At 42.2% G+C, this 144,179-nt stretch overlaps 3 protein-coding genes across 5 annotated transcripts; 1 reads left to right on the forward strand and 2 right to left on the reverse strand.

The window, feature by feature from the left end:
- Positions 1 to 7,182: 7,182 nt before the first annotated feature.
- Positions 7,183 to 26,155, forward strand: grem2b (gremlin 2, DAN family BMP antagonist b). Its single transcript, XM_063003553.1, has 2 exons — positions 7,183 to 7,261; positions 25,654 to 26,155. The coding sequence occupies exon 2, from the start codon at positions 25,655 to 25,657 to the stop codon at positions 26,153 to 26,155; it is 501 nt and encodes a 166-aa protein (XP_062859623.1). The 5' UTR covers positions 7,183 to 7,261; position 25,654.
- A 2,180-nt stretch (positions 26,156 to 28,335) lies between these two features.
- On the reverse strand, positions 28,336 to 119,352 carry fmn2b (formin 2b). Of its 3 annotated transcripts, none has more exons than XR_010013794.1 (19): positions 117,279 to 119,352; positions 112,221 to 112,390; positions 108,463 to 108,613; positions 104,589 to 104,650; positions 100,105 to 101,441; positions 99,201 to 99,342; positions 87,320 to 87,407; positions 72,933 to 72,994; positions 66,777 to 66,868; positions 64,977 to 65,106; positions 64,709 to 64,855; positions 63,688 to 63,747; positions 63,230 to 63,350; positions 54,439 to 54,531; positions 49,376 to 49,427; positions 45,971 to 46,120; positions 30,338 to 30,419; positions 29,333 to 29,586; positions 28,336 to 28,472 (listed from the first exon to the last, which is right to left on the reverse strand). XR_010013794.1 is itself a non-coding variant. In XM_063002779.1 (18 exons), exons 1-18 carry the CDS (start codon positions 119,302 to 119,304, stop codon positions 29,560 to 29,562), a joined length of 4,992 nt encoding a protein of 1,663 aa, XP_062858849.1. In that variant the 5' UTR covers positions 119,305 to 119,352; the 3' UTR covers positions 28,336 to 29,559. The 3 variants fall into 3 exon arrangements, 1 of the variants encoding a protein (XP_062858849.1); XR_010013793.1 differs by having other exon boundaries at positions 28,336 to 28,491; XM_063002779.1 differs by having other exon boundaries at positions 28,336 to 29,586.
- A 13,194-nt stretch (positions 119,353 to 132,546) lies between these two features.
- Positions 132,547 to 134,398, reverse strand: chrm3b (cholinergic receptor, muscarinic 3b). Its single transcript, XM_063003554.1, has one exon. It carries the CDS (start codon positions 134,396 to 134,398, stop codon positions 132,668 to 132,670), a length of 1,731 nt encoding a protein of 576 aa, XP_062859624.1. The 3' UTR covers positions 132,547 to 132,667.
- Positions 134,399 to 144,179: the final 9,781 nt, after the last annotated feature.

Below are 144,179 nucleotides of genomic sequence, written 5' to 3' on the forward strand. Positions count from 1 at the left end.
ACTGGAGTGTTGATATTATCGATATAGATGTGCAGTATTCTAACTATACGAAATACAGCTGTGAGTTAATATCCAAGGTAAACAACACGGGAACGTGTTAGCTGCTAAGCTAATTGCAGTGATTTCTGTCTCTATAAGCACTCTGTATTTATAACTCTATTATATTAATATTGGAATACATACATGTTTGTCAAGTTTCTTGTTTCTTTCTTGTTTGCTTAACTTTCTCACAACGTTACCACCATGGCATTATTCCCCTCGGGATAAGTGAAGTAGCTATCTATCACCACCAAGCGGCTGACTCGTCGTTGTGTTTGCAGGGTGAATAAATATGTACATTTTATACATGAAGTGACCGAATACGCGTGTCCTTGTTTATTTAAAATAGCTGCTATTTTGTTTGCATTTATAAGCACGAAGTCAAAAGAAAAGAGCACTTATTCACCAAAACAAACAAACGGAATAAGAGCCTCAATGCGCATGCGCAGATCCGTTTGCGTAAGGTGCGTTCCGTATTTTACGTACGTCTAATGTACTCTATTATTCCCATGAAATGACCCTATTTCTGTATAAGGGTGATTCTTCAATTGCGGGCTCTTTTGACCATCTTAACTTTTGAAAAATAAAATTAGCGAAGTGGCATAGCAAAATGTCATTATGTGTTGGTAATGACGTGTTGCGGTAATGACAATTTTTAAAAAACTAGCAAGGCCATGGATTTGCTGAAACTAGTCAACAGCTAGTACAAGATGCACTTTAAATACATATAAATAATGTGTACATTTCTTTTTATTTTTTTTGGTAAAGTACTGCCATATTAATGTAATATTTACCAAAGTAGCAAAATATTGATGTTTAAATCATCATAAAAAATGAAAATCATAATTATTTTGGTATGTAATTTCTTTTAGTGATGCAATGAATGATCTTTTTAATACCTAAAATATTTGTTTTGTAATAAAGTATTTTTAACACGAATTTATAACTTAGGGACGTAAAAGTTCCCCCAATTGAAGAATCACCCATGTATTTCTGTAAGTATTTCTGTAAGTATTTCTGTAAGTATTTAAAAACTTACAATCTTCCAATGCCTACCAACATACTGATGTCTTAGGATTTTAATTTAAATACAAATATGAGAGCTCAAGATCAGTGGCGGTTCTAGGAGGGGGCCAGTGCCCCTGTGACAACCAGCTTGGCCCCCTCTACGGCCCCCCTAGGAATACAGTGTATGTAACTCAAATTGAATATGAAAAAGAAAAGGACTGAATAAATGACACAAGCCGAGCAAATGCATTAAATGGTGAGTCTTTGTTGATCTGTTTACATCAAACTCAAGGAAATGTAGACTGAAAACTGCATAAATAAAATGTTGAATTCTTTTGACTATCAACTGTTTCCTCTTAATGCCCACAATGCACATTTGGGCAGAAAGTGATTGGCCCCTCTAACATAGCCTCTGGCCCCCCCACCTCACATGGTCTAGAACCGCCACTGCTCAAGATCTCAGCAGCATGGCTGGATTACTGACCGGGCCAGTGGGGCCAGCGCCCGGGGGGGCCCTGGCCCAAAACATTTTGCCATGCCTATCAACATTTATGATACAATATATTTTTATTTCTGAGGGCCCTCCATTTTAAGGATCCTCTGACTATTAGGGACTTTGACCCCAGGGCCTCTTGGGGGCCCTAGCCATGCTTTTGGGCCCTAGCCAAAATACTTCTCTGTTATAGTTGACTCCACTCCAGACCTTGCTCATGTGGACCAACTTACTTTTATTTTCAGGTTTGTTAATAATGACGGACATGTAGTTGAGCGTTTTCTAGCTTTTGAGCCTATTGAAAACCATAGTGGGGACAGTTTGGCAGAGTGTGTCGTTGCTATGGTGGAGAATCTGGGCCTAGACTTATCCAACTGTAGGGGCCAGTCATATGATAATGCAAGTAACATGTCGGGAAAGTACAATGGAGTCCAAGCTCATCTTAAACAAAGAAACCCTTTGATTTGTTATGTCCCCTGTGCAGCACATTCACTGAATTTAGTTGGTGTCAATGCTGTTGACAGTAGCCCAGAAGCTGGACGTTTTTTTGACTTTGTACAGTCAATGTACACATTTTGTGCATCATCTACACACAGGTGGGGAAAGGTTTTCCGTGATACTGATATCAAACTCACACTGAAATCACTGTCAGGTACTCGATGGAGCGCAAGAGCTGAGTCAACTAAGGCTCTTTGGAAATATTATGCACAACTGAGAGAGGCATTGAATGATATGTCTAAAGATATGGAGGAGAAATGTGTAACTCGAAGTGAAGCCTCTGCACTCTGTGACAAATTGGACACGTTGGAGATGGCCTTCATGGCATACTTCTGGGACACAATACTACAGAGGTTCCAAGCCACAAGCCTGCAGCTGCAGAAGCATGATATTGACATATGTACAGCTACACAACTTCTCTTGTCTTTACGAGACTTTGTGGCAGCACAGAGAGATAACTTTGAGGTGTTTGAAGGGGCAGCTTTAAATGTCACCACTGCTGTCTCCCAAGAGTACAGGCATGACCTCCAGCGTACAAAGAAGCGCAAAATTATGTCTGATGATAGTGCAGAGCCAGGGGCCCAGACTATCCTTAATCCGTCCTTGGTGCCATACGGTGCGTCTCGTAGAGGAGAGCCCCCTGTGCGGTCCGGGCGAGCTTCTGGCCCTCTGGTCGCCCTGTAACCCTAAAAAACCACTTATGTTCTCCGGGTCACTTTGAAAATATTGACCCCTAACAGTAATCTTTTTTTTTACTTGGAGCTAGGAGGACGGGGACAGTGCCATACGGCTTCTGGCCCTCTGTTCACCCTGTAACCCTAAAAAACCACTTATGTTCTCCGGGTCACTTTGAAAATATTGACCCCTAACAGTAATCTTTTTTTTTTACTTGGAGCTAGGAGGACGGGGACAGTGCCATACAGTGCGTCTCGTAGAGGAGAGGCTCCTGTGCATTCCGGGCGAGCGTCTGGCCCTCTGTTCGCCCTGTAACCCTAAAAAACCACTTATGTTCTCCGGGTCACTTTGAAAATATTGACCCCTAACAGTATTCTTTTTTTTTTACTTGGAGCTAGGAGGACGGGGACAGTGCCATACGGTGCGTCTCGTAGAGGAGAGCCCCCTGTACGGTCCGGGCGAGCCTCTGGCCTTTTGTTCGCGCTGTAACCCTAAAAAACCACTTATGTTCTCCGGGTCACTTTGAAAATATTGACCCCTAACAGTAATCTTTTTTTTCACTTGGAGCTAGGAGGACGGGGACAGTGCCATACGGTGCGTCTCGTAGAGGAGAGCCCCCTGTGCGGTCCGGGCGAGCTTCTGGCCTTTTGTTCGCGCTGTAACCCTAAAAAACCACTTATGTTCTCCGGGTCACTTTGAAAATATTGACCCCTAACAGTAATCTTTTTTTTTACTTGGAGCTAGGAGGACGGGGACAGTGCCATACAGTGCGTCTCGTAGAGGAGAGGCTCCTGTACGGTCCGGGCGAGCCTCTGGCCTTTTGTTCGCGCTGTAACCCTAAAAAACCACTTATGTTCTCCGGGTCACTTTGAAAATATTGACCCCTAACAGTAATCTTTTTTTTTACTTGGAGCTAGGAGGACGAGGACAGTGCCATACGGTGCGTCTCGTAGAGGAGAGCCCCCTGTACGGTCCGGGCGAGCTTCTGGCCTTTTGTTCGCGCTGTAACCCTAAAAAACCACTTATGTTCTCCGGGTCACTTTGAAAATATTGACCCCTAACAGTAATCTTTTTTTTTACTTGGAGCTAGGAGGACGGGGACAGTGCCATACAGTGCGTCTCGTAGAGGAGAGGCTCCTGTACGGTCCGGGCGAGCCTCTGGCCTTTTGTTCGCGCTGTAACCCTAAAAAACCACTTATGTTCTCCGGGTCACTTTGAAAATATTGACCCCTAACAGTAATCTTTTTTTTTACTTGGAGCTAGGAGGACGGGGACAGTGCCATACAGTGCGTCTCGTAGAGGAGAGGCTCCTGTACGGTCCGGGCGAGCTTCTGGCCTTTTGTAGGAGGACGGGGACAGTGCCATACATGGCTGGATTACTGACCGATGCCTATCAACATTTATGATACAATATATTTTTATTTCCAAGGGCCCTTTATTTTAAGGATCCTCTGACTATTACGGACTTTGACCCCAGGGCCTCTTGGGGGCTCTAGCCATGCTTTTGGGGCCCTTAGCCATGCTTTTGGGCCCTAGCCAAAATACTTCTCTGTTATAGTTGACTCCACTCCAGTCTCTGGAGAATCTGGGCCTAGACTTATCCAACTGTAGGGGCCAGTCATATGATAATGCAAGTAACATGTCGGGAAAGTACAATGGAGCAACTCTTTGCCTAGGGGCCCAGACTATCCTTAATCCGTCCTTGCTCAGCAGTGGTGGGATAAACTTGTTGGGCTAAACCTTTGACTTTTACATTTTATAACAGTACAGACTAAGTAAAATTGTATTCATGCTCCTGATCTAATCTATAAAACTTTTTGAACTTCTTACCCCTAAAACTTCATCGCGATCGCTCTTTTCTGCAAACTAAAATCTTCTCCACATCCCCAGAACTGAACTAAGTACCATGGGTGACCGGGCTTTCTGTTCTGCTGCTCCTCGTCTATGGAATGCCCTTCCCGACCATCTGAGAATTTAAAAAAAGTTTACGTCTAAAAACGTTTCTTTTCACCAGAATTTATGACTCTTAAATAACCGCTGATTTTATGATGTATGTCTCATGATGCTAGAAGATTAGAAGAAGATATCCTTTTTTTTTATCATATATACATATACAGGTGTACAGTACAATGAAATTCTTTCTTCGCATATCCCAGCTTGTTTGGAAGTTGGGGTCAGAGCGCAGGGTCAGCCATCGTACGGCGCCCCTGGAGCAGACCAACTGCTCAAGGACCCAACAGTGGCTGCATAGCAGAACCTGGATTTGAACCACCAATCTTCCACAGCCCAAAGCTCTACCCACTAGGCTACCACTGTCCCTTGATGTTTATATTTGTTTTATATTTCATGATGTTTTATATTACTCTTTTTCTGTAGCACTTTAAGATTTGTTTTCATATGTCAAGTCAAGTCAAGTCAACTTTATTTATATAGCGCTTTTTACAATAGACATTGTCTCAAAGCAACTTTACAAAATCCAGGACCAACAGATACAAAAACCCCTGTTGAGCAAGCCGAGGGCGATATAAATAAAATGTATTATTATTATTATAAAAACGTATTTTAGTCAAACTTGTTTTAATTTCATATATCTGCTTTAATTTACTGCATTTGTTTCTATTTTTCTTTGCAGTTTAAAAATGTGTAAAACTCACATTCTCTCTCATCTATTATGACATTTTCACTATGAACTTTGTAATTCTGTAAATACCAACTTTATTCCAACGTGAATAAAGAGATCCGAGAGGAACAACAGTCTGTCACTACTGAATTCAACTGCAAGTCCTGAAATAACCAGCAGAGGGCAGAAAAGCTTCATTTTCCGTTCTCTTATTACAGCTCTCTTTATTACCGTGTGTGTGTGTGTGTGTGTGTGCGTGCGTGCGTGCGTGCGTGCGTGTGTGTGTGTGTGTGTGTGTGTGTAAATTAATAAATGACTGATTAAGTTAATAGATCTTGGTGTTGCTTGTTGTATCACTAATGATTAAGAACTGTATCCCTACACTGTGGCTCTACTTTATTTAACGTTGGAAAAGCCAAACAACTGACCAAAGTAGAGATTTGGACTTCTAATGGGACTGGTATTCTAAGCTGATATATAGATCTGTACAATTTATGATACCAATACTAACATAAAGAAGCAATACAATCCATGTGAATACCATTAAACATGTAAACATAAACACAAGACTTAGATCTGACATATCTGTTTACCAGTATAGATAATACATGGTTCTTATGTGTACAGAGACATACAGATGTGAATAGGCCCTAAAATACAACGATTGTGTACAATTATGTTATGCATTTAAATTCCTGTTAGCCCAGGGTTCAAATCTCAGCAGTGCTATCAACATTGGCTGTGTCTGATGAACAGCCAGAGCTATTGGAAGGCACACTTGTCAGTGCGCTCTCATTACCGATCCCAAGCCCGGATAAAAATAGGAGCTTTGCATCAAGAAGGGCATCCGGCATAAAAAAAAATAATAAAAAATGGGGCAGTTGTGAATCGGTGATCCGATGTGGTGACTCCTGAATATGGAGCAGCCCGAAAAACTACAAATAAATTGTTCTTAGTGTTAGATTATATTATACAACGATCAAGAGACATCTGATTGGCTGGCAGGTTTGTATTCTTTATAAGGAGAGAGTTCTGGGTGCTGGAGCCTATCCCAGCTTTTCAATGGGCGCAGGGCACACAGTAACAACCTGGACGGGGCACCACTCCATCGCAGGGCAGACACACATACACACACCCATTCACCTATAGGGCAATTCAGTGTTTCCAGTTAACCTGACTGCATATTTTTTGGACTGTGGGAGGAAACCGGAGCTCCCAGAGGAAAGGAGAACATGCAAACCCCGCCTGGGGATCGAACCCAGGACCTTCTTGCTGTGAGGCAACAGTGCTACCCCCTTAGCCACCGTGCCGCCCACCTTTATAACAGAGAAAAAGATTTTTTATTCACAGATTCAGATTCAAATTTGAGTGCCGCACCGGTGACGGTTCAAGTGTGTACACATGTGAGTGTGTGGGGCGGGAATGAAGGGGTATGTTCAAGCTCAGGGGTACAAATCAAGAGAATAAAAAAGTGAAGGGGTTAGAAGTGGGTGTGTCTCAAATAGAGAGAGAGAGAGATGAAGTGAGAGAGTAAAGGAAAGAAAAGAGAGAGAGAGAGGGAGAGTGTGTGTTATTCTGATGTGTTTGGTGATGGGAGCCAATAGAAATCCTGCGGTTTGATAAGATCCACATGCGGGTGACGGAGAAGAGCCAGAAACAAGAGTTCAAACACAGTATAGAGAGAGAGAGGAGAGAGAGAGGAATAGAAAAGCTCAATCCCACCAAGCAGAACAGAACTTATACAGCAGAAGATCGAACTGGTTCATGTTTAGATCAGCATCTGCTGCTTCTGAGAAATAAATCTCTTTCCATGGGCATCAGAGTGGCTTTCACTGCACGACCCGTCCTCACACCCGACCTGTCGCCCTAACCACTGCTGGAATACACTCACGCCGAGCTGAACCCAACCGGACCATTTCAGACGAGAGGTGAGTAACTTCATCTGTCCTAGAGATCCATAATGATCAACATTAAATTGTTATTATTATTTTATTATTTAGATCTTATGTGGTGCTAAATAAAATCAACACATAACAGATTGAAATACAAAGTATATAAAAATAATGAAATATATGTGTTAAATAACAGAACAGGTATGACATTTCTTGATATGGACTCAAGAAAAAAGCTGAAAAGCTGAAACATAAATGCATATAAATTATAATAATACATTTTTATTTGCCTCATACAATACAATTAGAATTACGAATTACCTACAATAAAGAAAATACTCTTATGCAGATGTTTTCAGCTGTAATTCTCAACTTTCTTTAGGACACAATGCAAATATTATTTCTTAGTCATTTTTAAGTGTGATGTTCAGGTTCCAGAATTTAAATTTACTGACACAAAAACTGACATTTATACACAATAATAAAACACAAAATTGTATATCAAAATACACTATACGGTAATAAATATTGGAATTTTTGAATTAACGTGTTTCAGGCACAGCGATTGCTAACAGGTGTAATAAATCAATTATATAAGGGAATTAAACGCTTCCAAATTTGCAGCAACAGTTTACGGAGGGCGCTTTTTGTGCCCCTGTGCACAAAGCATGTCTATAAAGGCAAGAAATAAAGCTCTGACCTCGGTCCTCAGTCCAACTGAACATCAATCGAGGCTATATTGACCAACATCAATGCCAAGCCATACAAATCCTCTTTTGACTGAATGGGCACAAAAAGGCTAATGTAAAATAATGACATAAATATAATATAAAACACTGAAATACAGTAAAACCTGCACTTTACCTTAATTCTTTTTAATTCTTTATTGTTTCCGTATGCTTCTTAATTAGTGGAGAGAACAAATAAGCTCAGTTTAAAGAAACTCCAATGTCCTGCACAAAGCCCTGACCTTAACCCCACTGAACATCAATCGAGGATATATTGACCAACATCGATGCCCAGCCATACAAATGTTCTTTTGACTAAATGGGCACAAATTCCCTCAGCCATACTTCAAAGTCTTGGGAGAAGCCTTCTCAGAAGAGAGACTATTGTTATAGCTGATCAATCTGTTGTAATACAGTTTTACCTTGAAACTCAACGTCAGTTGGTTCTGGGAGTGGCGTTGAGTTTTAAGGTATTTTTTCCCATAAGGATGTATGAGAAACCTGTTAATGCGTTCAATGGTCCTGTGGAACTGCATATATTTTAGGCTAATGTGAAATAATGGGGTTGTTTTTGACACTTATACACTGAAAATAACATATTATATAATTTAAACGCACTGAAATACAATAAAACCTGCAGTTTACCTTAATTCTTTATTGTTTCCTTATGCTTCTTAATTAGTGGAGAGAACAAATAACAGTAATAATTAAGACAGGTTTAGTGTTTCTATGTCGTTCTTTTAATACATTGTCACTTTTTTTTTTAACTCTCGGAGAAGCTGATTCTTACAATTTCTCAGAAGCTTGAGCTGTAACACAAGTTTAAAAATAAAACAGGAGAAAAATCCAGATAAACACAGATACGTAGATATGTGGAGCTTTCAGAGTGAATCTGGCAGTTATTCCACACAAATGCAGATTCGTCTCATGTTCGCATGACGTTTTACCGCACCGCTCAAGCCGAGCGCTGAGCAAAGCAGCAGTCGCACACACGTTGAGTTTAAGGGTACAAATTTCTCGACGAAGGGCGTTGAGTTTCAAAGATTTCGAGTTTGGGGGACGTCGAGTTACAAGGTACCGCTGTACTATCAGATTTTGAAATGGGACATCCAACAATATCATAGTCAGGTGTCCAAATACTTTTGGCCATAAAGTTTATTTTGAGCACTCAGCCACATATACATTCAAATTCACGGCAAAATATTTCAGCACTTTAGACTTTTCTATGCCTGAAACAGTTACAATCCTGAAATAATGCAGCCCTCCGAAACCTTGTTTGTAAGGTTCTATAACTTGCAGTAAAAAAAACTTTTACTTTGGTATAATTTTAAAAACAGAATGTACAGATTATGAAGCATTTATTAATAAAATAAAAGCGTACTCTTTTCTCTGAGTTGGCATGGTCCACTGATTAAACACCAGTAAAAAAATATGTGATTTATCATTAAGCCAAAATGTAACATAATATCCCATAAACGTCTCAGAATGTAGACGTATATAACGTCTCAGACTGTATATAACTTATCCAGGGTGCAGAGACGTCTGCGCAGTTTTATACATCCCGCTCTGGAAGTTTTCCCACTGAGAAGTTGCTCAATACCCAGTGGATGTGTAAACCATGAGGAGAAATCAAGGTCGTAATCGCAATATATACTGAGGGAAGAAGATATGCTCAAAATGCCCTCTACCTAATATACAGATGTAAAAATGATAAATATATATATTCACGTTTTCGGGATTTAGCAGACGCCTTTATCCGAAGCGACTTACATTACAGTTACAGTGTACAGTCTGAGCAACTGAGGGTTAAGGGCCTTGCTCAAGGGCCCAACAGCAGCAACCTAGCAGTGGTGGGGCTTGAACCAGCGACCTTTGGATTACTAGTCCTGTGCCATTACCACTAGGCTACAGCTTGCCCTATAGATACACATATACATATTCTTGATATGACCTGAATGTGTTAGAATTTTAAGATTAAGATTTTAAGATTTAAGACACCCCCCCCCCCCCCCCCATACTATATATATATAGTATCATTCATCACTTATTCCATTCCTTTTGATTAATGTCTACCCATATGTGATCAACACCAGGTTATCTGGGGCGTATCAGGAATCCTTCATGTCAAACAACTATCAGGAAAATAGATGGTGTTTGTGTAGAATCATAATCTCTCACTTTTCATCAGTAAATGCTACAAATACAACAGGATCTGTGGACTTCCTTTAAGGTCGTGTTTATACTTGTAGTTCTGTTTCCCTTGGTTTGCTTAGTGTTCACGCTCACAAATATACATTCATTCATTCATTCATTCGTTTTCTTAACCCGCTTATCCAGTTAGGGTCGTGGGGGGGGCGCAAGGCACACAGTAACACCCTGGACGGGGTCCATCGCAGGGCAGACACACATACACACACACCTATAGGGTATAATTCAGTGTCTCCAGTTAACCTGACTGCATGTTTTTGGACTGTGGGAGGAAAGCGGAAGTCCCGGAGGAAACCCACACAGACACGGGGAGAACATGCAAACTCCGCACAGAAAGGACCCGGACCGCCCCGCCTGGGGATCGAACCCAGGACCTTCTTGCTATGAGGTGACAGTGCTACCCACCGATCCACCGTGCCGCCCCACAAATATACAATCAAACCAACAACAACCAACAAGTGTAAAAAAAAAAAAAAAGGTGACACAGCATTTCTATTACATACATGTTAATTGCTCGTTATTGCTCCAGGTTTCGTCCACCGCTGCTTTCTGTCCTCGACGCACTCGGTTCTCTCATGGCGCAATTAGAGTCGCATCTTGTGACATCACGTCCTGTGCTTGGTTCATTTAGACGCCTTTGATTCAGATTGTGTTCATACCTGAAACGAATTACATTTAAAATACAGAATTCATTTAAAAGTGACTGAGATCACTCTCATGAGGAAGCTTTACTCACTGTAACAAACCGCCTTAACAGAGCACCAGGGTTCATTTTAAATCCAACCAAAACGGACCTGTGTAAACACACCCTAATAGAAAAACAGGTTGAGTAACCAGTGTTAACCAGTGAAAGATGTTCAGAGTTATTATTATTAGAGATGTAATAAATGATGATATAACAGGATAATCAAACCACATAAAAGCAGCTCATGAATACAGCTCGGGTCTAATTCAGCTTTTTAGTTTGTAAATCTGGGTTTTGCGAGAACTAAATTTGTCACTTTACAACAAATATGAGACACAAAAAGCAAAAGCACGCATCTACTTTTGAAGAATGCTCAATCCATGAGTATCCAAAAATACTCAACCTGATCTCAGCCGACAACCAACTTGGATTAAAAGCCTGTGCTGTTTTTAAATGTGCTTTGCTAAATAAAAGCTAATAAAACTGGCTAAGACGAATACAAGTTCTCGAGAGACGAGTTTTCAGCGTTCAGCCCATGTGCTGCAGTGGCTTGCACCGCTCTTAGCGAGGACTGAGGTCTTGAGGTCATGTCGTGGAGTCTTTATTTTCGTTCTTTATTTAATTTTGATCGCTCATCTACTGCTGCTGTTTGAGTCGGTCATCTTCTAGACCTTCATCAGTGGTCACAGGACGCTGCCCACGGGGCGCTGTTGGCTGGATATTTTGGTTGGTGGAATAATCTCAGTCCAGCAGTGACAGTGAGGTGTTTAAAACTCCAGCAGCGCTGCTGTGTCTGATCCACTCATAGCAGCACAACACACACTGACACACCACCACCATGTCAGCGTCACTGCAGTGCTGAGAATGATCCACCACCTAAATAATAGCTGCTCTGTGGTGGTCCTGTGGGGGTCCTGACCATTGAAGAACAGCATGAAAGGGGGCTAACAAAGTATGCAGAGAAACAGATGGACTACAGTCAGTAATTGTAGAACTACAAAGTGCTTCTATATAGATAGATAGATAGAGAGACAGACATACAGATAGAATAGATAGACAGACAGACAGACAGATACTTTATTTATCCCGAAGGTAATTATTGAAAAAAAAAAAAGGCTTAAGGTAACCAAGCCAGCCAGTAGTCAAACCTAGAATCTTCTGATCCGTAGTCAGACGTGTTATCCATTGCGCCACTGGCCCCTCTGTTTTGTTTAATAAATGAAAACACTAAAATTAAAAAAAGGATGCAAAACACACAAAAATGTATTAAAAACTACATTATGGATATGTTAGATACCTTATCGTAACAGGCAGAGCTAACAGACATTAGCAACTAATAGCTCCTAATAAAACAAGTTTATTCAAGAAGCAACAAAATATATTTAAAATGTAAAAATGACGCATCAAATGCAGCGGAATTAATCTCGGAATTACAGTCTTATTGTTTAAATAAAAAAATATCAAAATTACTGTCCTGTAAAAAATCCAGGTAAGCTGCATGTTGTGGTCGGCCAGTTTTATATAATTTACAGAGCCAATCAAAAATGAGCAAAGAAACAGCAAAACACTAAACAGCAAAAAGACGTTCACGTAATTGGTTCAAAGAATATAGCACAGGTTAAAGTAAAACAACATTCACTAGTTAGTTTAAACAGGGAGAAAATCTGGAGGGCATTGAATTGCCCACCCTGTCCCCCCTTAGTGCCAGATCTAAACATTTAAGAACCCCAGCTCCACAGAAAGAGCCGTCAGACCTTACTTGTACAGTTTGGGAGTCGAGACTCAGTGGGAATTGTGTGTCTATGTGTGTGTGTGTTCCAGTAGAATTATGGGAAGCGCGTTAAACAGTTAATGATCCGATTAATGATTTCTGTTTGGCCGTGTCCGTGACCGCTCCACCTTGCACTGTTGGGCAAAGAGGATTTACCCTGCACAGTAATCTGAGGTCTCGGTTTGGTTTCCATCATGTCAGAGGCAGAGGTTTCTCTCATTAAAGCTGCAGCCACCGCAGCCACACGGTCACCATGTTACAGTCTGAGACCGGTCCAATTTAATCGTCTAGCACTTTTTACAGTGAATGTCTAGGTCTAGACAGTGGAGGAAAAACACGGCAGTCTTCTAGTGGTTCGTGACTTGTTTTTCTTCAGACCACTGTACTGTACTGGCATTGACTTGCTGTCTGGGCGAAATTTCAACCCAGTCGTCTGGCCATAATGAGTCTGTTCCTATCAGAGTCGCTCAGGTCTTTACGCTTAACTACCATCTATCTATTTCCTCGGCTGCTCCCGTTAGGGGTCGCCGGCGGCTCATGATCCGCGTTATTGATTTGGCACAGTTTTTACCCCGGATGCCCTTCCTGACACGACCCTCCTTATTTATCCGGGCTTGATACCAGCACTACAACGCACTGGTTTATGTATTCTAGAGGCCAGGTACCTACAGGACAATTCAGTGTCTCCAATTAACCTGGCTGCATGTTTTTGGACTGTGGGAGGAAACCGGAGCGTCCGGAGGAAACCCACGCAGAAACAAGGAGAACATGCAAACTCCGCACGGAAAGGACCCGGATCGGCCCACCTGGGGATCGAACCCAGGACCTTCTTGCTGTGAGGCAACAGTGCTACCCACTTAGCCACCGTGCCGCCCTACAGGGAACTACCATCATTCAGACATTCACATTTTTGGGGGTGGTCCTAATGTTTTGGCTGTGGTGTATATGCATGTATTATGTAGCACACTTTAGAGAAAAATGGGTTCCATAACACTGTATGCTTCTGTAAGGCTTACTGATTGTGCCATACCACCCCCCACCACCAAAAAAAAACAAAAAAAAACAGGTGGAATATATTTGTCAAAATAGTCCTATTTATATGGGCACAGAAAAGTAATCAGCTGAATGATATATATGTATATGAATGTATAGATAGATAGATAGATAGATAGATAGATAGATAGATAGATTAGATAGATAGATTAGATAGATAGATATTATTCAACTAAATCATATATGATATATATGTATATGAATGTGTAGATAGATATAACATAACATAACAGCAACAGTGAAATGTTTTATTTGGCTAAATATGTCACCAGATTTGTTGTTTATTAAGACCTGAATATTTAAGACTGTTTAGATGTATTAATTAACAGTTTTTCTTGTTGGCAGTGAATTTCAGAATCTTATTTAGTTATTGTGATGTAATAACATCCTGTCCAGGCCTTATAACCACATAGAGCTCAGTTTCTCCAGAATAGGTTCCAGTCCCACCACATAATTAGCTACTAAAAATAAAAATAAAAAATGAATAGAACGATTGTTCATAACTGAATATTCTAAACTCTGACCCCGTGGGTGTTCTTATTCCTGTTAACATTACTCATGAACTTCCTCTTTTCTGATTGAGCGCGGGTGTGACCCAGTGAATCACTACAGAAGAGAGAAGATGATGACTTACAGTAATGCGGGTTCTATTAAATGTGTCATAGTAGGAACACACCTTTAATACATCCCATCCGATTCAATTCAATATATATATATATATTTATACAACAGGTAGTTCCGACCTTACAATCTGATTGGTTGAGAAGCGTTCTAAACGTGCTGATATTCGTGATAACAGCACGGCCTTTTCACACCGCTGGTATTACTCCGCTGACGCGTTTCCATTAACGACAAGCTTCTTGCACACAAACGCGCACGCAGGCAACACAGCCTTTTTTTCCCGGCCGCGTTTTAAATCCGTTATCTGATATACAATCTAGCGCACTGTGTAGGCAACATAACCAATTGTCTAATTCACTCTCTAGTGCACTATGTAGGGAACATATATCCATGATCTGATACACAATCTAGTGCACTATTTAGGGAACATTAATGTGTTTGTAACGCGAACAGTTAGCTTAATAGCCCTGTTAGCAGCATCTAGAAGTTCTGTTTTCACCTATATCCTTTGGTGTGTGTGCAAGAGGTTTTTTTATTTATTTTTTTTCCCTTCGGAAGTTCTTGACTTTTTCTTCTTGTTGTTCTTACCTCCCTGAAATGAGTTTTTGCAACTTGGGATGTTTGCTTTGTAGTGTTAAACTTTATATTCGTTGTGGAACTACATTTTGGCGGAAGGTATTGTCAATATTAAAGCATATTTATTATGAAATTCAGGGCTTCTTTGATTTATTTTCGTTCATTATTTTGTAAAAACTGTTGTATAAAAGCAATAGAACACTTGAGGTCGTGTGTTATCGCGAATAACATCACGGCTGTGATGATCTACGGCACTCACCTTCGGTTCGTGCCTGCGACCAAATCACAGTGATGTTATTCGCGATAACACACTCCCTCTCATGTTCTATTGCTTAAATACACACACGCACGCACGCACGCACGCACGCACGCACGCACGCACGCACGCACGCACGCACGCACGCACACACACACACACACACACACACACACACACACACACCACTCTGCCAACTTATTATTCTAGGTCAGGTAAACAAGATGCTTATTTGGTTTGGGGACAAGCTTTATATCCAGTCTACACAGACTTCCCAGCATGCTCTCTGCTTAATAACTCAACAGCTTATTGTTACTTCTATAAGGATGTCATATTTATTTATATCATTTTTATACTGATGAACTGCACTCGTCAAAGTGTAGGTGATAAGATGCATACGGCTGCTGCCCACGTGTCGGAGGGGGCGTGGGTTAGCTTCGTTCTCCTCAATCAGAGCGGGGATCGGCATTGGTGGAGAGGAAGCATGAAGCAATCGGGCAATTGGATGCGCTAAAAGGGAGAAAATGCATAAATAAAATATAAAATATAAATATATAAAAAGGGTGTTTTATTTCCGTATGGAAATCTTTTAATCTAAATGTAATTTTAAATTATAAAAATGAGACAAAAGAGAAAACCCTCATATAGAAAGAATTATCAAGAAATAAAGCCACATCTAAACCTTATAGAAATCCTGTAGGGGGAGCTAAAGAGGACCCGGGACGATCTGGAGAGATCCTGTAAAGGGAAATGGTCCTAAATTCGCCGCTCTGAATTCTTAAACCTTATAAGATCTTATAGGAGAAGACTAGGTGCTATATTATGGGAATTATGGTGCTATATAATTGAATAGAATGCCCTTATTTGTCATGTATACAAATATTCTGCATGTTTGCTCAAGGGTCCAATAGTGGCCGCTCAGCAGAGCCGGGATTCGAAACCACAACCTTTAGATTGATAGTATAAAGTATTAAGAGCCATTAATATGTAAATACATTAAATGAGTGAAGCTAAGGGAGCATAAAAACATCACCAAGGGCCACACCTGGCCCCCAGTTGGACTTCCGATCTAGATTATATAGAAAAATACTGTAGCATGACTAAGACTTGACCTTGAAACCAAATGAGAACTTGATGTGTATTTAATTTTCCATGTTGGTGGTTTACCCAGCCTGATAAACCACAGGGCACCTTCAGGAGCACACACTCTCTCTCACACACACACACACTTTTAATGGTGCCCACATGCCCCGTGTAGACTGCATTTCGCTCCAGAGCAGAGTTTGCATGTGTGTGTGTGTTCTCAAGCTTTGTAGAAACAGCATCTCAGCTGGTGGCAATTATGGAAAGTAGTGTGTGTGTGTGTGTGTGTGTGTGTTTGTGCATGTAGGGGGTTAGAGCAGTTGTTTTGAGGTGACAGGGTGTGTTGTGGTTGCATGCCAATGCTCCAACACCCCGAGGCATCCCGAACGTCGCCCCCATCCAGAGCGGAACATTAACGCACCTCACGCTTGTTTTCTTAGTAAATGGACTGGAATCCGCGCTGTTTCTTTAGCGCAGAAATGCCCGAGCTTTGATTGAGCGTTTAATAATATACTATTAATTTAAGGAATGTCTGTTGCCGGCGTATTATTCACGGAAATTACTCCAGGAGCTTGGGTTGCGTTTTTCAAAGCCAGCGAGGAAGACATATTGGCTTTTAAGAGCATGTTATTATCTTAATCGAGCGGGGGTGAATTATTTTAATCTGCCAAACAGACTCGGGTCCAGTTGGAGAACCGAGGCGCTCAGGAATTCCTCGTGAATGCCGCCGCGTTTAACTCGCATGCAAGGTCAGTGCTCGCCGGAGAACAAATACGCCGAGTTAGAGACTCGGCGATACTTTACGGACTTACCGAGACGCTCCTTATCAGGGGAGCAACAGAGATTTGAATAGCAGTAAATAAAAGGCAGGATCCTGTTAAGCGGAGATCAAACAGAGTAAAGTCTGAACCTGGATAACTGAGGCAGCCAGAACGACTCGGGTAAGCTCCATGAAAGAGGGGCTGCGGGGTCACGAACCAGCAGTGTCAGCTCTCCTAGAGAGAAAGCAAAGGCCATGACCTTTAGGAAGGGTTATAGAGAGGAACAGACGCCGACCGGCAGTACCTAGTCTATAAACATAACATTAAAACCACCTCCTTGTTTCTACACTCACTGTCCATTTTAATCAGCTTTGTAGTTCTATAATTACTGACTGTAGTCCATCTGTTTCTCTACATACTTTTTAACCTCCTTTCACCCTGTTCTTCAATGGTCAGGACCCCCACAGAGCAGGTATTACTTGGGTGGTGGATCATTCTCAGCAATGCAGTGACACTCACATGATGGTGGTGTGTTAGTGTGTGTTCTGGGCAGCGTCCTGTGACCGCTGATGAAGGTCTAGAAGATGACCGACTCAAACAGCAGCAACAGATGAAGATAAGTGATCGTCTCTGACTTTACATCTACAAGGTGGACCAACTAGGTAGGAGTGTCTAATAGAGTGGACACGGTATTTAAAAAAACTCCAGCAGCGCTGCTGTGTCTGATCCACTCATACCAGCACAACACACACTAACACACCACCACCATGTCAGTGTCACTGCATTGCTGAGAATGATCCACCACCTAAATAATACCTGCTCTGTAGTGGTCCTGTGGGGGTCCTGACCATTAACGAACAGGGTGAAAGCAGGTTAAAAAGTATGTAGAGAAACAGATGGACTACAGTCAGTAATTGTAGAACTACAAAGTGCTCCTATATGGTGAGTGGATCTGATAAAATAGACAGTGAGTGTACAAAACAAGGAGGTGGTTTTAATGTTATGACTGATCAGTGTATATATGTTTAGTCCCATGCTCCCATTACACAGTACACAGGATAGTGGTTAACACTGTTTTAAATTCGTACGTACGTTATTTTCATATCATTTCTTTCCACACTGACATTATTAATAGAAAAGCGATTTCCATTCACACATTTTAAACCCTATAAAGAAAGATTTTCGACATTGTTTACATGATTTCCACATGACGTTACTTACTCCTAACACCAGTTTCCATCCACATTTTTAGAACATTTCCAAAAATGTCTTTGTGTTTGAGATGTTTGGAAAACATCTGCGCACCACCTGAGCTGCGAGGTTAACGCCAAATCCATCAGAACCAAGCCAGAGCCTGAGACCAGTAGAATCACGTACTACCCATCCATCGTCTGCGTTTAATAGTTTCACGTACTATTACAGGACACTAGGACACTGGCGTGGGGTGCGAATACAGTTAATAATAATAAACAACAAGGTTAGGACAGAAGAGACGATCAGGAATGAATCAGCAGTTTAAAACAGATCAGCATTAGATTCACTGCTTAAATATTAGAGTCGTATTACTGAAATAGTAACACCAGGAGTTTTCTGGAAACATCTGTGTTACATATTATAATAATAAAAACTCCTCCTAATCCTCATTTTTACATATCATTACATTTATTACATTTTGACCTAATAAAATCTAAGCAGTTGATGCTTAATGGCCTTGCGATGGCAACCCGGCGATGACCAACTCAAACCAGTGACCTTTCGATTTCTGGCCAGTATCGTAACCACTGTGCAACCACATTCCAGTTATTTCTGCAGCTGTTTTTTCACTATGACTAAATGATTGGAACTTCTTTGTCCAAGTTTATTGTGGGTTAATATGTCTATACACAGTGGACCAGAGGAGGCATAGTGGATAGAGCTTTCGGCTATCTATTGGAAGGTTGAGAGTTCGAATCCCACCACTGTTGGGCCCTTGAGAAAGGCTCTTAACACTCTCAGTTCCAAGGGCGCCGTACAATGGCTGAACCTATATATACCTGATATACCTGTATGCACGCACACGCACACACAGGTATATCCTGGGTACTATGTAATTGGAGCAGGAAACTATATATATATATACCTATCTCAGCAAAGAAACCACTAAACACTTATATATATATATATATATATATACACACACACACACACACACACATTCTCTCTCTATATGTGTTCTCTCTCTCTCTCTCTATATATACAGTGTATCACAAAAGTGAGTACACCCCTCACATTTCTGCAGATATTTAAGTATATCTTTTCATGGGACAACACTGACAAAATGACACTTTGACACAATGAAAAGTAGTCTGTGTGCAGCTTATATAACAGTGTAAATTTATTCTTCCCTCAAAATAACTCAATATACAGCCATTAATGTCTAAACCACCGGCAACAAAAGTGAGTACACCCCTAAGAGACTACACCCCTAAATGTCCAAATTGAGCACTGCTTGTCATTTTCCCTCCAAAATGTCATGTGATTTGTTAGTGTTACTAGGTCTCAGGTGTGCATAGGGAGCAGGTGTGTTCAATTTAGTAGTACAGCTCTCACACTCTCTCATACTGGTCACTGAAAGTTCCAACATGGCACCTCATGGCAAAGAACTCTCTGAGGATCTTAAAAGACGAATTGTTGCGCTACATGAAGATGGCCAAGGCTACAAGAAGATTGCCAACACCCTGAAACTGAGCTGCAGCACAGTGGCCAAGATCATCCAGCGTTTTAAAAGAGCAGGGTCCACTCAGAACAGACCTCGCGTTGGTCGTCCAAAGAAGCTGAGTGCACGTGCTCAGCGTCACATCCAACTGCTGTCTTTGAAAGATAGGCGCAGGAGTGCTGTCAGCATTGCTGCAGAGATTAAAAAGGTGGGGGGTCAGCCTGTCAGTGCTCAGACCATACGCCGCACACTACATCAAATTGGTCTGCATGGCTGTCACCCCAGAAGGAAGCCTTTTCTGAAGTCTCTACACAAGAAAGCCCGCAAACAGTTTGCTGAAGACATGTCAACAAAGGACATGGATTACTGGAACCATGTCCTATGGTCTGATGAGACCAAGATTAATTTGTTTGGTTCAGATGGTCTCAAGCATGTGTGGCGGCAATCAGGTGAGGAGTACAAAGATAAGTGTGTCATGCCTACAGTCAAGCATGGTGGTGGGAATGCCATGGTCTGGGGCTGCATGAGTGCAGCAGGTGTTGGGGAGTTACATTTCATTGAGGGACACATGAACTCCAATATGTACTGTGAAATACTGAAGCAGAGCATGATCCCCTCCCTCCAGAAACTGGGTCGCAGGGCAGTGTTCCAGCATGATAATGACCCCAAACACATCTCTAAGACGACCACTGCTTTATTGAAGAGGCTGAGGGTAAAGGTGATGGACTGGCCAAGCATGTCTCCAGACCTAAACCCAATAGAACATCTTTGGGGCATCCTCAAGCGGAAGGTGGAGGAGCGCAAAGTCTCGAATATCCGCCAGCTCCGTGATGTCGTCATGGAGGAGTGGAAAAGCATTCCAGTGGCAACCTGTGAAGCTCTGGTAAACTTCATGCCCAGGAGAGTTAAGGCAGTTCTGGGAAATAATGGTGGCCACACAAAATATTGACACTTCAGGAACTTTCACTAAGGGGTGTACTCACTTTTGTTGCCGGTGGTTTAGACATTAATGGCTGTATATTGAGTTATTTTGAGGGAAGAATAAATTTACACTGTTATATAAGCTGCACACAGACTACTTTTCATTGTGTCAAAGTGTCATTTTGTCAGTGTTGTCCCATGAAAAGATATACTTAAATATCTGCAGAAATGTGAGGGGTGTACTCACTTTTGTGATACACTGTATATACAGTATATATATATATATATTCTCTCTCTATATATATATATATAACTATATATCTATATCTAATATATATATATATATGTATATATATATATATATATATATATATATATATATATATATATATATATATATATATATATATATATTAGGGCTGTCGAAGTTAACGCGGTAATATCGCATTAACGCAATCTCAATTTAACGCGATTAAAAAAAATAGTGCCGTTAATGCAGATTCTAGTTCATGTTGAGACTTGACTGGTAGAACCAACGTTTTAATGTCGGACTTGCCACCGTTGTTCATTTGCGGTTTGTTAAAATAATATAACTGAGCGTCGTAGGGATGCACTTGCATAATAAAGAAATAAATACACGCTATATTCACAAGTTGTCGGGAGCAAAACACTTTATTAACTTAATCTGTTACGGCACTGAATACCGGAGTCAAGCACGCTAGTCCATGAACTATGGAAGCCCCAAAAGGGTCAAAACACACTCACTTCGTGTAGAAACGTCCACTTTTCACATTTCACTTAAAAAACCTTGTTTTCTATAACATTTACACAGATTTTATTTAATGCGATTAATCGCGATTAACTATATGAAATTCTGAGATTAATCGCGATTAAAATTTTTAATCGTTTGACAGCCCTAATATATATATATATATATATATATGTTTAGTTCCCTGCTCCCGTTTCTTTGCTGAGAAAGGTAGAAAACCTACCTTACAAACAGTAACCTTACAAAAACAGTTGGAATTTGTAGACACTGTCTGGTACTGTCCACAGTCAAGCAAGCTTTACCTTACTGTGGGCCTAAATGTCGCCAGGCTTCCGTTCTCATGTGATCAGTACCAAACTTAGTTGAGATGCCAGTTCTGGAGCAGAGGCTCCATTATAATGCAGCAGCCTCCACACCCATTGTGATGTAAAGCTTGCTTGACTGTTAACAGTGTCCTTACCTTAATGTATATTTTGACCAGGTAGATGTTGCCATGTTAATAGAAATCCCTTAATACAGTTGCAAAGGAACTGAAATCAGAAAAAGACGTACTGGTGTATGTAAACTTCTGACTTAGTGTGATCTGAATGTGCATTAGTGCATTTGTGACATGGCATTTATGACAATAAGCAAATGTTATTAAGGATCAAGAGTCCAACAATGGCAACTTGGTGATGGTGGGGCTTCCAACCAAGACAGCAACCTTCTAATCAAGACCAAGCCACAAATGTCCTTAAATATGAACGTATTTAATGTGATTTCACATACAGTATAACCTCTCACTGACTGAATTTGGTGTGATTGAACATTACAGATCCAGGTATGTGGGTTTAAGTCAAGCCTGAATTTCCGAGGCAGAAATAAACCTTCAGTTTTTATCATTCTCAAAATATGGGCTCGGACTAACGTGGGCTCAGAAATCCCATAATCCCACTACAGCTCTGGCTTCACGTCAACTTGGGTTTACTTTAGTTAGCAGCATGAGAAACCACTCAGCGTTCATTGTTTTTCTTTCTTGCCATTGTCTATTCTTTTCTCCATAATTCATCAATTTACTCTTAATAAGTCGACACTTGTTTACCATTTTCAATACAAACCAAAAACCCCAACGTCATCCATAACCGACCGAGACGTCCATGATTAGGTCTGAGAGCAGACTGTAGCACTCGGGGATAATCAGCCAAGGAGAAGCAAACCTGAAGCCAGGCCGGGTCAGGGACTCTGGGATAAAATCTACAACCCATTTATTAAACCTGACCCGCGGTTCCTCTCGCATCGTGAAACCTGATCTGGAATCAGCTTTTCTTTGTGTGTTTGTGTGTTTAAAAGCAGGGTGAGTTATGTGTCTTCTGACCAGAGGTGGGTTTAAAAGGGTCGTAAAATTAAGTCCTGCCTTTCACGAGCCGTGTTCAGAGGACCTGATTTAGAGAACCGGACCATGCTGTGATGAGACTGGAGATTGTATTGATCCCCCTTTCGCTGCCAAAACAGCCCTGACTTGTGGAGGCATGGACTCCACAAGACCCCTGAAGGTGTGCTGTGGTATCTGGCATTGAGATGTTAGCAGCAGATCCTTTAACTTCTGTAAGTTGTGAGGTGGAACCTCCATGGATTTGACTTGTTTGTCCAGCACATCGACCAAGTCAAATGTGAGGTCATCTGTCCGTGAGCTGAGACTGTAAGAGGTGTAATTGGGCAACACTCACTCACTCACTGTCTTAACCGTTTATCCAATCAGGGTCGCAGGGTTTGGGGGATCGCGTTGCTGGAGCCTATTCCAGCTTTTCAATGGGCGCAAGGCACACAGTAACACCCTGGACTGGGCGCCAGTCCATACATACATACACACATTCACCTAAAGGGCAATTCAGTGTCTCCAATTAACCTGATTGCACACAGACAGGTGAGACGACAGTGCTACCCACTTAGCCACCGTGCCGCCGCCCACCTTAAACAGTAGGAAGGATTTAAGTGGCCGCAAACCTTCGATGAATCGAACCCAGTACAGATGTTGTGATCCTGCAGATCCTACAGATCCTGCGGACTAACAAACCGCGTCCGTATATTTCCATACATTCGTGAAACCTCCTTTCCTATCCTGTTCAGGACACAGATAAGATGTTCTTGTAATGCAGCCCTGAAGCTACAGCGAGATATACGAGGCGCTTCAGTCGAGGCGGCCGTGTCACAGCAAGACATCAGAGGCCGAGACTCGCTGACGCAACGGCTCTGGCTCTCATTCATCAATTTCTGTGCAAACAAGCTCGGCCTGCCAGACCGCAGACTCGCAACCGGCTACTTATTTTGACAACGGTTAAGAGGTCGTCTGAAGCGCCATCTGAAGAGGGCTTCCAGCCACGCGGGGTTAAGCACAGAGCAGACCCGACCAGGCAAAACACGGTCACGCTCCGGCGAGGAAGCCCGACTGCCATCGCAGCGGATATCAGAGATATCGGATGCTCGGAGATGAAAAGATGGAAGAGATGGAAGAGAAACGTTCAGAAATGTTTCTGTTCCGAGACTGAGTCACACACGGATCTGCCACATCTGCTGCAAAGATGTCCACGTGATTGACGCATAGTTTTCTCTCCGGCCTCACTTGCAATCATCTTCACCCGCCGTCCCTTTGGTCCTCCTGCCCACGGCCGAAGAGACAAATTAGGCTCAATCTGAGGCTTCCTGTGTTCAGGAAACAATACGAAGCTCTTAAATCTCTGGGGACTCTCTGGAGTCTCAGAGGAGGGTGAACGTCGCACCTCAGAACAGTGATGGTGTTTGGGACAGTGGTAGCCCAGTGGGTAGAGCTTTGGGCTATCAAACCGGAAGATTGGCGGATTAGCCACTGTTGGGTCCTTGAGCAAGGCCCTTACCCTGTCTGCTCCAGGGCCGCCGTACGATGGCTGACCCTGCGCTCTGACCCCAGCTTCCAAACAAGCTGGGATATGCAAAGAAAGAATTTCATTGTACTGTACACCTGTATATGTATATATGACAAATAAAGGACATCTATATATCTATCTAGAAAGGCAGCGAGTTCTACAGGTCCATGAATCAGCTCAGCACCAGTTCGTCTCTCTAACGTAATCCAAGCAATCCAAGTCCAGCTGCAAAGGTTTACACGTTCGTGACATTTATCACCCGCGGAGGGGCGAAGTGTTTCTCTAAAGGAGTCAGATTTGGTGAAATCGACTTCCTTCGCTCCCCCGTCTCTGATTAATACACACATTTGTTTCAGAGGAGGCTTTTTGAAGCGGCGAAGCGGCCGACCGCCGTGACGGCTCATTTAAACGAATTTTGTCCTCGTGCGACGTTCATTTCCTCTCTTCACTCGACCAAAGCGAACAGACTTTTTCTAGATGATGCTATAAGCTAAGAGCGATGTCTGTCTGGGTACGAATCGAACTCTCATTACCGTGAGTTTAACAAATTTTTGTGGAAGACGGTATAAGGGCAAAGCTTTAAATTTTGCTTTATTAAATAATGCGACATACACTGATCAGCCATAACATTAAAACCACCTCCTTTTTTCTACACTCACTGTTCATTTTATCAGCTCCACTTACCATATAGAAGCACTTTGTAGTTCTACAATTACTGACTGTAGTCCATCTGTTACTCTGCATACTTTTTACCCTGCTTTCATGTTGTTCTTCAATGGTCAAGACCCTCTACAGACAGGACCACTACAGAGCAGGTATTATTTTAGGTGGTGGATCATTCTCAGCACTGCAGTGACACTGACATGGTGGTGGAGTGTTAGTGTGTGTTGTGCTGGTATGAGTGGATCAGACACAGCAGCGCTGCTGGAGTTTTTAAATACCTTGTCCACTCACTGTCCACTCTATTAGACACTCCTACCTAGTTGGTCCACCTTGTAGATGTAAAGTCAGAGACGATCGCTCATCTATTGCTGCTGTTTGAGTCGGTAATCTTCTAGACCTTCATCAGTGGTCACAGGACGCTGCCCACGGGGCGCTGTTGGCTGGATATTTTTGGTCGGTGGACTAGTCTCAGTCCAGCAGTGAGTGAGGTGTTTAAAAACTCCAGCAGCGCTGCTGTGTCTGATCCACTCATACCAGCACAACACACACTAACACACCACCACCATGTCAGTGTCACTGCAGTGCTGAGAATGATCCACCACCTAAATAATACCTGCTCTGTAGTGGTCCTGTGGGGGTCCTGACCATTAAAGAACAGGGTGAAAGGAGGCTAAAAAGTATGCAGAGAAACAGATGATCTGATTGGTCGATTGATCGAATACACATTGCTAATACCGTTTCCCTTACCTCTTCCCACAGGATGTGTTATAAGCTGCTGTTTTGGCTCCTCCTGGCCGGTGTGCTGTGTGTCGTGTCCGAGACTCGCAAGAACCGCCCTCAGGGTTCGATCCCGTCCCCGTTCAAAGCCAGCTCCAACACGTCCGACCGCCGCGGCCGCAAGCAGGAAGTGCTGGCCTCCAGTCAGGAAGCCCTGGTGGTGACGGAGAGGAAGTACCTGAAGAGCGACTGGTGCAAGACGCAGCCCCTGCGGCAGACCGTCACCCAGGAGGGCTGCCTGAGCCGCACCGTCATCAACCGCTTCTGCTACGGCCAGTGCAACTCCTTCTACATCCCGCGGCATGTCAAGAAGGAACAGGAGTCCTTCCAGTCGTGCGCTTTCTGCCGGCCGCACCGCCTGACCACGCTCACCGTGGAGCTGGACTGTCCGGAACTGCAGCCGCCCTTCAGGCATCGGAAGATCCAGCGCGTCAAACAGTGTCGCTGCATTTCCGTCAGCGTATCCGAATCTGGGAAGCAGTGAGACTGAAAGACGATGGCGACCCACCCGGGACGATTCATTTTATATATGTATATATAAATAAAAATATATCAAACTTTGATTTGTAGAATTTGATACGTAATATAGCGAAGCTGCTATACTTGTGAGACGTCTGTTGTTGGTGTAATTATTGTCATTCGTGTGTTGTGTTGTGTTTTCTGTGCATGGAGGGTTGGCATCTTAGGACTGAGACCTTCTGCCCTCCGTCTAATAATTTATAAAAGGTTTGCTGAAGAGGGGGGCGCCACGATAACCAAAAATCCCTGGACAGGAACGACACCCGAGGGTGCAAATGCAAAAAAGGGTTTCGGCATTCCGCTCTTTGGGACTGTTGATGACGGGACGAATGCTGACAGAGACTTGAATCGGCCAATCGTGCTGCTCACAATGACTTCAGATCATTTCCCATTCAATGAATATATCATGTATTACTAGACTGAGTATAACAGAGATTCTATATATAAGACTGTGGTACAATAAAATGTATATATCTAGAGAGAGAAATGAACTCTATATTAAAATTTATTTCAAATAGAAGGACGTTATCATTATTATTTATTACTTATTTTCTAAATGTCAGCCATTTGAGTGATGCTTTAGATTAATGTACACTGATCAGCCATAACATTAAAACCACCGCCTTGTTTCTACACTTACTTTGTAGTCCTACGATTACTGACGGTAGCCAATCTGTTTCTCTACATGCTTTGTTCGCCCCCTTTCATGCTGTTCTTCAATGGTCAGGACTCTCCCAGGACCACCACAGAGCAGGTATTATCCAAAAACCAAAAACATCCAGCCAACAGCGCCCCGTGGGCAGCGTCCTGTGACCACTGATGAAGGTCTAGAAGACGTCCGACTCAAACAGCAGAAATGGATGAGCGATCGTCTCTGACTTTACATCTACAAGGTGAACCAACTAGGTAGGAGTGTCTAATAGAGTGGACAGTGAGTGGACTCCAGCAGCGGTGCTGTGTCTGATCCACTCATACCAGCACAACACCATTGACCATTGAAGAACAGGGTGAAAGCAGGTTAAAACAGTATGTAGAGAAACAGATGGACTACAGTCAGTTATTGTAGAACTACTAAGTGCTTCTATGTGGTAAGTGGAGCTGATAAAATGGACAGTGAGTGTAAAAACAAGGAGGTGGTTTTAATGTTATGGCTGATCAGTGTATACTCAACTTTTATTACTAAGCTGACGTCTCGAATCTCAGCTCTGCTTTCTTCCCGCCTCTCAAAAAATATGCCAGCAGGTGGATTAGCTGCTCTATGATGTCCCTAGGTGTGAGTGGTCCAACTTTTTCTGATTTGAGGTTGTACTTTAGAGGATCTGGTCACCTCCAAAAAGCAACGATGGAAGTAATGAGTTCCAATTGGTCAGTGGTCGTTTATTCATTAGGAGCTCATTAGGTGCTCAGGATTATTTTATGACGTGTAACCAGAAATAAAGGTCAAAGTTAATTGTTTGGATTTGTTAAGCAAAGGTTATGAAGCGTTATAGCATCGTTAGCTCAGAAATACACAGAAATTCACACACAAACAGAAACACACACACCGACACACACAGAATTATTTTGTAATGTGTAATCAGAAATAAAGGCGGCGCAGTGGTAAAAACACACGCTGGAACACCAGAGCCGGGATCTCGAATACATCGTATCGAGTCTCGGCTCTGCCTGCCGACTGGGCTGAGCGGCCACATGAACGACGATTGGCCTGTTGTTCAGACAGGGGTGGGATATTAAAAAGCCGCATAGCGTCTCTCTCATGACTGGTGAGATTACGACCTCTGCTGGCTGATTGATGGCGCCTGCACAGAAACGGGAAAAAGAGCGCCGTCAGGGTGCGTCTCTCCGTACACTACGCTGATCCGCACTGCACTCGGCAAAGTGTAGGTGACGAGATGCATACGGCTGCTGCCCACGTGTCGGAGGGGGCGTGGGTTAGCTTCGTTCTCCTCAATCAGAGCGGGGATCGGCATTGGTGGAGAGGAAGCATGACGCAATCGGGCAATTGGACGCGCCAAAGAAATAAATGTCAGAATTAAGGTCAGAAACTGCTATTCAAAGGTTATGAAGCATCGTTAGCTCTGTGTTCTTAGTGTTTAATTTGCATTGCGTAGATACAACTGGCGTTTTTTCAAAAGACAAACCAACTTCTGAATTTATTTATCTTTATTTTACATAAATTATGCTATTTTCCAAAGAAAAAAAAAATCTAACCCAACCAAAACATACAAACGATTATTGCACGTGGGAAGAACCTTTTTGCTCCAGAACCAGAGTGATTGATACTGTGAACACACACACATGCTATGAAGGAAAAGAAAAAAATATATATATTTATAGTATATATAAAAAATTCACAGGAATATCTTACAGGCTGTTAATACTACTTTACATTAGATAAAATAACGGCATTTTTTAAATACTGCTTGACCAATCCGGTAATGAACGTTACGATTAAAAGAAACGACTCGACTTGATTCGGTCCCTGGGCTGTAATCTTAATGTATGTATGCATGATCTGTAAACCCTCGTTCACTTCCGCTCGACCTGTATTCCGTCTGTAGAGGTTTTTCCTCACGTCTGCTGTGACTCTAATATTAATGAAAGCTGCATTATTTGATTATTCCTAAAAAAGCAGCCGCTGTGGGTGAATACGCCTGCTGGAAGAACGGCGGCTCGAACCGTCACACTGAGAGAAATGTGGATTCGAGAAGCCCAGACAGACAGTGGAAGCGGATGCTGTTAAACTGATACAGACGTCTGACCGACTGGCCTGAAATTAAAATGAAAATTCATCATCATCATAATTATTATTATTATTATTCATATTTTACATCCATGGCATTTAACAGACGCTTTTATTTAAAGCGACTTACAATTACGACTGAATTCGATTTGCTCAAAGGCTAAACAGTGGCAAATTGGTGGAAGTGGGGCTTGAACAGGCAGCCTTCTGATTACTAGTCCAGTACCTTAACCTCGAGTTCAGAGGGAAATTCAAACATTCACATTTAATCAGGCTGCATTACTTTTGATTTTCACTGACAGAACATAATCTTCATATTTATTTATTCATTAATTATTTATTTTCTAACCCGGTCTGATCGGCTATAAAGCACACGTACACCACGACGTCCAGACGTACCTGCTCAGGTGTCTCAGGTCACGTACTGTTAGCTGTAAAGTCGACCTCATTTCCTGTGACTTCCTGTGTGCCTTCGTTTGTTACATACAGATGCATTAACACTTAAAAAAAACCCAAAAACATAAAAAGTCCAAAAGCCCCGCCCGTGTGCAGTCCGCAGTTCCGACCTGCTCTGAACGCCTTCCAGTTTCTAATGATGCAGCACAGAGGGATGAAAATAAACCTCATCAGATTTTCATGCCCAGCTTCGCTTTCTGTGGAAAAAGAAAGATTTTAATTAATCATTTAAAATCAATATTATTTAATTTCTAAGTATTTATTTATTTATTAGGATTTTAATGTCATGTTTTACACACTTTACTCGTTACACAAGATTCATCAGTTCAAGTTTAATATCAAACACGGTCATGGACGATGTTGTGTCTCCGGGAAGAAACCGGAGCTCCCGGGGGAAACCCACACAGAGGAGAACATGCAAACTCCACACAGAAAGGACCCAGACCGCCCCACCTGGGGATCAAACCCAGGACCTTCAGCCCCATTGTGCGACACTATTTATTTTATCTCATTTTTATTGGTCAGGGTTCACATTTTACATTTACCGCATTCAGCAGATGCTTTTATCCAAAGTCTTACAGTAGACTTACAGTACTGTCACAGTATATTCTCTAAGCAATTGAGGGTTAAGAGCCTTGCTCAAGGGCCCAACAGTGGCAACCTGGCAGTGGTGGGTCTTGAATCGGCGACCTTTCGATTACTAGGCTACAACTGCCGGTTGCGGAAGGGTCTGGCTCTACCAAAAAACACTGGGTTCAGGGCAGGAATACCCTGGACAGGATGCCACCCCCTCCTGAACTACAAGCCGAACTGTTACCCAATAGGCATTGGATAACATGCACATTTTTGAGGGGGGCGCTCCTAATGTTTTGTCTCACGAGTGTGTAGTGTAAGCATGTAGTGAGCAACGTGTTATTAGTGATGAAGGGCTGTAACTCATGCACTTACGATTCCTGAAGCGTGCTTGGGTTTGACACTGTAGGTGGCTTTTTCCTTCACCTGTCTGAAACACTCCTCCGCTGCTTTCAACCTGAGAACACACGAACACACACACACACACACACACACACACACAGAGAGAAAACACGTCAGCAGTTATTTACTTTTTGTCCAACTTTTCTCAACTTGGTCATTTCCAATTCCCTTTTCAATTCCTCTGCCCCTCGCAATACCGACCTCAACCTGGCCGAGGAGTTGCAGACTAGCAGCCGCCTCCTCTGATGTGAAGTTAGTGCTACATCACATACAGAGACACACAGAGAAAAACACACACACACAGAAATACACACACACACAGAAATACACACACAGACACACTCAGAAATACAGAGGACACACACAGAATCACACAAACAAAATGACTTACACACACACACACACACACACACACACACCCACAAGAGAGAGAGAGACACACACAGACCGAGAGTGGCGCCAGTGAGATCTGGAAAAGGCTGATGGCTTCACGGGGCACAGAACAAATCCCTGCTACCAGAGGAGGGGACGTCGCCATACGTATCCACTAATACACAACTAATCCCCCATTAGAGCTAGAACACAGTGCCCACGGGTCAGGTTCTTTACACACACACATAATACACACACATACACATTATTTATTTATATCATACAATACACACATACACAAATGCATAATACACACAAAGTGCACACATAATACACACATACACACACATTACACACATACATACACAAATACATAATAAACACAAAGTGCACACAAAATACACATGTACACATACATACACACAGATGCATACACACAGATGCATACACACACACACACACAACACACACATTACACACACATTACACACATACATACACAAATACATAATAAACACAAAGTGCACACAAAATACACATGTACACATACATACACACAGATGCATACACACATACATAACACACACATACACACAGATGCATACACACACACACACACAACACACACATTACACACACATTACACACATACATACACAAATACATAATAAACACAAAGTGCACACAAAATACACATGTACACATACATACACACAGATGCATACACACATACATAACACACACATACACACAGATGCATACACACACACACACACACACACACACACACAACACACACATTACACACATACATACACAAATACATAATAAACACAGTGCACACAAAATACACATGTACACATACATACACACAGATGCATACACACATACATAACACACATGCATACACACAGATGCATACACACATACATAACACACATACATACACACAGATGCATACACACATACATAATACACATGAAACACACACACACACACATACACAATATACACATGTAAACATATATATACATATACACACAGATACATACACACAGACTGTACATAATACACACATATAATACACACACACATTTATTTATATCATACAATACACACACATACATAATAAACATGAAATACACACACACATACACTACACACATGTAACACACATACAGTGTATCACAAAAGTGAGTACACCCCTCACATTTCTGCAAATATTTCATTATATCTTTTCATGGGACAACACTATAGACATGAAACTTGGATATAACTTAGAGTAGTCAGTGTACAGCTTGTATAGCAGTGTAGATTTACTGTCTTCTAAAAATAACTCAACACACAGCCATTAATGTCTAAATAGCTGGCAACATAAGTGAGTACACCCCACAGTGAACATGTCCAAATTGTGCCCAAATGTGTCGTTGTCCCTCCCTGGTGTCATGTGTCAAGGTCCCAGGTGTGAATGGGGAGCAGGGCTGTTAAATTTGGTGTTTTGGGTACAATTCTCTCATACTGGCCACTGGATATTCAACATGGCACCTCATGGCAAAGAACCCTCTGAGGATGTGAGAAATAGAATTGTTGCTCTCCACAAAGATGGCCTGGGCTATAAGAAGATTGCTAACACCCTGAAACTGAGCTACAGCATGGTGGCCAAGGTCATACAGCGGTTTTTCAGGACAGGTTCCACTCGGAACAGGCTTCGCCAGGGTCGACCAAAGAAGTTGAGTCCACGTGTTCGGCGTCATATCCAGAGGTTGGCTTTAAAAAATAGACACGAGTGCTGCCAGCATTGCTGCAGAGGTTGAAGACGTGGGAGGTCAGCCTGTCAGTGCTCAGACCATACGCCGCACACTGCATCAACTCGGTCTGCATGGTCGTCATCCCAGAAGGAAGCTGACGCACAAGAAAGCCAGCAAACAGTTTGCTGAAGACAAGCAGTCCAAGAACATGGATTACTGGACTGCCCTGTGGTCTGACGAGACCAAGATAAACTTGTTTGGCTCAGATGGTGTCCAGCATGTGTGGCGGCGCCCTGGTGAGAAGTACCAAGACAACTGTATCTTGCCTACAGTCAAGCATGGTGGTGGTAGCATCATGGTCTTGGGCTGCATGAGTGTTGCTGGCACTGGGGAGCTGCAGTTCATTGAGGGAAACATGAATTCCAACATGTACTGTGACATTCTGAAACAGAGCATGATCCCCTCCCTTCGAAAACTGGGCCTCATGGCAGTTTTCCAACAGGATAACGACCCCAAACACAACCTCCAAGATGACAACTGCCTTGCTGAGGAAGCTGAAGGTAAAGGTGATGGACTAAACCCAATTGAGCACCTGTGGCGCATCCTCAAGTGGAAGGTGGAGGAGTTCAAGGTGTCTAACATCCACCAGCTCCGTGATGTCATCATGGAGGAGTGGAAGAGGATTCCAGTAGCAACCTGTGCAGCTCTGGTGAATTCCATGCCCAGGAGGGTTAAGGCAGTGATAATAATGGTGGTCACACAAAATATTGACACTTTAGGCTCAATTTGGACATGTTCACTGTGGGGTGTACTCACTTATGTTGCCAGCTATTTAGACATTAATGGCTGTGTGTTGAGTTATTTTCAGAAGACAGTAAATCTACACTGCTATACAAGCTGTACACTGACTACTCTAAGTTATATCCAAGTTTCATATCTATAGTGTTGTCCCATGAAAAGATATAATGAAATATTTGCAGAAATGTGAGGGGTGTACTCACTTTTGTGATACACTGTACACACACAATACACACACATAATACACACATACATTTATTTATATCATACAATACACACACACACACATACATAATACACATGAAATACACACACACATACACTACACACATGTAACACACACACACAATACACACACATAATACACACATACATTTATTTATATCATACAATACACACACACATACATAATACACATGAAACACACACACATACACAATACACACATGTAATACACATACACACACAATACACACATACATTTATTTATATCATACAATACACACACACATACATAATACACATGAAACACACACACATACACAATACACACATGTAATACACATACACACACAATACACACATACATTTATTTATATCATACAATACACACATACATACACACATGAAACACACACACATACACAATACACACATGTAATACACATACACACACAATACACACACATTTATTTATATCATACAATACACACATACATAACACATGTACACACACATACATACACACAGATGCATACACACATACATAACACACACACACACAAAACACACATACATAATACACATGTAACACACACATACACAATACACACATGTAATACACATACACACACAATACACACACATTTATTTATATCATACAATACACACATACATAACACACGTACACACACATACATACACACAGATGCATACACACATACATAACACACACACACACACACAAAACACACATACATAATACACATGTAACACACACACACGTAATACACATACACACATACATAACACACATACATAATACACACAAACATAACACACACAGATACACACATACATATTACACACCTAATACACACATACAGTATATATACACATATACACACATACATAATACACACGTAATACAAACATAATACACACAAACACACACACAGATACACACATAAATAATAAACACATAATACACACATAACACACATGTAATACACACACACATATATATACACATATATATACACAAACATACATACACACATACACACATAATACGCATACACACATACAAACACACACACACACAAACATACATACATACATACATACACACATAATACGCATACACACGCGCATACACACACACACACACAGTGCAGGTCACAAGCAGGTCCAGTTCTGATGCGGCCTGTATACTAACGGGTCAAGAATTTTATCATCATTCACAGTTTATCAAAACTCACTGAACCCGAGAACTGAAACGGCTCATTTACCTGAACATTACTGTGATTCTTTAGCTTAGCACTGAGGCTACAAAGCTAATTTAGCTAAAAAACACTAAATCTTCTCTATAAATGCATGCCCACATGTACACACCTCCAAACTAATGCCACACAGACAGTAGGAGCAGCACAGAAGGTTCAAGTTGTAGCTTCTCTTTCTTCCCTAATTTTCGTCCCAATTTAGTCGTATCCAATTACCCGATCGCATCTGGCTGACATTCACTACTGACCGAGGAGAACCTTGACTATCACACGTCCTTTCCAACACGTGTGCAGTAACTGATTGCTTCTGTTGACCTGTGCGAGGCAGGTTCATGTGGAGATCCGTATCGCGCACGGAGAGTCACGCACGGATCTCCATTATCCCCCGTCTCTGTGCAGAGGTCACTGAGGAATTGCAGCAGTCATGAGGAACCACCCTCGTGCATTTTATCACCTTTTCTCTCGATTTAGCATAGCCAATTAGTCTTCCGCTGCTGGGGATCCCGAATGCATTAGACGAGGGAATATTCGCCTGCCCCACGGCCCTTCCGACACATGCACTTTCCCTCGACCCCTTCTTTTTCTTCTGTACAGGCACCTCGGTCTGCTAACCAGGGTCCTTGCACAGTTTTTGAAGACCCGAAACTCTGTCTTTTAGTTCGGCCTTTTTCCCACCCAGCAGACACGGCGGCCAATTCGATCTGCTGCAGGCACTGGCAATTGTGCCCGCTAGATGGCGCCCGGCCGACCGGGGTGTTCAGAATGTCAGTGCCGGTGTGTTAACGTTATATCCCGCTGCGCCACGTGGGCTCCCTACGTGTGACTAACCGTTTTCGGTACACGGATGGAGACGTTAGCTGGCACGCTAGCGGGTTTGAATGGCCCGAGGCTAACTGTGTTAGCTTAATAAGTGAAACTGCGGTGACGTTATCGCTGTCTACATAACCTGCCTTATAAGTTTGATGTTATATTAGGATCAGTAGGCAGCAAGGCAGCTCACTAGGTTTTCAGACAGACCCCAGGTGTCCACATACTTTTGGTGAACTGTTGCTTTAAAAGTAAGAAGTTTACTGAGTGTTAATGAGGTGAAACAGGTACACGGTGTATCTTCCTGGCTTCCCGGGGCCTCGGCCAAACGTATCTGCTCCGTGGCGTTCGTGAGTATGGCAGGGCACAGTTCCGCACGGGGCATCGACATTAATTGGAGCTGGCAGTTCCAATCTGTGTGGTCTGCGGTTATTAAATCAGACACGCTCGTTTCCCTTGGCACTTCCGCTGGAAAATGTTCCACGGCTCCGCGCTCTCATGAAGTGACTGAGCGGATTTAAACGGAGCCAGGCCGGCCCGGGCCGGGGCGGGTTTATTTACCGACGCCGTTTTCCTCCCGACACCCTCGGTGTGTCTTTCTAACCGGGCTGCACGAGGGAGGGGAGGGCGGGGGGTGTTTTGGAGAGTAAGGAGGCATTTCAACTCTCATTTCCTTGACCTCGAAACCTTCAAAAGAGCCAAAGGAGCCTGAACAGCACCATAATTGGAGATGTGTTGGGTGACCGCAGCAGTAATGGGAGCGAGTAACTAACACGTTTGGCTGTTTTATAGAACGCAGGCTTTGATGCCAAAAGAAGAAGAAAAAAAAGCCCATCTGTGTACGTGTATAATATCCTGATAAGGGGAGTGTGTAAGGTACACGGTGAGGCGGTTTGGGGAAGGGGGTATGGCGTGCATGGTGTGTGTCTGTTCCTGCAAATGTGTTTCCAAGTCAGTCATAAAACGAGCTCTGGGTTTGATGTGAATTAGTGTCATGTGGGAAACCCGAACCTCATCAAGGAGCCGAACTGTGGAGATTAGAAATGACACAGACTACAAAATCCCCGGCCAGGTCCTTTACAGTCAAAGCCATTAAAATCATTAATGTTTGGCACCGGTTCACTTTCCATTAACAGCTTCGAACTCGCAGCTGGCAGTCGTTACAGGATCTATTAGTGCTGGCCCGGTGGCAAAAATACAACACTTCTCAAAGTAAAAAGTTACTGAAACAACGTACAGGAGTACAAAACTGTCGCTCTTTGGCTGCTCTGTATTTAGGTGTCACCAAAATGGATAATCTGGTCCCCATACCTGGATTGTACGCAGGCTTCCATTCTACACACCAATGCACATAACAATGGAAAGGCTGGTCGGCCACCCGCACCACCACTTTTTGGTAGAGAGCAAAATCCATAAGTCATTTAAGTTGAGTCAACGAGTCAATTAAGTCCTGACCTTGATTCCTTTACCATCACCATGTTAGATTGTTTAGTGAGGTAGCTTTACCTCAGATATAACACACCATGCGCCTTTTCTCAAAGATGTCCAATTGAAAGTAAATTTGAGTAATTTACTGACTTTACCAATGTTGATTAATCCATTAACTAATCACTGACTAATACCCAGTTCAATTCATGCTGTCAGTTAAAATGTCAGTTGAATGCATTTTAACACGAAAAATCTAATCGAGTCTCAGCTGTGCTACCAGCAGGCTGGGCGCCAACACAAACGATGATCGGCTCGTTCGTAGGGCGGGTGCAGGAGGGGATTCCTCCGGAGAAAATTGAAAAAAATAAAATAAAATAAATAAATTAAAATGTATTTTGATCACTGACTACCTGTTAATTATTATATATTTTTTTAAACATAATAAATAATAATAACTTAAAAACTTAGTTTTAAAAAACAATATATTAAATGTATTTTTATGAATTTATTTTTATTTTATTTAAAAATTTTTTATTTAAAATTTATTTAAAACTTTTCTTAAAATGTAAAATAATTTATCTTTTGACTGTTATATATTTATTATATATTATTATTACAGATTTTTTTAAACATAGTAAATTCCAATAACATAAAAACTTAAAATAACATAATTTATAAATGTATTTTTTAATTATTTTAAATTTGTACATTTACTTTTAAATTATTTTAAATTTTATTTTTAAATTAAAATTTTATTAAAATAATTTACCTGATGATTATTATATATTTATTACATATTATGTTATTATTTTTTTAAACATAATAAATTCCAATAAGATAAAAACTTAAAATAACAATTTAAAAAAATGTAACATTTATTTTTATTTGTACATTTATTGTTAAATTTCAAATTTTATTTAAAATTCTAATTTTATTTAAAATTCAAATTGTATTTAAAATTTTTCTTCAAAAATTTAAAATAATTTACCTGTTGATATTATATATTTTATTATTATTATAGATATATTATTATCATTATATTTTTTAAACATAATAAAATCCAATAACATAAAAACTTAAATATAATGCATAATGTACCTTTTTTTATTTTGCTATCTATCTATGTAAGTGCATATTTACATCACTAATCCGCTAATTTGTCTAACACGCAAGCCAAGCACTGGTAAGAGTTAGAGCTCTTGCGTTTGAATCTCACCCGGTTAAGCGCCTGAGTTTTTACCTCACTTATGATTTACTCAGTACAATGTACTGGCCAACACTCGATTGTCAGTAGTTATTGTACTGTTTTTAATCTACACTGTGTATATTGTATATAGCTGAAATAACAATAAAGCCTGTCTTTAACTCGTACACCATCATGACTGGCTGTGTCCGAGGGTGGACGGACTGGAGTGATTCTTTATTGCTGCTGCGACAGCGCCTCCTCTGGCTGGTTGAAGGCGCCTGCACAGGGACGAGGAATAACGGATATCATTGCGTGACTCTGTGCAGGTAAAAAGAAGCGGTTGGCTACTGCACACGTCTGTGGGGAGTTTGTCAGGTATGGACCTCCTCCGTCAGGATCAGGGTCTGAATCAGTCGCTGGAAACGACTAGACCAGGAAAAAAAACGGCAAAATACAACAAACAAAAAGTAGCAAGTAAAGGAAAAATGCAGGGAATGTACAAATACTCTCTTACTTCACACCTCAGGTAGCAGGAGGACAGAAGGGAGGGAAAGAAAAAATATGTTGCAACACAAGGTTGTGGAGTTGATTCTCGTAAAAGAAGATTCTGTGGAATGAGACGGAACCGTAACCCAGACGTAGATCTCTCTGTGCGTAAGGTTTCAGGAAGGCAAACATGGTTTTGCGTGAGATAGATTTGGCGGCGCAGAGGGCCGTCTGCTGCGTGCAGGCCGTGATAGCGCACTGAAGTGTTTACGCCTCGGAGAATTATGGGAGGCCTGTGAAAGGCAGCCAGGGGCTCACAACAGCGGTAGCTAGCTACTTTAAAAACGGCACTTTCAAACACCCACACGAGCTTTTCTCCCCGGTGTAACCCAGCGAGCGCCGAGCTGCACGGGAGCCGGAGACCCGAGCAGGAGCCCGAGACAGCTCCAAATATGGTGTTGCTCCTTTACGGGGTCGCCATCCATTCCAGAACTTTTCTCAGTGATGATTAAGGAAGCGGCTAATGCTGACACTTAGCGGGATTGGGATGGGGGTGAGCGAGCGGGTGCGGGGAAGCGAGGAAGTGAGGAGCCGGAATCACTCGGGTGGAATCAGAGAGCGAAACAGAGCAAAATAAGGAATGAAAAGAAATAAAGAGGACAGAGGACAGACACTTGGGGTATTCGCACACTTATTCGGACCTGGACTACGAGGGGTCTGTCCGAAAACCTAGTGATCTCTGTACATAGATGCATTTTACATTATCCTACACTCTCGAGAAGAAGGCACGTCTAAATTCTTAGATGCCTTAAAATGCTGCCTAGTGAGGTGCCTTCATTCCAAGCGATAATCTGACTGAATGATGATGCTCCGTCATCAGTGAAGGCAATCCCAGCATTCAGTGCGGCACAACTTTTCTCATCAAAAATTACAAATATGGCGGACGGATGCGGACCTTCGGAGTGAGTTCCTTCGTGTTCAAATGTAAATAAATTCTTATTGGTTTTCACAGTGGGAGACGTTAGCTGGCATGCTAGCGGGTTGTGCTGCCTCAGCCCATTGGTTTGAATGGCCTGAGGCTAACTGTGTTAGCATAGTAAGTAAACCTGTGGTGACGTAATGACCGTAATCGCTGTTTAAGTAGCGCGTCTAAACGATCTGCCTTATTAGAATCCTCTCTACTCAGGCAGCTGCCCAAATAGGCAGTAGGCAGCAAGGCAGCTCACTAGGTTTGCAGACAGACCCAACGTTCAGTGAGTTTGGTGAAATAATAATGGTGGTCTAGGTTTACCTGACTGTTTTATGCCAGTATGGTGGTCTGGTGCTGGGCGTAAATCAGAAACAGCTGGAACCCACAACCTTCTGATTGATGGCTCAAAGTATGGCTCGACCCACTAGGCCAGAATTCGACTATACTAGTCTTCTAGCAGTACAGGTAGACTAACCTAAGCCCAGCCTAAACTCTCAGAATACAACCGTAATTGGTACAACCAGCACATCCTCAAAGCTCCACAACCAGGATGGTTTGGTTCCAACCCACGTTGCTCCTGTGGAGCCCCACAGCCTAGTTCTGCTTTCATCACCTCACAGAGTCTCTTGTCGACTTTTAAAAAATAAACCTTTCAACATGACGATGAAGTGGAGACCACGTTAACGCTAACGTACATCAAGCATCAGTCGACCCTCAAAAAACCGAACCCAGCCCTCTTCACACTTCATCTTTCCACTCCATTAGTTCGGGCGTGTTCGGTGCCAGAGTGACGCTCCTGTGAGGGACGACGCCGGGACGTAACGTGATGGTGAAACGTGAGTCTTTAACGACCTGGCCGAGTGACGTCCACTTTGGGTGAGTGCTGTTCTGAAGAGAAAGTCGAGCATCTCTCTGCTCGAGGCGGTTCCACTTAAGCTTGTGTTTAGCTTTAGTCGAGCCTTTAAGCGCAGGGAGCGTTTGAGACACAAACAAACAGATGATATATTTAATATTTAATCATTATAATATTTTTTAAATTACGTAACAAATGTATCATTATAATTAAATTTTTTATTTTATCACTATATATTTTTAAAGAACATATTTCTATCTTTATTTTATTACACTATAAATTTACTTAATCATTGAAGTACTTATTTTATTACATAGATATATTATTATTATATTATTTATTCTATTTTATCATTATATTTTTTATTTTTAATATTGTAAATTTTTATCTTTATTTTATTACATTATAAATTTACTTAATGATTATAGTATTTATTTTATTACATTACAAATGTATTATTATAATTAAATTATTTATTTAATTTTAATTAATCATTATAATATTTAATTACATTACAAATTTAACATAATTATATTTTATTTTCATAATATTCATATTATAATAATAATAATTTTATTATTCATTTTTTTAATCTTTCACATTATACATTTTCATCTTTATTTTATTACATATTTATTTCAAATTTATTTCATTTATCATTATAGTTATTATTTTCGTTACATTACAAATGTATTATAATGCATTATAATTTTTTCTTTATTGTATTATATTCTAAATTAATTTTATCATTATAATTATATTATTTATTTTATTTATTTATTATTACATTACACAGTATATTTATTTCATCATTAGATTATTTTATTTCCTAATACATTTATACATAAATGTATAAATAAATGTATTTATTTTCAGTTTCCTTATGAAATTATTATATATTTTATCAGATTAATTATATTATATATATTGTTTTTTACATTATAAGTGGTTTAGTTTTGTTAACTTTTATTAACAGATTATTTTGGGGCAAATGCTTTATTTTGTATTTAAATTTGCTAGATTAATGTATCATAGGTAATAACATATCTTCAGTAGTTTTATTTTGTTAATGATAAAATCCGGACATATAAAGAAACAGAAGGTTTAATGACAGGAATGTAGAAAGCGAGAGCTTCTCCAGCTCTATCTGTTAGGTGTGTAGGCTAGACGCCTGTGTGCACCCCCCCCTACACCCCTTCCCCCCTCCTATTCAGGCACACAAACGACAACGCTTCGTGACAAATTGGGGCTGAGCGACACCGAGTGGGAAAATTCTTCAGGGCTTTAGGTGCCATTGGAGAAGGAAGACAAACACTTTAGAGAAAGATCTCCTGATTAGAAGGGGCAGCGAATGTCAGGAGTAAGGCAACACGGCTGCGTCCGCCGGTGGGAACTCATCTATCCGATGTCTCAGCACCCTGGGGGGGACTACTGTGAGGGGCGCACTTAAGAGAGTCAAAAGCTGTCACCGTGCCCTGTCAGATAAAGAGGTGCTCTGTTCGGCAGAGTGGCGCTCCGTCGCGGCGGAGTGGTGCGCGGGACAGGGGCGAGAACAGACGCTCTGAAAGAGGACGGGATCTCTTTTCATCTCCTGAGATCTCTCGTAAATCATTCAGAAACGCGTCGGGCTTTCTGCTTCGCTGAGAACGGCCACTCAGGATGAAGTGTCGGCTACAATAGCAGCGCCTGAAGGACCCGGTCTGTCCTGCCGAGGTAACGAGGGTTCATCTGAGCTCGGGTTTGATCCGGTATCGGTGGAGATTCACTCTACCCTGGACAGAGCTTTGGTAATCCCCAACCAAAAACCAACAGCGACGAGAGAAATCGGCTGATTCAGGGCCAACAATGCCAAAGTGGGCGGAGTCAGTGATGAAACGAAGTTGAGCCTAGTTTAACTTTATGCATATTAGAGCAGGTATTATTTAGGTGGTGGATCATTCTCAGCACTGCAGTGACACTGACATGGTGGTGGTGTGTTAGTGTGTGTTGTGCTGGTATAAGTGGATCAGACACAGCAGCGCTGCTGGAGCTTTTAAACACTGTGTCCACTCACTGTCCACTCTATTAGACACTCCTACCTAGTTGGTCCACCTTGTAGATGTAAAGTCAGAGATGATCGCTCATCTATTGCTGCTGGTTGAGTCGGTCATCTTCCAGACCTTCATCAGTGGTCACAGGACGCTGCCCACGGGGCACTGCTGGCTGGATATTTTTGGTTGGTGGACTATTGTCAGTCCAGCAGGAGCAGTGAGGTGTTTAAAAACTCCAGCAGCGCTGCTGTGTCTGATCCACTCATACCAGCACAACACACACTAACACACCACCACCATGTCAGTGTCACTGCAGTGCTGAGAATGATCCACCACCTAAATAATACCTGCTCTGTGGTGGTCCTGTGGGGGTCCTGACCATAAAAAAGCATGCAGAGAAACAGATGGACTACAGTCAGTAATTGTAGAACTACAAAGTGCTTCTAGATGGTAAGTGGAGCTGATAAAATGGACAGTGAGTGTAGAAACAAGGAGGTGCTTTTAATGTTATGGCTGATCGGTGTATATACATACACAGGTGTACAGTACAGTGTTTGGTAGCTGGGATCAGAGCGCAGGGTCAGATATTGTACGGTGCCCCTGAAGCAGACAGGGTTAAAAGCCTTGCTCAAGGGCCCAACTATATTCTGCCTTAAAAAAGCCAGATAAGTTAAATAGAAGGAAAAGCATCGTGAACCTGGTATTATTTTTTCCTAAGAAGCCATTTCCGTAGAGCTCGTCAGAGCCGCAGATCTACAATCTGGTACCGTATGTGTACGTGGAGAACACACAGGAGGCTTCTGAGGGGGTACGAGGTTAAGGAAACCTGATCCGGACTGTACATTTCGGGACAGATGGACCAGATACGGGCGCTCGTTCGTGGCAGGTACCTATGAATAATGTAGGAGCCTCGGCGCTCGTCTGGGCGTTTAGCGGGCCGGCCTAATTTGTACCTGTTGACTGCGCGCGTTATCGCGGGACCCGATCGGAACCACTTGAAGCGATCTGTACCGATCTTTTGGTGGAGTATTCTTTTCATTATGGGGGTTAGAAAAATAGTCTGGGTTCATTTCATGAGCTCTCCGCTTCTTCGACAAATTCGAAAAGACGGGAGATATCGTTTAATATTGAACATATGGCCCGGGTTGTGGGAACGGCATGGGGTAGAGCGGAGACGGATGGAGGCGGCGGGTCAGCGGCGTGTAGAGGAGTGGATCCTTCGAACTGATGACAGTAAAACAGCACAGACGTTACAGAGGAAATAAGAGAGGATGTCGGGTGGTACATGGGGAGCATTTCTACATTGTAGCCTAGTGCTGGGCGGTATGGCGGTTCATTCTGTATACCGTCTTTTTCACATACGGCCCATTCCACAGCACAGGTAAAACAACAGCTGTAGGCTTCAATAGGCAGCAAATTATATAACATCGTTCACCGCTAAACGCACTACGGAGCGCTGTGCAGATTAGGTACAGATCACTAGTTAGCCAGATAGTGTTAGCATAACAGTGTTAGCAGATGAGAGAGGCTTTATCAATATTGCAGGAAAAAAAAAACAGATGGAGGATAAAGAGAGGGAGACCAAAGATGAACCTGTCAAAGAAATGTGCTGTGTCGGCGGTTTAGAAGTTTTTTTGGTTTCCGACACAGACTAAAGTCGAGTAAGAAGGTTTCAGATCAACGATTAAAACACTGGATTTGAGGTACATCTTACCAGGGTGAAAATACTTCAATTTAATTGCTATACCAACGTTATACCAGCACCTAAGCAAGCTGGAAGCGTAGAAACATAAAGCCGTCCACTTTTTTTACGACAACAGACCCGTGATCAAGTCGTACATTGGAGTAAGACCTTAGTATAACGATATGACTGTGCATTTCCATCAGTGGTGACTGGGAGATTGCGGAGATCATTTCAATTGTTAAAGGGAGAGCTAGGGGTAATTCTAGAATACGATTGGTAGTGTCCGAATACTTTTGGTCATGTAGTTGGTGGTGTCCCATAGGGCTGCACGATATATCGTTTCAGCATCGTCATCGCGATGTGTGCATGCGCAATAGTCACATCGCAGGACGTGTGGTCACTTAAAGCAAATTAAATCAAATACGTCATGCTACAACTTTTTTGCTGCTTGACACAAAACGCAAATTCGCACCGTTCTCATTTTCCATGACGCATCTACCAGTGTGTTCGAAAACCTAGTGAGCCGCCTCGCTGTCTTACTGCCTACACATGCAGCTGCCTCAGTAGAGAGGATTCTAATAAGTCATTGACTTTTATAAGGCAGGTTATTCGAACGCGCTACTTAGCGATTCCATCGGGTTTTGTGTTCAGCATTTAGCATCTTGCCATTAAAACCAATGGAATGAGGTGGGACAGCGCTAACATGTCAATATAACATCTCGATTCGTGTACAGAAAACTGTTACATTTGCTGACAAGCCCGAAACTTGCTAATAAAAACACTCGTTAAAAATCGATAATTATTTATTTACGTTTGAAAATAACTTTGTCCGCACCGTCAGCCATGTTTATTTTTTTCTGTGAGAGAAGAGATGCCGCAATGAATTCTGGGATTGCCTTCATCACTAAGGACGCTTCCGATTCTCGCTCGTTCTTGAGTCAAAATAACGTTGAAATATTAAGATGCCTCAGTAGTGAGCTTAGTAAGGCATCTCGGATTTGGAACAGGTGTATAGCTGCTCTTTTGTTTGTATAGTTTTTTTTTTAATAATGTTTAGTACTTGAAGAGGTTTTGATTGTGAAATAAAATATTAAATGACCCATTTTGTCAATCCTGTTAATTCCCTCAAGTGATATTGAAGCTTTCTTAGTTTAGTCATAATCTTTTGTATCCCTTGTAGGCACCACCCTTTTTCACAGATGAGCCCCTTATTTAGAGTAAGATACATGCATTATTAATATTATTACTATTCATTTTTTTAATATCGCAATATATATCGCAGGAAAAAAAAAATCGCAATGTCAGTTTTTTTCCAATATCGTGCAGCCCTAGTGTCCCAGTACTTTTGGTCATGTAGTTGGTGGTGTCCGAATGATACCCTCACCTCCAACACAGCCTGGCGAGCACTGAGGAACGTTATAAAGTACCGGCACACTAAATCCAATCTGGCGCCCCTGTGCACCTCTATACCCGACTTCACCCGGCCCCCCGGTGCTGCCTGCTACTTTTCACTCTTAACTAAAGTGAAAATGTTTACACACCATTAAAACGAGCTACGGCGTGAGGAGGGCTGCTAAATAAATCAGTTCCTTCATGCGTATCCTTCAGTAAGGCATTTTTAAGGTAAGAAAATGACGCGACCCTTCGGTCCAGTCCGGCGTTTAGTTCTAAAATTTCGGACAGGTCGGAGAACTCGACAGGTTTAACTTCCTAGACTAAACACGACATGGTCCGTCACTCACCGTTCCTGCAGGATCAGCTTGTTCTCCTTCTTCCACTGATCTTTAAAGTCGGTGGAGAACTCGTGCCACACCGAGAAGAATGTGTTGGGTGAAACTTCCTTCTCACCGCACTTAGGCTTTACGAAGAAGAAAACCGTCAGCTCCAGGAACCTGCAGGAACATCGATTTATTTATGTTTTAGGTCATGTTTGACACACTGTGCTACATTCACGACAGGACAGGTAGTCACAGGTGGTGAACAGTCATGTCATGGACAATTGATCTCACTTGCACGTCTTTGGACTGTCGGAGGAAACCCACACAGACACGGGGAGGACATGCAAACTCCACACAGCAAGGACCTGGACTGGTCCATCTGGGGATCGAACCCAGGACCTTCTTGCTGTGATGCAACAGTAGCTTAACAGCGTAGAGCTTTGGGGTGGAAGGTGGAAGACTGTCGATTTAAATCCAGACTCTGCTATGCAGTCACTGTTGGGCCCTTGAGCAAGGCCCTTAACCCTGCCCGCTCCAGGGGCGCCGAACAATGGCTGGGATATGTATATATGACGAATGAAGGCTTTCATTCATTCAAAAGTTTCTCAGCACTCTCCTGTTCTTTTTTTTTTTGGTCATATCCAATCCTCAATCTGACCATGGAGAGTCGGATCAGCACACGCCCCCTCTGACCAATCTGTGCCTGCTTCTCGTCACCTGCCAGTGTTGGGCTCACACACAGACCTTGCGGTAGCAAGACCCCGTCTGACCTTCCCTCCCTCAGACACGGCCAACTGTGTTGGTGTGGACGCCCGGCCAGGTTGGTAGCTCCGGTTGGCTTCCAATGTGCAAATTTCGAAGGAGGGTAATTTCTGACCATGTAACTCAACAAACATTTATCAGTTTCTTACTGACTGTTGCCAAATTATCACCCCTTTCCTTGCGGTTCCAGCCAACATAGCGGCTCCTAGCGCTATTCTAGCCACGCTATAAATAAATCTAATAATCAGACATTTACGAGGCTTTTCTTTTAGCAGTCACCGCCACCCAAAAATACTCCCGGCTCCTTACTTGTACTGTTAACAGTGCAAACCGCCGAGTATCATATTCGAAATCTGAACCAGGCTTTGGTGCAACGGGCGTCTTTTTTTTTTTTTTTTACTTGGTAACTCAATTACTGCGACTCTAATGTTTTGACAGCATGTCAGATTTCATCGAGTGTGTGTTGCCCTGGGCATTACGGCACAACTTTGTACTTGTTCTTCACCACATCAAGCACTTGTTATGTCTCCATGGGTCTTACATGTAAAGCCTGTTAATGTAGGACACGATGGAAGTATTAATGAGCAAAGATCGACCAATCAGGATAAACACACCGATGGTTGATGACATGACCTAATGTTGGTCACCATGCCGGACCCACCTGACGTTTTACTGAGTTTATTCTAGTGAGCCATAAACTATATGTGCAGCCGTACGTTGACTCTGTGTTTCTTCTGCTTTGACTCTGTCTGTAGACATGTTTATACGGTCTCACTGTTCCGACCTCGGCTCCGCACCACAGAGCCAAATTTACAACCCAAACAACCGCATTGCGTGGTCGGCTTTTTCTTTAAATATAGCAGTTTAAGAACTATTAATGTGCCTTGCATTTTAACGACAGTGAGGTCATTCGGTTTGCTGGAATTTAGATCGTCAGAGGACGTCGTCATCACTGAACCCATGTGTGCTTTAAATAAACAGCTACAACTATTTAACTCTGACTGTACAGAAATAGTAATGGTTGTTGGATGGATAGTAGTAATGAATAGGATATCGGTAATTGGTTGGATGAATGGTGATGGTGGTAATGGGTGGGTTATCAGCAATTGGTTAAATGTATGATAATAGTAGTAATGTGTGAGTAATCAGTAACGGGTTGAATGGATAGTAATGGTAGTAATGGGTGGGTTATTGGTAAAGGGTTGGATGGATGGTAGTAATGGGTGGGTTATCAGTAAAAGGTTGGATGGATGGTGATGGTAGTAATGAATAGAATTTCTGTAATGGGTAAATAAATTGTGATAATAGTATTGAGTGAGATATTCGCAACGGGTTGGATGTTTGGTGATGGTAGTACTGGGCGGGTTATCAGTAATTGGTTAAATGGATGGTGATAGTAGTAATAAGTGGGTTATCAGTAATGGGTTGGATGGATGGTGATGGTAGTACTGGGTGGGTTATCAGTAACAGGTTGGATGGATGGTGATGGTAGTACTGGGTGGGTTATCAGTAACAGGTTGGATGGATGGTGATGGTAGTACTGGGTGGGTTATCAGTAACAGGTTGGATGGATGGTGATGGTAGTAATGGGTGGGTTATCAGTAAATGGTTAAATGAATGATGATAGTAGTAATAGGTGAGATATGAGTAATGGGTTGGATGGATGGTGATGGTAGTAATGGGTGGGTTATCAGTAAAAGGTTGGATGGATGGTGATGGTAGTAATGAATAGAATTTCTGTAATGGGTAAATAAATTGTGATAATAGTATTGAGTGAGATATTCGCAACGGGTTGGATGTTTGGTGATGGTAGTACTGGGCGGGTTATCAGTAATTGGTTAAATGGATGGTGATAGTAGTAATAAGTGGGTTATCAGTAACAGGTTGGATGGATGGATGGTAGTAATGGGTGGGTTATAAGTAATGCGTTGATAAATGGTGATTTATACTAATAAGTTATCAGTAATGGGTTGGATGGATGGTGATGGTAGTAAGGGGTAGGATATTAGTTATGGGTTAGATGGATAGTGATGGTAGTAATGGGTGGGTTATCAGTAAATGGTTAAATGAATGATGATAGTAGTAATAGGTGAGATATGAGTAATGGGTTGGATGGATGGTGATGGTAGTACTGGGTGGGTTATCAGTAACAGGTTGGATGGATGGTGATGGTAGTACTGGGTGGGTTATCAGTAACAGGTTGGATGGATGGTGATGGTAGTAATGGGTGGGTTATCAGTAACAGGTTGGATGGATGGTGATGGTAGTAATGGGTGGGTTATCAGTAACAGGTTGGATGGATGGTGATGGTAGTAATGGGTGGGTTATCAGTAACAGGTTGGATGGATGGTGATGGTAGTAATGGGTGGGTTATCAGTAACAGGTTGGATGGATGGTGATGGTAGTAATGGGTGGGTTATCAGTAACAGGTTGGATGGATGGTGATGGTAGTAATGGGTGGGTTATCAGTAACAGGTTGGATGGATGGTGATGGTAGTAATGGGTGGGTTATCAGTAACAGGTTGGATGGATGGTGATGGTAGTACTGGGTGGGTTATCAGTAACAGGTTGGATGGATGGTGATGGTAGTACTGGGTGGGTTATCAGTAACAGGTTGGATGGATGGTGATGGTAGTAATGGGTGGGTTATCAGTAAAGACTCCTTACGTTTTGTGTGTTTGCTTTAGCTGGGTTTCCTGAGCCTCCAGTTCATCTTTTGCTGCAAAACAGAAAGATAAAAAAGATTATCTGTTATTTAAAAGCAGTAGAACAATCTAGGTCGGGTTTTATCATAAATATATTACATATATTCAGAAAAACACCCCCAACTCTTGATTTTGCTTTAGACTTCAGTGTGTGCAGAAGATTTTTTTCTTGCCAAACCATTAACACCTCTGAGAGACACTTAAATCATTCAGAAAAGGGGAGGGGATCCTCTCTACTGAGGCAGCTGCCCAGGTAGGCAGTACGCAGCAAGGCAGCTCAGACCCAAAGTGTATAAATGAAGGCAAATCGGGCTGGTCCATTTCTGTGAGTTAATATCATGCAGAGGGCAGATTGCTTGAACCACACCCTAAAATAAAATATACTCATTCGCAGTGGAGTATAATGACTAATAATAACTCTGGATTTGAACTACTGGAAGGATCCCGTATGAAAACCAGACCTCGTTTCTGCACACACGGACACGAAAAGCTTTTTTGATTTTGGAAATCCCTTCGCACACATAAGAACGCATGAAAAACTGGAAATAATAAAAAAAAAAAAGTCAGAAATACAAGGCGAGCGCAGACAAAACAGAGACCCTGGTCTGCGTCTGCTTTCACTTCTCCGCCGTGACCCGTCTAGCGCTCGGGTAATAACGATCGGCGACAGGGCGAGTCCCGGGCCTGTCTGAGGTTTTTTTAAGCCTGTCGCACAAAACGTCCCTCAAGAAACTTGAGCAACAGACACACATGAAAGATCTGACGTGCCGTCTGATTATTAAAATAGCAAGAGTGCATTTCTGCAGAGCGTCACTCTCACTTCTGATCTCCTTCTTTCCCTCGGCACGGACGTCTTCCATCCGTCAAGGCAGAAGAAAAAAAACACACAAATACGGATTAAAAAACAAAAAGCGGAGTAAGCGGGCCAAGATGTTTGGATGCGTATGAGAGGTTTCACGTCGCCCCGCACCAAAAAAGTCTGGAGCTATGGAGAGGGGGTGAAGATCGCCCAATACGGAGTGAAAATCCAGCGCTGGCTCTTTGAAGTGCTCAAAAAAGACAAGGAAGGAAAACAGAACAACAAAAGGGTGAATTGTTTTGTCGCCAGTGTGTTGAGGCAGGGGAGGACCATGCAAATCAGGATGATGGAGCTTCTCCGATACATAATGTGTGTGTGTGTGTGTGTGTGTGTGTGTGTGAAACAGTTCCTCAGAAGTGTAGGGGCCAAAGAGGGTCACCGACCTATGTGCTCTTTGACAAATTGAGGCCGGTAGTGGTTATGAGTTCAGAGCGCGAACTCTGAACCCCCAGCCACTCTAACACTGTGTGTGTGTGTGTGTGTGTGTGTGTGTGATGACTAAAGGTGTCTGTAAGACAGGCAGGACAGACCGGCGGATATTTCCGTGATTTGTTAGGAGTTTCGGCTTTAGGGGTCACATGACTCAGAGGTCTTCATCGTGATAAATGCAATCCAACCTCCATGTGATTAATCTGACGTGTCTAGTGGACCTTTTTAATGTTAACTTTACAGAAGTTCAGATGGCTGTACAGTTCACACTACACATTTTGATCTCTTGTAATCGGGAGTCTTTTAAGTCGTTGGGTTTTTCACACTACACGATTGATCAGCGATAGGGGGTCACGCACTACACCATCTATCACTGCGAGGAATCTCAGACGAGTCTGTCTGGTCTCCTTAACTACGTTCCGAGAAGTGACGAGGGGTTTAGTGATACCACGCCCCCAAAATGCACGTCAGCAAGAATCGAGCGATCAAAGTTGTTTGAGCGCTGATGTGCTGCATAAAAGCAAAGAAAGAAATCTGGGTGAAGGAGGGGATTTGACTACGACACCAGCGGGGATCGTCTGTTCTGTTCTGCAGTGAGAGTTGGACGTAAATGCATATTTTTTGCAATGTAACGTTGGCATTTTGGTTTGGCGAGGACGATAAGGTCACAAATACTGTAAAGCTTGTGTGTGTGCTGGTGTACTCTGATAGAATCTATATGATGCCCCGGTCACACACATTTACACTCCATCTCCAAGATTCCCATCACTCTGTATCTTGTGTTCTCATTGGCTGGAGCTCGACGCCACACTCGCTGCCAGTCACAACCTGATCGCAACACTTCACACTACAGGATTTTAAGTCGCTGACAGGTCCAGATATTTAGAGTGCTAGATATTTTTCCTGAGTCAGTGAGCATGGAGTCATTGAGCAAAAACCCAATGACTTAATGAGCTTAATGGTGTAAATAAACAAACGTGAGGCGGTGCCATTCACCGAAACAATGAGCTCCGTTATTCATCCATTCACCAAAAGAATGTATGATACCGGGGTAAAAAATAACTAAACAAAGCAGCTTAAACCCCATCCTGCACGTGAGTTTAATTTGAATTAAAAATAATAATAATTAAACATTAAAACCACCTCCTTGTTTCTACACTCACTGTCCATTTTATCAGCTCCACTTACCATATAGAAGCACTTTGTAGTTCTACAATGACTGACTGTAGTCCATCTGTTTCTCTGCATGCTTTGTTCGCCCCCTTTTATGCTGCTTTTCAATGGTCAGGACCCCCACAGGACCACCACAGAGCAGGTATTATTTGGGTGGTGGATCATTCTCAGCACTGCACTGACATGGTGGTGGTGTGTTAGTGTGTGTTGTGCTGGTATGAGTGGATCAGACACAGCAGCTCTGCTGGAGTTTTTAAACACCTCACTGTCACTGCTGGACTGAGAATAGTCCACCAACCAAAAATATCCAGCCAACAGCGCCCTGTGACCACTGATGAAGGTCTAGAAGATGACCAACTGAAGATGACACCCCCCCCCAGGATTTTAAATCGTGGACAGGTCCAGATATTTAGAGTGCTAGATATTTTTCCTGAGTCATTGAGCAAAAACCCAACCACAGGAGTCCCAAATGAACGCTGATTTGCTGCCGAGCTGGCACATCTGGCTGCGACCAGTCGGCGAGCGGCAATCAGGGCAAAAATCATGTAGTGAGAACTAGACATTAGTGGCATTTTCTCTTTCTCCACCACTGAAGACAGCGCTGTGCTTAAATGTCCCCCTAAATAACCATTAAATGTCCCCTATCACAGTGTGCACTCACCAGCTGCTTTTTTTTTTTTAAACCTGCCTGAGTTTGTACGCAAAGACAGGAGAACAGGCAAACTCCACAACAGAAAGGACCTGACAAGCTCCACCTGGGGATCAAACCCAGGACCTTCCAGCTGTGAGGCGACAGTGCTACCCAATGGATAATCGCATTTTGTGGACCAGTGCTCCCCTCTTTTAGTCGCTTAAATCGAGGTTCCTCTGTATTTTATTTAAGGAGCTTTTAGTTTCCCTTGCATAGAGAAAATGTAACATTCTGTAGCAACAATGTGAGGAGAAATGATCAATAAAATCAATCGACCAATCAAATCTCTGCTAAAATCAACAAGCTATATGTGTAAATCCTTTTTTTAATACGTTTGGCGTCTCCAGTATTGAATCTACTTCTGCTCATGATGAGACGCAGGTCGGCAGATCCATCACCTCATCCGTCCCACAGCGTGCGAGTTGGGGTGTGTGTGTGTGTGTGTGTGTGTGTGTGTGTGTATCGAGGCGAGGTCGGCTGACCCTCAGCGTGGCTCTCGGAGGCCGTTTTCGTGTGTGTGTGAGGGTCACGCGGGAACGAATTAATCTGACGTGAGGTTAGCAAAATCTCATGCTCGCTGGAGGTTTGGGGTCGTGACACGTTGGCGCACTGCGGCTAAGTGGAACACCATCCGCCGGCGGCTAATCACAGCCAGACCACCCGATTTCACCCGGCACGACGGAGCAGGATGCCTCCTTCACTTTGATTTATACGCCGATAATGCTCACTCGCTGGGAATGCCTTAAACGGCTTCTAGAGGAGAGAAGCAGAGAAGGAGAGGGAGAGAGCGACGGGCCGGGTCGATCCCTCCCGACCAACGAGATTAGGAATTTGAGGAATGTCAATTGGAAGTCAATTCCTGGGAACACGCTCTGTGACGGGGCTTTATTATGAGACCCCGGGCTGAGGAAACACTATTCTTCTTCTCTTGGTGCTGAATTCAAAAGCTTAATGGTGTAAATAAACAAACGTGAGGCGGTGCCATTCACAGAAACAATGAGCTCTGTTATTCATCCATTCACCAAAAGAATGTATGATACCGGGGTAAAAAATAACTAACAAAGCAGCTCAGATCACAAACCTGCACGTGAGTTTAATTTGAATTAAAAAATAATAATAATTAAATGTTAAAACAACCTCCTTGTTTCTACACTCACTGTCCATTTTATCAGCTCCACTTACCATATAGAAGCACTTTGTAGTTCTACAATGACTGACTGTAGTCCATCTGTTTCTCTGCATGCTTTGTTAGCCCCCTTTCATCCTGTTCTTCAATGGTCAGGACCCCCACAGGACCACCACAGAGCAGGTATTATTTAGGTGGTGGATCATTCTCAGCACTGCGCTGACACTGACATGGTGGTGGTGTGTTAGAGTGTGTTCTGCTGGTATGATGGAGTTTTTAAACACCTCACTGTCACTGCTGGACTGAGAATAGTCCACCAACCAAAAATATCCAGCCAACAGCGCCCCGTGGGCAGCGTCCTGTGACCACTGATGAAGGTCTAGAAGGTGATCGACTCAAACAGCAGCAATAGATGAGCGATCGTCTCTGACTTTACATCTACAAGGTGGACCGACTAGGTAGGAGTGTCTAATAGAGTGGACAGAGAGTGGACGCGGTGTTTAAAAACTCCAGCAGCGCTGCTGTGTCTGATCCACTCATAGCAGCACAACACACACTAACACACCAGCACCATGTCAGTGTCACTGCAGTGCTGAGAATGATCCACCACCTAAATAATACCTGCTCTGTAGTGGTCCTGACCATTAAAGAACAGAGTGAAAGCAGGCTAAAAGAGTATGTAGAGAAACAGATGGACTACAGTGAACAATCTGGGTGTTGCTCTTTAGATAAGCGTGATTGACTCACCTTGACCTACAAATTCTTCCATTTTATCCTTGAAGGGCTGCAGGTGCTCCTCGGAAGAGACTTGACACACCTTTTCCATCTCAGCAGTGCATGCTGGGTAAATGAAAATACAAATAAAAGAAAGAGAGAGAGAAGAACAGAGAGGTCAGATCATACAAGGAACATAAAAGCTTTGATCATAAAACATGGAACAGTTGTCTCTATGGCAAGGTCATGATAAATATCTTAGGAAGTTCTTTGCTTATATCAACAGCTGTCAAAGAGACAACAAGAGTATATCCTTGAAGGGCTGCTGGTATATATTTATACACACACACACACACACACATATATATATATATATATATATATATATAGCATTCAAGGTGGGTACATTGCTGCTCCAACCGGCGTGCAGTCCTAGCGGACCCCTTCTTTTCGCCCATGCACTCTGCACAGACTCCTCTATCTGCTAATCAGGAACCTTGCACAGCTTGAAGACCCCACCCGCATAGTCCGGTCATCCCGCTCTAGCAGACACAGTGGGCAATTAGTGTCTGCTGCAGGGACTGCCAATTATGGCCGCTAGATGGCGCCCAGCCGAGAAGTTCGGAATCTCGGCGCCTCTGTATGTATATCTTTAACCCACTACTGTCCCCGTTGGGCGTCTACACAAACGTGATTGGCCCATGCCCGGATGAAATAAGACGGGGTGGTGTCAGAAAGAGCAGCCGGAATAAAAACTGTGCCAGATCAGGTATGCCGACCAATATAATCTGCTGTAGTGACCCCATGAATATGGAAGCTTCTGGGGGGGGAAAAAAGGGGGGGGGGGGGGTAACCAGTGCATGTTATTAAAATAAAGTATTAATAACAATTATTTAGTTAAAGAAAGGTGGTTCAGAGGTATAAATCATTTAAATCTCCAAACAAGGGTATGCACTGTTCATTTATATATGCATGCGCTCCAGTAGAAAAATAAATGATATATTTGATGTGATTATATAAGCATGTTAATCCTAATGAAGATCTGTCTGATTTCTAATTTAATAATTGTACATGTATTCGGATGGTCAGTCAAACAGCACGTTGTAGGAATCACACACAATTAGCTGACAAATCCTTTCCGGGAGCTCGGGGATGAAAAGATGGCAGAGGTGAAAGAAAATCGGGACCTTGGCTTTTCCTGCAGGACCGTCTTTGATCAGCAAGCAAAACATGGCACAATTACACCAATTATGATCAGAGGAGCGAGAGTGAACCTCGCTGGATTCCTTCGGCCATAACCACTTCCTGCCGAACCTCCCATCGCGTTCAGAGCAGGATCATTCATCACGACGTCTAACATGCATGAGGACACCTGAGCACTCTTCCTGGGTGGTTATTTGTGAGGTTAGACACTTGCAATCGACGTTCCGGTTTATTTTCACGTGTCAACTGTTATATACCGTACCAAACCTATAAAACTACGTCTTTATGGACCTTGCTTCATAGTCATATCATGCTGGAAGAGAAAAAGACCTTGGCCGCAAAGTTGGATGGACACTATTTATTTATTTCTATTTATTTATGCATTTGCTGTGGATCCCTGATTGCCTTCGAGGAGGGTATATTGCCCTCCGACACGTGCACAGTCCTAGCGGGCCCCTTCTTCACGTGCTAACCCCACCCATTTAGTCCACGGTGGCCAATTTGTGTCTGCTGCAGGCACTGCCAATTGTGCCGCTAGATGGCGCCCAGCCGACCGGTAGCCGAGATTCGAACCGGGGAGTTATCATTCATTTAAAATGTGGCCACATACTTTTGATCATACAGGGTCTGTCTGAGAACCTAGTGATCTCTCTGCATGGATGCATTTAACATCATCCTGAGACACACGCTCCTAAGAAAGGGGCGTGTCTAAATTCTTAGATTCCTTAAAATGCTGCTTACTGAGGCGCCTTAATTCTAAACTATAATCTGACTGAATGATGACGGAGCCTACAATGCTTCCCTAGCAGTGAAGGTAATCCCAGCATTCGGTGCGGCACATTTATCTGGTGCAGCCCCTTGACATAGCCAATTGTGTGTATCCAGCTGCCCGACCGGCTGATAGCACTGCATCGGATTTGAACCCCGGATGGCAGTGGTAGTTGGCTAGCATCAGTAGGGACAGTGGTAGCCTATTGGTTAGGGCTTTAGGCTAACAACTGAAAGGTTGAGAGTTTGATTCCCAGCTCTGCCATGCAGCCACTGTTGGGCCCTTGAGCAAGGCCCTTAACCATCTGTGCTTTATATATTCTTTACACCTTTAATCAAAGACATCTGTACAGAAACGGTCGCCCGGCGTGATTTTTAATGCGTACGCCCCCCTCGGACACATACGTGAGCAGAATAATCGACACGACGGGGGCACCCGGTCGCCCGTAGCCACAACGAGGGCCACATCAGATCAGATCTGGTCTATAAAATAAAAGCGAGCGGTAGCGAATTTAAAAGCGCTGTGTAAAGATCGAACCTTCGCGTGTTCATTGATGTCGGTCCAGCTCATCTGGATGGTTCTTGTTAAAGCGCTGCACTAGACGAGTCACATGTTCAGACTCTTCAGATCCAGAGTCGAAATCAGGACCAGATTAAGTGCCATAAATGAAAAAAAAACATTTTTTTGTGTGTGGTGCTTTAAATGAACATGATTCAAGCCGGTAAAGGTGCTCCGATGCTTCAGCCGCCGCTGGGTATTTGTTTAACTCTTTCCTGCCCCTTCGGTGGCGTAAATGATCGTCCGACCCGCGAGTGGAACCCAAATTTGCACCTCCAATTACTTGAGTGTCTCCCGAAATAACCCGGCCTCTGATTGGCCGTGACCGGGAGCCGTTTGACCGGCGAGACCTCTGCATTGTGGCCTGTCTGAGGCTGACCTGACTGATTGATAGAGGGGGCAATGAGAAGAGAGGAGGAATTTAAGAGGAGGGGGTAAAATGGCAAAGGGAGAAGAGGAAGAGGAGAGAGGCTGTTAACCATTTCCAATGTGTTAACAACTTCCAGCCCCATAAACGGCTGACCTTGGGAAATAACCTCATGCTTCAACCCCATGTTCAAAGACCCACCCACCCACGGACATGGAGGTATGTTTACGTATGGAAATTTGGATAGCAGTCCGAGGTGTGTGTGTGTGTGTGTGTATGTGTGTTTGTGTGTGTATACACATCTATGTATCTATCTAGCTATATATCTCTATATACGTACACAGAGAAATGAATATAAGAATATTAATATATACTTACTGTATATATATACTTTATATACTGTATATATATATATATATATATATATATATATATATATATACAGTATATATATATATATATATATATATATATATATATATTGTTCTATGTATTATTTAAAGATATATATTATTATTTACAATATCGACACTGTGACTAAACCTAGTCTCTAATGCCATACTGTAACAAGCCTCCTGACGTTGGGTTTATGAGGGGCAGCCGTATCCCATAGATTTGGTCTTTCTCTACTGGATCACGTTTGACTACATAACACCTTGACTACAATCATGAATGAAATTTTTAACCTGCACTACAGAGAGCAGAAGAACATGGAGAGCTTTATACTCAGGAGGATCTGTTGGACCTGCACTACAGAGAGCAGAAGAACATGGAGAGCTTTATACTCAGGAGGATCTGTTGGACCTGCGCTGGAGAGAGCAGAAGAACATGGAGAGCTTTATACTCAGGAGGATCTGTTGGACCTGTACTACAGAGAGAGCAGAAGAACATGGAGAGCTTTATACTCAGGAGGATCTGCTGGACCTGCACTAGAGAGAGCAGAAGAACATGGAGAGCTTTATACTCAGGAGGATCTGTTGGACCTGCACTAGAGAGAGCAGAAGAACATGGAGAGCTTTATACTCAGGAGGATCTGTTGGACCTGCACTAGAGAGAGCAGAAGAACATGGAGAGCTTTATACTCAGGAGGATCTGTTGGACCTGCACTAGAGAGAGCAGAAGAACATGGAGAGCTTTATACTCAGGAGGATCTGTTGGACCTGCACTAGAGAGAGCAGAAGAACATGGAGAGCTTTATACTCAGGAGGATCTGTTGGACCTGCACTAGAGAGAGCAGAAGAACATGGAGAGCTTTATACTCAGGAGGATCTGCTGGACCTGCACTAGAGAGAGCAGAAGAACATGGAAAGCTTTATACTCAGGAGGATCTGCTGGACCTGCTCTAGAGAGAGCAGAAGAACATGGAGAGCTTTATACTCAGGAGGATCTGCTGGACCTGCGCTGGAGAGAGCAGAAGAACATGGAAAGCTTTATACTCAGGAGGATCTGCTGGACCTGCACTAGAGAGAGCAGAAGAACATGGAGAGCTTTATACTCAGGAGGATCTGTTGGACCTGCACTAGAGAGAGCAGAAGAACATGGAGAGCTTTATACTCAGGAGGATCTGTTGGACCTGCACTAGAGAGAGCAGAAGAACATGGAGAGCTTTATACTCAGGAGGATCTGTTGGACCTGCACTAGAGAGAGCAGAAGAACATGGAGAGCTTTATACTCAGGAGGATCTGTTGGACCTGCACTAGAGAGAGCAGAAGAACATGGAGAGCTTTATACTCAGGAGGATCTGTTGGACCTGCACTAGAGAGAGCAGAAGAACATGGAGAGCTTTATACTCAGGAGGATCTGTTGGACCTGCACTAGAGAGAGCAGAAGAACATGGAGAGCTTTATACTCAGGAGGATCTGCTGGACCTGCACTAGAGAGAGCAGAAGAACATGGAGAGCTTTATACTCAGGAGGATCTGCTGGACCTGCGCTGGAGAGAGCAGAAGAACATGGAAAGCTTTATACTCAGGAGGATCTGCTGGACCTGCACTAGAGAGAGCAGAAGAACATGGAGAGCTTTATACTCAGGAGGATCTGCTGGACCTGCGCTGGAGAGAGCAGAAGAACATGGAAAGCTTTATACTCAGGAGGATCTGCTGGACCTGCACTAGAGAGAGCAGAAGAACATGGAGAGCTTTATACTCAGGAGGATCTGCTGGACCTGCACTAGAGAGAGCAGAAGAACATGGAGAGCTTTATACTCAGGAGGATCTGCTGGACCTGCGCTGGAGAGAGCAGAAGAACATGGAAAGCTTTATACTCAGGAGGATCTGCTGGACCTGCACTAGAGAGAGCAGAAGAACATGGAGAGCTTTATACTCAGGAGGATCTGCTGGACCTGCACTAGAGAGAGCAGAAGAACATGGAGAGCTTTATACTCAGGAGACTGTAACCAGAGATTAGGCTGTAATTTGTAAGTCCCGTTACAGAAAGCCGGGATGGAGACAGGCCAAACTGATTTCCATTTTCAGCCTCTGGGTTTGTATTCGCTCTGAATCATTCCTACAGTCTCTTCTTCATAATGTACCACTTAGTATTCTCCCCTGCTCTCTCTTCCCTGCTCTCTCTCAGTCTCTGTAGGTCAGTCATAACAGAGGTATGGGGAGCGCTGGCAGGTCTGATTGGTGCCACGAGAGATCAAACGGCTGACCGGACCCACGCTGTGCTTCCCCACCAAGAGCTGACAAACTCCACAGCTATCAGGGAAGGACCACAGTCGACAAGTGCAGTGAGTGTGTGTTTCACTGAGAGAGTGAAGACGTGATTATAGATGTGTGTGTGACACTGGAGGAAAAAAACCCAAAACAACCAAAAAAAGCCTGACGAGAGTAAAGTGATTCACTTTAGTACAGAGAGACGTGAGAGTGAGGAACATGATTCTTTTAGATCGAGATTTTACATCTGATAAGTTTTGTTCTAATGCATGTGGCGATGGCTGGTGGGATGGATTGTGGGGTGGATGGAGGAGTCTATCATGGGATGGATTGTGGGGTGGATGGAGGAGTCTATGGTGGGATGGATTGTGGGGTGGATGGAGGAGTCTATGGTGGGATGGATTGTGGGGTGGATGGAGGAGTCTATGGTGGGATGGATTGTGGGGTGGATGGAGGAGTCTATGGTGGGATGGATTGTGGGGTGGATGGAGGAGTCTATAGTGGGATGGATTGTGGGGTGGATGGAGGAGTCTATGGTGGGATGGATGTATAATTGGACAAATTAAAAAAAGAATAGAAATGTAGAAATGAAAGCCTGTCATAAAAAATGAAGAAATAAAGAAACTGACAGGGAGGAACTGGAAATGAAAGCAAGAAAAATAAAATAAAAAAAAACAAAAGAAAGAAAAAAAAGAAAGAAAAATGAAAAAGGATGATGAACAGATACAAAACAAGAAGAAAGAAAACAATAAGAACAAAAAAGAAAAAACATCCGGTACAAAAAAAAAACAGAAAAAAAAAGAAAAATAAAAAAATAAAAGAGAAGAAAATGAAAGAAAAAGGAAAATTAAAAAGAACGTGGAAAAAAAGAAAGAATAAAGACAGAACAGAGAAAGAAAAGAAAAAATAAGAACTGATGGATGGATGGTTGAACGGATGGACAGTGGGATGGATGGACAGTGGGATGGATGAACAGTGGGGTGGATGGACAGTGGGATGGTGGACATTGGGATGGATGAACAGTGGGGTGGATGGACAGTGGGATGGTGGACAGTGGGATGGATGAACAGTGGGATGGATGGATGGGTAAATAGGGTAATAATAAGGGAATAATAAAACAAGTCTTTGGAAGTACCCGTTCACCTTTTTAGGGATCTGCGAGCTTTATTTATGAGGTTACTATAAAGAACATGTGGCCGGTCCTTGTTTACTGTGTTTACTTTAAATAAACAGGGAATAAAATACATCTGTTAACGTATGATCAGGTCCTGCTCGCTTATCCTCCCTCCTGCAGCTCGAGCGCACTCAGTCCTGATTCTCTCTGACTGTAATGATGCTTCTTACCCAGAGGAAGTGATTCAGAGAGGAAAAGTGTGCAGTCTGAGCGCTCACAAGCTCCCGGAGACTAAAGCCTCGGGCACAGATGGTTTACATCAGACTCCACAAGGAGACTAAATGCAACCAGCAGAGACTCCGGCAGCGCTGGCAGCAACTAAGAGCCGTTACGATGAGAGGGGACACGGCTTTAGATTTGTCTCAGCCATCAATCCCAGACTGATGGGAGCACTGACAGGGGTGGAGGCGTCACACAGAACCCCTGTGGAGGGTTGGAGCGATGTGCTTTCTCTTCATTACTACTGTTTGTGTGCTACGTTTTGCACTAAATGCTGCTTTATCTGAGATTATTAGCTTTGTAGAGCAGATATTTAGTGACTAAGAATGTAGCAGTAGCACTAAATGCTTATTGCTAGCAGCTGTACGCTGACAGACGGGAAGAGCTGGAGATATGGACAGTAGCAAACAGCAAAAATAAAGTGAGGAGGAGGCAGAAAGAAAAATGAGTAAGATAAAAGAGGAGGGAGGCGGATTAGGAAAACAGACATAAAGATAAAAGCACTGATAGACAGATATTAAGATGAGAGAAAATACATAGAGACAGAAATTAACTGACAGAGGGGCAGAAGAAGGTGGGAGGACAGAGGAGGGTGACTACAAGAGAAACATGAAATAAAGATAAGACTGCAAAGAGAACAAAACAAAGAAAAAAGAAAAAAAAAGTGAATGTAGAAATAAAAGCCTGTCATAAAAAAGTGAGGGCAGAAAGAAACTGACAGGGAGGAACTGGACATGAAATGAAAGTGAGTGAGCGAGAAAGAGAGAGCAAGAAAGATAAATTAAGAATAATAAAAGAAAAAGGAAAGAAAAAGAAAAGAATAAAAAATGAAAAAAGATATAATAATATAAAGATAACGAACATATGCAAGACAAAAACAGAACAAAACATTTGGTACAAAAAAGTATAAGGGAAAATAAAAGGAAGAAACAAATTTTAAAAAGAAAAAGGGAAAAAATGCGGAAAAAATAAAAATAAAGAACCAAAGGAAGGAAAAACATGAAAATAAAAAAAGTAAAAAAGAAAATTAAAAAAATGTAAAAAAGGAAGACAAAGAAAAAACAAAACAAAAATGGAGGAAAACATCGGCTACAAAAAATAAAAAAGGGAACTAGAAGGAAGGACATGGAAATAAAAAAGGAAAAAAAGAATAAAAAAGTACCAAAAAAAAAAGATGAATGAATGCAAAACAAGAAAAACAAACAAACAACAAAAACAAAAACAAAAAAGGGAAAGAAAAAAGAAACTATCGGATACAAAAATAAAAAATGGAAATGGAAGAATAAAAAATAAAAGAGAAGAAAATAAAAGACTAATGAAAATAAAAAAGAATAGGGAAGAAAGAAGAAATAAAGAATGGAAAAAGAAAAGAGTAAAAAAACTGAATGAAGGAAAAACAAAAAGAAAAAGTAGAAGAAAAAAGAAAAGTAAAAAAGAAAGAATGAGAGAAAGAAAAAATAAAAGAACAGGGAAAAGTTAAAGAGACGAATATATGGATACAAATATCAGCGCTAAACACTTTATTGTAATTACACATGAAGAACAAAGTGGAGCAGCATTATCAGGAAATATAAGAAAGTAAACTGATACTCGCTGGTCGTTTAACTGCTGTGACGACGCACTACAAATGATGTGTTGGTTTTGCCTACTCATAGCTAAAGCTCTACAAAATTCACAGGAAGGGCCTTAATTATAGCCCACCTTCAGGATCAGAGGACTAGATTATAAGCTCAACTTGTGTTCGGTCGGTGTGTTATTATTATTTTTTTTAATGTAGTAGTAGCCCAGTTTCCAAAGATCAGGATTATGTCAGAGTAAAGGTCAGTGGTTGGTCAGTGTACTGGTGAGCAGTAGGAGAGTGGAGACGGAGCGCATTACCTCTCAGATCCTTCCGCAGCTTCAGCAGATCTTTAGTGAAGTCCTCGAACTTCATCTGAGACGCCTGGAACAGGTCATGTGGCTCGGGTAGAGGATACACACACGTCTCTCGGCCTGCGTCCTGACACACACACACACACACACACACAACGAGAGAAAAATGTGTGTAACTACTGACATAAACCCATAAACCCAACGTTAGCATGGGTACTTCAGTATATGAACCCAATACATCTGCTCCTGTGAGGAGGCCTGAAACAAGTAGTTTATACTATCAGTGTTGTTGACTAGTGAACTGGATTTACATTTATTCCACTTTTCTTTGTCTAATACGTTTGGTTTCATAATTTGAAATAATTCACTGCCAAAAACAATAACAAAAAAATAAATAAGGGGGCATTTACTTCTTCACACCGCTTTATAAGGCATTCTAAAAATTCAGAAAGCATTATCTTTACCTCGTCGAAGTGTCGTAGGTAGTAAGCGACGATGTACGAAAGGAGACTTCTGGAATTGTCCTGCAACAAAAAAGAAGGGGGGTAGGGGTCACTCTGGCTTTATGGGGTATAGAAAATTAAAGATTTAGAGTGGTGTGCAAAAGCCTTAGACAACATGAGAAAATGTGTAAGTTACTTCAATTTAATACAAAGTTTTGATGATTTTTCACAGATCATCTAATCAGAAAAAAATGTTGCTATGTCTCAGCCCATGCCAAGTGTTTAGGTTCCTGTAAGTGATAAAGACTAGAGCTACTCATCCTTTGACACCACTACTATGTAGCCTTTGTTTAAGCACATTCAGCACATTATTTATTTATGCAAGAGTTGATGTTCGGTCTCTCAGGGAACAAAGCTCTGTATTGGTCTTCCAATACTGGGTCAATTTTGGTCTGCAATACTACCTAGTATGAAATGTTCTTTATAATATAATAACATATTTTATAATGGGGAAAACAATGCCTGCAAATGTATTAGCTTGAACAAGCTTCTGATGAGTAGATCAAATCCATCTGACCTGTCTGATAACCTGCTTCAATTGACAGGAAAATCTTAAAGGAAATCTAAGCTTCTGTACAAAGGAGCTGACGCTGAACTTGATTTCAGTAGTGACAAACTAAAAAGTTCTAAAAATGTATTTAAAGCTTTTAAATATTCCAACATTTCACTTAAATTGTTCTGTTGATTATTAAATATTATAAAAAAACAATAAATTAGAATGCCTTTATTTGTCATATATAGATATACAGGTATACAGTACAACAAAATTCGCCATTGTATGGCGCCCCTGAAGCTGAGGGTTAAGGGCCTTGCTCAAGGGCCCAACAGTGACTGCTTGGCAGAGCAAAGATTCAAACCCTCACCCTTTCGAATGATAGCCCAAAGCTCTACTCAAAATAAATGCATTTACACAAGTGATCTTAGACTTTTGAGCTCCCACTCTGTTTATAAAGAGCTACCGGTGAGCATGTGTGAAACTTACACTGCTTTTGACGTCCTTGAGCTTGGGCAGGATGTCCAGTGCAAAGCCATCCGCCTGTCCTCTGGTCCGGTTTCCTCCGTTCATGAAGTTTCCGAATGCCAGTACCAGACCCAGGACCCGCGACACTCCAGAACCGCTCTGCAGAGTCTGCGCACAGCAGAAGAGATGATGCCGTTCTTTTATTTAGATGGATAATGCATGATTTTGGGAGGTGGAATGGATGAAAGCTATGGATTGATCATGGATTGGGCGTGGCCAGGGCGCTCACCTTACACACTCTCTGTAAGATCTCCAGCTTGCGCAGGATGGAGGAGATGCATTCAGAGAAGGTGGACTGAAACAGGATACAAAACACTCGTCCTGAGAACTCTGGGATTTGGGAGAGCTGGAAGAGGAACCTGCACACGAAAACAAAGAGGAAGATCCTGTAGATAAATCTTATATGAGCAGTGGACTGACACCCCTACAAAATAATAATAAAGTTCAGGTGTTACTATCACACCAATAGTAACATGTATAGAAAAACAAGTTATAATAAATTTACATTATATTTTTATTGTTTAATTTACATTTAAAAATACCACAATTCCCCGCTCAGGTGGCGCAGCGGTAAAAAGAAATGCGCTGCAACCAGGGCTGGATTCTGAGAAGCGTGGTATCGAATCCAGCCTTGCTTTACCGGTTCGAAGCTGAGTGGCTATATGAGCAACGATTGGCCGGTTGCTCATGTGGGGGGTGGGACAAAGAACCGGATGTGGGTCTCTCTCTGTCAGAATGCGATTGCGTTCTCTGCCGGCTGATTGGAGGCGCTTACACAGAGATGGGAGAGGGTGCCCTTAGGGTGTGTCTCTCCGCATGCAACGCTAGGTGGCGCCAAACTCGTCAATGTGTGGGTGGCAAAGATGCATCTGGCTGCTGCTCGTGTTTCGGAGGGGATACGGGTTAGCTTCAATCACCTCCGTCAGGGCAGGGTTCGGCATAGACAGAGAGGAAGCACGATGCTAATTGAACAATTGGATGCGCTAAAAGGGGAGAAAAAGGGGTAAAAAAAAATATATATAAATAAAAAATAAAATAAAATACCACAATTCCAAAAATATGGAAGAGTAGAAACATGTAAATAAAAACAGACAACAGTGACCTCTCAATCATTTGGACCTGTGTCCATTCTACATTTAATAACTGTAATAAATAAATTTAATAAAGTTCCAAAACTGTTTGAACAGGGGCATGTTTATTCCTGTGTTATTTTATTTTTTTTAACAATAATGTCCTCATGCCCAAATGATTACAGTCTTATTGTAGTGTTGAAAGTGGATTTTTCCCTATTCTTGCTCTATAAACACGTCAGCTGCTCAACAGTCCAGGGTCTCCACTGACGTATACTGGGCTACATATTACACTCCACATGTTTTTATAGGAGATGGGTCTGGACTGCAGGCAGGCCAGTCTAGCACCTGCACTCTCTTACTACGAGGCCTCATTCGAACATCCTGTCTTCTGTTGAAGTCTTCAGGCTGGTTCGTTGTTCCTTTAATTGTACCCATTCATCTTGTTGCTGGCCGTCCTCTTTCTTATTTACCTACAACATAACTGTCTTTTCAAATGAATGGGTTGTACTCAGGGTTGTACCGAATTTTAAGTGAGAGGTTAGGTTTGATTTGGTCAAGGATCTGTTTGTCTTTTCTTGCCATCGAAGGAACCCCCAAAAGCCTTCGCCAAGACCAAAGTCCAAAGATACGGACCTAGTATTATAAAGGTCACTGGTGTAAGATCCACATCCGCCACTGTTGGTCTTCCGAGCAAGGTCCTTACATGAAAATATGCTTGCACTGTATTTGGTCATAATTGTAAGTCATTTTGAATAGAATTGTCCACTTAATGTAAATGCACATCCTTGCTGCCTGTTTCACTCATACCTTCTACTGTCCCAACTGTTTTGGAATTGGAATTGAGGATTACATGCCAGAATTAATGATCATGTCACATGGCTTAAAACTTCAAACCCCAAAAAGCAAAACACAAAGTGAGAAAGAAAATCAGTCAGATTTTGGGAGGTGGATCTTACTGTTCAGGTTTATCCAGAGGTTTGGCTCCCTCCTTCTCCTTGGAGGATTTAACGTGCTTGTCGATCTTCTCCACCTCGTCCGCCTGCGCTCTCTAAAACAGAAACATCAAATAACGGTTGCCAGAAAAGGTGGTTATCCGCGCGAACAATTTCTTTCCTGTTCCACCACAAAAAAATACAACCCCAAATCAGAAAGAGTTGGGACGGCATAGGAAACTTTGACTTGTATTTGATTGCAGACAGGATGAACCTGAGATTGTTCATGTTTTATCTGCTCAACTTCATTTCATTTATTAATAAACCTCCATTCCTGAGTTTTAGGCCTGCAACACATTTCAAAAAAAGTTGGGACAGTAAAGCATTTAGCCCTGAGAAGTCGACGAGACATCTGGACATGGTTAACATAAGGCTTCTTTTTTTTTTTTTTTGCAAAGTAAAGTTTTAAGTATCATTTGTGCATGTAACTCTGTATTGTAGTGCTGGACAAAGGTTTGCCAAACTAATCCCTCACCCATGTGGTTATATCAGCTATTGTTGAGTGGTGGTTCTTGATGCGGTGCTGTCTGAGGGATTAAGCGTGCACCCTTGGCCTTTACGCACTGAAATGTAATGATATCATGCACTGTAGAGGGAGAAATATGCAAATCCCTTCCAATCTTTCTTTGAGGTTCATTTTTTTAAAACATTTTAATCATTTTCTCACACATTTGTGGACAAACTGGAGATGCTCTGATCATCTTTGCTCATCAAAGACTCGGCCTTTCCTGGGTGCTGCTTTTGCACCAAACCATGATTACCTTACATAATCACCTGTCATCACCACATCACAAAAAACCTAAATTGCTCTGTCCCAACTTTTTTTGGAATGTGTTGCAGGCCTGAAATGCAGGAATGGATTGTTTATTAATAAATGAAATGAAGTTGAGCAGATAAAACATGAAATATCTCAGGTTCAAACTGTCTGCAATAAAAGTCGAAGTAAATGTAAGGAGCACTGCATTTTTATTTTATTTGCATTTTCCATACTGTCCCAACTTTTTCTGATTTGCCGTTGTACAATAGATAAACGATTCCACGAAACGGAGCTGCCTCGTCGTCTCCCCAGTTTGTTTTCGAAGACTCGTCTTTGTTTTAGCGCCGACCACAGTAACGTCTCCACACCCGCCCCGTACTCCTCTCATCTCAGACGGCTGGAGATATCTGACATGGCTTCATAACCCCACATTTTCCATAATCTTACGGCGCAACCACAACCTCTAACATGTGAACAGAAGGAAATGTTTGAGACCGTGCGGCTTTCCTCAGGGTTTATTGGGTTTAGGGGGGGGTGTTCCCGCAGGCTCCGACGATGGCTTGTTTTCTCTTTAGGCTCCTAAAGTCAACAAAATGCAGAACGTCTGCTGCAGAGTGATGATTTCAGGAAAGACAGAACAATAGCGGTCGACGTGGTCGGACATGATGGACGCCAGTTTGTTATTAGTGTTTGAGGTTGTTCATTGCTGGATATCATGATGTAGACACCTGGTGTGTAATTAGCTGAGGAGAGAGTTTTCTGAACCTGAACTTCTGAGTTTTTTATTTATTTATTATTTTTTTTCTTTTGCCATTCCCCCCCAATTTTCCTCCCCGATTGCATTGGCTAATGCATACATGTCGGAGGGGGCGTGTGTTAGGCATGTGCAAATGTTTGAACGCCCTTCATGTGCATCGGCGGACCAGTAAAGGTCACGTTTGCCCCAGCAATGAGAAACCCTATTAAACCCCCTCTGCCAGGCACAGCCAACTGTGTCTGATGGACGTCCAGCCAGGTCGAAAAATCAAATACAAAATAAGTCTAACTGGTCCTCGATAGCCTTTATATACATTCAAATAAGGATCTCCATTAGCCAGAAGCTCTAGGTCTAGGAGTCCCAGGATCCTTTAAACAGCCCAATCAACATGATACCCCTAACTTGTCTGTCTGTCTGTCTGTCTGTCTGTCTATCTGTCTGTCTGTCTATCTATCTATCTATCTATCTATCTATCTATCTATCTATCTGCCTGCCTGCCTGCCTGCCTACCTACCTACCTACCTACCTACCAGTCTATCTTCCTACCTACCAGTCTATCTTCCTACCTACCTGTCTATATATCTATCTACCTACCTACCGACCTGTCTATCTATCTATCTATCTGTCTATCTGCCTGCCTACCTAGCTAGCTACCTGTCTACATGTCTATCTATCTTCCTACCTACCTCTCTATATATCTATCTACCTACCTATCGACCTGTCTGTCTATCTACCTACCTGTCTGTCTGTCTACCTACCTAGCTACCTGTCTGTCTATCTATCTATCTATCTATCTATCTATCTATCTATCTATCTATCTATCTATCTATCTATCTATCTATCTACCTACCTGTCTGTCTGTCTGTCTATCTATCTATAATCTATCTACCTACCTACCAACCTGTCTATATATCTACCTACCTACCTACCTACCAACCTGTCTATATATCTATCTATCTACCTACCTACCTACCCGTCTGTCTGTCTGTCTGTCTACCTGCTCGATCCGGAAGAGCTTCTCCAGACTCCCTGAGAGAAAGTAAACACGGTGGTAAACAACCCACTTCAACATCAAACGCTGGCCCGGCAGCACCAGACACCGACTGGAGCCTCGGCACGGCGGCTTTGTCTTCGAAAAATTTGCGATACAAATGCTTCGGTTTATAAACCGGGGTCACGTTTCCGATGGCAGATTTTGGACATGCTGGCGATGCCCCTGTTTGTGTGTGTGTGTGTGTGAGAGGGAGGAAGACGTGTGAATGTAAACTCTGGAAAAACACTCGGCGGCATTAAGCTCTATCGCGGCATCAATCAAAGCCGGGGCGCATACTTCCACGGCACTTCAAACGGCCGCATCAAACACGCTGATTAGCATTCAGCTCACTCCGCCATCTGTCCGTGAAGGCACGTTCTGCTCTCCCCGCCGACCATTCCTCAAACTGCTGCTAATGGGAAGCAGCCTCGCTCGCACTGGCGCTTTTAATGCCTGCTGCCTTTAAAATCTAACGTCCGCCACTGATATCAGACCCTGGTGTTGGGATCAGACTGCGTGTGTCTGTTATAAATGTAGATGGGTTTTTATTTTCTATTTAGGAAGAGTGAGAGAGAGAGAGAGAGAGAGAGAGAGTGAGAGAGAGGACACTCAGAACAGCAGCGTATAGAATAATAGATAGTTTTTAATGGTACAGGCTGGGTGCCTATACAGACATGACTGGCTGTGTCTGAGGGTGAGCGGGTTAAAGGGATCTATTTTACTGTTTGTATGTCTGTCTATCTGTATGTTTATTATCTGTCTGTCTTTGTATCTATCTGCCTGTCCGTCCGTCCATCTATCTGTCTATCTAACTTTCTGTTTGTCTATCTATTTATGTCTGTGTATCTATGTATCTCTGTCTATCTACCTACCTGTCTGTCTGACTATCTATCTGTCTGTGTATCTATGTATCTATCTATTTATCTGCCTGCCCGTCTATCTATACATCAGTCTGTCTATCTATCCATTCATCTATCTGTGTCTGTCCGTCCGTCCGTCCGTCCGTCCATCCATCCATCCATCTATCTATCTATCTGTCTGTCTGTCTGTGGGTCTGTCTATCTGTGTATCTATGTATCTGTCTGTCTGTCTATCTATGTATCTGTCTATCTATGTATCTGTCTATCTATGTATCTGTCTATGGGTCTGTCTATATATCCGTCCGTCCGTCCATCCATCCATGTATCTATCTGTGGGTCTGTCTATCTATCTGTGTATCTATCTGTGTATCTATCTATCTATCTGTCTGTCTGTCTGTCTGTCTGTCTGTCTATCTATCTATCTATCTATCTATCTATCTGTGGGTCTGTCTATCTATCTGTGTATCTGTCTGTCTGTCTGTGGGTCTGTCTATATATCCGTCCGTCCGTCCATCCATCCATGTATCTATCTGTGGGTCTGTCTATCTATCTGTGTATCTATGTATCTGTCTATCTATCTGTCTATCTATCTATCTATCTATCTATCTATCTATCTATCTATCTATCTATCTATCTATCTATCTATCTATCTATCTATCTATCTGTGGGTCTGTCTATCTATCTGTGTATCTATGTATCTGTCTATCTGTCTATTTATCTGTCTGTGTATCTATGTATCTATCTGTCTGTGTATCTATGTATCTGCCTGTCTGTATATCTATCTACCTGTCTGTCTGACTATCTATCTACTTGTCTGTCTAATTATCTGTCTGTCTAAATGAAATGAATAACAACGTGAACACACATGTTCTCCTCATGCTGTGCACCAGTGTGTATTTGTGCAGTCAGACAGCCAAGTCCATGTGTCTGACTTCCAGTAGGTGAATTGGCTGCTTGATGGCGACGGTACATAAGTGTGAATGAGCATGAGCATGAGTGTGTGTGGTGCCCCGTGCAGAACGTATTCCTGGCTAGGGTCCACATTTTTCCCCCTGAATGGGCTGTGGGGCAGCTGTGAGCGCAGATTTCTCATACTAGAGATGAAAAATCGAAGAAGGAAATAATAATAATAATAATAAAATGATCATTATGAACATTAAAGCTAATCTGGTTTGTCTTTTTGCTCTTGATGTTTTTCTTTGTTCCTGCTCTGACCGAACAGGCCTGGTTTATATAATTACAGATCGAACCGACCCGGCCAGACACAAACATCCGAACAATTCGGCTTCGGGTCTCGAAAAATTCTTAATGAATCCACAAAAATAACGGGGTCAGAAAGTAAACGCACCCAGATGGAGAGATTTTCTGGCTGATGTGAGAGAATGATTGTGGTTTTTGTGCAGCCGAGGGCACGAGGGCATCTTTTACAGCAGATCAGACACTCCGAGGGCGGCGGCTATGACCCGAGGCCCCCCGGACACACGGAGCCGCAATGTGTAGCAGTCGAAAAGATAACGTGTGGAACGGGATGAGTTCGCGACCTTTACGCTTCTGTACGCGACGTAGCGCAGAGAGCGCTCGGACTTTTACACCGACGGCGGGCGCATTCCTGCACTGCTGCGGCTTTCGCGGGTTTTGATATTAATGCGTTTCTCGTTTGAAGTTTCGCAGGCTTTTCCTCTGGGTCTCAAACCTCCAGAAGCATGCTCCAAACATCCTGAATATTCGCCCCCTCCTCCTCCTCGGTAATGAGGCCCTTTTTTTAAAAGCAAGCAACCGAGCCTGAAGGTCTTGGCATCGTCTCTGAGCGCTGCAATTATCCAAGAAATAAAAACTCAAATAAATGAAATCAAAGGAATGTTCGGAATATAAACACGTCAGACAACACACAGCACACATCTCAGTGTGTGTTGTCTGATGTGTTGGTTTGAAATAAAATGTAAAAGACGACCTGCAACAGAGATCCTTTATCCATTAGTCAGAAATGCACATGGCACATGGAGCAGCAAGTAGTATGAGTGCCACATAGCACAAGGGTCCTAGAAGACCTGGGTTCTAGGCTTACATCCACTCACAAGTTTTGGTACAAGGTGAATAGCACCTCACCAGTAAACCCAAGACTTGGAAATGAACCCAATATGAAGGATGCTTAACCAAGGCAGAACAACACTGTGGCTAAAAAGCAACACCAAAGCCGCTCAGGTTGTGCAGCGGTAACACACGCTAGAGTCGAGGGTGTGGCTCTTCGTGCACAAAGCTGATCCGCATATGAACTCGCCACGTGCAGGTGAAAAGATGCGGTCGGGTACTGCACACGTGTCGGAGGGGGCGTGTGTCAGTCTCGCTCTCCTCAATCGGGGCGTGGGTCAGCACCGGTGGAGAGGAAGCGTAATGCAATTAATTGGGTAAGGAAAAAAGGTGGGCAAAATAACCCATGGATGGAACCCAGGACCTTCTTGCTGTACTGGAGTGGCAGTGGTTAAGGTGCTGAACTTCTAATCATAAGGTCACCGGTTCAAGTTCACTGCCAGGTTACCACTGTTGGGCCCCTGAGCAAGGCCCTTCACCCTCAATTGCTTGAATTGTATTCAGTGATAATTGTAAGTCACTTTGGATAAAAGCTTCTGCTAAATCGCCAGCATATTAGGAGGGTGGTTCTAATATTTTGGCTCATTTGTGTTTACGTAGAATTAACTGTAAATGAGAAACTTACGTTCTCGTAGAGCGCTTGTAACGTCTCCAGATCGACCACTGTGTTGTCCAGGTTTAGAATGGCTAGAGGGGACAGAAAAGACAGAGACAGATGAACAGATGTAAAAAAAAAAAAAAAACAGCACTGAAAGAAACGTAATAAGAGGAACCTCGATTTAACGGACCCCCATTTACCGGACAGCATTTAGAAAACCGAATGTCCGGGGCGATTGTTTAAAATTCCAGCGAGAGGCGTACCAGAACCAGCAGTTCAGATAATGTCCGCTAGCCGGCGCACGTCTCTCCGTTTACATGAGTGATAGGCTGTATTTTGCCAGGAGGCTCGCTTTGTTCTCGCCTTTTTATCTGTGCTTAGTTTTATGCTTCATTTTTGCAAGTTCTAGTGCTTAGTTATGCACCAGCACTGATCCAGTAGCCACCAGCAGTGCTTCAGACTTATAATAGATACTCTGCGTCCCAAGTATACAATCACGGCTTTAAAAGAACCTCTTCCAACTCACAAGGTAAAGGAATTAATTTTTATATTTACTTACAGGTTTGACACTACATATTTACATTAGACATTTTACTGTTTGTCATGTGTGTGTATGTTTAGCACTTATGTGGACCTTAGTGCTGCTCTGGAATAGACAATCACATTTTACGGACAAGTGCTCCCTTCTATTAGTCCATTACTTCGAGGTTCCTCTGTATATAGATGATGGAAGATTTACAGATGGACTTTTATTTGATATTTGCCAGGTTTAATCAATCAGCATCAAAACACTACTGCATCATCACAGTAAAATATGCACCTCACGTTTTCATTTATCATTTATTTATTTATTTATTAGAATTTTAATGTCACTTTGGTTCCATTCATGACAGGACAGGTAGTTACTGGTTACACAAGCTTCATCAGGTCAAGTTTAAATGTCCGATTTAGTATCTTTGGACTGTGGGAGGAAACCCTCACAGACACGGGCAGAATGTGCCTGTCCACACAGAAAGGACTCGGACCGCTCCATTTGGGAATCAAACCCAGGATCTTCTTGCTGTGAGGCGACAGTGCTACCCATGAGCCACGGGGCCGCCCCCGCTCATGTTTTAAGTTTAGGTTTAAGGTTTGTGTCTAGACTCCTAGATTCTTCTTGCACAGTCCCATGTACAGTTCCTGTATTTCTTCCAGACAGAGATCGTTAGTGATTAATTTTAGTGCTCTGATACTGTGTGACCCACACCTTGCTGATCAATCACGCTGATCAATTGGCTAACTTTATTGGCCAATTTTGTCTGCTGCAGGCATTGACAATTATGCCCATATGGGGGCGCCCAGCCGACCGGTTGCAGTGCTCAGGGAGTTCAGAATCCTAGCGCTGGTGTTCGAGCGGATTAGATCTTCGTCATAGTCTTTGGTATTGCTAAAGATTGTCCTTCTTGTGAGTATTTAGTACATTCAGTCAGTATGTTTAATAGAAACATATATTTGCATCGCTGATCAATGACAATGAGAAGCTTAATCGTTGATAACTGAGTCGATTCGTTTGAACGATTCATTGAATATAAACTCCAAAAAGCCGGCTGTGGACTTGAGGCATTAAGCACAAATTTCAAATCTTACTCCAGATACCAGACGCACCAAAGATGGTCCATCATGCACACACGTCCCATGGTCTGTGATTTGGGGTCAGACCTGTGAGAACTCAAAGTGGTGCTTAGGGGCAGATTCAGGAAAAAAAAAAAAAAACCTCTTTCCTATTCCCTCGAGCTTGAGTGCCACCCAATGAAACCGGGGGCGCGTCACCCCTCACCTCGGCGCTGCACTCTGCTAAGCAGCTTAATAAGCCGCTGATGAGTCTGGGGGGTCATTAAGGAAATTTGGCTGCCAGATCGGCCCCCGTCGTCTGGGGTGTCGGGAGCGCCTACTTATCGCGCCGTTGGATTTAACTTAAGCGTCTTAAGTCTAAGCCCTTTTAAATATGCGTGTGGGTTTGAGGACTGGAGACCCTCCAGACGGTGCGGTTCACCGCGACGCATTTACGACCCATCAGCGTCTTAAATCGGCGCGGAAACGTAAGCGAAAGAAAATAAAGTCTGCTAGAGAGCAGGCGTGGGGATAATTACATCTACGTATGATTGTCATATCGGATTTTACCGATATTAATTTTCTCTAAACAAGAGGAAATGGGAGAAATGAGAGCGAGGAAGTGTGTGTGTGTGTACGTCAGATTACACAGAGCGGGTGCTGAAGTGCCGCCTTTGTGTCTCTGCGTTCAGGATCTGGCGCCCAAAACTGTAATCCTTTAAAAGTAAATGTTTGAACACAAACAGGGTCGGAGCTGTGGATTGTTTAATGTGAGATATAGTGTTACATTCAAGCTCACACACACACACACACACACACACACACACACACACACACACACACACACACACACACAACACTATTTAATTGCTAAGCGTGTGAGATGATTGCAACCGGTGTCTACAGAAAACAAAGTAAAGCCATTCTGCTGAGGACATTATACACAGATCAGCCATAACATTAAAACCACCTCCTTGTTTCTACACTCACTGTCCATTTGATCAGCTCCACTTTGTAGTACTACAATTACTGACTGTAGTCTCGGTTTCTCTACATGCTTCGTTAGCCCGCTTTCAAGCTGTTCTTTAATGGTCAGGACCCCCACAGAGCAGGTACACACATTATTTAGATGTTGGATCATTCTCAGCACTCAGTGACCTCAGTGTCACTGCTGGACTGAGAATACTCCACCAACCAAAAACATCCAGCCAACAGCGCCCCGTGTGCAGCATCCTGTGACCACTGATGAAGGTCTAGAAGATGACCGACTCAAACAGCAGCAATAGATGAGCGATCGTCTCATCTATGAGTGTCTAATAGATGAGTGTCGATGTCGATGAGTGTCTAATAGAGTGGACAGTGAGTGGACACGGTGTTTAAAAACTCCAGCAGCGCTGCTGTGTCTGATCCACTCATACCAACACAACACACACTAACACACCACCACCGTGTCAGTGTCACTGCAGTGCTGAGAATGATCCACCACCTAAATAATACCTACTCTGTGGGGGTCCTGACCATTGAAGAACAGGATGAAAGGAGGTTAAAAAGCATGCAGAAAAACAGATGGACTACAGTCAGTAATTGTAGAACTACAAAGTGCTTCTATATGGTAAGTGGAGCTGATAAAATAGACAGTGAGTGTAGAAACAAGGAGGTGGTTTTAATGTTATGGCTGATCAGTGTATGTATAAATGTCCTTAAAATTAACCTTTAAATGCATTTTTTAATTGAGCAGAGTGTCCTGCACATTATTCTAATTGCACATGTAGCATATATAATTAAAAACGTTCATATAAACCCCCATAACACTGAAAAAATACTATGGAATGACTTAGTAAGTACATGGAAGACTAACGTGCATCTCCAACAGACAGAGCCTGAAATGTAAAAAAAAAACCTCATGGATGGAGGGGCTCTGAAGATAAAGAAAAAAATGCAACTTCTAGCACTCAGCACGTGTTTATTTTCGCTTCCCGTGATAAAAGCTGAGCCGGCGACAAAAAATCAGTTCTGTGAATCAGTTTGTGAGGTTAATGGTCGAAAATCTGACACGCACACAAAACCCGGCGAAAAACGGCATCCTTCTCCTGTCAGGCTAAATGTAAACAGGGGGGGAGGGGGGGGGGGGGTTCAATTAGGATGGAGCTTTCATGTAAGACCCCGGACTGTAGCTGCAGGGGGGAGACGGACGCTCTCCAAATAAATCAGACCGAAATTACAACGGCTGGAACCTGTAGGACATTTATAATCGCACATCACACTCATACACACCTGTCAGGTTATTTTAGAAGATATACTGTACAATTACTGACTGGAGCCCATCTGTAGCACTCTGTCACACCCCTGTTCACCGTTTATCAATCCGTCAGGGCCCTTGACTGACCACACGATGTGTTGGTGGTGGATCATTCTCAGCACTGCAATGGCACTGACGTGGTAATGACATCGTATTGTGTGTCATTCTGGTGCAAGTATAGCAGGTGCAGCAGTGTTGTTGGTTTTTTTTAAACACCTCAGTGTCGATGCTGGGAGGAGTATAGCGCTCCAACCAAACAATAAAGCCGATATAAAGTTCCAACCAAAAAAAAAAATATAGGGTTGGAAAGAAAAAGGGCAAAATGCAAAAATAAATAAATTAATGAATTAATTAAAGATAAATAAAGACAAAACTACAATAAAACAATTTAAATAAAATATTACATTATTATTAATATAAAATAATAATATAATAATAAATGTTGTTTCAGAGCATAATAATAATAAAATAGTTTATGAATCAATCAACCAATGAATCAATCAATAAATGAATCAAACAATGAATGAATTAATCAATCAACCAACCAATGAATTAATTAATAAATGATTTAACCAAGCAATGAATCAAACAATGAATGAATGAATCAACCAACCAACCAATCAATCAATGAATCAAAGAATCAATAAATTAATCAACCAATCAACCAAACAATCAAAGAATCAATAAATAAATGAACCAATTAACCTAAATGAATGAATTAATCAAACAATGAATGAATTAATCAACCAATCAATCAATGAATCAAAGAATCAATAAATAAATCAACCACCCAACCAAACAAACAATGAATGAATTAATCAACCAATCAATGAATCAAAGAATCAATAAATAAATCAACCAAACAATGAATGAATGAATCAACCAATCAATCAATAAATCAAAGAATCAATAAATAAATCAACCAATTAACCAAAAACAATGAATGAATTAATCAAACAATGAATGAATGAATTAATCAACCAATCAATGAATCAAAGAATCAATAAATAAATCAACCAATCAACCAATCAATCAAAGAATCAATAAATGAATCAACCAATCAATTAATCAATCAAAAAACGATGAATGAATCAATCAACCAACCAATCAATTAACCAATCAAATAATCAATAAAACAATGAATAAATGAATCAACCAACCAAACAACCAACCAACCAACCAACCAATCAATCAATCAATCAATGAATCGATCGTCAATGAATCAATCAATCAAACAATGAATTGTCCAATCAATCCATCAAACAAACATTTGATAGATACTGACCACTGCAGACCGGGAACACCCCACAAGAGCTGCAGTTCTGGAGATGCTCAGACCCAGACGCTCAGTGCTTAAGGTGCCGGACTAGAGATCAGAAGGTTGCTGGTTCAAGACTCAAGCCACTGGGCTCCCGAGCAAGGCCCTCAACCCTGGATTGATTGTACAGTGTCATAATTCTAAGTCGCTTTGAATACGAGTGTCTGCTAGGTGCCATAAACATAAATACAGACAGACATCGCATAGGCCCAACAACAATTGCGTCATGACAAACGCTTTAATACCGCCGCACCGAACAATCCCCCGGCGAGCTGCTCGTGTTTCCGAGGACCTACATCTTCGGCTTCGCTTGGGTGACTCGGTGATGTCATACTTCATTACCGTTCGAGTACATTTCCGACGCCGATCCGACCAAACGGCGTCTACAGAGAAGCTTACCTCACGCACACGGAGGTTTGGGAGGAGGGTCAGCTCCCGAAGAATCTGAGAAGCGCAATAATGGGAGTGAGAGAAGCTGGAAATTCTTCTGAAATGTCAGACTGGATGTCTAACAAAGGGATCATATGATTACGCCGGGCTGAGGCCCGTATGAAACAACCCAGAGCATGTGGATGAGTAAAGCCACGTGTAAACATGTTGATTGGATGAAAATTAAGTACGAATTCCTCCAGGGTAAGATATACAAGGTTTCTCGCTTCCCTGTGTGTTGGAGAGAGGGAGAGAGAGAGAGAGAGAGAGAGAGAGAGAGAGAGAGAGAGAGAGAGAGAGGACGGGTGTTTGGTGGTTCAACTGCTCCAGAATTTTTAAACCTTTAAACCTCTTGGATGACGGATTTGTTTTGGTTTGGGGTTTGTGAGTGTAACATGTCCAAAAGTCAGAAACGTCTGAGTATTATGCCTAGTTCACGCTACACTACACGATTGCTGCCCTGATTTTCGCTTGTAGACAGGTTGCCACTAGTTGTGGCAGCTCGGAGGCAAACTGGCTTGTTGCTGATCCACACGGTGTCCATTTTTTCCAAAAAAGACCTGGAATGCTGATTCATCTGACCACGATACACGTTTCCACTGTGTGACGGTCCATCCTAGATGCCTCCGAGCCCAGAGAAGTCGACGCCGCTTCTGGACATGGCTACCATGAGGCTACTTTGTGGCATTTGTGCATGTAACTCTGTATTGTAGTGCTTGACAAAGGTTTGCCAGAGTAATCCCTCACCCATGTGGTTATATCAGCTATTGTTGAGTGGCGGTTCTTGATGCGGTGCCGTCTGAGGGATTAAGTGTGCACCCTCGGCCTTTACGCACTGAAATTCCTCCTGATTCCTTGAATCGTTTAATAATATTATGCACTGTAGAGGGAGAAATATGCAAATCCCTTCCGATCTTTCTTTAAGGTTTATCGTTTTTAAACATTTCAATCATTTTCTCACACATTTGTGGACAAACTGGAGATGCTCTGATCATCTTTGCTCATCAAAGACTCGGTGCTGCTTTTGTACCAAACCTTGATTACAATCACCAGTTAAAATCACATAATTATTTCGTGTTTTCACCTCATTACTAGCCCTAAACTGTCCCCGTCCCAACTTTTTTGGATGTGTTGCAGGCCTGAAATGCAGGAATGGATGCTTATTAACAAATGAAATGAAGTCGAGCAGATAAAACATGAAATATCTCAGGTTCAAACTGTCTGAAATCTAATAAAAGTCAAAGTAAATGTATTTTTTTAATTATTATTTGCTTTTTCCATGCCATCCCAACCTTTTCTGATTTGTGGTTGAGGTTTCCACTACAGTTCATACTGAAGTGCTAGTAATGACTATTAAATGTATTTTAATGTGAAGTTTAAATATGCTTTGTTGCGCAATAGAGCCGCTCTGCCACTGATTGGTCGCGTCTCATGCTGTGAAACGCTACACACCCGAAACAGATGAAGCGCTAACAAGTGTGACACACTTACAGAAATGATCAACAGTTTAACTCAACCAGACTATAAATTACTCCAGAGGAAAAACCCTCACTCGGTCGAGAGGCTTGATGAGACGACGTAAATGATGTAAACAGCTCAGACGCTGGCGCGCTTCGTTACTAACGAGCGCCGGGTCGCTTAGCCTGCCAGAAAAACAACACGGGCGGGAGGACAAACTCTCCGCGTATCAGACGGCGGGTGAATTTACGACTTCATTTGTTCTCTGTCCAAACTAATTATGGAGTTTTAATCAGGCAGTTATTGAGCTGACGGGTCTGGCCAGAGTTTAATCAGGAGTACAGATCAGTCAACAGCGAAAAGTATGTGAATACCCCTTCACAAATGATATAAGGTAAATGATACGCTTTTAACATTGTGGCAATAAAGACACGCTGCAACCAGAGCTGGATTCTGAGTACATCGTATCGAATCCAGCTCTGCCTCACCGGTTCGAGGCTGAGTGGCTGGATGAGCAACGATTGGCCGGTTGCTCAGTTGGGGGGCGGGACAAAGAACCGGATGTGGGTCTCTCTCTGTCAGAATGCGATTACGACCTCTGCCGGCTGATTAAAGGCGCCTGCACAAGAGATGAGGAAGAGTGCCCTTAGGGCGTCTCTCTCCCCGCATGCGACGCTAGGTGGCACAGCACTCATCAATGTGTGGGTGGCAAAAATTATTTGGGGAATTTCCCTTTCTCTTTTTGCTGCCTTTCCTTGAGCGTTGAGCTCACCTGATTTTTTCAAAGTGCCTCCAATGAGACGAACTGTTTGATATGATGCAGTAAAAGCGACACTTGTTTGTTTATTAAGATTTTAACGTCATGTTTTACACTTTGGTTACATTCATGACAGGAGCGGTAGTTACTGGTTACATCAGTTCACAAGGTTATATCAAACACAGTCATGGGCAATTCAGTGCCTCCAGTACACCTCACTTGCACGTCTTTGGACTGGGAGGAAACCAGGGATGTAACGATGCACCACAAGACAGTTAAAAATCGATTCACACGTGTAACGATTCAGATCGGTTTACATGTATTATGAATCGATATACACTTTAAAGAGGAGAAGGCACTGGCGCAATTCACCTCACCTGGTTGACGTCACTACAGGGTTGCCAGGTTCAGAATTTTCCAGCCAAATTTATTTATGTGAGGATAATTTCTTTATTTGTATTATTCATTTATTTTACACAAAAAGGGAAATGTGCAGCATTGTTTTGCATAGTTTGTACCTACCTCAGAAATAGAAGGACGTTCATTATTAAGATCAATAAAAGATAAGCACAAATACAGTATTTTATTTTTAAAGAGAAATAATGAAAGGAAACTTTGTCATAATTTGTCTTATTTCATTTTGTTTAAAAAAAAAAAATAGAGAAAAATCGTATCATGAACCCAGTACCGTAAATCGCATCACATCGTGGGTAGAGCGTATTGTTACATCCCTAGAGGAAACCGGAAGGACCCGGACCGCCCCACCTGGGGACCGAACCCGGGACCTTCTTGCTGTGAGGCGACAATGCTACCCACTTAGCCACCGTACCGCCCAATGAAGGAGTATTGAGCTGACGGATCTGGGGTCTCCAAAAGTATGTGGATACCCCTCCTAATCATACAAATTATATAAGGTGAATGATTTGCTTTTAACACTGTAGCAACATAGTCGCTTACAGTTCACCTGATTGACCCAGTTTGCCACTGATCTTTCAAAGCGCCTCCAATAAGATGAACTGTTTGATATAATGCTGACCGTATGAACAACGCTCAACGTGACTTGTATTAAAACAACAACCAAGGAATTTCATGCAGTAATAATTAAGACAGGTTTAATCTTCCTGTGTCGTTCTTTTAGTACTTTAAACCAAATTAAGCTTTTTTTAAACGATAAGTGTTTTAGACTCTCGGAAAAGCTGATTCTCACAATTTGTCAGCACCCCGAGCTATAACACGAGTTTAAAAGTGAAACAGGAGAAAAATCCAGATAGACAGGGATACATGTAAAGCTTTCAGAGTGGATTTGATGGTTATTCCACACAAATGCAGATTCGTCCCATATTCGCACTTTGATGACGTTTTACCGCACCGCTCAAGCCGAGAGCTGAGCAAAGCGGCATGTTTTTGGGATGCTCTTAAAATTGTGGCTTATCAGTGTATATTGGTGCATTTGCCAAACCATGTGTTAACTGTAAATATTAGTGCGGTAGATGGCAACAGGTTTCAAAGTGTTCTGTGAACAAATTGAAGGCTAAGCATCGGGCGTGGATTGTGACCTGGACCCAAGGAGGATGGGGGTCCCTGCTGAGTCTGATTCCTCTCGAGGTTTCTTCCTGTCATTTTAAGAGAGTTTTTCATGCCACTGTTGCCCTCGGCTTGCTCAACAGGGGTTTTTGATCTGTCAGTCCCGGATTCTGTAAAGATGCTTGGAGACGACGTCTATTGTAAAAAGCATATATATAAAAAAAATGGACTTGACTTGAGTATTTTTGGTTCCAAGCTGAACAACGCAGCAGTAAGTGGGGCAAAACAACCGTTTAACAGATTAGTCAGTGGTTCGACTGTATTTAGAAATGAGCTTTCTGGGTAAACTGTGTATTTCCAAATACGTTTTCCTTCATTTCCTCCAGCTTTGAAGTCCAAACGTCTTTATTTTCTTTAAAGTGTTTATATACAAAAAAATGATCCCATAATCTAAATCTTTAATCCTCTTAGCTGCCCGGTCCATCAAAATAGTTTGGACTGGTGTTTGGTTTATGTTTTTTTGAAGAATTTGGGAAACCCGACTTCAAACGAGTGAGTTCGTGCCTCATTCGTGTCTCACAACTGTCAGACGTAGCGGTAAAGCCGCTTACTCATGATCAGTCATAATAAGTCATGCGTAGTTGTTGGTTTACACATACATACCGAATGCGAGAGTGTATGCGTGTGTGTCAGGTCGGCTGGATATTTGTGGTTGGTGGTGTGGTGTTTTGGGGGATCCTGAGAGTTAATAGCCGGCTTTAACACATCAATCGACGGCGCTGATATTAAAAAAGGAAGAAAAAAAACTCTGAACAGAACACTAACCAGAGAAACCTCGACCCTTGAGCTCAAGCACGGCGACACGTTTTACCGACGCGGCTCCAAACATTTTGAAACGGCGGCGTTCGGAGGCGGCGTTCTGCTTTCAGAGCCGTAGAGGCAAAAAAGATCTGAAAACAATACGCTCCCCTGCCTGGCTTAAATATTTGGAGCAGTTCAAGGTTTGCCAAATAAACAGTGATGAAAAACCCAAATCGGGTTGGGGGGGCGCGATCACATCTGCTGCCATGGCGACATTCGGCAGCCTCTCCCTGCAGCTTCTTCTGCTCAGTAACACGTTCACATCATAATGTGTGTAAAATGAGAATTTTTCATACACTATACACAAAAGTATTGGGACACCTGACCGCCAGCTTGTTGGACATCTTATTCCATTCTTCTGGGAAGCCTTTCTACAAGACTTCTACAAGAGTGTGCCTGTGGGAATTTGTGCCCATCAAACTTCACGTGTATCTGTGTTTATCTGGATTTTCCTCACTGTTTCACTTTAAAACTTGTGTTGTAGCTCGGGGTTTAGAGAAATTGTGAGAATCGGCTTATTATTATTTAATGACTATTATTTAATTATTATTACTATTAATTATTATTATCATCATTAACATATTATTAATTATTATTATTGTAGTCACTTAATCATTATTATTATTTAATTATTATTATTATTTATTATTATTATTAGTATTAATTAATTAATTAATTAATATTACTATTTAACTATTATTGTTTTTGATTATTATTATTTAATGACTTATTTAGTTATTATTACTATTAATTATTATCATCATCATTATTAATTATCTACATATTATGAATAATTATTATTGTAATTAATAACTTAATCATTATTACTCAATTATTATTATTATTTAATTATTATTGTTATTGATTATCTACATATTATGAATAATTATTATTGTAATTAATAACTTAATCATTATTACTAAATTATTATTATTATTTAATTATTATTGTTATTGATTATTAGTATTTAATTATTATTATTTATCATCATCATCATTACTAATTATTAACATATTATTTATTATTATTGTAGTCACTTAATCATTATTATTTAATTATCATTAATTATTATTATTAGTAGTATTTAAGTAATATTATTATTTATTATTATTAGTATAATTTAATTAAAATTATTTAATTATTATTGTTATTGATTATTATTATTTAATGACTTATTTAATTATTATTACTATTAATTATTTTTTACATCATTATTATTAATAATTATTAACATATTATTAATTATTTTTATTGTAATTAATCACTTAATCATTATAATTTAATTATTATTATTTATTATTATTAGTATTTAATTATGTTTATTATTTAATTATTATTGATTATTATTATTTAATTATTATTATTAATTATTGTTATTTCTCTGCGACCCATTTTTTGGCTAATTAAACAAACATAATGTAAGAGACACAAAAAGAAATGAACTTGTACACGGACGCCCGCTGTGAAAAACTCTAATGCTTCTAAAAACTCGATGCAGCATTTCTGAGCACAACACAGCAGAAAAGATCTTCTCAAACCAGATCAGAGCCTTAACACAAGCCCTCTGTGTTAAAGCTCCCATCAGAAATATGGATCTTATAATCCTGTTTACTGCCAGAGTGCCCGGAGTCTGCCCACCGTCCCGCAGCCATCAGCTCATCAGCAGATAAGGTGGAGGAAACTCGCTCGGCACTCGCCGCCACCCAGGATGGACCTTACACGGACGAGGCTTCAGGCACGTTACCGCCCTGGTACCGAACACGGTTATAAACAAGCCAGGAACTCGACAAAGAGGAATAAACACAAGCTTCTATGCTGGATTATCAAAGCGCAAACAAATGGACAGCTTCAATTCTCCAGTCACCTTCATTAATTATTTCCTTTTATCATGTATTAAGTGATAATTGCAAAATGCTGAGATTCATGGCGCTCATTTGGCTCTTGTTTACGGCATCAAAGTCGCACATTCTTGCCTATAAACAAGGAAACAAGTGCTCTAAGCATTCGCAGATTTCCCGTGTGAAAAATCGGACCAATGGTGGCTGTTTCTAATGAGCGTCTCACAGGCACGAATCAACCAATTACACGTTTTAGAGTTTGTAGCGATGCCGCGCCGACGCTAGCTTTAACAGTTATAACTCGGTCGTTTTACTGCTTCCTCTGTGTTGTGGCGTTCACGTCTACATTTCTTGGCGGCTGTTTTGGAGTTCAAGTTTACGCTAAACTGTGGGGCTTATTGTGTTCATGCTGGTCAACAAAAACGATCACACGCTGTGCCAAAGCTGTAATTGTACGAAGGTTCTTCAAAAAGTTTCCGCACTTTTAAAACTCGATTTATTAAGAATTTTGAAACAAATCACATCACTTTTCTACAGTCGCCTTCAAATGCTTTTTTTTCCCCAGAGTCGTACCAACTTTTCAATACCATTAGCAAAACATGTTTTAGGTTGAGCGTGTAGCAACTGATGCGCCGCTTTCACATCATCATCACATGAAATTATTATCATTTAATTATTATTAGTATTAATCATTTTTATTTAAATATTATCATTTAATTAGTGTTATTATTATTATTATTGTTATTATTACTTAATTATTATTATCAATTATTATCATTTAGTTATTATTATTATTAATTATTTAAATATGATCACTTAATTATTGTTACTATTATTGTTATGATTATCACATGAAATTATTATCATTTAATTATTATTATTATTATTATTATTAATAACTATTATTTAAATATTATCATTTAATTATTATTATTAATTATTATTTAAATATTATCATTTAATTATTATTATTAATTATTTAAATATGATCATTTAATTATTGTTATTGTTATTATTTAATTATCATTAATTATTTTTTTATTATTATTGTTAATATTTAATTATTATCATTAATTATTTGTATTATTATTATTGATTATCATTATTATCATTTAATTATTATTATTTTTATTAATTATTATTTAAATATGATCATTTAATTATTTTTATTATTATTATTATTATTATTATTATTATTATTATTATTGTTATTTTGTTTTTTTTCCTGCAACCCATTTTTTGGCCAAAGTCGCTTTCCAGAGTTGTACCAACTTTTTAATGCCATCAGCAAAAAATGTTTGTGGTCGAGTGTGCTTTCACGTCAGCTGCACATGAAAATCTTCTTCCCCTTAAAGCTTCATAAAGGCGTAAATCAGATGGCGCTAAATTTGGACTATAAGCGTCTCTCAGTCACGACCGATTACTCCTCCTCCCACCCTCACCGCTTCCAACCACAATATAACAGTGCGGAGACTTTTTGAAGATTCCTCGTAGATGTCGTAATGCTAACTGGTGCAGCCACAGGTGTTGCACTACTTTCAGATAGGCTTTCAACTGGTGGTTCAATCTAGCTGATGAGGTGGATGTGTCCCGACAGCTTATCGTACCCCTCTGGTTGAGAGGCTGCATAGTTACAGGCAGTCACAGGGTCTGTCCGAAAACCTAGTGATCTCTCTACATAGATGCATTTTACATCATCCTACACTCCCGACAAGAAGGCGTGTCTAAATTCTTAGATACATTAAAATGCTGCCTACTGAGGTGCCTTGTTTCGAAGCGGTAATCTGACACAACTTGTCTCGAATATGGAGCAATCAAGCAAGTTCTTGTCAAATGTAAAAAAATTCTCATTGCTGTTTAATTTGTATAAAGGTGTAATTACACAAGTGTCATTTATTAGCAAATCCAGGCTTGTAACTGACTTTTTCGGTACACAGAGGGAGACGTTAGCTGGGATGCTAGCGGGTTGTGCCGCCTCAGTCCATTGGTTTGAATGGCCTGAGGCTAACTGTGTTAACTTAGTAAGCAAAAACTGCGGTGCCGTAATCGCTGTCTAAATAATCGGCCTTCTAAGTTTGATGTCTGATTAGAATCTTCTCTAATTAGGCAGCTGCCCAGGAACGCAGTAGGCAGCTCACTAGGTTTTCAGACAGACCCACAGCGTCCACCGTTTAATGCACTTAAACTGAAGTTCATCATTAGGAAGAGAACCAGACATTGGTGACCACAGACTGCTGAGCAGCTGAAGTCACGTTTCATGCAAGAATGAACCAGCAAAAGTGTCCTCAGTTCCCAAAGCATTAAAGGTTTGTGTGGTTACAGTGTAAACAGAGTACTCACCATGCTGGATGTCCTTCATGTCGAGGTGGAGGCTGGACATGAGAATCCCGACGGCCTGAGAACGTTTGTTGTTTAGCAGCTTCACCACCTGCAACACACACACAAGCAAAAATATATATATTAGTGCCCAGGTTTACCAAAACAATTGTAGTTTTACAACTACTGACTGTAGTCCGTCTGTTTCTATGCATACTGTTTTTTAACCTGCTTTCATGCTGTTCTTCAATGGTCAGGACCCCCACAGATCAGGTATTATTTAGGTGGTGGATCATTCTCAGCACTGCACTGATACTGACATGGTGGTGGTGTGTCAGTGTGTGTTGTGCTGGTATGAGTGGATCAGACACAGCAGCGCTGCTGGAGTTTTTAAATACCGTGTCCACTCACTGTCCACTCTATTAGACACTCCTACCTAGTTGGTCCACCTTGTAGATGTAAAGTCAGAGACGATCGCGCATCTATCGCTGCTGTTTGAGTCGGTCATCTTCTAGATCTTCATCAGTGGTCACAGGACGCTGCCCACGGGGCGCTGTTGGCTGGGTGTTTTTGGTTGGTGGACTATTCTCAGTCCAGCAGTGACAGTGAGGTGTTTAAAAACTCCAGCAGCGCTGCTGTGTCTGATCCACTCATAGCCAATGATCCACTACCTGCATAATACCTCTGTAGTGGTCCTGTGGGGGTCCTGACCATTGAAGAACAGGGTGAAAGCAGGTAAAAACAGTATGTAGAGAAACAGATGGACTACAGTCAGTAATTGTAGAACTACAAAGTGCTTCTGTATGGTAAGTGGAGCTGACAAAATGGACAGTGAGTGTAGAAACAAGGAGGTGCATTAGGACCCCCCCCCCCCCCCCAATAAAATGTGCATGACAATATCTATTTTTACTCTCTCTCTCTCTCTCTCTCTCTCTCTCTCTCTCTCTCTCTCTCTCTCTCTCTCTCTCTCTCTCTCTCTCCATTCTAATTCGCCCACTCGCTTCCCTCAGACTGAAAACCCTCCACTGCAATTATTTAATCAAGGAAACTTAGCCTGGGGCCGATTCTAAATGGACGCCATTAATTTCTAATCTTTCACGGAGATTTTCCCCATCTGTCTCTGCGTCACTCATCATTTTCCCTGTTCCTCTAATTGGCCCGGAATTGGTTTCCGTGGGAGCGGGAGAGGTCAGACAGGAGCGGACGAGAATCGGACGTGGTTCGTTGGTTCACTGCGATGGACGGACGGCGCCGTACTTTGGCGTATTGGATCGCGTTCGCAGAAATGCGATCCGCTTCTGCGTGTTCTGTGGATGCCGGATTCCCTCGGGCGCGTAAACAAGCCCTGAACGTTGCATGCGAAGCGGCACGGTCACCGAGTCGTTCAGTAAAAGCCGCGCTAAAGGAACGGGACTGGTACCGGGGGTTGGGGGGGGGGGCGGCGGTTACCCACATATCCATTAAGCTCGTTACCGCTGGTTTTAGTAAAACTATGTGTGGTCATGCTTCCTCACCAGGCACGTCGTAACGCTCGTCAGGCTATTCCACAGTCGCATTAGTTCAGTGGTATGTGTGCTGTGGGTCGGGCCCCTCTCAGAGAGTAAAGGATGTATAAATATACAGTACACGGATACACCGAGAAAACAGCTCCAATTCACTGAGACCTGGACTCCACAAGACATCTAAAGAAGCCGTGTTTACGTTACATGCCAGCTCTTGAGGAGGGAACGATACACACATGCCCGGTGTCCACACGATCATGGAGAAACATAACGTGGATCCACTGAATGTATTATATGACTTGAACCAAATGATCATGTTTTATTTATTTGTGGTCTGTATCCCCCCCCCCCATCTGTCCATCTGTCTATCTGTCTATCTATCTATCTATCTATCTATCTATCTATCTATCTATCTATCTATCTATCTATCTATCTGTCCGTCCGTCCGTCCGTCTGTGTCTGTCTCTCTCTCTCTATCAGTCTGTCTATCTACCTATCTAGTGATCAATCTATCTATCTCTGTCTATCTATCTATCTATCTATCTATCTATCTATCTATCTATCTATCTATCTATCTATCTATCTATCTATCTATCTATCTATCTATCTATCTATCTATCTATCTATCTATCTATCTATCTATCTGCCTGTCTGTCTGTCTGTCTGTCTGTGTCTATCTACCTGTTTGTCTCTCTGTCTGTCTGTATATATATATATATATATATATATATTTGTGTGTGTCTTTCTGTTTATCTATCTGTCTGTCTGTCTATCTATCTATCAGTCTATCTGTCTGCCTGCCTGTCTGTCTGCCTGCCTGTCAGTCCGTCTATCGGTCTGCCTGTCTATCTATCTATCTATCTGTCTGTCTGTCTGTCTGTCTGTCTGTCTGTCTGTCTGTAGGGTTAAGGGACTTTCTCAAGGGCCCAGAATCAGCAACCTGGCAGTGGTGGGGCTTAAACCAGAGACCTTCTGATTACTAGTCCAGTACCTTAACCACTAGGCTACAGCTGCCTATGTCTGTCTGTCTGTCTGTCTGTCTGTCTGTCTGTCTGTCCCCGTCTGTCTTTTCAGCTGCCAGTGTTGGGTTCACAGAGCCGTATCACGTACAAAGAACCATGCTAACCTCCATGTGGACCACATACACACCTGGACATTACATATCGCAGACCCCGCCCAAACTTCCCTCTTTCAAACATGACCAATTGAGTTTGTGTGGACGCCACACTAGGTCAGAGCAGGTCAGTCTGAATCTCAACGTACATTCGTGTAACCTACATACCAAAACACATTCTGAGTAGTTAAGTGTGTGTTACTAGATTCAGTGTGGAACACAGATTAAAAATGAGACCAGATTCTGAAGTTCCTCTACGTTTCAAGTTTTAACCTTTGTGTAACTTTAATTGAGTTTAATTTGTATTAATAAGAATGAGGACGAGTGACGGTATCCAACACCAACAGGACTTCTTTACTGGCTGCTTGTCTAGCAGAATTAAGATATCAGATACATTAGGAAAGACGACACCCGACTACAATGTAACGTCTCTATTAACCCAGGCTGGCATTATCCGATGTATAATGACATTCTTGAGAAATAAAGAGAAAAAGAACACCCTGTCAAAGGACGTGGAGCGACCAAACCTCACACACCCTCTGGGAAAACGCTGCTCTAAGTGACCCTGTTTGAATGTAAAGAATGTCCCGAACTGATCTGAACGCAACAATGAGGAGAAATGCTGAGCGTCAGGATTCCAAAAGAACTGAATAAATAATAATACACAGAGCCGTATTCTCAAAGCAGCTGCGACTAAACGAGACGCTCGTACGTAGTAGTTAAAAATTATTAGCGTGGAAAATGCTGGCGTCTCGATGGCAAATAAACGCACTCGAGCGATTCATAATGTTTTTTTTTTTTTTACGTTCTTGCTTTCTCTAGAGCTCATTACGGGTGTCTGCTGTTTCGTGTTCTCTGCTGCCAAGACGTGACCGCAAACATTAAACAAGCAGAGAGAGAAACAGAATCGCCGAGTCCTCTCAAGGCCTTTCATTCCATTCGAGCAATCTGCTGAAGACGAAAAAAAAAGAACAGAAACGTAAAAGCCAGCGTTTTAATTCGTGTGTGTGAGGAAGGAAAAGCATCTCTGCTACATCGCTGCTGTCGGCCTACAGATGCGGCCGTGCCCCCCACAATCACACAAAAGAAAACATTAAGAAAAGAAACCTTTCAGATGCCAATTATTTTAATCAGTATAACATTTGAGATCATTCCTTAAGGACGGGACTCGAATGCCATTCCTCACCGAACTGTCAATCTTTCTTGCAAAGTGGGGTAGAATTTCTAAATACAATTATTCAGACTGTAATAAAGCCAAAGCCGTCTGAGCACTCGCTTCCAGGGGTGTGGAAGGGAGACCCTCTCAGAAAGAACACAATGTGCATATCAGTATGTGATTGTCAATACTGTAGAATGAATCAAACCGCAGTCAGTCAATCAAACCTTTCAATGCAAAATGGCTCAATTCACACAGCAATATTTCAGTCCTCAATTCCAATTTAAGGTCATTTATGTTACTATTTTAACAGGCTCTGTGTCTCAGGAAGTCTCCGGCCCATGGCAGGCACCACACGTTTATTACTACATTATATAAAGACAGCTCCACTTACCATATAGAAGCACTTTGTAGTTCTACAATTACTGACTGTAGTCCATCTGTTTCTCCACATGCTTTTTTGACCTGCTTTCACCCTGTTCTTCAATGGTCAGGACCCCCACAGAGCAGGTATTATTTGGGTGGTGGATCATTCTCAGCACTGCAGTGACACTGACATGGTGCTGGTGTGTTCGTGTGTGTTGTGCTGGTATGAGTGGATCAGACACAGCAGAACCTCACTGTGACTGCTGGACTGAGAGTAGTCCACCAACCAAAAATATTCAGTCAACAGCTCCCCGTGGGCAGCGTCCTGTGACCACTGATGAGGGTCAAGATGACCGACTCAAACAGCAGCGATAGATGAGCGATCGTCTCTGACTTTACATCTACAAGGCGGACCAACCAGGTAGGAATGTCTAACAGAGTGGACAGTGAGTGGACACAGTGTTTAAAAACTCCAGCAGCGCTGCTGTGTCTGATCCACTCGTACCAGCACAACACACACTAACACACCACCACCATGTCAGTGTCACTGCAGTGCTGAGAATGATCCACCACCTAAATAATACCTGCTCTGTGGGGGTCCTGACCATTGAAGAACAGCATGAAAGGGGGTAACAAAGCATGCAGAGAAACAGATGGACTACAGTCAGTAATTGTAGAACTACAAAGTGCTTCTTTTTGGTACATATATACATAAAGGTTTGCTACTCCCAGGTCATTACGTCCTTTACGACACTTCATATTCATAAAGCTTTTGAATCACGTGTTAGGCACAGCAATATGTCAGAGTTATAGTAGTAACCAAACCTCATTAATGAAGCATGGTGACACTCTCACCATGCACAGTTCACAAAGCAACACTAACAAGTGTGACCGGGGCTCAAAACCAGGTTTTAAGAATTACTATTTGTGCAAGAAGATTAAACCAAATATAGAAAAAAAGCATAAAAAATAAACTCCTTCCAAAATCTTCCAAAACAATTTGTGCTCACATGTTTGATTCCTCCAGCCTCGCCCTCAACCCACTACATGTGCACGTCCCACCGAACTTTGATTAGGAACGACTAGGGACGTATAAATCCCTGTTTTTCCCACTCTGAGATCAGGAACAGATTCTCCATTACACTACAGAGACGAGAACCTTCCCCAACAAAGCGGCCACAGACGCCAAAACCATACCGAGTCGTGGTCCGGAGACGCTGCACTGCTCGTAACCCAGAGCTGGAGGAACACCCTCCTTTCCCTCAGTGAACCGCAGACTCGCCGCTACCACATCTGTGCAGAGTTTGACATTCGGAAGCTCTCGGACTGAAAACGAGAATCTGCGAAACATTCGGATCAATCGAAGCTCGGTGAAATTCTAGATCAGGGTCCTAAATGCGTGAAGGTCTAATGTATATGAGCAGAGACTTGAAAGACAATTCTCTCATGAATTTGATGTACATTCATGTTTTTACTCGACCTCTGTGCTAGCAACGGGGTTCGACTAAAAACAAGGCAACGTGTGTAGCAAAGCTTCAGACAAGGTTACACACAGGGTACTAATGTTTACACAGTGCAGATTCAATGCAATTACTGGGTGTGTGGGTGGGTGTGTATATAAATAAGTATGTGTAAATATATTTTATATATATACAATAGAACCAGTAAAATATGTGTGTAAATATGCACACATTCTATATATATGTAATATAGACATACATATATATTATACACACACGTTCATACCTAAATATATACATTTATTTGCATATTGAATAGTGTGTGTATAATACAAATATATATATATATATTTATTTACACAAATGTTCACTCATACCTAAATATATACATTTATTTGCATATTGTAGTGTATTATATATATATATATATATATATACAGTGTATCACAAAAGTAAGTACACCCCTCACATTTCTGCAAATATTTCATTATATCTTTTCATGGGACAACACTATAGACATGAAACTTGGATATAACTTAGAGTAGTCAGTGTACAACTTGTATAGCAGTGTAGATTTACTGTCTTCTGAAAATAACTCAACACACAGCCATTAATGTCTAAATGGCTGGCAACATAAGTGAGTACACCCCACAGTGAACATGTCCAAATTGTGCCCAAAGTGTCAATATTTTGTGTGACCACCATTATTATCCAGCACTGCCTTAACCTTCCTGGGCATGGAATTCACCAGAGCTGCACAGGTTGCTACTGGAATCCTCTTCCACTCCTTCATGATGACATCACGGAGCTGGTGGATGTTAGACACCTTGAACTCCTCCACCTTCCACTTGAGGATGCGCCACAGGTGCTCAATTGGGTTTAGTCCATCACCTTTACCTTCAGCTTCCTCAGCAAGGCAGTTGTCATCTTGGAGGTTGTGTTTGGGGTCGTTATCCTGTTGGAAAACTGCCATGAGGCCCAGTTTTCGAAGGGAGGGGATCATGCTCTGTTTCAGAATGTCACAGTACATGTTGAAATTCATGTTTCCCTCAATGAACTGCAGCTCCCCAGTGCCAGCAACACTCATGCAGCCCAAGACCATGATGCTACCACCACCATGCTCGACTGTAGGCAAGATACAGTTGTCTTGGTACTTCTCACCAGGGCTCCGTCACACATGCTGGACACCATCTGAGCCAAACAAGTTTATCTTGGTCTCGTCAGACCACAGGGCATTCCAGTAATCCATGTTCTTGGACTGCTTGTCTTCAGCAAACTGTTTGCTGGCTTTCTTGTGCGTCAGCTTCCTTCTGGGATGACGACCATGCAGACCGAGTTGATGCAGTGTGCGGCGTATGGTCTGAGCACTGACAGGCTGACCTCCCACGTCTTCAACCTCTGCAGCAATGCTGGCAGCACTCATGTGTCTATTTTTTAAAGCCAACCTCTGGATATGACGCCGATCACGTGGACTCAACTTCTTTGGTCGACCCTGGCGAAGCCTGTTCCGAGTGGAACCTGTCCTGGAAAACCGCTGTATGACCTTGGCCACCATGCTGTAGCTCAGTTTCAGGGTGTTAGCAATCTTCTTATAGCCCAGGCCATCTTTGTGGAGAGCAACAATTCTATTTCTCACATCCTCAGAGAGTTCTTTGCCATGAGGTGCCATGTTGAATATCCAGTGGCCAGTATGAGAGAATTGTACCCAAAACACCAAATTTAACAGCCCTGCTCCCCATTTACACCTGGGACCTTGACACATGACACCAGGGAGGGACAACGACACATTTGGGCACAATTTGGACATGTTCACTGTGGGGTGTACTCACTTATGTTGCCAGCTATTTAGACATTAATGGCTGTGTGTTGAGTTATTTTCAGAAGACAGTAAATCTACACTGCTATACAAGCTGTACACTGACTACTCTAAGTTATATCCAAGTTTCATGTCTATAGTGTTGTCCCATGAAAAGATATAATGAAATATTTGCAGAAATGTGAGGGGTGTACTCACTTTTGTGATACACTGTATATATATATCATATATACACACACACACACGTTTATTCATACCTAAATATATACATTTATTTGCATATTGTAGTGTATTACATATATATATATACTGTATATATATATATATATATATATATATATATATATATATATATATATATATATATATATATATATATATATATATATATATATATATACACACATTCATTTATACCTAAAACTATACATTTATTTGCATACTGCATATAGTGTGTGTATATATAATATACACATATATTACTTATTTTCTTCTTTTTTTATCTATCTATATATCTATCTATATCTCTATATGTCTAAGTATATATAGGCTACAATCTACATTACTGCTTCTCATATTCATTTATGCCTATATCTAAGATAAATTACATATATATATATATATATATATATATATATATTGTATATACATACATACATACATATATATATATATATATATATATATATATATATATATATATATATACACACATACATACACATTACATATACACATTTCATATACACACATACACATATACACTTATACATGACCATAGATTATTAAATTATATATGGATAATACATATATTTCTGCATATTATTCATAAGAATACATATACTAGTGCTGCTATTATTATTTTTGTTGTATTCCATATTGCATATTGTATATACGCTTATTGTACATATATATATTAGTTCCTTTTTTTTCCTTCAGCTACTGGAGGCCAATAATTTCCTTTAAGATAAAAAATCTATACGGGGGCAGAAATTAAATTATTTGGATGAATTTCACAATAGACCTGATTTTACTGTGATGTCTGATATTAATTTACAATCTTAAAAGTAAAAGTTTGCACACAGATTAAATTTCATGTATTGCTGATTTTATGAATGAAAATAACTCGGTATCTACAGGGAACAAACAAAGGCTTTTCTGCCAAAAATACGAGCACATAATATGGGGTCACTTGATCTATATCGGTTCTGTAAGTGACGATCATCGATATCCAGAATGGCTCGATTCTCCGAGAGACGCAATTCATTATTGGCTGCACATCAGAGAGTCAACAATGGGTCAGAGCGAACCTGGCTCGGGAGTCCAGTTCGGCCACGCTCTTTCTCCTGCCATCTAGATAAAACCAGGGTGCATCAGTATGTGCCGTTTCAGCGCACATACAGCGCACTCATCCACAGTGACCTTCCCGCTAGCCATGGAAGCGTATTTATTAGCATAAGGAGAGTCTCAAGTCCCAACACTTCAATTCCCCCTCAGCCAGAAAAGGGCTATAACCAGGGTGTGGTGAGTTCTGGGAACGCAACTCTGGGTCAGTGTGCCCACTAACGGGTGAATGAAGCTGTCCAGACACCATCTGGGAACGGACCTGATCAGAGCGACTATACATATTCATGGTGGCTCACGGCAAAAGGACATGGAGGAATGCACTGTACAGTTAGCGCTCATGCGTACCAACAGCGCCTACGAGCAGAAGCCTGAGTAATATGAAAGCTTTTATCGGTGCAAACGGACTTGAACTGGACTGGTTCGGTTGGTGGACAGGATTGTACGCGAGGATACGGCCAACAAACAGATGCTTTATCACACACTGATGTCTGTTCGTGCTTTTTTAAAATTACAGTAGAGTACAAGAGAGTGGATTATCTTCAGACGGATGGACTGAAAGATGTGGATACTGTGTTTATCAGTGTGTTTCATTTGTTTGCTTCTTGGAGAGTCTGTTGAAATAACCGCTCGGCCTTAAGATTTAATAAATGGACCAAATGGAATTGATGAAATTAAATTTCATTTATGACTCTAGTAACACACACAATTACTCAGAATGTGATTCTGTCAATCTCAGACACCTTTGTGTCATTTTTACAAGGTTTCTAAGTGAAAGATGGTTGTATATGAGTAACAGGACTAAGGGTAACATGACTTTAAACATAGAATTAGTAAATAGAGGAAATAAAGCAGCATGGAGTCTGGTGATTTAACTCCAAAGTCTTTGGACTGTGGGGGGGAACCCGAGCTCTGCCTGCCGGCTGGGCTGAGCAGCCACGTGATCAACGATTGGCCTGTTGTTCATTTAGGGGTGGGGTATTGAGCCGGATAGGGTCTCCTCGTAACTGATGCAATTACGACCCCTGGTGGCTGATCGATGGCGCCTGCACAGAGACGGGGAGAGAGTGCGGATCAGGGTGTGTCTCTCTGTACACAGTGCTGATCCGCACTGCACTCGTCAAAGTGTGGGTGACAAGATGCGTACGGGTGCCGCCCACGTGTCGGATCGGGGCGTGGGTTAGCTTCGTTCTCCTCAATCAGAGCGGGGATCGACAGTGGTGGAGAGGAAGCGTGACGCAATCGGGCAATTGGACGCGCTAAAAGTCGGGAGTAAAAGGGGAGAAAATGTATAAACAAAATACAAAAAAAAAAACATACAGTGCAACAGATCATGTACATTTCTGTTTAAAATGTGACTTTATACTTGGAATATTTACACATTTTTCAGAAGGATGAATGTGTTAGGGTAACAGAACTGATTGAAAACCTGGTGACGTGACTAAAACATGGATTTTAACCACATTATTATACATTTCTTATGGAAAATACATATTAAAATATAGATGGGATTTGGAGTCACCAAACAATGCAAGGACAAAAGGATTTCTGAAAGATTTGACACTGATATTTCATTGTAAAGTATCGTGTTACAGACATCCCAAGTTGCAAAAACTCATTTCAGGGAGGTACCCAGACCTCGACCTCGACCCCCCAAGCCCAAAAAACCACAAAAAAAGCTAAAACAACCTCTCGCACACACCACAGGATAGGGCTGATAACAGAACTTTTAGGAGCTGCTAACTGAGCTACTAAGCTAACTGTTCGAGTCACAAACACATTAATGTGTACTACATAGTGCACTAGATAGTGTGAAAGATAATAGATTTATGTTCCCTACATAGTGCATTAGATTGTATATTAGAAAAGAATTTATGTTCCTTACTTAGTGCACTAGATAGTGTACTAGATAATAGACTTATGTTTCTTACATAATGCTTTAGGTAGCGTATTAGTTAACGGATTTGTGTTCCTTACATAGTGCACTACATTGTATGTCAGATCACGGATTTACGTTCCCTACATAGTGCACTAGATAGTGAATTAGATAACACATTCATGTTCACTACATAGTGCACTAGATAGTATAACTAGATGATGATTTGTGTTCCTTACATAGTGCACTAGATAGTGTATCACATAATTAATTATGTTCCCTACATAGTGCACTAGATTGTATATCAGATAACGGATTTATGTTCCCTACATAGTGCACTCGATTGTATATTAGAAAATAATTTATGTTCCTTACTTAGTGCACTAGATAGTGTACTAGATAATAGACTTATGTTTCTTACATGATGCTTTAGGTAGCGTATTAGTTAACGGATTTAGGTTCCCTACATAGTGCACTAAATTGTATATCAGATAACGGATTTATGTTCCCTACATAGTGCACTAGATAGTGAATTAGACAACTGATTTGTGTTCCTTACACAGTGCACTAGATTGTATATCAGATAACGGATTTATGTTCACTACATAGTGCACTAGAAAGTATAACTAGATGATGATTTGTGTTCCTTACAAGGTGCACTAGATAGTGTATCACATAATTAATTATGTTCCCTACATAGTGCACTAGATTGTATATCAGATAACGGATTTATGTTCACTACATAGTGCACAAGATAGTGAATTAGATAACACATTCATGTTCACTACATAGTGCACTAGAAAGTATAACTAGATGATGATTTGTGTTCCTTACATAGTGCACTAGATAGTGTATTACATAATTAATTATGTTCCCTACACAGTGCACTAGATTGTATATCAGATAACGGATTTATGTTCACTACATAGTGCACTAGATAGTGAATTAGATAACACATTCATGTTCACTACATAGTGCACTAGAAAGTATAACTAGATGATGATTTGTGTTCCTTACATAGTGCACTAGATAGTGTATCACATAATTAATTATGTTCCCTACATAGTGCACTAACTTGTATATCAGATAACGGATTTAATACGCGTGTGGGGGGGGGGGTTTGTACATATAACGTTCTAGGGACGGAAATGGCACCGATTCGGCTGAACGGCTCTGGGATTGTATTAGCGGAGGATGTGTTTATTATGGCCGATGCAACAGTGCAATCAGATCATTCGGTTTACAGCCGAGTGGCTTGATGCTCGACTCACCTGCTTGGTCTTGGATCTGGTGATGGTGTCCGACAGGGGCTTCTTCTTTTCTTTCACTGCGGTTTTGGAGAAAAGCTCCACGAACTCGTCGAAATCCACCGTCGGCTCGTCGATCTTCTCCCAGATCAGGGGGTTTGTGTCTCTGAGGATGGACAATAAATATTGACTATCACTTCCTTAACAAAACTCATGTGAAGCATTACATAAATGGCATTTACTAAATACTATTAACATAACTGGGAATGAAGCAGGTGTGTGTTGCAGATACAGATGTTAGATATAAAGATTGGCTGATACTCAACACTGATCTAGAGCTCGCTCGCTCACTCACTTTCTTAACCGCTTATCCAATCAGGGTCGCGGGGGAGCTGGAGCCTATCCCAGCTTTTCAATGGGTGCAAGGCACACAGTAACACCCTGGTCGAGGCGCCAGTCCATCGCAGGGCAGACACACATACACACATTCACCTATAGGGCAATTCAGTGTCTTCAATTAACCTGACTGCATGTTTTTGGACTGTGGGAGGAAACCCACGCAGACACGGGGAGAACATGCAAACTCCGCACAGAAAGGACCCGGACCGCCCTGCCTGGGGATCGAACCCAGGACCTCCTTGCCGTGAGGCGACGGTGCTACCCACCGAGCCACTGTGCAGCCCCTGATCTAGGACGGTCATCCTTATAGAAACTGGGTCTGTTCGAAAACCTAGTGAGCTGCCTTGCTGCCTACTTGTGCAGCTGCCAAAGTAGAGAGGAGCCGTTGCGTCTGTTCTCTCCAGGCAACTCCATATAAATGCCCATGGTCACTAGGTACTGCTTTTGGTTACGACGGAATGTAAGCATGCCAAACACAACTAGAATACAAACTAGTGAGACAAAATAGATGTTGGTAAGTAAGGTTTACTTTCTGGCATGGAGCTGAATCCGGGTCCAGTAGAGGGGCTTCATCGGGCGTGGCGGCTCGACTGGACCTTTCCGAGGAGCTTTCTCCTGAGCCGCCGCCAGAGCGTACAGTCCGAAAGGAAGGGGAGGAGGGCCGCATGCACCTGGGAAGACAGGAGCTGGGGGGACAGAAAGTCCTGGTGGAGGAGGTGGAGGAGGAGGAGGTGGCGGTGCCCCTGTGCCGGGTAAGGGTGGCGGCGGTGGGGGTGGAGCGCCCGTTCCAGGTAAGGGTGGAGGTGGTGGAAGTACGGGTACTAAAGCTTGGCCTGGTAGAGGTGGAGGAGGTGGGGGTACAGGTAATGCAACCTGGCCAGGTAAAGGTGGAGGAGGTGGAGGTACAGGTAATGCAACCTGGCCAGGTAAAGGTGGAGGAGGTGGAGGTACAGGTAATGCAGCTTGGCCTGGTAAAGGTGGAGGAGGTGGGGGTACAGGTAATGCAACCTGGCCAGGTAAAGGTGGAGGAGGTGGGGGTACAGGTAATGCAACCTGGCCAGGTAAAGGTGGAGGAGGTGGGGGTACAGGTAATGCAACCTGGCCAGGTAAAGGTGGAGGAGGTGGAGGTACAGGTAATGCAGCTTGGCCAGGTAAGGGTGGAGGAGGTGGAGGGACAGGTAATGCAGCTTGGCCAGGTAAGGGTGGAGGAGGTGGAGGTACAGGTAATGCAGCTTGGCCAGGTAAGGGTGGAGGAGGTGGAGGGACAGGTAATGCAGCTTGGCCAGGTAAGGGTGGAGGAGGTGGAGGGACAGGTAATGCAGCTTGGCCAGGATGAGGTGCTGGTGGTAAAGTAGTCCCAGGTAATAGTGGAGGAGGTGATGGAGGGGGCAAAGCTCCTCCAGGCAAGGCTGGGGCCGGTGGTAAACCAGGTAATGAGGGTGGAGGGGGAGGTGCAGGCCATTGTTGCTGGCAGACACACTTAAACTGTCCCGCTTTAGGAGAACCAGTCCCTGTGGCCTGAGAGTCCTCCGTCGTATCCAGCGAAGGCTCGGCCGAGCGTCCCCGCTCCGATGAAGGCACTTTAAACGTAAAGCTCTCGTCTATGGGCGACGTCTGAACCGATCTGGCCTCTGACGCCAGCAGGGCGCTGGTCTCGGTCTGCAGGTCCACGTGGCACACGTCCGGTAAGACGCCGTCGTCCCCGCCGCACTCCTGCTCCTGCGCGAGGACGTCTCGGTCCGGCAGCGGGTGCTGCTTCTCCAGCTCGGCGATTTTGCTGCGTAGGTCCTCGATGGTCTGCTCCAGCTGTTGGATCACGGTCACGTGTTCCTGCTTCAGACGCACTGTGCTCAACACCGAGCCTTCCTGCGAGACGGGAAATAGACATTAGAGACGCGATTTAAAAGTGTTTCAGCCAACAGGTGTAATATATTAATTATATAAAGGAAATGATTTGCTTCCAACTGTACAGCAACAGGGTTTTAACGTCATGTTTCACACACTTGGGTTACATTCATGACAGGACAGGTAGTTACTAGTTACACCAGTTACTGGTTACCATGGTTGGACTCTGGGAGGAAACCGGAGCTCCCGGTAGAACATGGACACACCACTCAGACCGCTCTACGAGGGAATCGAACCCAGGACCTTCTCGCTGAGCCGGCAGTGCTACCCACCGAGCCACCGTGCCGCCCTACCCCATGCACAAAGCAAGCTCTATAAAGACATGAAGAAACACCCTGACCTCAGCCGCCCTGAACAGAACTGAAACATCACTTGAGGCTTTCTGGACTAACGCTCGTTTGACTGAATGGACACAAATTCCCACAGACACACACACTGATCAGCCGTGACATTAAAACCACCTCCTTGTTTCGACACTCACTGTCCATTTTATCAGCTCCACTTACCATATAGGAGCACTTTGTAGTCCTACAATTACTGACTGTACTCCATCTGTTTCTCTGCATGCTTTGTTAGCCCCCTTTCATGCCGTTCTTCAATGGTCAGGACCCCCACAGGACCCCCACAGAGCAGGTATTATTTAGGTGGTGGATCATTCTCAGCACTGCAGTGACACTGACATGGTGGTGGTGTGTTAGTGTGTGTTGTGCTGGTATGAGTGGATCAGACACAGCAGCGCTGCTGGAGGTTTTAAATACCGTGTCCACTCACTGTCCACTCTATTAGACACTCCTACCTAGTTGGTCCACCTTGTAGATGCAAAGTCAGAGACGATAGCTCATCTATTGCTGCTGTTTGAGTCGGTCATCTTCTGGACCTACGTCAGTGCTCACGGGGCGCAGTTGGCTGGATGTTTTTGGTTGGTGGACTACTATAGTTGGATGGACATCAGACCACTTTTAAATGATTTCCAAAGCGCTAACGGATATTTTTACAACTGTAGATACACTGTGAATTGTGAATACAGAGCAAACCTGCTGACTTACATTTACATTTTCAGCATTTAGCAGATGCTTTTATCCAAAGCGACTTACAGTACAGTTACAGTATACAGTCTGAGCAATTAAGGGTTTAGGGCCTTGCTCAAGGACCCAACAGTGGCAACCTGGCTGTGGTGGGGCTTGAACCGGGAACCTTCTGATTACTGGACCAGTACCTTAACAACTAGGCTACAAGAGAGGTACGTAAGAAGAAATAGACGCTTATAATAAACAGTACGGAATGTTTTAGACATTTAAAATGATGTTTAAGAGCATTTTCTGGCTCAAACCGTATCTGAGCAGTCAGCAGCAGGATGTGATAAAACTCCCGTCTATCAGAAATTCCACTCACTGGTTATTTCCACTATAGAGCATTACTGGATCGTCTGGAATTTAAGCGTGTGTGTGTGTGTGTGTGTGTGTGTGTGGAAATAACAGCATTAAACCTGACTGATTATTTGATGGAGCAGCAAATTGAAACAGATGTAGCCAGCAAAGAAAGTCAATCTGATTTCATGCCTTGAACTGGACCTAAACAGTCAATACACGTTGCGCTGGCAGGCGAGTGCTGGGGGGCAAAAACTGCACTGATGGCGCCCTCTACTGGCTCATTCCAGTATAGGTATTCCACATATACAGGCAGTACATACAAACAAAACAATGTTTTCTTTTCAATGTATGGGAATAAACGTGCACACATGAAGTTTATGCAACATCATTCGTTATAAATACCTGATAATTCATTCTAGTGTTGCTTAGTAATGCAACAATATAGTATCACATCAATAAATACTGCACAACAAACATAAATACAGTCGTAATGAAATGGACACCCAGGCCACCCCTGATTATGAACAAACGGTGTCCTGATTTACTGTACTGTCTTGAACAGGAACTAATAGAACCCATAGGGTGTCTAAAAAGTTCCTTTGTGTGTGTGCATGCACACTTTTAAGCATCAGTCTCATTAAAGACACTTCAGCCAATCATCAGTCAGAAATTTGGCCAGCGTGTCCATTCACAGCTAATTTAGTCATCACATCAATACTCACAAACGCAAGAAATCACTGTCAAGCTCCTTAGGAGACTAATTGTAAGCCAGGAGATTTTTACTCCCAGCCATGAAAACCATATATTTATTATTATTATTATTATTTTATGCATTTTCTCCCCTTTTCTCCCCACTTTAGCGCGTCCAATTGCCCAATTTGCATCACGCATCCTCTCTGCCGATCCCTGCCCTGCCCGAGGAGATCGAAGCTAACCCACGCCCCCTCCGACACATGAGCAGCAAGCCGTACGCATCTCATCACCCACACATCGACTAGTGTGGCACCACCTAACCTTGCGTGTGGAGAGACACACCCTAAGAGCACTCCTTTCTCATCTCCGTGTAGGCGCCTCTAATCAGCCAACGGGGGTCGTAACTGCACCATACTGACAGACCCACTTCCGACCTTAGTCCCGCCCATCTGAACAACAGGCCAATCGTCGTTCATATAGCCGCCCAGCCTCGGTCGGTGAGGCAGAGCTGGATTCGATACGGCGTACTCGAGATCCGGCTCCGGTTGCAGCGTGCGTTTTTACCGGATAGAAACATGCCGTGCATTGGGCACTCGGGTGGCACGGCGGTATAACGCGCGAACACATAACTGCTAAGATCTCGAAGTTCTCGAGTTTGCATCTCAGCTCTGCTGTCAGCCGGCCGGGCGCCTACACAGACATGAGGGAGGGCTGGCCAAAGGCATTTCTCACTGTTGCTGCAATTGCGGCCTCTGCTGGCTGGTCGATGGCGCCGCACAGAGATGAACAGTGAATAATGGGGGATCAGTGCACGATTCTCCATGTGTAAACCCGCCGGTTCAAGTGAAAACAAGCGGTTGACTATTACATGTGGAGGGGCCATGCGTTAGGTATGGGGTTAGGGGTCTGCAACAGTAGAAGAGATACAACTGGGTACAACATGGTTTTTCATGTTGAACCTTAAATAAAATAACATAAAAAAAAAATAATAATAAATAAATAAAAAGAACCTTAGAGAACCAGCTTATAAAGGAGTCAGTTTTACCTGAAGGTGCTGGATTTCCACCTGCTGTTGCTTCTTCAGTCCTAATATAGCAGCCTGATGCTCTGCAACGCAAACACACACACACACATTATAAGTTATATAAGTTATGTGCGCTACCTTTTCTCAACACAGAACACTACAACACAACATCTACACACATTCAGGATCCTCAGTGTGTCGAACAAGGGCTGGACAATACGATTCATCCTGTAATCAGATCACGGTAAGAATTTTGGTCTGAACCAAATGTGCAGCGTGTTTGATGAAGGAGAAGTAAAAACATGCAATTGGCTCAAAATGTAGTGGTTATGATCACATGACCAGCCCAGTGAGACACAGAGGACGCAAAATTCTTCACGAATGGAGATGAAGTGTTTGGTGAGGAACACTAGATGGACTCGAAGTACTAGGGCACATCTATAAATCATTGAATTCAGGTGTTTCATTCAGTCCTATTGCCACAGGTGAATAAAACCAAGCACTGAGCCATGCAGTCTGCCTTTATAAGCCTTACTAGTAATCCAAAGGTTGCTGGTTCAAGCCCCACTACTGACAGGTTGCCACTTTTCGGCCCTTGTGCAGGGCCCTTAACCCTCAATTGCTTAGACAATATATGGCCACAGTACTAGTGTGGATTCAATTGTAACTGTATGTAGGCTGACTGACCCCAATCTGATTATGGAAGACCGGATCACCACACTGCCCCTCCGACAGGGGTCCGGTCTGCAGCCACTTCTCATCACCTACCAGCGTTGACTTCTCGCATACAGCCGTATTCCCTCCAGTCCCAGAAATCACATATTGCAGCAGAAAAAAAACACTGTCCGACCGTCCCTCCCTCAAACTCCCTCCCTCTACAGAAAGAATACAATCATAAATACTTATTTTCTATGGCGGTGGTGAGAGGGATGTACAAGCACACAGTATATTAGCTGGCCTATATAAATATCCGCACAGCCTTAGTTGTAGCATAATATTTGGTTAGAAAATCTAAAGACATTTAAAGTCTTTATTTATTGGACATCAGTCAACTGTTCAATCACTTAACAAACTGTTTTGAAGCATTCAAACAACACCCTGATATTTATGTACTGTGAAGGCCAAGAGCAACAGTCCAGAAATATAAAACAAAAGGGCAGTGTCAAGATATTTTCTGGCCCAATCCCTGTCACTAGGCAATGCCTGAATTATACAACAACCACTGACAAAACTGAAACAATAAGTTCACAAATAAAAAAACAACAACTACGATTTGAGAACAATATGAACATGACTGACATATGAAAGGAACATGAAGGATTGTTGACTTACCTTTCCCATCCTCTTTTGGTTTAATTGCAAAATAAGGGAGAAATATTTCATTTAGACTTGAGATTTACCTATAACCTTCACCCCTCCTTCATTCTCACACCTCTTCAACCACTTACAGTGCTCTAGCAGCTTTAAGCAGAAGTGTTAGTTTGCATGTTTTAACAAGGCTGCTTTTATTCTCACTACCCTTCTTGTCTCTCACTCTTTTATTGTGATTTCAATATGAAGCAAAAGAGAGTGTGAGAAAGAAGGATAGAGAGAAATTATTGAGATATTTATGGATTTTAATGCCATGTTTAACACGTGTGTATCATTTTATAGCAAGATATATATTATGTTTCTGTCTGCTTATTTTAGCTTGTCTTTATATTTTGGGACCATTTTATATAGAGACAAAAACACACAAACTGTGTGTGTGCCTTGTCTGTCAGTATGTGTGTGTCAGTGCGTCTGCATCTGAAATTGTGGATCTAACGGTGTGTGTGTGTCAGTGTGTCTGTGAGTGGTAGTGTGTGCCTGTCTGTTAGTATGTGTGTGTCAGTGTGTGTGTGTCAGTGTGTCTGTGAGTGGTAGTGTATGCCTGTCTGTTAGTATGTGTGTGTTAGTGTGTCTGTGAGTGTTAGTGTGTGCCTGTCTGTTAGTATGTGTGTGTCAGTGTGTGTGTGTCAGTGTGTCTGTGAGTGGTAGTGTGTGCCTGTCTGTTAGTATGTGTGTGTCAGTGTGTGTGTGTTAGTGTGTCTGTGAGTGTTAGTGTGTGCCTGTCTGTTAGTATGTGTGTGTCAGTGTGTGTGTGTGTGTTAGTGTGTCTGTCTGTTAGTATGTGTGTGTCAGTGTGTCTGTGAGTGGTAGTGTGTGCCTGTCTGTTAGTGTGTGTGTGTCAGTGTTTCTGCATCTTAGCCTGTGGATCCAACAATGTGTGTGTGTGTGTGTGTGTTAGTGTGTCTGTTAGTGTTAGGGTGTGCCTTGTCTGTCAGTATGTGTGTGTCAGTGTGTGTCTGCATCTGAGCTTGTGGATCTAACGGTGTGTGTGTTAGTGTGTCTGTTAGTGTGTGCCTGTATGTCAGTATGTGTGTGTCAGTATCTGAGCTTGTGGATCCAACAATGTGTGTGTGTGTGTCAGTGTGTCTGTTAGTGTTAGGGTGTGCCTTGTCTTTCAGTATGTGTGTCAGTGTGTGTCAGTATCTGAGCTTGTGGATCTAACAGTGTGTGTGTGTGTGTGTGGGTGTCAGTGTGTCTGTTAGTGTTAGTGTGTGCCTGTCTGTCAGTATGTGTGTGTCAGTGTGTGTCAGTATCTGAGCTTGTGGATCTAACAGTGTGTGTGTGTGTGTGTGGGTGTCAGTGTGTCTGTTAGTGTTAGTGTGTGCCTGTCTGTCAGTATGTGTGTGTCAGTGTGTGTGTGTCAGTGTGTGTCTGCATCTGAGCTTGTGGATCTAACGGTGTGTGTGTTAGTGTGTCTGTTAGTGTGTGCCTGTATGTCAGTATGTGTGTGTCAGTATCTGAGCTTGTGGATCCAACAATGTGTGTGTGGGTGTCAGTGTGTCTGTTAGTGTTAGTGTGTGCCTGTCTGTCAGTATGTGTGTGTCAGTGTGTGTCAGTATCTGAGCTTGTGGATCTAACAGTGTGTGTGTGTGTGTGTGTGTGTCAGTGTGTCTGTTAGTGTTAGTGTGTGCCTGTCTGTCAGTATGTGTGTGTCAGTGTGTGTGTGTCAGTGTGTGTCTGCATCTGAGCTTGTGGATCTAACGGTGTGTGTTAGTGTGTCTGTTAGTGTGTGCCTGTATGTCAGTATGTGTGTGTCAGTGTGTGTCAGTATCTGAGCTTGTGGATCTAACAGTGTGTGTGTGTGTGTGTGGGTGTCAGTGTGTCTGTTAGTGTTAGTGTGTGCCTGTCTGTCAGTATGTGTGTGTCAGTGTGTGTGTGTCAGTGTGTGTCTGCATCTGAGCTTGTGGATCTAACGGTGTGTGTGTTAGTGTGTCTGTTAGTGTGTGCCTGTATGTCAGTATGTGTGTGTCAGTATCTGAGCTTGTGGATCTAACAGTGTGTGTCAGTGTCTGTAAGTGTTAGTGTGTGCCTGTCTGTCAGTATGTGTGTCTGCATCTGAGCTTGTGGATCTAACAGTGTGTGTGTGTCAGTGTGTCTGTGTTAGTGTGTGCCTGTCTGTCAGTATTTGTGTGTCTGTTAGTGTCAGTGTGTGTGCTTATGTCCGAGCCTGTGTTTTTAATGGTGTGTCCCTGCCTCTCAGTGTGTGTCAGTGTGTGTTCCTGCATCTCAGCCCCTGTCTGACAGTGTGTGTCTGTGTCGGTATGCGTTAGTTTGATTCAGTGTGTGTGTAAGAGCTGGGGTTTTGCGCCCATGTCTGTGGTGCATAGACTGACGTGTGTTTTTAAAGCCCGTTTTCCATATGGTGCCCTCAGCATGGACACTCAGGTACAGTTCATGTCACTTTGAAATCGAAAACAAGCACTAAATGTGGTACCATGGATTTAAAAACGTACCGTACCATGAGGTACAGTGCAGTGGAAAACGGGGCATCAGTGTGTCAATGCCCATGTGTGTGTGTGGGTACCTGCTTCAGTGTACTTGAGTCCAGGTTTCTCCTCGGCTTCAGGTCTGGGTGGAGGCCACAGGGACTTGATGTGACCTGGTAAATTGCCCTCAAAATTGTCCAATGACAGAGGGGGCTGACTCACCGGAGCCCAGGTATACAACTGATCATGCTAGAAAGAGACAGACGGGGAGAGACGTAAATAGACAGGAGTGAGCGAGTGGAAACATTAGAGATCGGACCGGACATTTTTCCCCCCAAATTTTCCTCCCAGTCTGGTCGTATTCAATGACCTGATTGCATTACGCTTCAACTCTACTGATGTTGACCTCTACTCTGACTGAGGAGAGCCGTGACCAACACACGTGTGCAGTACCCGACTGCATCTTCTCACCTGCACGAGGCGAGTTCATATGTGGATCAGCTTCGTGTACGGAGAGCCACACCCTGATCTCATCATCCCTCGTCTCTATGCGGGCGCCATCCGTCAGCCAGCAGAGGTCGTAACTGCATCAGTTATAAGAAATCCCCTTCGACACCCTCACTTCAAACAACGAGCCGATCATCGTTCGTGTAGGCGCTCAGCCTGCCGGTAGGAGTAGCAGAGCTGAGATTCGAACCGACGAGTTTGAGATAACAGATCTGGTGTGCTAGCGTGTTTTCATTCATTCATCCTTTTTTCAGCAGTGAATTGTTACCATAGCAATGATGGAGGTGGTCAGTATTACAGTCACATTAAAGAACAATGACAATAACACGATTTATTAATATAATAGTATGTTTGTAATAATAACATGTACCAGCATGTTCAACACTAATGTGCCCCGAACTGCCGACCTGCGAATGCTGGAACACGCTGCACCTTCCGCAGACGCTGTGTTTGAGTTTGAGCCAGGCCTGATCGAGACACAGCCCCATCTCCTCGCCACACACGGACGTGGCGGCAGCCAGCACCTCCCGTACGAAATCCAGCACCTCAAACAGTGTGTTGTGAATGAAGTCCATAATGGAGAGTACCGGAATTCCGGCCATGCTCTGAGCAACTCCAGTGCTGCTACAGCTCCAGCCGTGTAAGGAGCAGCAATGCAGTAGGTGTGTTCACACGCAGTTGCATCTTGTTCTCACTAGATGGCAGGAAAATGGCAGTGTGTGGGCAGGCTGAGCCAAGATAGCTCTGGACATGTATTCATCCGACGATCCAGCACTGGTCCAACAACTGCTGTCGTGTGTTTGCTTATTCATTCATTTTTAGACTAAATGGAGCAGAAATAGAGGGGATGTAAAGATCCAGGAGCACAGTGCAGCAGCTTCTGCCCAAACACGCCTGCATATAACCTTACACAAAGCTTATGACCATAGGTGAGGATAAGAACATAAGACACATGACACTCTTGATCAAGAAACATGACAGAAAGGGTCATTACTGGTTCCATCAGTTCACAAGTTCACCTCCAATTCACCTCCTTGCTTTGGACTGTGGGAGGAAATCGGAGCTCCTGGAGGAAACCCAAACACGAGGAGATCATGCAAATTCCACACAGAAAGGACCCGGACCGCCCCACCTAGGGATCGAACCCAGGACCTTCCTGCTGTGAGGTGACAGTGCTACCCACTTAGCCAGCGTGCCGCCTTTTTAGTCTAAATAGAGCAGAAATAGAGGAGATGTGAAGATCCAGGATCGCAGTGTAGCAGCTTCTGACCAAACACACCTGCGTATAACCTGGAACCTTACTATCAAGGTCATTATTCAAGGCTTATGACCATAGGTGAGGATAGAAATTAAGACACAACACAACACATGACACTCTTGATCAAGAAACATGACAGAAACGGTCATTACTGGTTACACAAGATCCATCAGTTCACAAGTTTAATATCAAACACAGTCATGGACAATTCTGGATCTCCAATTCACCTCACTTGCTCGTCTTTGGACTGTGGGAGGAAATCGGAGCTCCTGGAGGAAACCCACACGGACACAAGATGATCATGCAAATTCCACACAGAAAGGACCCGGGCCGCCCCACCTAGGGATCGAACCCAGGACCTTCTGACCGAGAAGCACAGAGAGCGTAGAGTGGAATACGTTTAAGGGAATAACCTAGTGATCTCTCGACATAGACACATTCATGTCATCCAACGTGCTCCTGAGAAGAGGGCGTGTCTAAATTCATAGACCTTAAAATGCTGCCTACTGAAGTGCCTTATTTCTAAGCGATAATCTGACTGAATGACACGGGAGCGTCCGATGCTTCCTTAGCTGTGAAGGCAATCCCAGAATTCAGTGCGGCACAACTTTTCACACAAAAAATGACAAACGTTGCGGATGAATGTAATTTTTAATTTGTATAAAGGTGTAAAAGTGTCATTTCTGTGCAAATTCGGGCTCGTTTGTGACAGTTTAACTGTTTTCGGTACACGGAGGGAGGCGTTAGCTGGCATGGTAGCGGGTTGTGCGGCCTCAGCCCGTTGGTTCGAATGGCCTGAGGCTAACTGTGTTAGCTTAGTAAGCGAAAACTGCGGTGGTGCAATTATATTAGGATCCTGCCTTATTAGGATCCTCTCTACATAGTCAGCTGCCCAGGTAGGCAGTAGGCAACAAGGCAGCTCACTAGGTGTTCAGACAGACCCTGTATGTATGAGCAGTTTGCCTGGCAGAGTCGAGGCGTATGACCAGAAGAATACTACCCCCAAAACACTATGACTCCGGGTATGAAAGCCCTTATGTCCAAGCTGAACTGTACATCAACAGTTCTAAACCAAACATCTCCATCTTGGTTCTAAGTGGCACTCCGGTAGCTGGGTTCCATAAGAAGATAATAAGTACATTCCTGAGGGATGTCAGAGCAGTCCTTGGAGCCAGAGGAGTGAGAGAGATGCCCGCAGTGGATCAGGTTACTGGGGGACATGACGAGAGAACAATGCATCCCAAGTCCCAATGCATACCCAGTCCGACGGCCGGTTCTTTTCCCTCGTTTGTCTGCAGTGTGGAATAAAGCGGAGCTACACCCCCTCCTGAGTATGTCCTTCGTGCTAAATAGTGATATCTGTATACACAACACAACAGGCACACTGGTGATCCAAAACATTAGGGCCACCTGCTTAATATGCTGTCAAAACAGCTCTGCGCCACTGTGACATCTGAAGGTGTCCTGTGGTATCTGGTAACAAAACCAGCGCCATGGCCTCCATGTCCTTTGGCATCATTGAGTCCTGGCCGCCCAACAACCTGTCCTTGGTTAGTGGCTCGTCCCTTCTCAGACCACTGTGGTCTCATATCACGGCCGTTTAGGAGATACGTCAATCCAGTCATCTGGCCATAATGATTTGGTCCGTACCAAAGTCACTAAAAACATGGACGAGTATTTTCGTATTCGAGACAGAACCTCACACCGTCGCTGAATGTTCTAGTGCTGTGTATTGTAGCTTCCATTTATTCTATCGTTCGATTAACAAGTGTAATTTAACGACAACCGCCAAGGCACAGGCACTGCTCATCTGGTTATTACCATATTAACTGTGAAACATGGTGGTGGCGGCATCATACATGCAACCAAATACAAAAACATCCATGAAGAAAACCACCTCCGGAGCACACACAAACTCACACTGGGGTGACTCTTTCATACCTTTCAATACAACAACGACCCAAAGCATACACTCAAAACAACCCTGAATTAGCTTCAGTGCAAGTCATGGGGTCTGACTACTTTCTGTATCCGGTGCATCTTACAGATAAGTGCTTACAAACACAAGCTGTAAAAGAATTAGAGACTCACACTGAACTGAGGTGTAACGTGGGTAGTGCTGCCTCCATAGTGCTCTCCGAAACAGTCACCGAAGGGCAGGAGGAGCCCCATGGCCAGAATGCGTGAGCAGAGCTTCTCCGCCTCTTCTTCCGCCTCTGATCTCTCCTGCTGCTGGAAAAACTTCTCCAACAGGGTTCGGCCTGGGGAAAGGAAACATAAAAAATAATGTATAAAATGTATAAATAGTAAACACACACACAGATCAGGCATAATTTTATGACCACCTTCCTAATATTGTGGCCCTCCTTTTGCTGCCCCGTACGCAACAACCTGTGATGCACTGTGTATCCCGACACCTTTCTATCAGAACCAGCATTAACTTCTTCAGCAATATGAGCTACAGTAGCTCGTCTGTTGCCTTCGCTCCCGCCCATGACTCCGTCGCCGGTTTACCACTGTTTTGATAGATGCTGACCACTGCAGACCGGGAACACCCCACAATAGCTGCAGTTTTGGAGATGCTCTGACCCAGTCGTCCAGCCATCACAACTTGGCCCTCGTCAAACTCGCTCGAATTCTCACGCTCGTCCATTTTTCCTGCTTCTAACATCAACTTTGAGGATAAAATGTCACTTGCTGCCTAATATATCCCCCCCGCTAACAGGTGCAGTGATGAAGAGATAATCAGTGTTATACACTTCACCTGTCAGTGCTCATAATGTTATGCCTGGTCGTTGTATATATAAATAAATAAGTTTAAATATAGTAAAATAAGATCAGATCTCGGCTCTGCCTTGCCGGCTGAGGCCGAGTGGCTACATGAACAACGATTGGCCTGTTGTTCAGATAAGGGGCGGGACTAAAGCCGGATGGGGACTCTCTCTCAGCCTAGTGTGATTATGACCTCTGCTGGCTGGTTGGTGGCGCCTGGGGAAGGAGTGTGGTAGGGGGTGTGGCCCTCCGTGCACAGCGCTGTACCGCACTGCGCTCATCAAGTGTAGGTGATAAGACTCAGTACTCAAATCAAGTCTTTTGTATTTCTAAAATAAAATTACCTGCATATAAAAACACTGGATTATATATTATAAACATTTCTAATTCCCATATATCCCATATATGGGCATTGGTAGCTTAGTGGTTAAAGTTCTGGACTAGTTAGAAGGTTGCTCACAACAAGCAAGTTGTCACTGTTGTGTCCCTGATCAAGGCCTTGCACCAGTCACAACTAAGTGGATAAAGGTGTCTGCTTAATGTTCTAAACGTAAATATTAAAATCAAGCATCTCAACTCGCAGCTTTAATCAAACAATGACTTGTCTCAAGTTTCAGCTCAGCACTGACATCCGTATTTACAACCATGAAACACTTACTCTAGTGTAAATAGGATTATAAACATCCAACAGAACAGCTGAAAGGAAGGAAATCTGAAAGTCTGTGCCTTCTCAAAAAATGGGAACTGCGAACGCACCAAACCTGCTATATGTGAGGAGTGAATCTGAATGAGTCACACTGCTGAAGTAAGCTGTTCCGTCTCATCCACATACGTATCCACTAAACAAATCTCCCCAGGGTTCTCAATGTACCCCCGTATGAGTCTATTTACATCCCCTGCTCCTTTACACAAACCACTGAGAGAGAGAGAGAGAGAGAGAGCGAGAGAGAACATGATGCTGCCCTAAAATAACTGGCCCTTCTACCCTGCAATTCCCATTTCTCTAAAATATACTTCTTATACTTTTATATCTTATACCAGGCCTGGCTGAAGCACTGTTCTACACAGCAATCATCGAGTCATTATGTGGTGGATCATTCTCAGCACTGCAATGACACTGACATGGTGGTGGTGTGTTAGTGTGTGTGTGCAGCGTCCGTGGCCACTGATGAAGGTCTAGAAGATGACCGACTCAAACAGCAGCAATAGATGAGCGATCGTCTCTGACTTTACATCTACAGGGTGGACCAAGTAGGTAGGAGTGTCTAATAGAGTGGACACCTGAGTGGACACTGCTGTGTCTGATCCACTCATACCAGCACAACACACACTAACACACCACCACCATGTCATTGCAGTGCTGAGAATCATCCACTACCTAAATAATACCTGCTCTGTAGTGGTCCTGTGGGGGTCCTGACCATTGAAGAACAGCATGAAAGGGGGCTAAAAAAGCATGCAGAGAAACAGATGGACTACAGTCAGTAATTGTAGAACTATTATAGTGCTTCTATATGGTAAGTGGAGCTGATAAAATAGACAGTGAGTGTAGAAACAAGGAGGTGGTTTTAATGTTATGCGACATGGGACACTGTATGCAAGCAGCAAATCAGCGCCTTCATGTCCACCACAGAACAGATCTGTAAAAAATGGTTAACGGCCTTTTGTACCCTGACAATTGCTGAAATAATAGTAATAATTATAATAATCCCAGACCCCCCCTATGATATCACCCCTGACTATACAGCTGAACACAAATCAGAAGCTGTATTGCTCTGACCGAGCTAGTGCACTTAAACACATTCATTATGCATAAAGCACTGACCGCACATCAGCAGTAGTGTTATTGATTGTGCCATGAACGGCTGTGCGAGTCTGAATGACTCAATGCCTTGTGGGTGCTGATGAAAATAAACACCCGGCCCCTCCCCCAGCCCCCGCTTCGCACGAGGACGCAGATGTGTGAGGAGACGTGAAAAGGAACGGAGCATGATGGGAGAACGAGGCAGAATGTGAGAAACGGAGGTGCTAATAATAATAAGGTCTACTGTGTCTATTTTTTGCTGGCGGATGAACTAGAGTTCGGTCGTTTCTCCAGAGCAAAAATGATAAAAACAAATACAAGAAGAAGTGATTTTGTTTGTGAAATTTATAATAATTTATCTTGCCTGCTAGTGGGGTGGTAAAAATAGCATGCTTGACTATACACTGATCAGCCATAACATTAAAACCACCTCCTTGTTTCTACACTCACTGTCCATTTTATCAGCTCCACTTACCATATAGAAGCATTTTGTAGTTCTACAATTACTGACAGTAGTCCATCAATTTCACTACATACCTTTTTAACCTGCTTTCACCCTGTTTCTCAATGGTCAGGACCCCCACAGAGCAGGTATTATTTAGGTGGTGGATCATTCTCAGCACTGCATTGACTTATGAGTGGATCAGACACAGCAGCGCTGCTGGAGTTTTTAAATACCGTGTCCACTCACTGTCCACTCTATTGGACACTCCTACCTAGTTGGTCCACCTTGTAGATGTAAAGTCAGAGACGATCGCTCATCTATTGCTGCTGTTTGAGTCGGTCATCTTCTAGACCTTCATCGGTGGTCACAGGACGCTGCCCACGGGGCGCTGTTGGCTGGATATTTTTGGTTGGTGGACTATTCTCAGTCCAGCAGTGACAGTGAGGTGTGTCTGATCCACTCATACCAGCACAACACACACTAACACACCACCACCATGTCAGTGTCACTGCAGTGCTGAGAATCATCCACCACCTAAATAATACCTGCTCTGTGGTGGTCCTGTGGGGGTCCTGACCATTGAAGAACAGGGTGAAAGGAGGTTAAAAAGCATGCAGAGAAACAGATGGACTACAGTCAGTAATTGTGGAACTACAAAGTGCTTCTATATGGTAAGTGGAGCTGATAAAATGGACAGTGAGTGTAGAAACAAGGAGGTGGTTTTAATGTTATGCCTGATCTATCATAATACATCGATTTACAAAAAGGAGTGTCAGGTAAAACATATTTTGAATATTGCCTCATAAAACCCTTCACCTGCTCACCAGACTGCAGTGTTTGTTATTGTGTATTGAATGTTTTCAATATGATACAAGTCTGAAGTGCAGGCAGGCCAGTTTAACAACTACACACTCATACTACATACTACAAATAAGGCTTGCCATTTTATTTTGGCAATCTGGCTTAAATGGCAGCACATGTTTCTTCAAAATGCATTTGTTCCACTCAGCATACACCGACCAGGTATAACATTATGACCACTGACAGGTGAAGTGAATAACACTGATTATCTCTTCATCACGGCACCTGTTAGTAGGTGGGATATACTGTATTAGGCAGCAAGTGAACATTTTATCCTCAAATTCCATGTTAGGAGCAGGAAAAATGGGCGAGCGTGAGGATTTGAGTGAGTTTGACAAGGGTCGAATTGTGATGGCTAGACGACTGGGTCAGAGCATCTCCAAAACTGCAGCTCTTGTGGGCTGTTCCCGGTCTGCAGTGGTCAGTATCTATCAAAAGTGGTCTAAGGAAGGAACAGTGGTAAACCGGCGACAGGGTCATGGGCGGCCAAGGCTCGTTGGTGCACGTGGGGAGCGAACTGTACAGACGAGCTACTGTAGCTCAAACTGCTGAAGAAGTTCATGCTGTTTTCAGACAGAAAGGTGTCCAACACAATATTAGGAAGGTGGTCATAATGTTATGCCTCATCGGTGTAATTTGTGCCTTCACAGATGTCATCATCCAGCACTAACACACACCTACATTCCATGACCAAAGCTATTTTTTGCACTATGCACTGAAAACAACAAACAGGATGGTCATTTTCCTTCTATGGCCCACAAGATAACATCCCTTACTTCTAAAAATCATTCATTTCTTCCAATTAAGCTTCAGGTCTAAGAAATTTGTGGCATTCCTAGATGTTGTGCGAGTTTAACTTGTATTGAATCCATCAGACTGGCCATAATAAACTTGGGAAATTGAAGATCTGCCGAAAAAAGGTCCAAATCTAATCCCTGTAGACGTGCAGAAAGCAGCTTTGTGACAAAGTACTAATGTTATTAATCTGTAGTGAGTTTATTTATTTAATTTATTAGGATTTTAACGTCATGTTTTACACTTCTACACTATCTTGTATCTTGTATCGCAATTTTGTATCTTCAATTCGCCTTACTGCTTGTCTTTGGACTGTGGGAGGAAACCGGAGCTCCTGAAGGAAACCCACGCAAACACGAGGAGAACATGCGAACTCCGCACAGAAAGGACCCGGGACCTTCTTGCTGTGATGCGACAGCGCTAAGAACAGCGTATCATGGGGCTAATAAATTCCCGTGGTCATGTATCTCACCTGTGAACACATCGTGAAAGCTGCAGGTGGAAACCTGCCCGGTCGAAGCCCTGCGATTGGCCGTCCGCGTCGCCTCTCCTCCCGTCCCGAGTGTCCCTTCTGACCCGCCGTACTCCAGAAAGTCCTCAGCACCTGTTTTTGATGGCAGCGTGCGCAGTTCTTCGGTCCAGTCGGCGGAGCGGCTGATGGGTCCGGCGACGCTGTGTGATCGCTGGCGCTTCCAGTGCCGCTTCCGCCCGGCGTGAGCTGCGGCCAGGGTGGCGCCGGCGATGGCCGGGGCGCCGTGGGTACGGCGTGGGCAGAGCGGGCTGTGGTTGGGCGAGGGGGCGGGGGAAAGGGCGGGTGAGCTGAGCTGTCGCGTGGTGGTCTTGATGTACGAAGGGTGGATGGGCGGGTAGGGTTTGACCGCCGGACTGCCGGTGGTGTTGACTGCAGGCTTCGTGTGCCGTGTGGCTACAGGACTCTCCTGTTGGAGCCACTGTGGAAGTGATATGCTGCTCCTTCTCCTGGGCACTTCTGGTTTGACGTCCTTCTCCTCAGCTTCCTCAGCTTCCGGTGGTTCAGCTGGTGAAATATCAGCACCGGCGCATTCTGGATCCAAAGACAGTGAAGAAGCGCCGGTTTCTGGGCGTTTCGTGTCTGAACTCGAGTCCTCTTCAACCTCATCCTGAACTTCCTCGGTGGCCTCTACGGCGCTCTCGAACGACGAAGTAAAGTCCGGAAAGCTCGCCACGCTGGTTGTCTTGGTGGCAGAAGGGGTTATATCACACGCGGGCTCTGGCTCTTTTGTACCGGTTGCTACGGCGACAGCAGCACAAAGGCCCTGGTCCCAAATATCTAGCTTGCCGTTAACACTCACTTTCTCCCAGTCCTCCTTGGTTCTCTCGTTTTCCTCCTCCTTTGTGTCTCCACTGCTTCTTCCTATATCGTCCTTTCCTTCTGCATCAACCTCAGCTTTGAGGCGTTTGTCCTGGCCGTTCTCCAGGCGGTGTGGCACATCCAGCATGGTGAACGGCTCCTCTTTGTTAGCATGCTGTTGTTTTTGTTTATATTCGGCATCGAGACCGTTCGGCTGCCACTGATGCTGGAGTCTGATGGCATGCTGGATGTCGGCCAGCAGATCCTCGTGCTCGGCCGCCGAGTGGAAGCTGTAGATGTCCGTATCCGACCCGGAGCTGGCCTTTTTCTCCGGAGCTTCTGGCATCCTGCTGCTGCTGCTGCTGCCCGAAAGAACGGCTCTGTGGTCCTCGGCGTCGGACTGGCCGAGCTCGTCCGCGGACAGCTCGGGTGTTTTGGTGTCCAGCTCATCCGGCTGCGAGTCCAGCGCATCCTCTCGCGATCCGCTCAGCAGGCCCTTCACCTTGGCTAGATTCTTGCGTTTTCGGATGTTGGAGAAGACCGACTTGGTTTCCGACTTGGCTTTCTTCTTCCCTCCCCCATCGCCGTGCTTGCCGTGCTTGCCGTTGCATTTCTTGGCGTGGAATCCTTTCTTTGTGGCGTCGGCGTGGCTGCAGTCGTCCGCCGCGCTCTCCGCCTCTCCCGTCGGGGCCGAGCGCTTCGGCTTCGCGTCCTGGTTGCCCATGGCGAGCCAGCTCAGGCCATTCCTGCTGCAGAGCGTGCGTGTGCGCTTTCGTCTGCACGGGCGGCTCGGACCGATCCGCGAACCGCGCTCGCTGTCTGATGACGATGAGGAGGAGGAGGAGGACAGCAGCGGGCAGGAGGAGGATGAGGCGAAAGAGAAGAACAGCAGGTCGCTATTGCTCTCGCTCCCTCCCCCCTCCGTCTGTTCATCCCTCGCTCTGCACAGAGAGCCGGGGAGGGAGGGGGAGCGCACTCTAGGGAGGTGCTGGATGTTGCCCATGCGCCTCTCGTCCTTCTCCCCGTTTCCATGGTGCTGGAAAGGCTGCTGGGAAATGTAGTAGTTGCGGTGTCTGCCCAGACACAAGGCTTCCAGGAGTCTCTCTCGGAGAGGAAGGCTGGGAAGGTCGGCCTCCATCGAGGAATCCACCAGCAACAGAGGCTGCATCACCAGCACAACCACAGAGCTCAAAGACACACCAGCTACAATACATAAAGGGCAAGTGGAAATCAATAATAATTAATATTTGCTTAGGCATTCCGAGTATAAAGGAATATTTCAGCATTTTCAACCGCATTTACATTAGCAAGAATCTGTACAATATTATACAAATCAATACAAATTTAAAAAAAGTTGAACATTATATTTGGGTTTGCCAGCAGGGTTGAACATTAGAGTAATCAAGAACTGGGCAAAGTAAAGCCAAGTACACACACGTTTTATGGTTTCTCACAAGACTTTGAAGTATGTCTTTGGGAAAATTTGCCCATACAGTCAGAGTATTTAGATGGCTGGGCATTAATGTTGGTCAGGAAAGCCTCGAGTAATGTTTCACTTTATTCCAAAGCAGTTTGGTGGGGATGAGTTCAGGTCTCTTAAACTTTTTATCATGCTTTTTATCATGTCTTTACATTCACATTTTCAGCATTTAGCAGACGCTTTTTATCCAAAGCGACTTACAATATACAGTCCAAGCAATTGAGGGTTAAGGACCCAACAGTGGCAACCTGGCAATGGTGGGGTTTGAACCAGTACCTTAACCACTAGGCTACAACTGCCCTCTTTATAGACGTTGCTTTGTGCACAGTCGTGACAGAACTAGAAAGGACCATTGCAAAGACAATATATTTATATATCTTTTTAAAACACATGAATAACATAAAGAATGTCCCAATCCTTTTGTCTATATAACGCATGTGTATAGTGGACACAGCTGTTGAAATTCAGGTTTGAAAATTTAATTAGATAAGTGAGCACACCAAAAAACGTTTGCACATTTAATAAACAATTAAGTGCTGAATTTAAGACAATATAAAATGTAACACATCAAATGTCTTATTTTTATTATTAATAAGGTGAGAAAATAATCGTGGACTACAACCTGCTGATGTTATATTTATCAATAATATCACATTATTGTTGTTTTGTTGTTATTGTCATCAGTAATCATCATCAACATCATAATAATTATTATTATTATTCATTGTAAATAGTATTACTATATTACTGTTACTGTCTGCTGATGTGATTAAAATTTAAAATATTGTATTTTATTTTAAATAATGTCAGAAACTGTGGACTACAACCTGCTGATAACTGTTATATTTATCAATTATTGTTGTTTTGTTGTTATTGTCATCAGTAATAATAATAATAATTATTATTATTATTATTAATTGTAAATAGTATTACTGTATTACTGGTGTGATTAACATGTTAAACCAGGGTAGCTGTAGCCTAGTGGTTAAGATACTGGTTCAGTAATCATAAGGTTGCCATTGCTGGACCCTTGAGCAAGACCCCTAACCCTCAATTGCTTAGATTGTATACTGTCAAAACTGTAAGTCGCTTTGAATAAAAGCGTCTGCTAAATGCCAAAAATGTAAATGTAATGTAAACATTGTATAAAAATAAAAAAAAGAATAATATTTTTGATCCAATGTCATATTTAATTGTAATTTAACTGTTATATTTATCAATAACATCATATTATTGTTGTGTTGTTATTGTCATCAGTTATAATAATAATAATGATTCATTCATTTATTTTCTTAACCGCTTATCCAATTAGGGTCGGGGGGGCACCAGTCCATCACAGGACAGACAGACAGACAGACAGACAGACAGACACACACACACACCCCCACACCCACCCACTGTGGGAGGAAACCGGAGCTCCCGGAGGAAACCCACGCAGACACGGGGAGAACATGCAAACTCTGCACAGAAAGGACCCGGACCGCCCGCCTGGGGATCGAACCCAGGACCTTCTTGCTGTGAGGCGACGGTGCTACCCACTTAGCCACCCTAATAATAATAATAATAATTATTATTATTATTATTAATTATATAAATAGTATTATTATATTACTGTTTGCTGATGTGATTAAAATGTGAAATTGTATTTAAAAAAAGAAATAATATGTTTGATCCAGTGTGGTATTTTATTATGAATAAGGTCAGAAAATACACAGAAATTGTGAACAACCACCTGCTGATTTGTCCTTACTTACAAATTAAACACATTTTAATGAGAACTGTTACATAAACACACCAACATTGTTTAAATGATGATTAAATAAATCTTACCTGAGAGGATGGAACAGTTGTCACTTTGTATCTTCTATGTTCCCACTAGTCCATCATTCAGGTGCTTTATTATCATTATTATTATTATTATTATTAATGTTAGTATTATTATTATTATTATTATTATTATTACTATTATTATTATTATTGTTAGTATTATTATTATTATTAATGTAAGTATTATTATTATAATTATTATCATTAGTGTTATTATTTGTATTATTATTATTATTATTATTATTATTATAATTACTATTATTATTATTATTATTATCATATCATAATTATTATTATTATTATCATAAACACATTTTAATGAGAACTTTTACATAAACACACCAACACTGTTTAAATGATGATTAAATGAATCTTACCTGAGAGGATGGAACAGTTGTCACTTTGTATCTTCTGTTCTCACTACTCCATCATTCAGGTGCTTTATTATTATTATTGTTAGTATTATTATTATTATTAATGTTAGTATTATTATTATTTGAATTATTACTATTCTTAGTATAATTATTATTACTATTATTATTATTATAATTACTATTATCATATCATTATTATTACTATTATTATTAGTATTATTATCATCATAAACACATTTTAATGAGAACTGTTAGATAAACACACCAACATTGTTTAAATGATGATTAAATGAATCTTACCTGAGAGGATGGAACAGTTGTCACTTTGTATCTTCTGTTCTCACTACTCCATCATTCAGGTGTTCACTCATACACAACCACTAAATTACACTTTTACATATCCATGAATACTTATTACATCACATTTCACTATAAATTAATGCTTTTTACACAACATTTAGTTATAAACGTTAAGCTAATTAGCTATTTAAAGAGCTGAACTCTAATGAAATGTCTGACAGGGTTAATGAGGACAGGAGCTGAACGCCATCAATACAGGTAAAATTAAACCGTTAAAATACCGTTTAAAACACAAACCCGACCTTTATATACCTGACTAACTTACAAAACTCGAATTTATAAATCCCACTCAGGTTTAGGAGGAGGAGAAAATAAACAAAACATTTATAAAGTAAATATTTAATATTCAATCACTCTCTAACGTCAAACACTCAACTCTCTCAGCCCTGTCACACCTCTGCTCTGATTGGCTTACATTTCCCGCTCAGAGTGGCGTGTGACGTCATCACGCAACGCGAAGTGACAGACCCACCTGATCAGTAAAGGTTTATTATTATTATTATTATTTTGTTATTATTGTTATTATTGTTGTTGTTTTGTTGTTGTTGTTATTATTAATTTAATGTATACAGTATTATTATTATTTTTATTCATTTAATGTTTACAGTATTATTATTATTATTATTCATTTAATGTTTACAGTATTATTATTATTATTCGTTTAATGTTTACATTATTATTATTATTATTATTCATTTAATGTTTACAGTATTATTATTATTATTATTATTAATTTGATGTTTACAGTATTCTTCTTATTATTATTATTATTTATTATCATCATCATTATTATTATTATTATTATTATCATTATTATTATTAGTTTAATGTTTACATTATTATTATTATTATCATCATCATTATTGTTATTATTATTATTATTATTGGTTATTATCATTATTATTAATTTAATGTTTACAGTATTATTATTATTATCATTCGTTTAATGTTTACATTATTATTATTATCATTATTATTATCATTATCATTATCGTTGTTATTATTATTATCATTATTATTATTATTATTATTATTATTATTCGTTTAATGTTTACATTATTATTATTATTATTAATTTGATGTTTACAGTATTCTTCTTATTATTATTATTATTTATTATCATCATCATTATTATTATTATTATTATTATTAGTTTAATGTTTACATTATTATTATTATTATCATCATCATTATTGTTATTATTATTATTATTATTGGTTATTATCATTATTATTCATTTAATGTTTACAGTATTATTATTATTATTCATTTAATGTTTACAGTATTATTATTATTATTCATGTAATGTTTACAGTATTATTATTATTATCATTCGTTTAATGTTTACATTATTATTATTATCATTATTATTATTATTATCATTATCGTTGTTATTATTATTATTATCATTATTATTATTATTATTATTATTATTATTATTATTCACTTAATGTTTACATTATTATTGTTACCATTATTATGGTCATTATAATAATTATTATTATTTGTTTAAAGCTTACATTATTATTATTATTATTCGTTTAATGTTTATATCACATTATTGTTGTTATTGTTATCAGTAATAATAATATCACATTGTTGTTTTGTTGCTATTGTTAACAGTAATAATAATAATTATTATTCATTGTAAATAGTTTTACTATATTACTGTTACTGTTTGCTGCTGTGATTAAAATTAAAAATTATATTAATTTATTGTATTAATTTATGAATATCCTTTGTTATATATTTGTTTTTAATTATATGCTCAAAGTTAGAAGCATAAAATTTCATTTGAAATAATTATAGAATTCATTTTACACTCCTGTTAGCAACGTGTGTGGCTGAAACACCTGAGGTCAATAATTAGGAGGGGTGCCTACATACATTGGCCACATACTACAGCCTGTGGGGTTATGGGCATGCAAGGGTAACGTTTTGAGCAACACTGCCACCTTGTGAAGAAACAGTGTGTCTGTGTTTGGAAGATTGAATTTTTCCTTTATTTGTAATCTTAGGTAGCAGCTTCATCGGAGGAACTACAAAATCAGACCCACCGCGACTGTGACCAGGATCAAGTGATAGGGGAATGACGAATAAATAAAGTTTTATTATTAGTGTTTCTTTCTTTCATTCGCTTAAGGTCCAGGCGGGTCTGGAGACACTAGGCCTACACATAATACACCCTACCTATTACATAGACTACCTAGAGGTGCACTTGGTTGATAAACTGAGTTCAGGTCAGAGGTGCTACCGACCTGACCGGGTGCTCCGCAGACCAACTGTTCAGTATATGGATGGATCAATGGTGGTACAGCCATATTTTAAAACAAATTAGAATTGTTTAAATGAACCCGGTCAGGTGCACATCAGACACAATGGGTCATGTCTGAGGGAGGGAAGGCTGACTGGATATCATCTTCTTGCACCTGCTGACTGGTCGAGGTCACCCAGGTCTTCCATCAGCTCAAAATTTAAGAGTACAGCACTGACACCTAGTGCACATTCAAGCATCCAGGAGTAAACTCAGGTAGAACTCAGAGAATTCAGGCACTCTTGTTTTCTCAATATATTTTTAATGAGAAAATGAACCACAACACAATAAGAAACAGTCAGTTTTACAAAACAACTGCTATGTGTGTCCAGCTCTCTGTAGATAAGCACGAAGGCTACGGTACAACATGAAGCACTTCACAGTTTGAGATCACGTCGTCTCTTTGTACGTACAGAATGTAAAAGGTGCTTACAAATAACCACTCTTGAGTAGAAAATACAAAAACAGCCAGAAGGAAATTTGAAATTTGTGATCTTACCAAAGCCATCGTGCAGGAATGAAGATAAAAAGAGCAAATGACATGAAAACGATTTTATAAACCCACATTTTTAATAAATTAAACAGAGAACATGATCCATTATTTGCTTGGAATTAATTCAACATTGTTATCATTCACCAAATGTATCCAGGACAGGTCTGGTATCTAAAGGTTGCAAGATAAAAGGTGCTAACAAGTTTATCATGGCCTTATCCTGGTCAGGGTTGCGACACACACCCCGGACAGGAGGCCAGTCCGTCACGGCGCCTCAGCCACAGATGGACCGGCTTCCTACGAGACTTGTGAGAAGTATGTCTGTGTTATAGATCTGTGGGAATTTGTGTTATTACAGACACAACTGGTTATGTCTGAAGGATGGAATGTAGAACGGGGTTTCTCCTTAATGCTGCTAGGTTGTCAACATCCTAAAGGTGTTCAGTGAGAATAAGGTCAGGTCTGTTCAGGCCGCTGGAGTTGGTCCACACCAAACTTGTCGAACCATGTCTTTGGGCACAGCGGGCACTTGTTTCCAATGGGTGTGACTAAAACCTTTAAACTTGATCATTTAACAAGGTGCCACAAGTGTATGTAAACTTCTGACTTCAACTGTACAGTTAGACGTGTTCACTCATTTAAATCAGCTTAGAAGTCACAGCACAGATCTGATCAGTGAAAGGTCGTGGGTCCAACAGCGGCTCCCTGTCAGTTATAGCAGCGGTCCCCAACCTTTTTTTCACCACCGACCGGTTTCATATAAGATATAATTTTACAGACCGGCGGGGGAGGGAGGATTCAAAATAGAATTACTATAGAATGGAAAATCAGTGTGAATCCTAAACAACGAGACGCTGCTCCCACCTAGTGGTGATAGGAGGCAGTAACACCCATATAGTATTGGAAATTGAATTGCTCTTGTAGCGATCTCTAATTATTTATTCTTTCTGTGCGGCCTGGCAATAAATGACCCACGGATCGTCACCGCTCCGCGGCCCGGTGGTTGGGGACCACTGAGTTATAGGATATCAACTTAAAACCTTTTAATTGTCAGAACAGAACCTAAACATTGAGCTTCCACTTCCAGCTAATGAATCTAAACAAGCCACAGAATTTCAACAGATATTACAATCGTAAACTTGACATGAAATTAAGAAATCTCAAATATTATGGATTTAAAAATACTAATGTGTGAATATGGACATTTGTATGAAACAGTATGAAAAATACAGTATAATGGATTTCCCCCACGTTTTCAATCTAAATATTACAAATAAATATAAAAAAACAGATACAACCAGAAATTATATTATATTATTATATTATTAACACTGATCAGCCATAACATTAAAACCACCTCCTTGTTTTTACACTCACTGTCCATTTTATCAGCTCCACTTGCCATATAGAAGCACTTTGTAGTTCTACAATTACTGACTGTAGTCCATCTGTTTCTCTGCATGCTTTGTTAGCCCCCTTTCATGCTGTTCTTCAATGGTCAGGACCCCCCCCCCCCCCCCCCCCCCCCCCCGGTATTATTTAGGGGGTGGATCATTCTCAGCACTGCAGTGACACTGACATGGTGGTGGTGTGTTAGTGTGTGTTGGGCTGGTATGAGTGGATCAGACACAGCAGCGCTGCTGAAGTTTTTAAATACCGTGTCCACTCACTGTCCACTCTATTAGACACTCCTACCTAGTTGGTCCACCTTGTAGTAAAGTAAAGTCAGAGACGATCGCTCATCTATTGCTGCTGTTTGAGTCGGTCATCTTCTAGACCTTCATCAGTGGTCACAGGACGCTGCCCACGGGGCGCTGTTGGCTGGATATTTTTGGTTGGTGGACTATTCTTAGTCCAGCAGTAACAGTGAGGTGTTTAAAAACTCCAGCAGCACTGCTGTGTCTGATACACTCATACCAGCACAACACACACTAACACACCACCACCATGTCAGTGTCACTGCAGTGCTGAGAATGACCCACCACCCAAATAATACCTGCTCTGTGGTGGTCCTGTGGGCGTCCTGACCATTAAAGAACAGCATAAAAGGGATGCAGAGAAGCAGATGGACTACAGTCAGTAATTGTAGAACTACAAAGTGTTTCTATATGGTAAGTGGATTAAATGGAGTGTAGAAACAAGGAGGTGGTTTTAATGTTATGGCTGATCAGTGTAATTAGAAATGTAATAATAGGTAAATCACAATATAAAAACATAGAACAGAATTAATGGCAGGAAAAGGTACATTCAGCAAAAGGAAAAAATAAGTTTGTGTCCATTGATTTATTTCATAAAAATAAAAATAATTAAATGGCTAGTTCAGTTAGCAACTATTGTAAACAAACCAATGATTTTTGTGGATTCTTAACACAAAAATGTACTTTTAGATACAGAACAAAATGACTGTGTTTTTAGATATAAGCTTTAGAAAACACTTATCAAAACACCAGTATAAAAACTGAGAAAAAAGATAAAACTTAATAATCATTATGAACTAGTGTTTTAATCTACCACTAGAGGGCAGCATGGATCTTTATACAGTTCTGGTCAGCATCACCGGCTTTTTATTTTTATCATTTTTATTATTATTATTACTATTGAAATGAACTTTTTCACTTGAATATATTAATAATATGTATTATTTAACAAACAAACAACACAAAGATGCTTTTTACACTTGCAAGAATTCATTTTTAAAGGAGAAACACATAAATAAACGATATCAATCCCCAACCAAAGCTAATCATGCTAAGCCAGATCTCAACAGTGTTGAGCTAGCATGATAAAACCACTTTATTTATTTCATCCTTGCCTAATAATTTGTTGCACACCCAACAATACACCCATCTGACTGTACTTTTCCTCACTTGTCCAGTGTAAAATGCAAAGTATATTTTCTCTATGGCAGATTTCAGCCTTCCTAAAGGTGTTCAGTAGGGTTGAGATCACAACTCATCACTGGCTAGTTTCAACCAGCCAGTTTCTTCCATTGTGCTTTTTGATGTCAAGTCAATTTTATTTCCATCGTGCTTTTAAAACTGAACGCTCTTTTAAAGCAACTTTACAGATTGCAGGTCTGAAAACCCATTAACACAGCGGTCCCCAACCTTTTTTGCATAACGGACCGGTTTCATATAAGATATAATTGCACGGACCGGCGAGGGCGGGGGGTGTGTGGGTGATTTGAAAAAAAATAACTGTACTACTCACAAATGAGCTTTTTTTCACTGCAGAGATGCTGCTTCCACCTAGGGGCGATATGAGACGATAAACACCCGTGTGTTGGAAATGGAAACAGCGTTTTCATTGCTGATGTAGCAATCTCTAATTATTTATTCTTTCTGTGCGGCCTGGTAATAAATGACCCACGGACTGGTACTGGTCCACCGCCCAATGGTTGGGGACCACTGCATTAACAGTGGCAAGAACAACTGACATACACCCCCTCAGTACAGACTGCATTTTTCACCTGCACGTGTCGAGTTCATACACTGACAGGCACCACACCCCCATCAGCATTATTCCTCAGCCCTGTGCAGTCAGCCAGCAGGGGCTGCAGTTGCACCAGTTATGAGGACCTATGATCTGACTTTTTTACCCCTATGAACAACAGCCAATTCTATACTTCATGTAGAAACTAAATAGGCAGATAAATAATAATAAAAAATAAAAAGCATAACAAACGTTAATCCATCAGATGTGTGCTTTGGGTGCTTTCCTACACTAGGTAGCACATTTTGCTCCAAAATGACTTTGGGTTTCCTTTTCTCTTCACTGTGTTTACGGCTTCTAGTTCCTGAGGCAGCAAAGCAGCCCCACAACATTATAGATCCACCAGCATGTTTAACTGTAGGTAGGGTGTTCTTTTGCTTACACTGGATTTCACTGGATTACATTTCCAAATAGCTCAGATTTAATTTTGTCTGCACACAAAGCATATGTTCCAAGGAGTTGTTTTTCTGAGATGTTTTGTTAAAGATCAGTGGTGCGTACTCATGTCTGTTTCAGCAATGGGGTTGTCCTTGGCCGCCACTCATTAAGCCTTTCTTGGTTAAGTGTACAGCGTAGAGAATGGGTTGAAATCTTCACTCCAGACTCTACTTAGTGGTGTTCCTCTTTGACCCATGACCTGGTAGGTTCTTGACGATTCCACAAGTAGTAGTTCACAATTTCTCATTAACACTGCACACGGTGGAAACAGGGATATCAAAGACGTTGGAGATGGAAGCATTAAAACCTTAATTCATTAGTTATTCAAGTCACGTGAGCCATAATTTCTAATTCCTTACAGGTTAGTCTAATTTAGTCTAATCTGCTATATATCTTCCATAACACACTTGTTTGTTTACTACTGTACACGATGCCAATTTAGGATGCCAATAATGGTGGCCAAAACTGTATAATCATTTTCACAAATGACAAAAAATGTCACATTTTCTATCTTTATTGCAAAATAAGTTCCCCTTAAATCCCTTATGATAGACGTACCTTCTTATAAAGCTTCTTATTTAAACATACCGTACCTTTAAAGTAGAAAATAAACTGAACAGAATAAACAGAAGCACATACTTACACATACATACTTACAAACTATAAACCCAGATAAATACTGTATCAGATCACATATCAGCAGTTTTGTTAAAGACCTGTGTAGAAAACACTACATCTCAAATAAACACAACAGAGACCACTAACAGACTCTGGTACCTACGTAAGTATCGCTCATCACCAAAAACAATAGTCATAAATATTAAAAACAGTACACCAGCATAAAATGGATCACTTTCATTAAATGACAACGACATTTAAACATTTTACTTTATTACAGACTGTAACAGGACTGTCACGGTAGCTGATCTTTATTTCATAATGCTTTCAAATCCATCAGTTCAGATTTTGTTATAGTTGTAGGATGTGGTTGAATTTGTAAGTTCTGTATATTGGTAAAGAATAACAGCACAGAATTACAGTAGACCCTTGAGTTACGAACGGTTTACCATACGAACATTTTGGGTTACGAACGATCTTTTTCAACTTAACGTACGAACAAATTTTAGATTACGAACCAAAATTCACGCAACACGTGACGTCTCGAACAAGTTGACTCCGAGCGTCTCTCTCTATATATATATACAGTGAGCGAACATTTGGACAGAGGACGGTGTTTTTCCGGTGTTTTCTTTATATTTTGTAAAATTCAATATTAAAATGTCCCCAAAGAAGTTGCAGAGGGAGCGCAGTGGTGAGAAAATAAACAAATCTATTACATTTGTTGTTGTTGTATTAATACCCCTGCCAGTAGCTGTCACTGTGTATCAGACAGTGAGTGAGAGAGAAGAAGGAAATCGCTGAGTAAAGTATTCCTTTTTTCGTGCAATTACACCTACAAAATACAACACTATTGAAATAAAGAAGGAAATAATAGAGAAATATGAGAGTTGTTGTTTCTGGTAGATACATAAAAAGAAGGAAATGTATTATGGTGTTTGGTGCAGCACATGTACTGTACTGAAATGTGATTTTTTTTATGTACAGTACTACTGTGTATTGTTTATTATTGTTTATTACAGTAATGTCTATTCTATAATTTAAGATTTAATGGAAAATATACTTGTATTTATAACAAAAAGACATTAGAAAGGTTAGGTAAGGGGGGGGAGGTCTGGTACGGATGAATTCTATTTACATTATTTCTTAAGGAAAAAATAGGTTTAACTAACGAACATTTTGACTTAAGACTAGCCCTTCGGAACCAATTAGATTCGTAAGTCAAGGGTCTACTGTACACAGCAAAGTGATTCTTGTGCTTATTGTGATCAAAACTTATTAAACCATGACAGTCCTACAATAAATACACCCAAAGCCCATTAAAACAAATCTCCCAAACTCCCACCAAAACCATTCTTGGTTTTTATACCAACCAGTAAGATCAGCTTTGATCTGCATCTGCATTCTTAAGGACATTTTGAACATCCAGAAAAGTCCGAGTGATTTGTATGGCACCTTTTACAATAAACATCGTCTTTAAATCCAGAAATCCAGACCAAAATCCCCATATGAGCAGCCCAGGAAAGCAGAAACAAGAAACAAAACGTCCTAAATATTATAGAAAAGAAACCTCAAAATAAAATTAAACAATTAAATAAAACCTTTTTAATGTACTGGAATATATACATATATAGTTATGTATTTGTATGCATACCCCATCCCATTTTCTCCCATTTTAGTCTTGTTTTATATCCACTTCCCAAAATCTTGCACTCCTTGCAGTGTGCTAGTGTACTTTGTCTAATTATTTTGGTACAGTACGTTTGAGCCCATACTGTACCCAAGTACCTGTGCTAAATTTGGTTACTCCTCTTAGCCTGGTCAACGGTCGAATGTAGTCGACAAGGAATCGCCACTGGAGTGAGCAAACGCAAGCTCCGTGTTTAAATCCCAAATGTACCGAACTAGATTTTATTCATTTGACCTGTGCATGTTACTTTATACTCTGAAAACCAGAAAAATTGAAACGTTTAGAACTGTGATTGGTCATCTGTGGTGCGACAAGCAAGAGGAAGTGCGACTATAGCAAATTTGCTCTCGGCTCCTAGTCACAGTTTCATCTTCGGCGAACTACTCCCACATTCATGGGCACCCTTGTGCATTTGCAGTTGGAGATAGACAATAGCAGTGTTATTCACAGTGAGCAGAAGGTGGCTGGTAAAAGCTCCACCAACTCCAAGTAATTGCTGCAGAATTCTTGAGCAAGACTTGCTTGGATTGCATACAATCACAATTGTAAGTAACTTTGCATAAAGGCATCTGCAGTGTGCCATGAATACAAAAGCAAATTGACACAATAGCTTGGATTTGAATACTATGGTTCATCATTTTTCCAGCGTGAGCTAATTTAGCTATACCAAAGATGCCAATCATTGAATCCAGTTGGGTTTTGAGTGAATATTTTTCTCTATATTTAAAATAACACTCACAGAGATGAAGGTACTATTGTGGGGTACCATCAAGAGTGCACCACTTATCCATTTAGTTGCTTTTTTAAACATAATTTGACCTTAAGGATCTAAGCAGCTTACATTCTTATGTTCTAGCCCATTAAGATAGCTCTAGCTATTCAGGTTGAAGCATTGTAGCAGTGCTATGGACCTGATCAGGTGTCTAACAAGTATCATAGCCTGTTCCTGAAGGAGGAAGTGTGTGTGTATGAAGTGTACGAACATCAAAGGGGCCACGAGATCGAGACCGTGACTGTGGTTAAAGCAGCAAAGGAGTAACAATCTGAGACCTGGGTATGACTAGATTGGGAGAAAAGGGTAACAAAGAAAAGAAAAGCCACAATAAACTCAAAAAAGAATCAAATTTTGAACAAAGAAGTATGCAGTCATTGAAATCTCGAGGCTGTCATGACTTTGACGTCTTTTATAGGTGTATGCAAGCTCACAAGAGCTTAAATGGAGTTAAAATAGTGGAACCAAACGTCAACGTACTTGTGCAACCACAAACCAGACAGCCCTGTAGACAAACAATTAGACAAACAATTGTACATCTCACCCAAGATAATAATTCTTTATAATAAACAATTTGTGGTCCCCAGTATGGCACGTTTATACACTGGCACCTGTAAAAAGGTCCGGAGTCTGTAACAGTCTACACTCGTAAATCTAACATCCAGTGTCGTGTCTACAGGAGATCCTTCTTCCTATAAGCCACTACTGGGTGCCTCTGCTGGACCGGTGGCTTGTTTTGTTTTTGTTTGTCCCACTGACAAAGCAGGATCATTTTGAAGGTGGTGCGGAAGTTTTGGTTGCACAGTGCGTAGCACATGGGGTTCACCGTGCTGTTGACGTAGCAGAGCCAATACCCCAAGGCCCAAAGAGTCTCGGGAATGCAGTCATCGCAAAAAGTATTAACCAGGACCATGATGTTATAAGGAGTCCAGGTGATGATGAAGGCCAGAAGGATGGCGCTCAACGTCTGTGCTGCTTTCTTCTCTTTAACCAGCGATACCTTCTTGCCCTTGTTGGTCAGATTCTTGGCCTTTGAGACAGACTGCTTCTTCGTGTTGTCATTCTGTCCTGATTGAGATTTCGAGCCAGAAGAGCTTCCAGAAGGTTTGGAGTTTACCATACTGGGCAGGGATTGAGTTGGGATTTTGGAAAAGCATTTCTGAGAAAGTCCTCCTGCAGAAGTGTTTTCTGGCTTCAGATGTTCTTGGTTAGATGTCTCAGAGTTGCCATCTGCATTCGGTGTAGGAAGGTCCATCCCAATCGAGTAGACGGCTTTGTTTTCTGCACCCTCTTCTTCCTCTTCATCAGACTGGTCGATTGAAACCCCTCCATCGTTGTTGTTCCAGCTATCACTACTGCTGTGTTCTAGGTCAGTGCTGGTACCACCCTTCTGATTGCGACGACCCAGTGGCCAAAACTGAAAGAGCCTCGCTCCCTTTCGCAACCTTGATTCTTTCTTGTTCGGCTGGTTCATGGAGGCGCTGGTGCAGCTGTGAGAACTTTCCGTGGATGGCATCATGGCAGCAGATTCCTCCTCACTGCCTGGCTTGACTTGGTTTCCAGATCCCTTCAATCCTGCCAGGTCTTTAGACCGGTTCTCTGTCTCTTTGTAGATACGCCAATAAAGCACGGTCATGATGGTGACGGGAAGGTAAAACGCGGCAATCGCAGTGCAGAATGTGATGATAGGCTCCGACAAGAACTGGATGTAGCACTCTCCAGGAGGGACTGTCCGCTGCCCGACAAAGTACTGCCAGAATAGAATGGCGGGTGCCCAGAGAACAAAGGAAATGGACCATGCCAGGCCAATCATGGTCAGTGCTCTCTTGGTGGTCCGCTTGGCTCTGTATGTAAGCGGCCTCGTGACTGAAAAGTATCTATCAAAGCTAATCACCAGCAGGTTCATGACGGAGGCGTTGCTTGCTACGTAGTCGATTGCCAGCCACAGGTCACAAGCCCAGTTTCCAAGAGCCCACTGTCCCATGATGAGATACGTGGTGTAGAGATTCATGGACAGGACGCCAATGGTGAGGTCGGCGAAAGCGAGACTGAGCAGATAATAGTTGTTCACCGTCTTTAGCTGCTTGTTAACCTTAAACGAAACAAGAACCAAAATATTTCCAATAATGGTGACCACGGATAAAGTCCCCGTCAGCAGCACAATAATGACGACCTGCCAGACGGAATGTCCTCCAAGCGGGTCGTACCCGATAGTAGGCGTAAGAGAGGCATTCGGGTTGCTGCTGAAGTTGGTGCCCCGTGTGAGGAGGGAGCTGTTATCTTGGTCTTTGTCAGTCTCCGGCCAAAAGTCTTGCGGAATAAAGGCAGTCTTGGGGTAACCTATCATGCCGGGAGAGCTGTTGGCAAGGAATGATCCAGGCTTGGAGCTCAGTGTCAAGTTCATGGTGGTGTCTGGGCATATTCTGAGGGCAAAGCTGACAGAGAGAATCGATAAGTACTTAAGCATTTAGAAAGATGATCAATAAACAGTTAATTAAGGAAAATAGCAGTGCAAATTCACTAACAGCTATAAAGGTGAAATAATTATATTGTTTTAAACCATTTTATCTAAATACACCAATCAGCCATAACATTAAAACCACCTCCTTGTTTCTACACTCACTGTCCATTTTATCAGCTCCACTTACCATATAGAGGCACTTTGTAGTTCTAAAATTACTGACTGTAGTCCATCTGTTTCTCTGCATGCTTTGTTAGCCCCCTTCATTCTTCAATAGTCAGGACCCCCACAGGACCACCACAGAACAGATATTATTTGGGTGGTGGATCATTCTCAGCACTGCACTGATACTGACATGGTGGTGGTGTGTTAAGTGTGTGTTGTGCTGGTATGAGTGGATCAGACACAGCAGCGCTGCTGGAATTTTTAAACCCCTCACTGTCACTGCTGGACTGAGAATAGTCCACCAACCAAAAGCATCCAGCCAACAGCGCCACGTGGGCAGCATCCTTTGACCACTGATGAAGGTCTCAAAGATGACCAACTAAAACAGCCGCAATAGATGAGCGATCGTCTCTGACTTTATATCTACAAGGTGGACCAACTAGGTAGGAGTGTCTAATAGAGAGGACAGTGAGTGGACACTCATACCAGCACAACACACACTAACACACCACCACCATGTCAGTGTCACTGCAGTGCTGAGAATGATCCACCATCCAAATAATACCTGCTCTGTGGTGGTCCTGTGGGGGTCCTGGTCATTGAAGAACAGGGTGAAAGCAGGCTAAAAAAGGATGTAGAGAAACAGATGGGACTACAGTCAGTAATTGTAGAACTACAAAGTGCTTCTCTATGGTAAGTTGAGCTGATAAAATGGACAGTGAAGTTGTATTAAAATGTTTATCCTTACACGTGCACAAAAATGATATATTTCTAAGTAAGAATATAATCTGCATTATAAATATATAGTCTGAAACAGTTTATTCTGGGTCCACAGAGACATTCTCGAAGCTTCCAGAGCTACCACGTCCCCGAGCTTTCGCTGGCCTCGACGCAGACCGGAAATGTGCTCGCTTATGAGATCTGGCATGTATAACTAACCATCTGCAGGGAGAAAGAAAGGTTAAGTAGAGACGCCGGAAATGAGGGAACAGAGAGATCCATGTAAGGTGAGGGGGGTGGAGTGGTGGCTTACAGCGGTAAGAAAGCCAAGAGAGAAAAGAGAGAGAGAAAAGTGAGGAGAGAAAAAATGGGGAAATTAAATGAAAACAAAAAGACAAGACTAAAGAAATAATGAAAAAAAAAGAACAGGAGAAAGTTGGTAAGTTTATAATAATAATAAATTCAGATTCAATTATTAAATTATTCTTGTTTATGTCTCATCCTAACTGGATTTGTATCACCACTGGTAATAAATTGAGTTCTTTGATTAATTAAGGATTAAATCAGGTATTAAATTATTCATACTTATTTATACTTTTCTTTATTCTGTTTGTCTTAATTAAATTATTATTAATTATTAAAATATAGGGATTAAATAATCCATAATTGTTTTCATTCTGTTTGTCTTAATTAAGACTTTAATGGACTAAATCAGATTAAATCAGGGATTTAATTATTCATACTTTTCTTTGTTGTGTTTGTATTAATTATGATTATTTTTATGAATTAAATCAGATTAAATCAGGGATTAAATTATTATACTTTTCTTTATTCTGTTTGTATTAATTAAGATTATTTTTATGGATTAAATTGGATTAAATCAGGGATTAAATAATTTATACTTTACTGTATTCTGTTTGTATTCATTAAGATTATTTTTATGGATTATATCAGATTAAATCAGGATTAAATTATTCATACTTTTCTTTATTATGTTTGTATTAATTAAGATTTTTAACATATTAAATCAGATTAAATCAGGGATTAATTTACATGTAATTGTAAATGTCAAGAGAGCAAATTTAAATAGTGCAGATGGTTTATGATCAGGCGTCTACATACTTTTGGTCATGCTGTGTATAAAAGAATAAATATGAAAGTAAATATTCCAGGCTAAATGCCGAGTGTCCTTCGTGTTCTGTATGTTAGGATTAATCTGGTGCATCATAATATATGACAGGCTTCATACTGCATTTACAACTGGCACACAGTCAAGTACTCGCCCTGATTAAACCATGAAAAATAATAGTACCACCACGATGCAGAGATGGAGGTCGAAGGACCCTCGTTTTTCTATTATACCGCATGTGCTGTGATTTAATTCAGGCTTTCTTGAATAGCGCAGGGAGTGGAGTGAACAATAAGACGCGGAACATCAATCACAATCACTGCACGGCTGTCGTTTCAGGGCTTGACAGAGCATTTTTAACTTGCATCTCAGTCTAAATATAGACCTGTGCTTGTAAAAAAAATGAAACACTCTTATGGGGGCATTTGTATTCGTCGAGAACAAAACCAATATACACTGGGGACCTAAAGACTAGAACTATAAGTCAAAATGCCTCTATTTTGCTTTAAAAAAAATCTTTATATAAAGAAGCACTTTGTAGTTCTACAATTACTGACTGAAGTCCATCTGTTCCTCTGCATGCTTTGTTAGCCCCCTTTCACCCTGTTCTTCAATGGTCAGGACCCCCACAGAGCAGGTATTATTTAGGTTATGGATCATTCTCAGCACTGCAGTAACACTGACATGGTGGTGGTGTGTTAGTGTGTGTTGTGCTGGTATGAGTGGAACAGACACAGCAGCGCTGCTGGAGTTTTTAAACACTGTGTCCACTCACTGTCCACTCTATTAGACACTCCTACCTAGTTGGTCCACCTTGTAGATGTAAAGTCAGAGACGATCGCTCATCTATTGGTGCTGTTTGAGTTGGTCATCTTCTAGACCATCATCAGTGGTCACAGGATGCTGCACATGGCGTGCTGTTGGCTGGATATTTTTGGTTGGTGGACTATTCTCAGTCCAGCAGTGACAGTGAGGTGTTTAAAAACTCCAGCAGCGCTGCTGTGTCTGATCCACTCATACCAGCACAACACACACTAACACACCACCACCATGTCAGTGTCACTGCAGTGCTGAGAATGATCCACCACCCAAATAATATCTGCTCTGTGGTGGTCCTGACCATTATAGAACAGAATGAAAGGGGGCTAACAAAGCATGCAGAGAAACAGACGGACTACAGTCAGTAATTGTAGAACTACAAAGTGCTTCTATATGGTAAGTGGAGATGATAAAATGGACAGTGAGTGTAGAAACAAGGAGGCGTTTTAATGTTATGGCTGCTCGGTGTATGTTTTTCACTGCATTAGTAGCGGGCGCAGTGTATCAACACACCCCAGATGGACGGCAATCCATCGCAGGGTTTCAGCCGTCCCCTACCTCAGACATAGCTGCTCATGTCTGTATGTACACACCTGACTAGCCATCATATTCTGCCAGTGGAGGCTCTTACGTATGGACACATTTCTTACTCTGTTACTAATAAAGTAGCTCTATTTCACAAACCCACCAAATTAGAAGTGTTCACACCTACCAGTCAGATCACAGATCAGATCACTCTGCTGATTTGGCACTATTTAACTTCAGCTCCGTTTCACAGTTTTTTTTTGTCAGAGTACAATTTGGTGATTGCTTTTCTGGCATGGCTGCTTTATCTTTGTGCCAAGCTCAGAAGTGTGTTGGATGCTGGAAGGCATCGTTTCGACTAACACAGAGGCTCAGAACTGTAGAACTGCTCACAGAATCATACTGCATGTACAAAGTACAAATCCTACATTTCAAGGCTGAGTTAAAACAGGGTCTATATATACAGTGTATCACAAAAGTGAGTACACCCCTCACATTTCTGCAGATATTTAAGTATATCTTTTCATGGGACAACACTGACAAAATGACACTTTGACACAATGAAAAGTAGTCTGTGTGCAGCTTATATAACAGTGTAAATTTATTCTTCCCTCAAAATAACTCGATATACAGCCATTAATGTCTAAACCACCGGCAACAAAAGTGAGTACACCCCTTAGTGAAAGTTCCTGAAGTGTCAATATTTTGTGTGGCCACAATTATTTCCCAGAACTGCCTTAACTTTCCTGGGCATGGAGTTTACCAGAGCTTCACAGGTTGCCACTGGAATGCTTTTCCACTCCTCCATGACGACATCACGGAGCTGGCGGATATTCGAGACTTTGCGCTCCTCCACCTTCCGCTTGAGGATGCCCCAAAGATGTTCTATTGGGTTTAGGTCTGGAGACATGCTTGGCCAGTCCATCACCTTTACCCTCAGCCTCTTCAATAAAGCAGTGGTCGTCTTAGAGGTGTGTTTGGGGTCATTATCATGCTGGAACACTGCCCTGCGACCCAGTTTCCGGAGGGAGGGGATCATGCTCTGCTTCAGTTTTTCACAGTACATATTGGAGTTCATGTGTCCCTCAATGAAATGTAACTCCCCAACACCTGCTGCACCCATGCAGCCCCAGACCATGGCATTCCCACCACCATGCTTGACTGTAGGCATGACACACTTATCTTTGTACTCCTCACCTGATTGCCGCCACACATGCTTGAGACCATCTGAACCAAACAAATTAATCTTGGTCTCATCAGACCATAGGACATGGTTCCAGTAATCCATGTCCTTTGTTGACATGTCTTCAGCAAACTGTTTGCGGGCTTTCTTGTGTAGAGACTTCAGAAGAGGCTTCCTTCTGGGGTGACAGCCATGCAGACGTAGTGTTTGATGTAGTGTGCGGCGTATGGTCTGAGCACTGACAGGCTGACCCCCCACCTTTTCAATCTCTGCAGCAATGCTGACAGCACTCCTGCGCCTATCTTTCAAAGACAGCAGTTGGATGTGACGCTGAGCACGTGCACTCAGCTTCTTTGGACGACCAACGCGAGGTCTGTTCTGAGTGGACCCTGCTCTTTTAAAACGCTGGATGATCTTGGCCACTGTGCTGCAGCTCAGTTTCAGGGTGTTGGCAATCTTCTTGTAGCCTTGGCCATCTTCATGTAGCGCAACAATTCGTCTTTTAAGATCCTCAGAGAGTTCTTTGCCATGAGGTGCCATGTTGGAACTTTCAGTGACCAGTATGAGAGAGTGTGAGAGCTGTACTACTAAATTGAACACACCTGCTCCCTATGCACACCTGAGACCTAGTAACACTAACAAATCACATGACATTTTGGAGGGAAAATGACAAGCAGTGCTCAATTTGGACATTTAGGGGTGTAGTCTCTTAGGGGTGTACTCACTTTTGTTGCCGGTGGTTTAGACATTAATGGCTGTATATTGAGTTATTTTGAGGGAAGAATAAATTTACACTGTTATATAAGCTGCACACAGACTACTTTTCATTGTGTCAAAGTGTCATTTTGTCAGTGTTGTCCCATGAAAAGATATACTTAAATATCTGCAGAAATGTGAGGGGTGTACTCACTTTTGTGATACACTGTATGTCTATTTTATCAGCTCCACTTACCATATAGGAGCACTTTGTAGTTCTACAATGACTGACTGTAGTCCATCTGTTTCTCTGCATGCTTTGTTAGCCCCCTTTCATGCTGTTCTTTAATGGTCAAGACCCCCACAGGACCCCCACAGAGCAGGTATTATTTAGGTGGTGGATCATTCTCAGCACTGCAGTGAGACTGACATGGTGGTGGTGTGTTAGTGTGTGTTGTGCTGGTATGAGTGAATCAGACACAGCAGCACTGTCACCGCTGGACTGAGAATAGTCCACCAACCAAAAACATCCAGCCAACATCGCCCTGTGGGTAGCATCCTGTGACCACTGATGAAGGTCTAGAAGATGACCGACTCAAACAGCAGCAATAGATGGGCGATCGTCTCTGACTTTACATCTACAAGGTGGAACAACTAGGTAGGAGTGTCTAATAGAGTGGACAGTGAGTGGACACTGTGTTTAAAAACTCCAGCAGCGCTGTTATGTCTGATCCACTCATACCAGCACAACACACACTAACACACCACCACCATGTCAGTGTCACTGCAGTGCTGAGAATGATCCACCACCTAAATAATACCTGCTCTGTGGTGGTTCTGTGGTGGTTCTGTGGGGGTACTGACCATTGAAGAACAGAGTGAAAGCAGGTTAAAAAAAAGCATGCAGAGAAACAGATGGACTACAGTCAGTAATTGTAGATTCTTATATATACCTGAAAATATAATACAATCATGTTTGGGTTAAAATAATAATCTAAGACACGGTCTAGTCCTATTTAAGCAACAATAGCTTTACCAAAAATATGAAATTCAAATCTCAGTGGTGCTATCGGCCAGTCAGGCGTCTAGACAGACATAACTGGCTAGACAGACATGTCTGAGGCAAATGTGGCCTAAATACTGCAATGAATTCCCGCCCTGTTTAGGGTATTCCTGCCTTGCATCCAGTGTTTCCTAGTGGAACCAGACCCGTCGTAATTCCACTATTATGGGAATTAGTGGAATTTTAATTATTTTACCTTCTACAGTGCATAATATTATCAAAGCATTTAAGAGATCTGGAAAATCTGTGTGTTTAGGTTATGGCCAAAAACAGTCCTGAATGTCTGTGACCTTCTCTTTTAAAAATCAGCCAACTTCTCTAATGGATATTGACTACCTGTTCTCAACAAACAGCAGTTATTGCTTCATCTACAAATGCAATTAAAAACCATATGTCTACCACATCCATAATCAACGTCAACCTCTCGGGGCTCAAGCTCTGCTGAAATAAATCGATGCACGGCGGACATGTGCAGTGTGGTCTGACCAGTGGACCAATAGATCCAAGACGAAGAAGAAAAGAACCATCCGGATTAGCAGCAGTCTCAGTTTATTACTGTACGGGGGTGGAGATTAATGCCGAACAATATCGGCGTATCTTTCAAAAGACGCCAAGCACCAGTCTGCACCTGCCCTGCCCTCATTCGGACGTCTTTGGACTATATGAGAAAAACGGACCTCCCGGAGGAAACCCACACAGACAGGAAGGACCCGGATTGCCTCCCTTTGGGGATCAAACCCATGACCTCCTTGCTGTGAGATGACAGTGCTACCCACTGAGCCACTGTGCCAAGAAGTGCTGATTTGCTTTGATTATATATCAGTTCCACCCAGACTGGCTGTATTTGTGGCTCTAATTAAAAATTATTTATTAATTAATTATTAATTATTTGCTTAATAATGAAAAAAAATCATATTAGTAATGACAGGGTCAAAGATAACTGACTGTAAGGAGTTTTAATGTACTGTAGATACTTTTCTTATATTGTTTAATCAACACTGTGTAATAGGCACACCTGCTGTGGAGATGGGCAGGAGGACCGGAGTTACAGAATCATGTCCTCCTGCCTTGCCATTTATTTATTTATTATTTTTTAAATGCATTTTTTCCTCATTTTCCTCCCAATTTAGCGCACTCAATTTGTCTTCCGCTGCTGAAGGATACCCGATTGCATCCGAGGAGAGCACGTCGCTGTACACGCCTCTTCCGACACGTGCACAGCTCTCCTCTTCTTACCCCTGCACTCTGCACAGGTGTCACTTTCGCCAATCAGGGTCCTTACACAGCGTATGAAGATCCCACCCCACACATAGTCTGGACCCCACCCTGCAGATACGATGGGCAATTAGTATCTGCTGCAGGCACTGCCAGTTGTGCCCGCTAGATGGCACCCAGCTGATTGGTGGCAATGCCGAGTTTCGAACCGAGGAGTTCAGAATCACGGTGTTGGTGTGCTAGCGGAATATCCCGCTGCGCTACCTGGGCGCTCTGCCTTGCCATTTATGACTTTTTACTCACAGTATCGTTCTACCTTGATTAAGCATCCTGCATATAGGGTTCATTTCCAATTCTTGCAGATATGGGGCTACGCCTGCCCACCTCAGTGGTGAGGCGCAACCCGCCCCATTACACACTGGTCACTAGGAATATGGCTTTTCTTGTCATGCAGCTGTCCAGTTACTGAATTATGGGTATTTAAAGGTAATTAAAAATATAACTGTTAATTGTTTAATGATCTAATACATGATCATCAGGGCCATCAGGGCAGAGGTTGTAGCCTATCGGTTAAGGAACTGGACTAGTAATCAGAAGGTTGCTGGTTCAAACCCCACCACTACCAGGTTGCCACTGCTGGGCCTGTCTGCTAAATGCCGAAAATGTAATCATGACCTGAATAGCCCCATTACTGTTTACACTAATTCCTCATGATCCAAATACAACCCTATTCAATTTAAGAGATCTTTGCATATCTCAGCTCATTTGGGAGCTGGGGTCAGAGGTGGGGTCAGCCATCGTATGGCACCCCTGGAGCAGACAGGGTTAAGGACCTTGCTCAAGGGTCCAACAGTGGCTGCATGGCAGAGCTGAGATTCAAACTCTCAACCTTTCAGTCGATAGCCCGAAGCTTTACCCACTAGGTACCACTTATGCAGGTAATCATGCTAAAAAAGGTACCAGACAAACTGAGTGGGACGTTGTACAGAGTGAGGTAGAGAACAAGGTCCAGAATAAAGCCGGACGTCACGTACAGATTAAATAACAAAGATCCTACATGTTTTATAAGCGTGATGCTTTATATAGAAGACATTAAGCCAAAGTGTCGGTGTATGAACTGAATAATTAAGCCGCGATTCTCCAGCTGCCTGGAAATACAGACGTTAAGAGAACAGCGATTAATCTTTCACATCCCCGCCTGTATGCATTATGTATAAATGCAGTTTCACAGAGAGCTCGGGCAGGTCTGCTCGTTCGGAAAATGTAGATCTGCACTGTTTGCTGAATAAAAACCTCTGCTTATTAGCGATAATCGTATTTAATATGAACAGAATTAGCATTAGCTGATCGCTTCTAGCATTTTTTTTTTATTTTCTGTTTTTCCAACCTTCCCTCCCCCCTAATTTTCTCCACTAATCTAGTCATGTCTAATTACCCCGATTGCATCCTCTACTGATTCAACCCTTCACCGCTTCTCGAATGGCACACGCCCCCTCCGACACGTGCTCAGTACAGACTGCATTTTTCACCCGCGCGAGTCGAGTTCGTATATACCGATCAGCACTGTGCACGGAGAGCCACACCCTGATCAGCGTTATTCCTCAGCCCTGTGCAGGCGCCATCGATCAGCCAGCAGGGGTCGTAATTGCACCAGTTATGAGGAACATGATCCGGCTTGCTCCCTAACCCTATGAACAACAGCCAATCGTTGTTCATGCAGCCGCCCAGCCCAGTCGGGTGGCAGAGCTGAGTTTTACCGCTGCGCCACCTGAGCGGCTCTTCTCTAGCATTTTTTATTACAATGTATTAAAATTGTGTTTTAGGGTAAACCGCAGGGGCGTAACTACCGGGGGAGGGGGGGGGGGTGCGTTGGGGCCCATGGCGTGGGGGGGGCCTCCACGACATGAACTCAACCCCCCCCCTTGGGTGCACTCGCCAGGTCGTTATTATTATATTACAATACTGTAGCAGGGATATGTGAGTGACATTCAGCTCAGCCAATCAGAATGCAGCACCCGGTTTATTCATGTGCATTCGGACGTTCTGCAGTTAGTTAGTTTTGTATACGAGACTCGCCGTATGGCCCCAGCACTAAACCCAATAGGTAGTTCATGACTCTACATACGCGATACTGATCCCTGTGTGAACTCGCCTGTACAGGTGAAAAGAAGCGGTTGGCTAATGCATACATGTCGTAAGGGTGTGTGAG

This window comes from Trichomycterus rosablanca, chromosome 10 (assembly GCF_030014385.1).
Source record: "Trichomycterus rosablanca isolate fTriRos1 chromosome 10, fTriRos1.hap1, whole genome shotgun sequence".
NCBI classification, from domain to species: Eukaryota; Metazoa; Chordata; class Actinopteri; order Siluriformes; family Trichomycteridae; genus Trichomycterus; species Trichomycterus rosablanca.

Excerpts from the sequence above, each read along its gene's own strand:
- fmn2b (XM_063002779.1), bottom strand. The coding sequence starts at position 119,304 with ATGCAGCCTCTGTTGCTGGTGGATTCCTCGATGGAGGCCGACCTTCCC. Across the intron at positions 63,748-64,708 it reads TCAAGGACGTCAAAAGCAGT|GACAATTCCAGAAGTCTCCT; the intron begins GTAAGTTTCACA and ends TTTTTGTTGCAG. Across the intron at positions 54,532-63,229 it reads GCTGCGGAAGGATCTGAGAG|CATGCACTGCTGAGATGGAA; the intron begins GTAATGCGCTCC and ends TCATTTACCCAG.
- grem2b (XM_063003553.1), top strand. The coding sequence starts at position 25,655 with ATGTGTTATAAGCTGCTGTTTTGGCTCCTCCTGGCCGGTGTGCTGTGT.
- chrm3b (XM_063003554.1), bottom strand. The coding sequence starts at position 134,398 with ATGAACTTGACACTGAGCTCCAAGCCTGGATCATTCCTTGCCAACAGC.